Source organism: Meriones unguiculatus, chromosome 21 (genome assembly GCF_030254825.1).
Source record: "Meriones unguiculatus strain TT.TT164.6M chromosome 21, Bangor_MerUng_6.1, whole genome shotgun sequence".
Taxonomy (NCBI): domain Eukaryota; kingdom Metazoa; phylum Chordata; class Mammalia; order Rodentia; family Muridae; genus Meriones; species Meriones unguiculatus.
In genome coordinates, this window is record NC_083368.1 from 52,543,435 (window position 1) to 52,687,613 (window position 144,179).

Here is a 144,179-nt window from a genome sequence, read left to right on the forward strand (position 1 = left end):
TTGCAATATTCATTTGCAACCACAAAAAGGTAGAGCTGCTTTTATCCAAGGATAATAATATTTATCTTGAACTTAACAGCAGCCTTGCAAAAGAAAGGTGAAATTAGAGGCAGCAGGTGGCTGGGTGTGAGTCATGTTCTTGGTTCTGTGATAGATCCAAGTCAAACCTTCCATAGACCCTTTTGCCTTGCTGGTCCTTTTCTAATTGCATGGGTATGAGAGGGCAAGTTCCGGCCAACAAACTACTAGTGCAGGTAAAGATAGGTTTTCCAAATGGGGGTCATGTAAATGTCTCTAGTGCTTACAGGAAGAAGAGAAGAATTGGAAGCCATCATGTCTCTGAGTAGTTCTCCCTCTTAGAGTTTTGGTTCCACCCAGAAATGGACATTCTTTAACTAATCCGGAGACCATGAAGAGCAGAGAGACACTCTCACACTCTCTCACTCAGTATTTGAGACGAAGGGAGGAAGCACACATGCTGCTATAATGTACCAACTGGGGCAGAGTCACGTTATAGTCTCCCTTGACCAGGGGAAGGACGGCCCGGCAATGTAGCTTTCCAGAGCAGGGTTTGCTCTGAAGTGATTTAGACTGACCTACAAGTTGTTGGGTATCAACCGGAGAGCTTGCTGGAGGAAGTCACTACGGCAGAACAAGATTCCTAGTGATATTTTAGAGGAGTTATGTAGTCACATCCCGAGTAGTGAGCTAGACCAGCAGGAAGGAGCATTGGACCTAAACTGACAAAGATCACGAACAGGCTACGACTAAGACTAGGAAACCCAGTCTAGGTCACGCTAGACTTAAATTTTAGTGTGAAGTAAAGAACACGAGATGTGGACAGAGAATGTTGTATGAGAAGGATGGAAAGGCTGAGGACATTACTCTCAAGACCCTCAAGTCTTTCCTGAGATTGGGAGGTTCTACAAGGTCCCTCTTTGTCAAGTGGGCTGAGGGGTAGCTCCTTGGCAGTGTGCCCAGCATGTGTGAGGCTCTGAGTGCAATTTCCAGTGGGGCAGCTAATGTGACTAAGATAAAACTTTTACTCAGAAGGTGGAGGCAGGAGTATTAACGCAATTCTGTCTCAAAAGCCAAAAATCCCTAAGTCACACCCCCAGAACAGCAGCAATGATAGTGACCAAACCAACACATTTTATTTAAGAAGGGACACAAAAGAATGGAAACCTATGAGAGACTGAATATTGTAATTCTATAGAATGGAACATTGTTTGTCAAATGCTATATTACAACACATTTAAACAGAATCATAATTTAGTTAACGTGTTCTTCATGATAGCATCTCACACAATCCCAGAGGACCTTCAGTTTCCAATTCTCCTGTCTCTGCCTCCTGAGTCCTCAGGTCACAGGCTTGTGCCGCCGCATCTGGATTTAGTTTTTGTTTTTCCTATTCATGTAGAGGAGACTCAAGCTGGGACCCAGAGTGGTTGGATAGAAAACAAAGACACTACATTTCCTGTATATAGGTATTTATGTATATATGAATTCTAGCATGATCCTGCTACATGTTTGGAAATGCTTAATAAATGCTCAATTAAAATTAACTTACAATTTCCAGGATAGCTGACATTGCATCTTAGATATTTAGACAGTACAAGAAATTTATTGTAATGAATAAAGCGCACCTGATTTCCCACAATTTTAACTTTTTCCCTTGCTCTTTTCCATTTTAGTAAATGGCCTCACAATGCAGGCAATTCCCACTGTCTTTGAATCTCCTTCTTTTAACTGTGTGTCTAATGCATCAGGAAATCCTGCTGGCTCCTTACCAAATAGGTGTTTAGTCTATATCTTTTTATCTCCATTATTGAAACTTAATCAAAACCAACTTGAGTTCTCCCTTTTGTTTCCTGTCTCTCAGGCATTCTATTTTTTTTTTTTAACTAAGAAGCCAATGTGGCCTTTTGAAAACATGAAAGGACTCGTATCTCTTATCTGTTTAAAACTCATTGATGACTTTTTGTGTTCTTAGAATAAAAAGCTGGAGTTGGAAATACAGGTTAGTGGTTGAGAACTTGCCCATGAGCACAGGCTCTGGATTCCGTGTTCAATTTCTAGAGCAGAACTTAAAAAGATGCTAAGGGCACTAGCTTCATTGCAGAAGCACTGTTTCCCTAACTGCTTTCTCCGCAGCGCTCTTCACTTCCACATCTGAAGGCACACAGGTCTTCTTGATGCTTCTCAGACACATTAGGAAATTCATTCTTATTCTGTGCATCTGGAATTTTCTTTGTGTGAGTCTAATCATCGCAAACCTGCTTCCTTTTCACTGTCTTCAGATCTAACTCAGATGCCACTATAGGAGAGCACCCTTAATCTGTCTCCACTATGACATTCTTTACAGGAATTCATCTGCCTTTAAAAATTTCTGCTTTCCCTGTTTATATAAAAACATCATTTCCCCCTGAAGGTTGCATTTCCCTTTAATTTTTCTTCAAAATAATTAAAAAATTATTCTGAAAGATGCCCTTGGCCAACAGTTTTGACTCTATTCTTTTGTCAGCAGGGTCCTTTATATCAATTTATTTTTTTGTAATTTATTTACTGTTCACCCTGATTGTAGCCCCCTCTTCTCCTTCTGGTTACATCCTCCCTCTCTCTTCCCCATTATCCCTTCTTCTAGTCCTCGGAAATGGGGAACCTCCCCCCCATCTTACCCTAGCTTGTCTTCTTCATCTGTGGCCTGGCAAGGCGGCCCTGCCAGGAGGAAGTGATCAAAGAGCAGGCAACAGAGTTCATGTCAGAGACAGCTTCTGCTTGTTTTCCTAGGGAACCCACATGGAGTCTGAGCTGCCTGAGGTTTACATCTGAAAGGGGGTTCTAGCTCCTCTCCATGCATGGTTGGTGCATCAGTCTCTGCAGGACCAGCTGGGCCCAAATTTCTTAGCAGGGTCTTTTAACAAATATGCTACGTTGAAAACCATTTACAAGTCCTTATAAGTCCTTAATCAGTTAGTTGATAGTTTTTCATGTACTGATCTTAGTACCATAATTTTTTTCTTCCCAGACATAATTTCTTCAAAAGAATGTCTTGCTTTTTGAGTTAGCTCTCTCTCTGACTTCACCACTAACGTGAGCTCTTTTCTGAATACATTCTTTAGGTGCATGAATTTATTACCAAGTAGAAGTAGTTATCAAAAAAAAGATGTTTTTTTTTTCTTCTAGAACTTAACAATCCAAATTAGAAAGCCGTGTCCTGTGGCTTAGTAGAGCACAGCCAGCTCCCAATCTCTGCGTGCTCAATGAGATGTGCCAGTAGAGTACTTCCTTGAAATCCCAACGCCATTTTGTTATAAAATGGATCTCTCAGCAGTACCTTTGGGGCTTTCATCCACGACTTGTGAATCCCTTGAAGAACAGGTATTGTCGAGCTTCCTGAGCCTCCTTTACCTACACGTAGCTCCTTGTTACTCTGTGGCCAATAAGAATATGATGCATTTAGATACTTTTCATATTTCCCGATCATGTCTGCCTTCTTAACAAAGTACCTGAAAAAATTTAATTAGGTTTACTAAAGCTATTTAAAACCACTGTTTTCTAAAGTTAAGTGAAGTTGAGTGGTAGTGACGGTGGCATCAAGAATCATTAATTCTGCTAAGCATGGTGGCACACACCTTTAATCTCAGCACGTGGGAGGCAGAGTTCAAGGCCAGCCAGGTCCACACTGAGTTTCAGGACAACCAGGGGTACCTAGAGACACCCTGTCTCAGAAAAACAAAAGAAAGAAAATTACTAATGCATGTCTCCTCTCATGATCTTGTCAGTTATATATTTGTACATATAAATATATGTAACAATAATGATCAATGAAAAGGCAACCAGTGATTTGAGGGGTAATAAAAGCAGGTATGAAAGGGGTTGGAGGGAGGAAGGGGAAAAGAGGAAGTGACATAATATTTCAGTAAAATATTTTCAAAAATCATTATCATAGAAAATAAATTTTAGGCTATTTTCTATTTATGCACCTTTTAAAAAGGCTAACATATATTGGTTGTATTCTTTAGGTTTAACCAGAGGTCCCCTGAAACTTATTCTCATAAAAAAAGGATAAAAAAGTGTTATTGGTTTAATGACTAGAAATTCTACATTGAAATTTGAAATTATAGTTCATTTCTCAGTGTTTTAGACTAATGTCTACATATAAAGATGAAGGCTAACAAATCAATGAATCATATGCATTTAACAAATCAACACTTTTATTTTGCATTTGATTATTGTTCCTTCATTTTAATCTGACATTTGGTAGGCTAAATATTAAGAAACAATATGTTAAGTTCATGAAACTATACACTCTTGGTTCTTCACGGGACAATTGATATGCAGTGCTGTGCTCACAACATTTCTTCTCTAAACTAGGATAATTTGAGTACTATGAGTTACCTGCTTACTATCACACTAAGATGTTGGGTGAAAACCATCTCTACCAAATATGACTATCTGTTTGCCCTATACACAGCTATAAAGGGAACATTTCTTCCCCGATGCTCTTTGTGTATTAGGGAGGAAGAAATTTCTAGAACACTATGCCGGAAACACTTTTGTGCTTTTTAAAAAAATTTATTTTATTTTATTATTATTTTATTTTATCTTTTTACCTTTCCATAGGAGGTGAAATGACTTGGCCGATCAATGTGTTTGGCAAAAGAAGCTGAGCATACAATTCTTAAATAGAACCATTGCCAAAGCAACTGATGGGAGTTTTGACATTTCTGAAAAGACATCCTCAGACATTTGCAAAAGCTTCTGATGCTATATAAAATGATAGCCTTTGCTTTCTGACTCTAAATCTACAGTCCATATAGATCTTCAGAAAACTAAATTTAAATATATCTTTTCATCAGCATATTCACCTCTCCTACTACAGATCTTTTAACAATAGTCTCTAGAATGTTCTTTAAACAGGAGCACTTTATCTTCATTTCCACATGCCAAAGAATTCCGGAGACTCTTCTGATTAAATAAAGGTAATTAAATGAAAGTCGTGACTTTGTCCATGCATTAACTATGATTTTTATTAGGTGCAATCGTTTCCACCTACTTTACTCTGTAAAATTTGAGCTACATTTATTAAGGTAAAAATAAAAATATAAATACATTTATAAATTCAAGTTTGTGTTTTTTTTTTTTTTAAAAGACCTGCCTAAAAAAGGGAGGTAGCTTGAAATGTGCATTAATTTTGAACATTTTCATAGTTACATTTCTCATCTCTTGGAAGAACACCTAACAAAAACTGATTAACCTGATCATGGCTTTTTAAATTTTATTATTATTATTATTATTATTATTATTATTATTATTGCTTTTATACATAGGATTTATCTGTGTAGCCCTGGTTGTCCTGGAACTCACATTGTAGACCAGGCTGGCCTCTGCCTCTGCCTCCAGCCTGCTGGGACTAAAGCTGTGCGTAATGAAACCTGGCTGCTGATGGCTTTTCAATCTTACATTCAAATGCTCCCTTTTAGTCTTACTTTATGGCCTACTGTCAGAGTTTGATCAAGAATTCTATTTTGTTCTGTTTTTTCTCAGTATGACTTCTAGCTTACTCTTGATGCTAAGTACTTACCATCTAATCCTCCTCAGGTAGCTGTGAAATATGCATGATATTTCCCAGTTACAGATGTCCCTCACTGCTGGGGGCTGCTTTCTCGTCTAACAGATGCTGTAGCCAGAACATCTGTGAGTGGTATAGGGACCTCAAAGAGAGGGTCATGGCAGACAGAGACACAGACTCTGGCTTCACTTCAAGAATGTGCAATTTTGCCTTTTCCCACTGCTGCTTATATATTGTTTAGCTAGCTACTAGAGATATCAGTGCAAGCAGAATTTGAGAAAAAAGTTTCTGAGTTCTTCCTTCCACACATCCCAGCAAACAGCATCTTTTGTCCGCTTATCTGGGTTCTTCCTTCCTCACGTCCCGTCCATGTAGTTTTCTTTTGCTTGGGAAGACATTCCTCCGAGGTTTTATCTTGACCCTACAGTTTTCCACAGTCACCAGGCCACATCTGGGCCAGGGCTTGTGGTTTAGCAAGAAACTACAGACCGTGTGGACCCTGACAGACTCTCAGCCATGACCAAGATGTCCATACATTACAGAGAAGTATAGAGAAAAGCCTATGAGAATGCATATAAAATACATTTGAGTAAGGAGGAGAATACTATTAATTTTGTTTTTATATTTCTTTATTTACTTAATTTTATAATGGCATCAGATAGTATTAAAAACAAACAAACAAACACACAAACACACAAACCAGCACACATTCCATCCTTCCGGGTATCTTACGTAGGGCACCCACTTCTCTGCCTCACTGTTGCTGTTCTACATACAGACATGTACATCCAATGTGCAAATACATACACCTCCACATGACAGATCTTCATGGCCAAGGAGATAATGTTGTCTGTATACTTTTAGTATTAAACCCTGTGTCATGGCTGAGGCAAACTCTGCTAATGAAGGCTTATGGAATTGTGCTGAATCTAAGTGCTACTGTCTATAAACCTGGGCTACAAGTGAACTCTTACATTCTCTTTACCACTAAATGCATTCGAGGTACTATAAACATTTTTTCTTATGCACAGCATGTTTACAGTATATATATATGAGATCTACTCTTACTTCCATCAGTGGGGTTGCCTAAATAGGATTTCATAAAGTCCCCTCCTTAATATGCCTTAATCTTAATGTTCTCTGGCTGTTCTGCAAGATGGAAACATTGGAAATTTGCTCCACAGGGCTGTGTGGTAAAAGACATCAGAACTCCACTTTAATGAAGGTTATTCAGTGTCGTCTACAGGGATCTGGCACAAGTTTTGAGTCTTTTATTCAACTGTGTTTCCTTTCTAATCTTGTTGGTGACTATCAATATGCCTGACTCTCCTACATTAATTTTACCTTCCCTGTTAAGCTTGAAATGGGATTTTCCTAAGGCGTACCTTTCATATTTTTGCCACCTCTCTCCTAACGTGTTTCATGCAATGTGACATGCAGCTGAGATTTCTTTCCAAGGTGTTCCTTCTTATTAGGCACACATCTCCACTATGTGCTGGTAGGACACACGTGAGGTGAGGCACTCTATCTGCACAGAGACAGAGAGAATACTAACGTTCTCCTGAACAGCGAAGATGGAGAGGCTTGCTCCTTCCCCCTTTTATAGGGCAGACCGGTTCACATTAAGATTCCATAAGTGAAGACGAGTGCTGGGTACGGAGCCACCTTTGGCGACTTAGTTCCATCTGGTAGCACAGTACAAAGTCCACTTGAAGTCAATCATCTCAGTGAAATCCAGAATATTTGAGGGTGAACTGTGGACAACCTGCTGATTTGGGAAGTGACTCGTTCAAGTTTTTTTTTTTTTTTTTTTTTAACATTGGGTACTTTGTTGTCAGGATTTACATATGATTTGGGTTGGTGTCTTTTCCAGCATTTGGTAGATTAAATAAGAAAAAAATCTATTTATCTATCTATCTACACACACACACACACACACACACACACACACACACACATACACACACACTTAGTAATGTATAATTCTTAAAAACAGACAAAAGTTAACTATTTCCAAGGAAATTTGCAATATATTTATGTTCTGGTTTAATTTCTGTTGCTGTCATGAAGTACCGTGACCAAAAGCAGCACAGAAACAACGGATTTATTTGCCTGACAATTCTAGGCTATAGTTTGTCATTTCAGGGAAGTCACAGGAAGAACTCAAGAGCTAGTCAGGTCAGATCCACAGTGAAGCACAGAGAGAGAAACAAATGCCTGATTGTTTTTTATGCTCATCTATTTTTTTTTTTTCTCTTAGAGAGGCCAAGGCCCAGTTGACCTGGGTGCAGCCAGAAACGGTGCAGCCTACAGTGGTTTGGCTCCTCCTACACAAATAAACAATCAAGAGAGAACTTCATAAACATGCCACTGGCCAACTCCCATCTAAACAATTTACCAGAAGACTCTCTTCCCGCATGATTCTAGATTGTGCCAATTTGTCTGCCTGAACTAACCAGCATATCTTATTTTTAAACATGTACACTATATAGCAAACCAACTTTGTTACGTAGCTTCAGCCACCTTGCTTTCAAGGTACGATCTGATTGGCTGGAATACATCAGCTCTTAGTCCTTATGTTCTGGCAAGGTTCTTTGGCAGTTTTTTTGGTCTTAACTGACTATGTGTGACTAAAAAGCCAAGTTTTACCTGCAATGTAGCTGCTGAGAATGTGGCCTAATTCCTTCATGGGAGAATAATGATCATAAAGAAATATAGTTTTTAAGTGTTCATTTATGTGCCTAAGAAAAGATGTTAGCCAAATCAACAGTCAACAACAGATAATTGACACCTGTGCTGTCTTAGGGTATTTCTTCGGGAATGCCTCTGTGTTTTGGAAGTAGTCAAATAAGCCTGTGAGGTCAGTACACTTCAAATTCCATACGGGTACTACTTTTTGTTAATACAGTTCATTATTTCATTTTGTCCTATATAGTATTTGCTGAAGTGCTAATATTTGTTTTCAAGTGGACATGTTTTTAGAGTCTGTCTTCTAATAACTAATAGGAAAATGTAGCAGGCCATTGACACACTCTTATCTAGTTAGCATCATATCAAAGTCTCTTTCCAGTGTGATGGTTTGGGCCATGTGCTCAGAATTATAGGATATTAAATTTAGAACAAATAGCGAGCTTGTATAGATGAGCACAGAGTTTACAGAGATGAGAATTTGTGTGGGATTTCTAGTCCTTATTCTTTAAATCCCTTTCAGCATTTCAAGGAGGGAACAAAAGTTTTCTTCACTTGTTCAGGTGACACCATGAGTTAAGTGTGTTAATAAACCCTGTAAATCTTTGAAAACATTCCATTTGTACCATAAAACTGGCGAGATCTTCATGTAAATACCTGTTCTTGCTTTTAGTGCACGCTCGTCATGCCGAAAACAGCAATCGATGTGTAGCCAGTGGGTGGCGCAGCTTGGTGAACTGATGGTCTTTGCTCTGGTCACTCAGGCAGCTCTCAAACCAGCAATGCCTCCAGGAATCAAGGACGAGCCTTTCAATGTTTTCTGGGCTGCCCCGACTTTGTTCTGTAAGGATAATTTCAACGTAAAAATTAATCTGCAAGTATTTAACATCATTCCAAATCCTTTAGAAACGCAGAGTGGATCCACAATTACCATATTTTATCCAAATGAACTCGGATATTACCCTTATTTCTCTGAAGATGGAAAATCCTTCTCTGGTGGAATACCTCAGAAGGTGAATCTCTCCGAGCACCTCAAGAAGAGTGCCAACGACATTGCGGGTGCTGTTGAATTGTGGAGGTCAGAAGGACTTGCCGTCATCGACTGGGAAGGCTGGAAACCCCAGTGGGACAGGAATTGGGGCAGCAGAAGAATATATAAGAACCACTCGTTAGCCTTCACACGGCACCGTCATCCCGACTGGTCAGAAACCAAAGTGAGAACAGTTGCACAACAAGAATTTGAAAATGCTGCACGGAGTTTGATGAATGTTACTCTCACGTTGGCTTTAGAAATGAGACCAAAGCGCTTATGGGGCTTCTATCTCTATCCGGATTGCTACAATTATGATTACCTGATAAATGCAAAGTTCTACCAAGGTAGTTGCCCAGATGATGAAATTTTCCGCAATGACCAACTCTTGTGGCTGTGGGAAAAAAGCGCAGCACTTTATTCTTCCATATATTTGAGTAAAATATTAAAATCAAACTTAAATGCACTGAAATTTGTTCATTTCCGAGTGAGAGAAGCCCTGAGAGTTGCTGAAATGGCTAGAAAGGACTATGCGTTGCCAGTTTTTATTTTTTCCAGGCCATTTTATTTGCAGAGTGTTGAAGCTCTGTCAGAGGTAAGCAAAACAAAACAAAAAAATCCCCCAAACAAACAAACAAACAAACAAACAAACAAAATCCTCACTTAAAAACAGTGTAAGGTTAGTAGAATATATAAGTACAGTTTAGAAATCTTTGTTTAATATTCATTTCTCCTTAAAATGCTATTCTAGTATTTAAGGAGCATGTTTATTCGAGTGTGAACTTAATTCTGAAGTTCCAAACAACTGGTGATTAGATATGCTATCTAGAGTTTTAGAAGATAAAAAACTCATTTAGACATCCAGGGCTACACAGCGAAACCCCAGCTCAAAAGGAACAAAACAAAACAAAACAACCCTCTCTCCCCCCTTAACCAACCAACCAACCAACCAACCAACCAACCAACCAACCAACCAACCAACCAACCAAGAAAACTTTAGAACTCACAGTAGATTCTTCTAAAGTTCTGGTGATTTTCCAGATTAGAAGTATATAAAATGGATGTTTTAGACTAATGTATTAATCAATCAAACTTTTCATTATACAATATTTTTCTGTTCAGTGTATTAGGCTTATTGAAAAGATGGCATAGATTTGGTTGAATGTTTCTCAGGAGTTCACAATATGGTCTAATAGTCAATGCCATTGGATTGAGCAGATTATATAAAAAGATACTTTGATAATTGGTTGTAATTGTCAACTTGACAATTTGGAATCACCTGGGAAGAGATTATTTATTTAATTATTTATTACAATATATTCACCTTGTATCCCGGCTGTAGCCCTCCCTCATCTCCTCATCTCCACCCCCTTCCCTCTTTTCCACCTATGTTCCTCTCCTAGTCAACTGATAGGGGAGGTCCTCCTCCCCTTCTGTCTGACCCTAGCCTATCAGGTCTCATCAGGACTGGCTGCATTGTCTTCCTCTATGGCCTGGCAAAACTGCTCCCCCCTCAGGGGAAGGTGGTCAAAGAGCCAGCCACTGAGTTCATGTCAGAGACAGTCCCTGTACCCCTGACTAGGGAACCTGCTTGGAAACTGACCTGAGGAGTTGTTTAGATGTCTGCTGTGGTGGTGGTGGTGGTGGCAATGGCATGGGTGGTGAAAGGGCTGAAAGGTGGGAGTGGTGATGGTATTGGTGATGGTGGTGATGGTGGTGATTGGAGTTGTGGTAGTGGCGGTTGTGTTGTGGTGGTGATGGTGGAGGCAGTAGTGGAATTTTATGTAAAATTTCTATAAAACATGAAAATGGGTTTTGTATTTAGACTTGAATCAATCTCATGCTGAAATATATATATAAATATATATATATATGCAGATATTCTAAAATCTGAAAAAGTCAGAAACTTGAAGTAGTTCTGGTCCCAAGCACAACAAATAAGAGACGCTTAATTCAAGTCATTGGAGCTTTCTACAATGTAGGAAACCTTGGTTGGGCATGTAGATTTACCCACTGGGTTCTTGAGTGTCACAGCCTTTCAAAGAATACATCATCGGGAAGGAAAACATTTAGACCATTTCCTCTATTGTTTATCCTACTTTCCCTCTAATTCTACTTCTGAAATGATTTGTTTTTGGCCCAGAGCCCTGAACATACTACCTTCCTCAATATCTAATCTACCCAGGTACTCAACTTGAGAGGCACTTGAATGTTTTCTTCTGTTTCTTTCTATTATCTAACAGGTAGCTAAAAATTCTATATCTGGGAGCTGGAGAGATGGTTCAGTGTTTAAGAGTACTTACAATGGTCCTTAGTTCAATTCCCAGCAGCCATGTGGTGGCTGATAACCATCTATAATGAGATCTGGTACCCTCTTTTGATGTGTATGTATACATGAAGGCAGAGTACTGGATAAATAATGGATTCTGAGACTCACACTCCAACCAAGGACCATGCATGGAGTTAACCTAGAACCCCTGAACAGATGTAGCCCACGGCAGCTCATTGTCCAAGTGGCCTCCATAGTAATAGGAACAGGGACTGTCTCTGACATGAACTCCACGGCTGGCTCTTTGTTCAGCTCCCCCCTGAGAGGGGAGCAGTCTTACCAGGCCACAGAGGAAGACAATGAAGCCAGTCCTGATGGGACCTGATAGACTAAGATCATATGGAAGGGGAAGGGGACCTCCCCTATCAGTGGACTGGGGAAGGGGCATGGGAGTAAAAAAAAGGGAGGGAGGGATATGGGATTGGGAGGGAACTAGAGAGGGGCTACAGCTGGGATACAAAGTGAATAAATTGTAATAAAAATTTTAAAAAAGAAAGGAACCCTAAAGCAGATTAATTAGAAATTATAACTCTAAAAAATATTTTAAAAAGAATTATAAGTGAGTATGTACTGTGGGAAGCTAAATAACAAAGAGGACCCTATGGAGGATGCTTAATTCTCCTACAGTTAGGATGTAAAGTGAATAAATTATAAAAAATAAATGTAAATTTTAAAAAAGACAAAAGATATAGCAAGTATCTGAAAGTGTCTGAATTAAGAATGACATGACTCCCTTTTTTTTTTTTTTTTTTGACTGGCATTGCATTGGTTAGCCTTTTAACATTTTCATCCCTATATATCATCTTTGATCTCTCACATTGGACACCCCTGTCCAATGCTTTCTCTACATGGCTGAAAAAATGTATCTCACTAAAGTTGCAAATTTGTACCTTCCCAGTAATAAATACTTGTAGTTTAGACTTTTTTGTATTGCTAACATTTGTTCTTTGGCAGTTTCGTGCACTATTTAACGCATTTTGATGGCTCTCATTTTCTACCCTCTCATATTCCCCTCTGTTCTGTAACTCTCCCCTTGTACCAGCCTCTTTACCACACTCACACCTTTTAATTTTGTTTTGTGATCTTTATTTTAAAAAGGGCTGTCAATGTGACTGTGGGTATGGAACTATCCAATGATGCCCGTGGACTTACCACTGGGTCTACAGCTGCACACAATGACCAGCGCACCCTAAAATCTTCCAGTAGCCCACAGAAGGGCAAGAGGGCAGTACTCCATGGCCCTGCCCATCCATGATCCACTGTTGATAGGTTCAGTCTTGTTCCCTGTCCAGTAACTGTAGCTGCTTTGTCACCATGTTTGAAATGGCTGTGTCATGCTTTAAAGACAGAATTTTGAGGTCTTTATCCATATTTCGGTCCAGAACTTTAAATAGGGTGGTGTAAATGTTCTGTTTGGGGCTGAGTAAGCAACCGTGACCTATTCTCAGTATCTTGAGCAGCCTGGATCTCTGCATTAAAAAAATCCTTATACTGAAGAGCAAACTTTCTATTTTTAAGCCTGAGAATAGCATCTGTACAAGAACAAATATTTAGAATATTTAGAAATAATGAGACCCTAGCGATGAACACACAGCACACCTTGGGGATAAGGTACAGAGAAATCAAGCCAAGACTGAACTAAAAGTTTCCTCCTGGCTGGCTAGATTTTGCAGTCCCAGAAGACATAACACAGGCTGCTAGGAGAAAGGGGGCATTAGTGGCCTCACCCAGATGTGAACCCTACAAGGGAGAGGACCAATACACTAGGCAGGAGACACCCACCATACCTGTTGGGGGAAAAACTGCTTTGATTGAATTTGAGGCTTGTTGCACGGGACAGAATCCATACATGTTACTGTAAACCTGGCCAAAAGCCAACATCTCTCTAATTAGAATTAAGGCCCACTCTATACCTCAACAAGAGGAAGAAATATTTAGAAAGAGAAATATTTAGAAAGAAATTTGACATTTTATAAATATGACAAAACTAGTATGTAGTTCCCTCAAATAGCCTGACTTTCCTCATGGGTTTTTTAATTTTTATTTTTGAGATTATAATTTTATTACAACGTTTTTTTTTCTTCCCTCCCTCCAAACTCTCCCATATACTCCTATGTACCCCTCTTCATTCTCTTTCATATTCACAGCCTGTTTTTAACTAATTATTATTACATGCATGCATGTATGTACATATATCTTCCTAAATGTAACTTGTTGAGTTTGTAATGCTGCTTGTATGTGTGTTTTCAGGGTTGATGTTTGGCTCTGAACAATCAGTTGGTGTGCTTTCTCTGGGGAGGGTCATGTCTGTCATTCTGAGCTTCCCTCAGTTGCCTGTTGTTCTTTGCATAGGGTTGAGGCCTCATGGACTTTTCTCCAACCTGTTTGGTAGGATTATTGGTTTCATCCTTGTTCAACCTACACTTGGGCCGTCATGCTGGCAGCACTTTCTGGGTATAGCTTCTGACATTGCTGGGAGACGCAATCTCCTAGTCACCTCCCTGATCCTGTGGTTTTCACAATCTTTCCATTCTCTCTTCCTCAATGTTTCCTGCTCTAGTGGGGCAGGAATATTTCATGGATGTATCGATTGGGACAGGTATGCACAGTTCTACATTTTGTTGTTTATGGTTGCTGTGAAGGTCTCTGTTACAAAGAGAAGTCTCCTTAATGAGGGGTAAAGACTACATTTTTATGTGAGTATAAAGACAAATATTCATTGCTTTTTTTTTATAAGATATTATGCTGGTTTAGTAAATTAGCGATTGTAGACTCTCCTCCATTAACCACGTCGTTAGCTAGTTTCCAACACTAGGCATGGTCTTCCTCTTGTTGAGGTGTAGAGTGGGCCTTAATTCTAATTAGAGAGATGTTGGCTTTTGGCCAGGTTTACAGTAACATGTATGGATTCTGTCCCGTGCAGCAGGCCTCAAATTCAATCAAAGCAGTTTTTCCCCCCACAAGTATAGTGGGTGTATCCTGCCTAGTGTATTGGTCCTCTCCCTTGTAGGGTTCACATCTGGGTGAGACCACTAATGCCCCCTTTCTCCTAGCAGCCTGTGTTATGTCTTCTGGGACTGCAAAATCTAGCCAGCCAGGAGGAAACTTTTAGTTCAGTCTTGGCTTGATTTCTCTGTACCTTGTAACTGAGGTATGCTGTGTGTTCATCGCTAGGGGCTCATCAAATAGTAGGACAACTAAGAGCAAAGGTGGGAGCTGACTTCTCCAGGCCTCTGGGGACTCCCTGACTGAAAAAACGTGATGCTGTGTCCTGCAGCCAGCACTGCAGGTTTTGTTCAACACACTATGGATTTTAGGAACAGTACTATCTTAATACCCGTAAGTAAATGGTTTTTCTTTGTAGGTGGTCCTGTTCCTACACAAGGTTTCACATGTTATTACTTTTCTCCTAAATGTGGATATTAGTTCATTGTATTGTCATTACTTGTTTATATGTCTGTCTTAAACATTTTACAGAACTCCAGTCCAGGGACTAGAATCTCTTTATTTTTATAGCCTAATAATTTAGAGCACTTTCTAGAATACTTGAGTATTATCGGATAAACTAAATGCTCAAATCACCCTTTCCAGTACTTTTATAGCTATTTTCTTCATGAATAAAATGTATTCTTAAGGAATAAGCAATGTCCAGCATGAATTGACAGAACTTTCTCCTGGTCCTTTTCATTTCCAGGAGGACTTAGTGCACACGATTGGTGAAAGTGCTGCCCTGGGAGCAGCAGGAATGATATTATGGGGAGGATATGAATATTACCATTCAAAGGTCAGTACTGATTTCCCTGTCAGTAGTACATTTTAGTCAGTTGTTTTCAACCTTCCAGTGCTGTTCCCTTTAACACACTTCCTCGTGCGGTGGTGGCCTCCAACCATAAAATCATTTTCATTGCTACTTCATAGCTATAATCCTGCTACTGTTCTGAACCTCAGTGTAAATATTTTTGGAGCTGGAGGTTTACTAAAGGGGTCTTGACCCACAGGCTGAGAACTGCTGTTCTAGATAGTGATTTTAATAGGAGCAGGGACTGCCTCTGACATGAACTGGTTGGCCTGCTCTTTAATTACCTCCCACCGAGGGGCAAGCAGCATCACCAGGCCACAGAAGAAGACACTGCAGCCACTCCTGATGAGACCTAATTGACTAGGATCAGAAGGAAGGAAAAGAAGTCCTCCCCTATCAGTGGACTTGGGGAGGGGTGTGCATGCAGAGGGTGGAGGAAGGGAGGGATTGGGAAGGGAGGAGGGAGGGAACCACAGGGGGGATACAAAGTGAATAAAGTATAATTAATAAAAATTTTTAAAAAGTTAAAAAAAATTTTAAACATTTGAAAAATATTATCTCACATCAATTGGCTGCTGGTTGTTCCCCTGGTTTTCACAAAGTTCAAAGACTAGAGAGATGAACACTAATCATGCAGTTCTATACGAGACTATGGTTAACAGAAAGGTGGCCAAGCATAATCTTCAACTGGGCAGCCTAAAGTAAGAAGCTGACTATTATACCCTGAGGGTATAATTTGAGGTACATTAAGTAACTGCTCTTAGTCTTACTTTCTTCATTTAAAAATTGGACTAGAATTAAACTCACAATGCAGGACTTTTAGTCAAATAAGTGCTATTGCATATGCCTGACACTTGAAAATAATTTTATTATGAAAAAATGGATTCTGTACAGTTATTTTTTATTTTGGTGGTAGCTTATAATAAAAATGTATGTGGGAGGAAAACTGTATCTCTATGATTGTTGATTGGTATTTTAAAAATTTTGTTGTTAGAATAGTTATCATGGCATTTATAACAAATTTGGAAGTGCATCATCTAGCATTGTTAATTATAGATATCATGTCATAGAACAGGTTTATAGCCTTTGTTTGTCTAGCATGCATGCACCATTCAATGTACTAATCTGACAGCTTAGATAATTCCTGTATAAATGCACTCATACAGTATTGTGTTTCTCCTTTGATTTCTAATTTTATTTAGAATAATGTCTTCTGGATTCACTAGCATTGTCCTAACTGGCAGAATTTCCTTCTATTTTTAAAGATTGACTTATATTCCATTGTACATATCACATGATCATTATCCATTAATCTCTTGATGGACGCTTGGATTAGTTACAGTTCTTGACTACAAAGAATAGCTCTGCATGGAATACAGAAGTGTGGATTAACTCCCAGGTCACGATCTAAACTCCTTTGTTACATGCCCATTACTGCGTGCATGTGTGCATACACAGAGATCATAGGATAGTCGTATTTTTGACATTTTGAAGACCGTTCATACTGTATTCCATAGGTTCTATGTCTTTTTACATTTGGGTCAGCAGGCTGAAAGGGCTCCAAACAATGCCATGGGGGCATGTAATCTCTAAGTGCTAATATTAGCCAACCTTATGGGTCTGTGGCAAGGCCTCTCGTAGCCTTGATCTACGCCTTTATGGGAAATAAAAATGCTTGTTCAAGTCCTTTCTGTTTATTTACAGAGGCAACAAGGTGAGTTAGGCAGCTTTTATTTTTTTCCCCTTGAGACAAAAATCTCACTATATAACTGGTTTAGAACTTTCTGTGTAAACTTGCCTGGCATTGAACTTTACCTCTCGGTATTTTCTATGTTAGAGATTGAACCTGAAGCCTCATGCATGGATGGTAAGGGATGTACCAGTGACCTATGTTTTTAGCCCTCATTTTACCTTATGTTTTTAGATGAGAACTTATTAAATTGCCTGAGATATCCTAGAACTCAACAAGCCTCAGAATTGTGATTGTCATGCCTCAGTCTCCCAAATAGCTGAAGTTATAGACCAAATCTGGCCACCTTGTGTTCTTTTCTTTCTTTCAGTTATTGTGTGTGTTATTTTGAGCCATTTAGATTTTGGATATGTAGTTAGGTACTACAGGAAATAGGAATTTTGCACATATTTTCTTTTGCTCTGTAGGATGCCTTTCCACTCTGTTGACTGTTTTATTTCTTCTTCTTGTATTTAGTCTGACATAGTTTCACTTGTTTATTTCTTCTGTTACCTGTGCTTCTGGTCTCATGCAAGAAAATTGTCATGACTGACAGGAAGCTGGAAAGAAAACCTGTTTTCTGCTGTGAGCCTTTATTAGTTTCTGTTTTTTTTTATGTTTAAGTTTAATGCACTTTTTGTTAAGTTTCAAATATTGTATAAGCGAGTGGTTCAATTTTATGTAGACAATTTTCCCAACACTATTTGTTAACAAGTTGGTCTTTTCCATGTTGTATATCCTTGACACCCTTGTCAAAAATCAGTTGCTTGTGTAAAAGGAACTTTTATTTGTCTGGTTCAGTTGTTGTCTTGGAGGCTGACTGTCTCCTTCTGCTAACCTAGCCCTAGTCCTGGAAGCTTCCAGCCTCTGTACAAGCTAACCTGGGCCTAGAATGTTTTCAGTCTCTGCGATATACTGCTTAATACATTTGCTCACCTTTTCTTTTTATTTCTGAGCTCATAGCCTCCTGGTTCAACTCAGCTGTTTGGGTTCAAACTCCTCTCCTAGCTAACTTATTCAGTCTGGCTTTTCTCTCAGCTTCTGAATTGCTCTGCGTGGCCTTTCTTTCTTTCTTTCTAATCTTCTCCTACTTTGGCTCATTCTGTCTTCACCTGTGTCTAACTTGTTCTCTCTCTCTCTGCAGCTTCTCTCTCTATTACTGTCCCAGTAAAACTTCCTCTTCTCTCTCTCCATTGCCCCTTAAGTGGCTTCTCTTGCTTCTCATAGGGAGAGATGGGCATATCAAGTCTTTCTATGATTCATCCCTGTTTCTACCACTCAATTAGACATCACTTTCAAACATGGATGTTTCCCCCTACAAAATAACTTTACCTTCATTGTTGGGGATTAACCATGCCTGGACCTAAGCTTTTCTTTACCTGAAATTTGCTCTATAACAGGCTGGACTTGAACTCAGATCTGCTTGCCTCTGTCTCCTGGATTAAAGGCATGTTTGTATACCAGCCAGATCACACAGACCTAGAAGGTCTTTGGATATGATCTCTTGCCAGAGCAGACATGTTTTAAATTAAAATTCCTCTATATGCTTGTATATATGTGAGTTTATTTCTAGATTCTGTTCTGTTATTTAAGCATCTCTCATTCTTTTTTTCCCTACAGGAGGCTTGCTTATCTGTGCAAGAAACTGTTCAAGGGCTATTGGGTCCTTATGTTCTCAATGTAACATCTGCAGCAAAGCTCTGTAGTCAGAGTCTATGTAATAGTCATGGGAGGTGTGTTCGAAGGACACCCGAATCCTCCTTTTATCTGCATATGCCCCCAAACAGCCTCAAGAATGATGTCTCAAACAAGAGCCTCAAATTTGTCATTTCTCCAAGGAGTAAGATGAAGACAATAATGAATATGAAGACTGGATTTGTGTGTCACTGTTACTATGGCTGGCACGGAGAGTCCTGCAGATCTCGTTTTCCAAATCTATTGAGTCGGAAGAACAAGGCTCCTGCTATTGCATTTAATTCATTTATTTTTCTTGGCTTGACCTTATCTGTGATTCTGGTGAAAATTTTCCTATTCTCTATTACAATGTCCATTTTTTCTTAAAATATTAAAAAGAAGAAAATGTTATATTTCTTAAATTTCAAGCCTTTTCTAAAGACTTTTTAGTTTTAAGTTTCATACAAATTGATTGTTAGATGCTCACTTTATGCATCTAAATAGACCTGTCCTCATGGGCCTTAGAAATTGATTAAGACTAAATAAGCAGTAAATTGACACACACATATGATGGTGATAGAACTTAGAATGAAGAGAAAACCAGCTTAAGGCATTAGGAAGTGTTAGAGAGTACTGGAGATTTTATACAGGCTAGTCACATAAGGCCTTTATGGTGAGAAGATCAGGTAGCAGAAGAGACGGGTAAATACTATCAGAGAGCCAAACATTATCATTTCCTCCCTCCTGCAAACTGAGCACCTGGAGGGCAGAGATCCAGTGCAAGTTTAAGGCCAGCTTGGCCTACAAAGTGAGTTAAAGCCAATCAAGACGACATAGTGAGAGACAGGAAAAGAAAGGAAAATAAAAGTACAAAAGGGGAAAACCCAAAAGAATGTATCTGGGAAAAGCGTTCCTGAAATCAAGAAAAGCAAATCCAAAACTCTGTATTGCAAGGATTCTGAACTTTTAAATAGCGAGCAATACGATGACGACAGCAACAATAACAAAACATATTAACTGACAGAAATGAAAATGACTCTTCAAATGCTTACATTGGGGATTAACTTTATCCAGAGTACCTTGGATATTCATTTGGCTCATCAATACCGAAAGATAAAACCCTACTAGCTTCCTACATAATAGAATTTATGTGGGGAATTCTTTTGTTTGGTACTTCTTAATTTATTGAAATATACTATACTCCAACAGTTTGTTTATTTTCACTGGCTGGTAATTCATTTGAAAATCTCATTATGATGACTTGACTTGACCTAGCTGTAATCCAAATAATTTTATGTCACAAGGACCTAATAGAGTGTGGTGCCCTAAATATTATTTACTTTCTGAGGCTGGGAAATGTATTTTCCTGTGTATCATGCCTCAAATATTTCACTATTACATGGATTACATCCTGAAACACAGGTATAATTTTATATAAAGTCATATTCAGATTTTTATACTAACATTGAATGGTTCATTAATTAGTTATTACATCATGTATTCTGGGAAAAAATAAAAAGTTAAGAAGCAATGAAATATGGGAAGCTAGATTGAAGGGTATGTATAAGTTTTTCTGTTTTGTTGGTATCCTGTAGCACAAACCTATATTTACAGGAAGTAAAGCCTTAGGCACAAGCATCCAATGTTTTCCATAAGTATTTTACTGGCTACTGTGTCATATAAGAAGCAATGGTTACCCTAGTCTTCAGGGATGAAAAATCATTTAACTATTACCATATAGGATTCAGACACTGAACTCATTCCAATAAAACAGGAAAGGCAAATATTAAGTAGTAACACCATCTTGAAGATGAAGGAAATTAAACATGTAAAGAATCATAGAGACATGCTCAGTTTTCTCCAGCTACAATGAGTACATTAGAGGTAGACTTTACTGTTTAAAATGCCTCTGAGATAATTAGGGAATATGAAATGATTGGCATTTGTAGGGGAAAAGGGAAGACATGATAAATTAGTAGAAGAAATGATACTAACCCTAGACAGTCATTTACCATTTTCTAAGAACCACTATTATAAAATAAAAAGCCATATTAAAAAAAAAACATTTTATGTGTCTCTGACTACTTTGCTTGTATGTATGTATGTGCAATATGTGGACACACTACCTTCAGAGGCCTGAGAGGTTTCAGGTCACCTACTAACGGAATTGCAAATATTTGTGAGGGGCATGTGGGTGCTGGGAACCTCACCCAGGTTCTCTTCAAGAGCAGTAAGTGTTCTTCACTGAGGCATCCCACCAGCCCCCATGGTCACATTTCTCATGGTAGATTCTTTAAACTGTAGTTTGCAAATCTGAGGTCAAATGCAGATTATACAGGATTTTTTTTTTCAAGCCTTGATGTCCCTTTCTTTAGCTTGCATACATTTCACTGTTAGAGCCCAAGATGTGACACATAAACCTCTCAGACATGGGTCTTGGCTAGATATTGATGGCTTATTGCACATCTTTTCCAAGCTGATTGATCAGAGGACTCAGGAGCCTACCTGTGACATTAACCTGTTCTTACAGTAGGCTTTTTATAGACAAAGCTGAATAAAAGACATGGGGAGGGCAGTAACTCATTTTGGCTAAATATACAAAGCAGTATTGTGTTTTTGGCTAACTATTATCAGCTAACCCCTAAGGTGATTGGTTCTAAGTGGGGTAAGTGAGGCAGTGGTTAGGGTTCTCCAAAGTACTACGGAGTGCACCCAGGTGTATAGATAGCAAGAGGGCAAACAAGAGTGTAGCCAAGTGAGTAGATAACAAAGAATAAGTTACTATTGAATCATAGTAAATTAGGTCAGCTCAACCCTCTGGCAGGGTCTTTTAGTATAGGTTAACTTGACCCTCTGACAGGGTTTGTTACTGTCAGCTATGTGTAACTACTTTTAGGAAGCAAAGTTAAAAAGTTTAAAATTTTTGAACTTAACCTTATAAAACAAAATGGAAGCTGAATACAAAGATGGTGGCAAATGTGTCAATTGCTACAAAAAGCAGGTCTCAACAGCACTCCTAGACTATGTGCTTAATCAGCCACCACCGAAAATGAGAAGTTACTGTGTTTAACTCAAAGACAAATACACATATGTGTTTTCATATCTAAGACAAATTCCCAAGGGAAATGAACAAAGGAATCCTCTGTTAGCCCAATGTCTAATAAAGTACCACAAATGACCTCAGGAAAGGAAACATCTTAGAAGATGATAAAGGTTATATTAGAAACCAGTAGGAAGGATTACCTTTAGCCTGAGTCACCTGAGTCTCTTTTTGAGAATACCATCCTTTACCTCCATTCATGGTTAAACAAACACACAAACCCACCCAGCACTCTTTATTCAGGCCCTTGTATTTCCCCGTCACTATTCCACACCACTCCTTCTTTCCAGTCAGAAAGAATGCACATCTTCATCTCATGAAGAGAATGTTATAATTATACCCTTCGGCTCTCAGCAAATTTGTGGTGTGTTTATTTTTTTGTACGAATGACTTTCTTTACCATGTCTTTTGAAATTCTCTTCAAATACAGACTCCTGATTCAGCTCAGGAGAATTGTATTATTTTTAAGTTAGTTCTGTTCTCTTTTTCTCCATTCTCTTATGAAATTTCTATTGGACTGAGTCCTGGCTCTTCTGTGTCAGTTCTGTGATGCTTTTCTCTCTAGTATTCCACGCTTTTATAAAACTTTTGCTTTGTAGTATAGATTTTTTTTTCACTTTTCTCCCTATAGTAACAGTAACTACTCACTGATTTCAAAGAGCTCTTTGGGGGATGCATGTCATTCTTCCTTTCTCATTAGCCTTGTTTTGCTATCAAGATTTTGCAGCACCTTAAATCTCTCTAAAAATATAACATGCTCCTTAGAGCTTGATTGTTTTCTGTCACAGGGTCTCCTTATGCTGCCTAGGATGGCCTTGAACTCAGGGTCCTTCTGCTTCTGCCTCCTGAGTGTAGCCCTGACACTTTCTTCTTATTATCTTCTTAGTGTTACTGCTGTTCCATCCCCTTCACCATTCTCTAGCATCAGCTGTTCCCTCTCTTACGTTCCTCTCTTTGGCTCTGTCGGCCTGTGTGGTGTGTCTCGTAGTCCTTGGTAATCATATCCGTGAAGGGCTCTGTTGAAAACTCCGTCATAGGAGTGTCACTCCTGCGCTTCAGTTATTTACTCCACGGAATTCCTGTGCTGCATGGGACAAGGACTCTGCGACAGCGGCCGGGAATGTAGGCGAGTAGCATTCCATTGGTGCCTACGAGTGGACAGCACGCAGGTCGGAGGAAGGGAAGGAGGGAGTTAGGAGAGAAGAGCCCAGCAATCTCTCCCTAGGGAGACCACCTTCGCGCGTTTAAACTGTGCTCCTGTGCTCGGCCCAGTGCGCAAGTGGAGCCCTCTATAGGAAGAGCTGTTTAAGTATTCTGAGGTCAGGCGTCTCTCCTGCTTGCCACTCCACACGCTTTGCGAATGGCAGAGAAGTCTGACTGGTTCTGAGAGCTGTACATAGCAGTCCAGCTGAGAGCTCTGGTAATTGCCTTCCATCCACTTTCATGGCTTCCTCGTGTCAGTCACAGAAATCTCTTTTAAGGAAAGGGACAGCTGAGGCCTCTGTATTACTGTTTTACTGCGGACCTTGTTTGTTGTTTTATTTTTCACGTTTCCTTACTCGATTTCACCCGTTTTCAGTGTGTGAGTCATATCCAGCCTTCTCGTTTTCAGCTTTACATTTATTTCATCTAATACCACGTGCAGAGAATGGTACATTCAATAAAGGCATGTGCTTAAGTTACCATCTTGAGCCACTGGTTCTGGGTGGTTCATAAATTTTGTCGGGATGATACTGATTGCTCCACTTAGAGTCAATTATTCTGCTGTCGAGGCCAGCACATTAGGGCCTGTTTGTTAAGCTAGCACACAGCACACAAACCCTTGCCCCACTTTGCTTGTCAGTCTGGAAATCTTAGGCGCACGGTCTTTACTGTTTACCACTGGAATCTCAACCAGTTTTCTTTTCTTCCCCTCAAGTCAGCAAATTTAAATTGGATATTTTAAGAAAGCAATGCTCATTTATACTAAGATAGTTTTCAGGGAGCCTGACTTTGATTATAAAGAGATTTAATGCAGGCCTCCTGTTTAGCTTGGAGGACTGAGTCAGCTCTGTAATGACAGGCTTTTGGGACCCGTGAGGTGTCCTCGCCACTCAGCCTCTGCTCTGTACCAGGTGAATAAAGGACCAGCAGGCAAACAAAAGCAAAGGTAAACTATACTTTTTGTTCTGTCTGAAAAAATTTAAAAATAGTTTTTCAAAATGTCTTCTTACAACAGCTAGAAGAAAACTAATCTTCACTGACTTGAATATTCCAATTTCTTTCTTAGCCTAACTTTATTGTTCAAATGAAGTGCCTTCTAAAATATGAGCTGCTTTCGGGGAATCCAGTCTCTTTAAAAATGTATTTGTCACTGGTACTTGTAAATTAAATTTCATAGTTTTTATCCATTATATATTTATATTTGAAAATTTCTCACTTTTTTGCTAAATAAACCAAGGCTAATTTATTTCTATTTTATATCAATAGTTTCTTGGAAAAGCAAGTTTTTGTAGTGTGTATCATGGCTTTAACTTTTGATGAATTGAATGATATTTCATAGAGCAGGCCTAGTAAATAGCTGTAATACAGGTTTATGAGAGAGCTACACACTTTAGTCATTTTATAATTAATAGCGGTAAAGAATTTCTCATGCTAACTATTTTCATGACAGTAACAGTATATTTATTCAATGAAATACTTTTCCTAATCTTTAGTAATGTCTGGCAATCCATTCTACAATAATTATAGCTGCCATAATGACTAATACTGAAAGATGTGCTATTCACAGTTCTTAGGAATGTTACAGTTTTTAGGAAACATGTCACATTGGAAAGGATATACAAAATAGATATTTGTATCATAAAAATATTTAAATTTTATCCAAGTACTCAGAAACTGACTGATAGTTAGAAATGATCAATAACCATTTTGTGAAAGAAAAATCTCTTACTAATTAGGAAGAGGGTAAAAATAAATATACTCATATAGATATATTTTTCTAAAAAAGAAAGGATAAGTACAAAATGGTACAAGAAAGATAAATCTTAAATAATTAAACCTATTGGATAGGTAAAAGCTTAAAGTTGAAAAATTTTGTTAGGATGGAGCCAAAGTTATCTGCATAATGGCTATAAATATCAAACAGAAAGTGAGAACTTGAGAAATTATTAGCTAAACAGAGTAGGTTAGGGAATAAACTTATTGTTTCTTATTCCTTCATTCCCAGATGAGTAAGTAATTTCTAGGTTTTCTTTTTCTCAAAGAAATCACTCAAAAACAGAAAGAAGCAAAACAGAAACCTTGCAAGACAAAGTTTCATCTAATACGTGCACATGCTTATATAATGATTGACAATTAATAAATAATATAATAAATAATAAACTTATTATGATAAAATAAACTTATTTTCTATTTTATATGTTTATATAAAATATTCTTTCCATATGAGGTTTTCTCTAGAACACGGGTCTCTCTTGTGCTAATCAAGTAGAGATAGAGTGACTCCAGCAGCTAGGCTGCCTATGAAAGAATACAACTGTCCCTTGTGATACCTGATGACAGACACGAGGCTCTTGTAGCACTAGCCAAGACATCCTGGGTATAGTACTTACTGCAACTATCATTCAGAATTCACCTCTATGGAAGCAAGCCTCTTATGAGGTCCTAGTTGTTCTGCTAAGTAGCCATAGGCAAGGAATTGAACATTCATTTCATGGACTAAATTAAGAAAACTTAAAAAAACAAAACAAAAACAAACAACAAGCCATGAAACAATCATGTGCAGAGACTCAGGTTTCAACTTTCATGACTTTTTTTTGAGACTCATAATATGTAACTTTTCTAAGCAAAAAACAAAACAAAACAAAACAAAATAAAAACCACCCAACAACAAAATCGTGTGGACCTTAACAAAGTCAGTATTTAAAATTCTATTTTCACTTGTACCTTTATCTACAATTACTTGTTGTCTTGTGACTTGTCTCCTCAACTTAGATTATTTTTTGGAAGTTTTTTTTTTCTTTTACATGTAATAGAATTTTAGATGTTGTACATTTCTTTTTTTTCTTTTTTTTAATTATTTATTACAAATCTGTTCACTTTGTATCCCAGCTGTGGCCCCCTCCCTCATTTCCTCCCAACCCCATCGGCCTTCCCTCTTCTTCCCCTGTTCTTCTTCCCTAGTCCACTGATAGGGGAGACCCTCCTCCTTTTCCATCTGACCCTAGTCTATCAGGTCTCATCAGGACTGGCTTCACTGTCTTCCTCTGTGGCCTGGCAAGGCTGCTCCTCCCCAGAAGGAGGTGATCAAAGAGCCAGCCACTGAGTTCATACCCGGGACAGCCCCTGCAAACTGAGTCTATGGGTTACATCTGAATACATGATTCTTTTTTTTTTTTTTTTTGTTAAGATTTATTTATTTTGTACACAATGTTATGCACACCTGCAGACCAGAAGAGGGCACCAGATCTTATAATAGATGGTTGTGAGCCACCATGTGGTTGCTGGGAATTGAACTCAGGACCTCTGGAAGAGCAGCCAGTGCTCTTAACCTCTGAGCCACCTCTCCAGTCCCACAACAAGTATTCTTAACAGCTGAGCGATTTCTCCAGTCCGTGCATGATTCTTAAAGTAAGTAGGAAATACATTTTTTTTTAATTAAGCAACCATAATCTAGTTTTTCTTTCCTGTTACAAAGTAAATGATCATTTATCTCCAGTCATTTTTATTTGTTGGCAATACTGTTATTATCCTTAAAAGAAATGTTGTTGGCTTTCATTATCATGGAAATCTAGGGGGCAGAGAGTTAATAATTTGATGCCAATTTATTTTTTCTATGTAAAGGATGTTGAACATTTTTAATAAGAACAATCTGTGGCCATCTTTTTCAGAGAATAAAGCACCTGAAATACTAGACACAGGTTACATGTCATGATAGAGTAAGAAATATGGTCTTATGTTACCGCTTAAGTATATCTGACAGCAACAAGAGCAAATGCAACAGTGTTTCTTTGGTAGAGTGTGTTGGATGTGTCAAGAACTGGATGCTTTTCCAGGCTGGAATTCCTTCTGCCTTTGCATAAGTATTTAAAAAACGTTTATTGTAATCTTAGGGCAATCCAAAATTTATGATTTATACACTTTTCAATTTCTTTACTGTGTGAGAAGAGCCTCTTATATTACAAGGAGAAATTATAATTTCACAGTTTACATGTTTTCTTTCTTTTGTTTTTTGTTTATTTGTTTTTTTTTTTAAGATAGGTTTCTCTGGGTATCATTGGCTCTCCTGGAACTCACTCTGTATAGACCAGGTTGGCCTCAAACTCACAGGGATCCTCTTGCCTCTGCCTCCAGTGTGCTGGGGTTAGAGGTGTGCTCCACAGTGGCATGGCAATTCACATGTTTTCAAGTGTCAAGGTTTGTAACTATTCTGGATGAAATTAGAAATCTTGGGGAAATAAAATGTACACAAATCAATACTCAAGTTAACTATTTGCTGTTTTGTCAGGTGCTTAATTCACCTGGTTATAAGATAGCAAAAACCATTTGCTACTACCACTTGGCACATTTCATTGCAATGTAATTGTTTCTCATTCATCCGGAAATGGAAGGAAGTGTCGGCTCAGGGCCTTAGAAAGAGCTGAAAATATCTATGCAACCCTAATCCTAACCCTAATCACTCAAGATATAAACCTTAAAAAAATGACATGCAAGTATCATTTCTCTAGCTCTTTCCTTAGGGGGCCAAATCTCTTCATCTTATGTAGTTTTAATGAGCTTGATAACTTATAATTGAGGGTACTGAAGGCTGAAAGAAAGAGCTATTTCAGGAAGAAATAAAGCTGATGAGCACTGCAAGCTCAAACATGCGTCAACTAAGCATGGGAGGTCAGAACACAGCCCTAATATGCCCGCAATTTGTTGAATTCAGTGAGATGACTATGTGCGATAAGAAAGCCGTCTCCGAGGAAATGCCAACCAGAGAGTGAGGCACAGGAGTTCAAAGGGCACAGAGTGAGTGGAACTACGACAGACACAAGCTGGAGAATTAGAGTTCATATTCTCTCTTACATCGCGTTTCTTAAAGACATACCATGGTTCTGCTTCAGAAAGAGATGTGACTTCTCACACTGAAAGACAGTGAAATTTCCAAATACTAGTGTTATGTGTCTTTTCCTAAGGAAATTCATAAAAATGGCTTATTTATTCAGGTAGAGAACACCAACAGACCAAAGACAGGTTCCCACCCAACGACTGGGGTTGCTTATGAGAAGACAGGTAAGGGAGTGCTTCCTGGAACATGAGTGACTCTCCCTGTCAGCCACCCATCACTGAGAAGCTTCGCTCCCACTCCAGCCTCGGATGACACAGGAAAGCTTCACCGGGGAGGCTAAGCCTCCAGGTGATGGGTGATTACTCACAAAAGCTGCATAACCAGCTCTTCCTGCACCTTACGTGCGTCTTCACCACTGAGCGGGCTCCACCCCAACAGCTGGGTGTGAATTACAGGGCTTTGGGGAGTGGCCTTGTACATCTTATGAATCTTGTAAATTTTTGCTGTCCTGTGCATACTGACCCTCCCTCATAGAAGGAGGGATTTCATCCAGAGAAAACAGCTATGTGAGAGCAATCACTGAAGTAGTCATTTCTATATATATTTAAAAAGTTAAGCTTATTTTGTTGGGGGGAAAAATAGAAAGGAAGAACACAGAAACCACAACAGTTCTAAAATTTGTTCAAAAGAAGATATTCCGGTGTTCTGTGATCGTGATGTGAAATAGATTTATAATAAATTCAGGAAATACAAATTATGGGCCTTCAAGAGCCATAGAATTAAAATGGATTGTATTACAATACAATTGGTGCTAAAGTTTTAATTAAAAAATTATGAGAAAAACCCATTGAAAAACCTGTATCTGTATAACCATACATTTATTTATCTCTCTATAATTCTCACCAAGCCAGAGGTTCCACCGAAAGAGCCTCTGTCGCAGTCTCTGGTTTGAAATAAAATATACCACATGTGAACAGAAAAGATCTGTGCCAGAAGAACAATGTTGTTCCCAAACAGCGGAAACATGGAGGTTCGGTGTCCCACAAACCCGGCCACTTCTGTTGTGTGTGTATGTGTGTGTGTGGTGTGAATGTGAATGCGGGTGCCCTTACCTGCTCAAGAGCCTGTGAAGAGCAGAGCTCAGTGCCCAGTATCTCCCTTTATCATTTCCATCTTAGGTTTTAAGACAGGGTCTCCTTCAGAACCTTAAACTCATGAATTCAGCCAGGTCGCTGGCTAGCGACCTCCAGGGATCCAACTGTTTACATTCCCTCAGTGCTGAGGCTGCAGGGGAGTCCCACTACCCCTGCTTTTATGTGGGGGCTGGGCATCCAAACTCAGGTTCTCGTACTTCTACAACAGCATTTTATTCACGGAGCTTCTCCCTACCTCCTCGATGTTGGAATGTTATCACCATTATCACCACCACCTCTTAGAGTCTTTGAATCCCAAGATCTCAGTTCAAAGGCTTGATCAGGATGCATCTAAGGGTTTTTTTTTTTTTTTCAAGGTCTAAATCAGCATCAGAGCTGCACTGAAAGCTGGGGAAGCATTTGAACTTTGGGTCTACTTAGTGAAGCAGGGACTCCCCGTTTCATCCAGGCAGGTGGTGCAGAATTCACCATAGAGGAAGTGGAAATGGGTCTGTTTTCTGGCCACTTAATGAGCAGATGACGACATGTCTCAGTATCACAGGGGTACACCTAGGCACAAGGCATCTCCGTTTCACTGATCTTTGCAGTGAGTATCTAAAAGTAACTCTTTTGTACTTTCCCCCCAGAAAACCGAAAGAGAAATGTGACAGTTCTTTGTCTCTTACCATCTTAAGTCAACCCCTAGTGTTCCTCCGCTGCAGCTTGCTTGCTCTCGTCTCTCCTTGTCCCTCACAGCCAGAGTAATCACTCCATGATGTTAGCATGCATTTTTCTAGTATTTGCTCGCACTGCCTTCTTTTTTATGCAATGGGACACCAATCAGGGCATCCCATTTATGTCTCAGTTTTCTCTCTTCTAAACTGGGAATGCAATTAATTACAGACTGCTACGTAACTCTCATGACGGAACAACTAAAGCATCTACATGTAATGCCTGCCTGATACTGGCAAGCTTTCCAAAGTGATTGCATCATTTCACATCTGTTTTTCATCATAAACCACACATCTTACTCATATTCCATGGTGGGCATACAGGTTTCGTACTCCTTGGACACTGATTGAAATTTTTTTTGCTTACCCCCGTAGAAACCTGACCGTGACGCTTGATTTTGCATCTCAATTCATTTGTCAGAATCATCATAACTTTAAAATGAATTATGCTGTCAAAATATAAGTAAACAGCAACAGCATTCCTTTCCTTGGAAGTAATCACTAATGGAAAACTGAATTTTTCCACAGGCCTTTTGGATTACATCGAAGAAGAGGTCGTGGAAGTTTCTATCTTATCATGAAACTATTATCTGAAGGACATTTAAGACTCTGTGTTGTTCAACCAGTACACATTACATCAGGGCTTCTTGTATTTTTAATCCTGAAGTCTATCTCATCTCTAAAACCTGCCCGACTTCCAGTTTACCAAAGGAAACCTTTTATAGCTGCTTGGAATGCCCCAACAGAACTGTGTTTGAAGAAATATAATTTCACACTGAATTTAAAAGTGTTTCAGATGATTGGAAGCCCTAGGCTCAAAGACAGGGGGCAAAATGTTACTATATTTTACATCAACAAGTTGGGGTATTACCCATGGTATACATCAGGAGGGATCCCCGTCAATGGGGGTCTTCCCCAAAACACAAGCTTACAAGCACACCTGGAAAAAGCTGCCCAGGACATTAATTACTACATCCCGGCTGAGAATTTCAGTGGACTTGCTGTCATAGATTGGGAATACTGGCGCCCACAGTGGGCCCGGAACTGGAACATGAAGGATATCTACAGACAGCAGTCAAGGAAACTTATTTCTGAGATGAAAGAGAACATGTCAGCTGCTGATACTGAGCATTTAGCCAAAGCAACTTTTGAGAAAAGTGCAAAAGCTTTCATGGAGGAAACTATCAAATTAGGAATTAAGAGCCGACCCAAGGGCCTTTGGGGTTATTATTTATATCCTGACTGCCACAATTATAATTTGTATGCCGCAAATTACAGTGGGTCATGTCCAGAAGAGGAAGTTTTAAGGAACAATGATCTCTTCTGGCTTTGGAACAGCAGCACTGCCCTGTATCCTGCTGTTGGTGTCAAGAAATCCTTCCGAGACACTGACAATACTTTGCACTTCTCACAATTTCGGGTCCGTGAATCAATGAGAATCTCCACCATGACATCACGTGATTATGCTCTTCCTGTATTCATCTACACGCGGCTGAGCTACAAAGAGGAGCCTTTACTTTTTCTTTCTAAGGTAAGACTCTCTTTGCTCCATGGTGGAGGCAATCCCCTGTATCTCTAAAAAAAACATTTCTTAGTTATTTTTTTCCTTTGAAGAATACCACTTAGTGGAAGGCTAGCATGTTATTTTTTTTTCTAGAAAACTGATTGGTATAGACTCTTCCTTTATGGGAACTAAATTTTGTTACCTTTCTTATTAACGTTCCTTTTAAAGGACACAGCAAGGTGAGAATGAACTAACACATGATGCTAGCAGAAGCTGAATTCCCTACTGCTGGGTGTTGTGGGAGATTATTATTTTTTAATTCTTTATTAATTACACTTTATTCACTTTGTATCCTCCCCTGTGGTTCCCTCCCTCCTCCCACCCCGATTCCTCCCTTCCTCCACCCTCTGCATGCATGCCCCTCTCCAAGTCCACTGATAGGGGAGGTCTTCTTTTCCTTCCTTCTGATCCTAGTCAATTTGGCCTCATCAGGAGTGGATGCATTGTCTTCTTCTGTGGCCTGGTAAGGCTGTTTTCCCCTCAGGGGGAGGTAATTAAAGAGCAGGCCAATCGGTTCATGTCAGAGGCAGTCCCTGTTCCTATTACAATGGAACCCACTTGGATACTGAACTGCCATGGGCTACATCTGTGCAGGGGTCTTGAGTTATCTCTATGCATAGTCCTTGGTTGGAGTATCAGTCTCAGGAAAGACCCCTGTGTGCAGATTTTTTGGTTCTGTTGCTCTCCTTGTGGACCTCCTGTCCTCTCCAGATCTTACCATTTCTCACTTCTTTCATAAGATTTCCTGCACTCTGCCCAAAGGTTGCCCATAAGTCTCAGCATGTGCTTTGATAGTCTGCAGGGCAGAGCCTTTCAGAGGTCCTCTGTGTCAGGCTCCTGACTTGTTCCCTCTTTTCTGATGTCTATCCTCTTTGCTTTTCTGGATAGGAATTGAGCATTTTAGCAAGAGTCCTCCCTCTTGATTAGTTTCTTTAGGTGTACAGATTTTAGTAGGTTTATCCTATATTATATGCCTATATGAGTGAGTATATACAATGTGCGTCTTTCTGCTTCTGGGACAGCTCACTCAGAATGATCTTTTCCAGATCCCACCATTTACCTGCAAATTTCATAATTTCCTTGTTTTTTTATTGCTGAGTAATATTCCATTGTGTAGATGTACCACAATTTCTGTATCCATTCCTACACTGAGGGCATCTGGTTTGTTTCCAGCTTTTGGCTATTACAAATAAGGCTGCTACAAACATGGTTGAGCAAATGTCCTTGTTGTGTACTTGAGCCTCTTTTGGGTATATGCCTAGTAGTGGTATAGCTGGATCTTGAGGAAGCACTATTCCTAGTTGTCTGAGGAAGCGCCAGTTTGATTTCCAGAGAGGTTGTACAAGTTTACATTCCCACCAGCAATAAAGGAGGGTTCCCCTTTCTCCACAACCTCTCCAGCATGTGTTGTCTCTTGAGTTTTTGATCTTAGCCATTCTGATGGGTGGAAGGTGAAATCTTAGGATCGTTTTGATTTGCATTTCCCTGCGGGCTAATGAGGTTGAGTATTTCTTTCAGTGTTTCTCTGCCATTCGATATTCCTCTATTGAGAATTCTTTGTTTAGCTCTGTACTCCATTTTTTAAATGGATTACTTGATTTTTTTGCTGTTTAACTTCTTCAGTTCTTTATATATACTGGATATTAGTCCTCTGTCAGATATAGTGTTGGTGAAGATCCTTTCCCAATTTGTAGGCTGCTGTTTTGTTCTGAGGACAGTGTCCTTTGCTTTACAGAAGCTTTTCAGTTTCATGAGGTCTCATTTATTGATTGTTGCTCTTAGAGCCTGTGCTGTTGGTATTCTGTTCAGGAAGTTGTCTCCTGTGCCAATGAGTTCAAAGCTCTTCCCCACTTTTTTTTTTTCTAAGCGGTTTAGTGTGTCTGGTTTTATGCTGAGGTCTTTGATCCACTTGGACTTTCGTTTTGTGCAGGGTGATAAGTATGGATCTATTTGCATTTTTCTACATGTAAACATCCAGTTAGACCAGCACCATTTGTTGAAGATGCTGTGTTTTTTCCATTGAATGGTAGAATTTCAGGCCAATCTCTCTCATGAACATTGATGCAAAAATACTCAACAAAATACTTGCAAACCAAATCCAAGAACACATCAAAGATATCATCCACTACGACCAAGTAGGCTTCATCCCAGGCATACAGGGGTGGTTCAATATACACAAATCCATCAATGTGATCCACCACATAAACAAACTGAAGGAGAAAAACCACATGATCATCTCCTTAGATGCTGAAAAAGCATTTGACAAATCCAACATCCATCATGTTTAAAGTATTGGAGAGATCAGGCATACATGGCACATACCTGAACATAGTAAAGGAAATATACAGCAAGCCTATAGCTAATATCAAACTCAATGGAGAGAAACTTAATCATTCCCACTGAAATCAGGGACAAGGCAAGGCTGCCCACTCTCTCCATATCTCTTCAACATAGTTCTGGAAGTCCTTGCTAGAGCAATAAGACAGTTGAAGGAGATCAAAGGGATACAAATTGTAAAGAAGAATTCAAATTATCACTATTTGCAGATGATATGATAGTATACATGAGTGACCCCAAGTGAGTTCTCTACCAGAGAACTCCTACATCTGATAAACACCTACATCTGATAAACATATTCAGCAAAGTGTCTGGATACAAAATTAACTCAAAAAAATCAGTAGCACTCTTGTATACAAAAGACAAAAGGGCTGAGAAAGAAATTAGGGAAACAACATTCTTCACAATAGCCACAAAGGACATAAAGTACCTTGGTGTGAACCTAACCAAGCAAGTCAAAGACTTGTATGAAAAAAATTTCCAGTCTCTAAAGAAAGAAATAGAAGAAGATAACAGAAGATGAAACGATCTCCCATGCTCATGGCTTGGCAGGATTAATATAGTAAAAATGGCCATTTTACCAAAAGCAATCTACAGATTCAATGCAATTCCCATCAAATTACAAACACAATTCTTTACAGACCTGGAAAGAAAAATTCTCACCTTCATATGGAACAACAAGAAACCCAGAATTGTTAAAACAATTCTCTACACTAAAAGATCTTCAGGAGGTATCTCCATCCCTGATCTCAATCTATACTAAAGAGCAACAGTTATAAAAACTGCATGGTACTGGCATAGAAACAGACTGGTGGATCAAAGGAATTGAACAGAAGACCCTGACATAAATCCACACACTTATGAACACCTGATTTTTGACAAAGATGCCAAAACCATTCAATGGAAAAAAGACAGCCACCTGCTTGTGTATGGGTCTGGGGCCATCCTCTGGAGCATGAGCAACTTACTAGTGGCCACAGTCGCAAAGAGAAATGATTCCTTATCTCTCCAACAACCACCAATGGTCAATAGCTTCTCAGTTAGCAATGGAGTCACATGAAATCCTTGCTCCCAGTCAGACTAGAATTTTAAGTACCTTGATCTTGTTCAGGAAAGTGTAGCTTCCGTAAGTTCATAAGTGCAATAGCCAGGCTCCGTAGAGGAGGCAACACTTCAAACCATTCCTTCTCACCTAGCAGCTTGTGCATTTTTTTCTGTCCTCATTTCCTTGATGTTACCCAAACCTTAGAATAATAGAGAGCAGAGGAAACCCTAACGTCCCACTTAGGGTTAAGGACTCATAGACTTTTATTCTCAGCATATTAAAAAGTTATGAATTTGTTTGAATCACTGCTCACTACAAAAAGAAGCTCTTCTAAGCAAAGTAAATATTAACACATATTTATGGATATACTAAATATAAGTGATTAAAGGCAGTTTGACATATGACCACTTAGCAAAATTGCAGTGGTAGGTTTCACTCTAGGCCCTATGACCTCCCCAGCAACAGGCCTTCAACCAGGTTTACATTATTAGACATGAATTTTCTCCTTTTGAGTGGACTACAAGCACAACATGGTTGACTACCCCTCTACCAGTTGTGATATCATTGTACCCGTGGGTACATCTTGCTAGAGGCTTAGTTTTATAACTGTCTTACCAAATAATAGGTAAGGTCATTCTAAGCACACTGGCACACACAGTAATCCCAGCACTCAGGGAGACAGAGGCAGGTGGATCTCTGAGAGTTCCAGTCAAGCTTGGTCTACAAAGGAAGTCCAGGACAGCTAAGGCCACACAGAAAAACCTTCTCTTGTAAAAACAAAACAAACAAACAAGCAACAACAACAACAACAAAAGGTAAGGTCAGTGATGTCTTTTCTTCTTCAGTTGCTTATACAACATCTTGGCACTATGAAAGCTAGCTAACATGGATGGAGGAAGTTTTCTGGTAATTTCAGATTGGTTTCTTTTGCCCTGCAACCAAAGTATTTATTAGCTCCTGAAACACTGATCTGAATCTGAGGATCATGGGCAAAAGTACAGCAGCCATAGGCCAGACTGGGACCCAGAGGCTCATTTTTGCTCTACCTACTTTGTTCCTTTTCTTCTTACCATTCATGATGTTCCAACTTTTAGGTGGCTCCTGTATACTCCCAAAGACCTCTTCTCAATGGCTTTCTTAGTGCTTTTGGTTTTCTGATCTCCAGACCACAATTGTAGTTCAGTTTATCACCCTGAACTCTTCCAGAGGACAGTGAACTAATATGACAATAATTTTTTTTAATGTTAGTAGACTCTTATCTTTAGTCAGGATGCATTGGAAGACTTGCTATGTCTTTAATCTGTCCCAGTAAACCCTTGCATAACGACAGCAAAGGAATGACACACTTAAAATAAAGTAATAACCTTAGAAGGTATGACTGTTACCACATAAATCTGTTGCTTCCATATTTGGTGAATATGAACCAATGACATAAATAAAACATGTAAACACTATGCCCCATTCCTCATTTGATAATGCTATGTTAATTTTAATCAGGCTTTTGAGACTTCCTTCTGATCACATTGTGTGACTATCATCTTGCTGGGCTCAAGGTTGTTTCAAAGGTCTGAGTTTTGCTTACTTATGTGTTTGAGTAAAGAGTGGTACATTCTAAAGTCTGCAGTCTGGGCTCTGCCTGGGTGATTTCTCTTCTGTTTGTATTTACCAGACTGTTGACAATCTTCAAAACCTTTTCATGTACATCATCTCATTTGCGCCCCAACATCCCTCTTCCTGTTCTGTGGGCTATCTGATAATAATATCTTGGAAGATATAAATGGATATGAACCAGAAAGGTAACTTAGTTTAAACTTAACCCCCTCTTCACATTATAAGAATCTCCAGAAAGATGTCTGTAGAAATCTGTTTAAAGATGGACATTGTAAAATTGTTAATTTGAGTGATGGACTTTAGAAGTGTTGAACAAAGAGTAATCCTCCGTTATTGACATTATCGTAAGGTGGCCAAACTAGAGACAATTTGATATTTTTGTTGTTGTTCTATTTTTTTTCTAGCTCACCACTTTCTATCACTTAAAAAAATTATTCTTGGAGTAAAAGGTGAGTGTTTAGTATCCTGAATAGAGGGAGAATACATTATAATTGAATAAGCTAGGAAACAGCAACATACACCCACCTCTTATTCCCCCCTTATATTTCCTAGCTCCACAATTATCATTAAGCACTAAGATAATCTTTAATAGATAAAACACAAATTCTTCTGAAATCTTGATTCCTTTATCTTAACCATAATTAGGAAAATCCTTGTGGATTTGTCATTGGTGGATGAGTCACAGATAAATCCATTATATCCAGTACTCTGAAATTAACCTAGATAGTTTCAGGGACCACATATAAAGGCTGGACAAAGTTCTGATCTTATGTTCCAGAGCAGCCAAGGCTACAGAATGAATGAGTCTCTGTCTAAACACACCCTCCCCCCCACGCACACTGTTGTATATGATCAGAGAATATGATTCTGAGTATAAGTCTATTTCATATTTAAATCACTCTAAGAAAGCAATGGGTGATTTCTAAGGACTATTTGCAATCAGCCTGTAATCTTAATTCCTGATGAATTGATTTATCTTTCAATGACTAATTAATTTTTTTCTCTTCTATCTAGCAAGATCTAATTAATACCATAGGAGAAAGTGCTTCGTTGGGAGCTGCAGGCATTGTTATTTGGGGAGATATGAATTTAACTTCATCTGAGGTAAGTCAGTACCTCAAGGAAGAGTCTTCTTTTTTTCTGTAGAAATTACCCTAATCAAAGTTCTGATTATTCCCATAACAAGCCAGATTTAGGATAAAAGTCAAAACCAGTTCTTATCACCTAGATCAGGCTAAAATTATTAAAGGATAGCAACCAGCACCAATATTTATTTGATATTTATCATGTGCTGAGTATACTTTCCTGTTTGCTCACTTATTATTTATGTCAGCTACCGAGTATTCTCTTCATTCATAGACAAGAAGATAAGAGGGGAACTCAATCAAGGCAACAGCTAATCAGGCTAATTAGTAGTAGAACTGTTACTAATCACCTCAGATTTTTTTTTGATGCTTGATTACTTGCATTGAACCACTACATGAAATATGTTGTATCCTATCTGGAGGAGTAGAAACAGAAGTCTTCCCATTGAAAACACTTTTTTCCCTACAGAGAAACCAGTTGGGTTCTCTAGATTTAAGAATCTAGAGCAACAGGACTTACACAATGAGTTTATATATGTGTGTGCGTGCGTGTGTATTCATTGCATATGTATTATTCAAGAACATATATGTATTCATATTCAAGGATAACACACACACACAAACACACACACACTGTGGTCTACCAACAGAAGGTCCAGGAATCCAGTAATTGTTGAGTTTAGAAGGTTGGATCTCTCTGCTTGTTTTCAGTATATATCAGAATCCTAATGCCAGTGGAGACATGAACTTGCTAGCAAGAGGGAGAGCAAACAGGCAAAAAAGAGAGCTTGTTCTATTTTTCCATGTCCTTTATGTAGGCTGCTAGCAGAAGATGTGATGTAGGTTAAAAGTGTATCTTCCCACCTCAAAGATCCAGATTAGAAGCGGGCTTTCTACTTCAAATGACTTAATTAAGGAAAAAAAATCTCTCACGGGTGTATGCCCAGTCACATGGGTTTTATGTAATTCCAGAAGTAGTCAAGTTTCTAGTGAAGAATAACTGACACACCTATGGGCATTATACAGAGAGCCAGATGTTCAGCCATTGACTCGGTTGGCTCAGGAGGAAGAGCTTCATTAGGAAATAGCAGACATAACTGAGGCCATAGCGGGATTTTAATCCAGGAATGTGGCTACTCTGGCAAGGAAGCACATCCCAAACTTTCTAGGCTTATGTGATCTGGCTGGAATACAGACACATCATTAGCACACACCTTTAATCCCACACAATGAAAATAAGAATGGTTTGTAGAAAGAAGCAGCCATTTTGAAAGTGATATCTAATTGAGGGCAGACAAAGTAATGAATCAGAGAAAGATTTCACAGAATGAGTCAGAGATAGGATATGCCCAATTCTCATAAGAATAGGACAGGAAAGTAGTCCTACAGGCTACTTAAGAGCAGAGAGACAGACGACAGAGGGAAGGAAGGAGGAAGAGAGGAAGGGAGAAAGAGAGAGAGAGAGAGAGAGAGAGAGAGAGAGAGATTTTTTGTTTGCTGAGAGTTTCTTAACAGGGCAGTTTTACAGAGACAAATGGCAGAAATAACAAGCTAGACACAAGTGAAGACAGAACAAGCCAGAGAGGGAGCCAGAAGATTAGAACATATTTCCAGAATTAGTTTGAGGTCAGGCAGAGTAATTAATTCAGTCAGAATCTGAGAGAAAACAGTTTGGAGAGGAGTTTAGCCCAGAACAGCTGGGTTGAACCAGCCAGTGATAGTACAGACAAAGCTAGAAAGACTTGGAAATGGTTTCCATCTCTTCCCCTCTTCTGAGGAAATAAAAAGAACAATTACATGAGGTGAACTCTGTGTAGAACATTCACTAGAGAACACATACAAACGGCCTAGTATTAGTAGCTTCATTGCGTCTAGTTGTGTATAGGAGCATAGAACCCACAAAAGGTTATGTCTAAGGATGCTCATCAGAGGGTCTACAATACATCAGTGAGTGTGACAACTCAGATTCTAACATAACCAGAAAGGACAATGCATTCCCGAGAGACAGCCTGGATCAGCACCTCTGGCATGGATTTTATATTGTGTGTGTTCCTTTCTTCCTCACACTGCTCATTGCCTTGAGAGCTAGAAGGAAAAGAAAACAATGTGTGAATCGAAGAAGGACGAGGACCTACATGTTGAGTCAGGTCAGCTTGCTGGCTCGGTTACTTTGACTTACTGTAACGTCTCCTACGTGTAGGGTCTTTCTTATTTCAGATCGAAGACCTCTGGGTAGAGGCCAACAGTTTAACCACCAGGACAAAGCCATCCAGTTTTAGTTCAGTCTAGAGAGCTGCCTCTGGCTCTAAAAAACCTCTGATACAGTTTGTTTGTTTGTTAATTTTTTGTTTTTTATGGTTTCAGGAGAACTGTACAAAGGTGAACCGCTTTGTGAATTCTGACTTGGGGAGCTACATCATCAATGTGACCAGAGCAGCGGAGGTGTGCAGCCATCACCTTTGCAAGAATAATGGGAGGTGCATACGGAAGACATGGACAGCACCTCACTACCTCCATTTGAACCCAGTGAGTTACCACATAGAGGCCTCTGAGGATGGAGACTTCATCGTGAAGGGAAGAGCATCAGAGGCAGACCTCGCTGTGATGGCAGAGAATTTTCTATGTCACTGTTATGAGGGCCATGAAGGGGCCGATTGTAGAGAAATGAAAGAGGCCAATGGCCACTCTGGGGTTAACTTTTCCTCTAGGTCAGTAAGAGCACTGTGTCTGCTAATTCTAGCAGGTTACCAAAGCATTCAGTTGTGACATAACTGATTTTAAAGGGAATTGTGTCCTGTAAGTAGAATATTAAGGAACAGATAGATTTCACAATTTTTTTTTCCCTTATGAGTTCCACTGAGAGGCATTATAAGTCAACATACGTGTCACAACAAAACCAGGAATCTATTACTTTATTTGCTCTACTGGTTAGAAACCAGATCTAAGAGAACAAAATATTGTATACTGTTTTTCTTACTTGAATGTTTCAATTGTATTTAAATAAACTTTTATTCTTATTCTAATTATATATACATGAGCACACATGAATATTAAACTTATGATTTCAAAGACATTTTCTAGGTATCAATTTACTTAAGGATAGGCTACTCAGTAACCACCTGATTTAATAGATGGTTCACCTCAGTCATGACCCTCTCCCTAGTTCATCAGAGAAGGTGAAATGCAGGGTTTCTATGCTTTACCAGTGTCTGCTTCCCTGCCTTACATGCAAAGGACAGAATTATTACCAAGGTGGCTTCTTAGGAGAGTTCAAGGAGCTCACCCCAACTCATCACAAAGGCTTCTCTCAACCACCAACCTCTTCCTTCACAGATCCTACAAGGCTGCATCCCACAAAAAGGTTGTCCAGGGTTGAGGGTGCTGTAGATCCAAAACCTAGAGCCATGTTGAGAAAATGCAGCTGCTGACTTTAGAAACCGAAGCTGATTTTAATGAAAGAGATTTAAGAAACGACACGGCAGAGGCACTGCTGCAAAGAAAGTATAAGAAAAATCAGTTACTTTTTGTCGTCCTCTGCTTCCCATCTAACTTCCGAGTAGCAGACTTGGATTTAGAATCACTTTGAACCTGAGTTGTATTATGCTCTCAGTATCTATGTGGTGGTATAAATTTTAGCATGTTATTTATATTCTCCTTTATCATCTAAAATTTGGTAATATAATTTTTAACTTTTATTCATTTTTATTTATTTTTTTAACTTTTATTAATTACACTTTATTCGCTTTGTATCCCCCATAAGCCCCTCCCTCCTCCCCTCCTATTCCCACCTTCCCTCCCCCTTCTTCATGCCTGCCCTTCCCCAAGTCCACAGATAGGGGAGATCCCCTTCTCCTTCCTTCTGATCCTAGTTTATCAGATTTCATCAGGAGTGGCTTCATTGTCATCTTCTGTGGTAAGGCTGCTCCCCCCTCAGGGGGAGGTGATCAAAGAGCAGGCCAATCAGTTCATGTCAGAGGCAGTCCCTCTTCCCATTATATGGAACCCACTTGGACACTGAACTGCCATGGGCTACATGTGTGCGGGAGTTCTAGGTTATCTCCATGTATGGTACTTGGTTGGAGTATGAGTCTCTGGGAAGACCCCTGTGTTCAAATTTTCTGGTTCTGTTGCTCTTCTGGTAAGAGTTCCCGTCCTCTTCAGATCTTACTATTTCCCACTTCTTTCATAAGATTACATGTACTCTGCCCAACAGTGGCCATAAGTCTCAGCATCTGCTTTGATAGTCTGCAGGGCAGAACCTTTCAGAGGCCCTCTGTGGCAGGTTCCTAGCTTGTTTCCTGTTTTCTTCTTCTTCTGATGTCCTTCCTCTTTGCCTTTCGGGATGGCCAAGATCAAAAACTCAAGTGACAACACATGCTGGAGAGGTTGTGGAGAAAGAGGAACCCTCCTCCACTTGTGGTATGAATGTAAACTTGTACAACCACTCTGGAAAACAATCTGGTAACTAGGAATAGCACTTCCTCAAGATCCAGCTATACCACTCCTAGGCATATATCCAAAAGAGGCTCAAGTACACAATAAGGACATTTGCTCAACCATGTTTGTAGCAGCTTTATTTGTATTAGCCAGAAGCTGGAAACAACCCAGATATCCCTCAACTGAAGAATGGATACAGAAATTGTGGCACATCTACACAATGGAATATTACTCAGCAATGAAAAATAAGGAAATCATGAAATTTGCAGGTAAATGGTGGGAACTGGAAAGGATCATCCTGAGTGAGCTGTGCCAGAAGCAGAAAGACACACACGGTATGTACTCACTCATATAGGCATATATTATAGGATAAACCTACTAAAATCTGTACATCTAAAGAAACTAATCAAGAGGGAGGACCCTGACTAAAATGGTAATATAATTTTTATCTCAGCAAATTGGTCTTGGGAGTAAATACAGTAGCTTACTTTGCACTTCTGGGTTCTCAGTACCTGTAGCTGGTCCAGGATAACCTCTTGATCACCAAAGCAAAGAAAAGGTAAACAGTCAAGTTGTTTCCTTTCATAGCCAGGGGCCATTTATAAACACTCAGGCATTGTGGTATGTTCTTGAGAGACACTCTCAGGGGACGGGATTTTCTTTCCATTAAGATAATTTAATAATAATAATAAGTCAAGAAAGATATGATGATGATAAAGAAGGAATGGAAGTTGCTGCTGTGTCTTCTAAGACTTTTCAGTTCAGGATCCCAGCTTTGTCAGAGGTTTCTATGAAAGCTTAATTCTGAAAGGTATGATACAAACAAACAAACAAAGCTTTCACAATACTGTGAACAAAACATATGATTACATATATAGATTACTATTTAAAAAATCAGATTAATTTTTATTTCAAAGACAATGTGATTAGCATTATAGAACATTTACAAAATTGAAAGAATAACTAGGGAAATCACCAATAAACACTATATTACACACTGGTAACTTTGGAGTAGTCTTTATTAATATTTCTTACAAAATGACTTTTATATTGTTGTAATCACATCAAATACATACTTCTAAACCTGTGCATTTCAATTAATGATGCGAGTGGCTTCATATCATTTTATAATCTTCATACATATTATTTTGAAATATTTTTCTCTTTCAGTAGAAGGATTGAATGTAAAGACTTACACAAACTAAGAAAGTGCTTTAAAACTTTTTTTTGAGGTTTCTTTTTTAAAATTATTTTTATTGATTATAGTTTATTCACTTTGTATCCCACCTGTAGCTGCCTTCTCCCCTCTCAACCCTCCCCTCCCTCCTTTTTCTCCATGCATGCCCCTCCCCTAGTCCACTGATAGGGGAGGTCTTTCTCCCCTTTCTTCTGATCCTAGTCTATCAGGTCTCATCAGGAGTGATTTTATTTTGAGTTAGAGTCTAAGTTAGGCAGGTTGACCTGGAACTTGTTATGTACCTATGAACTGTTACGCTCCCTGTCCTGGAACTCACTCTATAGATCAGGCTGTCCTCTAACTCAGAGATTTTCTTCCTCTGCCTCCTTAGTGCTGGGATTAAAGGCATGTGCTGCCATTGCCCAGCTGTGTCAAAGATTCTTACAAGGCTTACTGACTGATTGATTAGGACTTCTGAGATTTCGGTGAAATGTGGTAGGCCCAGAACTAAAACATATTGGGCTATTGTTTGCACACTTAGCAGCCACTCATTGACTACTTCTGTGTTTCACATAAAGTCTTTGTGACTATAAGGTAAACCTCTATGGAATATATATATGATGCAGAATGGGGCATCACCTCCTTATTAAGACACAGAGAAGTGCTGAAGCCATGAGCCTTTTCTTCTGAAGCACAAATGTGCCATCTTTTCATCTGATCTCAACAAAAAATACTAAGGTGTCATCACCTTATGGATATTAGCCATATAATATAGGATAAACATACTAAAATCTATAGTCTTAAAGAAGCTAAACATCAAGAAGGACCCTAGGGAAGAGGCTGAAACCTCACTTAGAAGGGCAAACAGGATAGACATTGGAAGTAGAAGACAAGGAACAGGACAGGAGCCTACCATACAGGGCCTCTGAAAGACTCTACCCAGCAGGGTATAGGAGGAGATACTGAGACTCATAGCCAAACTTTGGGCAGAGTGCAGGTAACCTTATGGAAGAAGAGGGAGACAGAAAGACCTGGAGGGGACAGGAACTCCACAAGGAGACCAACAGAGCCAAGAAACCTGGGCCCAGAAGCTCCTGCAGAAACCAATACTCCAACCAAGGACCATACATGGTGAGCGCCTAGACCTCCTGTTGAGAGGAAGCCCATTGGTCGCTCAGTTTCCAAGTGGGTTCTCTAGTAAGGGGTATAGGTCCTGTCTCTGATATGAACTCAGTGGCGGCCTCTTTGATCACCTCCCCCTGGGGGTAGCAGCCTTACCAGGAAATAGAGGAAGACAATGCAGCCATCCCTGATGAGACCTCATAGGCAAGGGTCAGAGAGAAGGGGAGGAGGTCCTCACTTATCAGTGAACTAGGGGAGGGGCATAGGGGGAGAAGAGAGATGGAGGGTGGGACTGGGAGGAGATGAGGGAGGGGGCTACAGCCAGGATACAAAGTGAATAAATTGTAATAAACAAACAAATAAATAAGCCAAAACCCAAAAACCTTTTCTTGGCTACATTTGAATAATGTTAAAGGAACAACTCATTACTCTGAAACACAGTAAAAAAAGAAAGAATCAGACACTTATTCTGCATTTCCTGTACTATTATACTTGAGGGCAAACAAATAGTGGAGGAAAATTTATTTATTTCTCAAGCCAATAAATTAAGAAAGCATTATAAATTAGAATATAAGCATTTTGAAGTCATCAATTTTATAGTCACTCTCTTCATGCTTGTTGGTTAGTGGGTGGACACACTGATAGTTTCTGCTAAGGTCTGAAAGGGAGTTCACCAAAACATTTTATGTCATTTTGTCAGAGCATGCCACATCAACCAAGATTAATCCTTCCAAAAGTCGAGTTTGATCATGCTTCAAAATCTAGCTGGGATTATCTCATTGGAATGGCAATCATATCAGTGAGAAAGAGCCAGGGGAAGGCACTGTAAAACAATGTATACAATATATAAAATAATATGCAGTTTCATTCATCCATGGATACTAAAAATATTCTAAACCTTGAGTAGAAGTTCTGTTATAGTATCAAAATTACAAGTGTCTAGGATAAGGATTTAATAATTAGAAAAATAGATTTGAATATTGGTATTAGCATTGTATGATTTATGTGCCTGAGAATTAAATATGTAATGATACAGCTGTCTTTACTTTTGCTGCTAAATTGAACAAATTTGAATGTTACCAAATTTGAACGATACAAAAATTCATAGCTAAATTTCATTTCTTTTGAGGCTATATTTCTTGCTTTCTTCTAGAGTAACTTTCTTAGAGTCAGAATTAAGACACTTTGCTCTGTGAGCCAAGAAGCTTGTAGGCTGTCATTGAGATTTACTGCATCCTGCTACACTAAGATGCCTAGTGTTGTGGTTATCCTTTTGTAACAGCCTGATCAAGACAAGCAGTGCCCAGATACCTGGCTACACACTCTGCTTGTGTTTTTGAAGGGTTTTATGTATGAGAATGACATTTCAATGAGTAAATTAAATTGCTTAGAGTTGTGTAGATGGGTGTCCTTCCAACGTGTTAAAGAACCAGTGAAAAAGACTTTTATGTTAACGGCTGATAAATTGAAACAAAAGGCAGAGGAAGGGAGAGTCCAGTTCGGACTTACATCTGGAACATGGTTGCATTCTTGTCTCTAGATTTGGACTTAGACTAGGACTGTATCATTAGCTCTCCTGGGTCTACTTTGCTGACTACCTCTTGTAGTGTTTCAGTCTCCGTAACTGCACCAATCCATTGTAATAAGTGAGTTTCATGATGGCCCACCATGATCCTTCATATGTGTGAGTCTATATATACATGCTGTTATGCCCAGTTCATGAGACCCCCAAAGACCACCAGGAATCAACTTCGCTGTAGATACATGAGGGTTTATTGTATAGGTGTTCGAACACGGGACCCAAGTCTCCCTGCCGCAGCAGTAGAAAAGTGGGACCCATGGGAACAGTTTTTGACTATAACTCACGTGTATTCTCACAATATATGTACAGTACACAAGCCTTTCCATAGTGACTTACTACCCAAGAAGGGAATGAGATAGTGGTGAGCAGTGACCAGCTCTGCTATATCCCCACAATGGGTGTATTTTCATTTCCCTCTGCTCATTGGAACATCCTGAACATTGGAGACTGTCTTCACCCTTGAGCTTCAAGGTGGAGATCACAATATACTCACAGTTGAAGTTTCTAAGTTCCTTTCTTGAAAAAAAAAGACCCCCACAAACAGAATAATATTCAACTAGTTCTAATCAGAGATAGAAAGGAATCACTTGGAGAGTCACCGTTACAGTCCTAACAGTCTTTGCTTTGTACTGCTTATATCACTGGGTTTTGTTATCTAATATATAATAATATATCATAAATGTTTTATTTTTGCTAGAATTTTTGCCATAGGTGACTACACTGATGTCTTCGGTTATTGATAGTTTTACTTTGCTTAACAATTCTGTAGGTTAAATTTGACTGGAGGCTCTGAAACTTTCCCTACATGAAGGTACGCGTCTAGTCTCAGATTAGTAAAGTTTTTATTCTTTACTTAAAGAAAACAGTATTTGGCCTCATTTGTCTACTTCCTCAAATATTTATTATGGTAAAATTTGAGTCATGAATCTGTAGTCCTACCTCAAAGGAGGTTGAAACAGAAGATTAGCAAAAAAGATAAAATAATGAAAAAGAATGAAGAGAGTTTACAGGAGCTATGAAAAATCATCAGGTTGGTTAGTGGTTAGTTGTTTGGTTAGTGGTTAGTTGGTTGGTCAGTTGATTGGTTGGTTGGTGGTTCGTTGTGTATTTTGAGACAATGTCTCCCTGTAGCTTAGGTGTTGTGCAACAGACTTTTCCTGTGGAGAGGTAATACTTGTCTCCCTAGATAGGGAACACATGACAGAGCAAGGTACAGATACTGCCAAAGTCCAACCTGCTGAACCAATGAGTTTTTTTTGGAACTATTTAACAGGAATATGGGTGAGGGGTTATGTATGGGAGCAGAAATGACTCAACCAGTCAGTGTGCATCACCAACGCCCACCCTAGCTGCATGGATGACAGCTCTCAAAAGCTGGGAAACCTGGACATACTGCACAGCCCACAGGCAGCTCAACAGGTTGGGGAATGTCCTTTCTAGAGCTCAGTTGGCCTATGTTTCCTCCAGGCAAGCAATAGGTTTCTGCTTCTTTCCTGGATGTGTGTCTGATCTTTGCTTCCTTTTTGGAACTTAGTTTACCTGAGAGTCTTCCTTTCAGCTTGGCTTCTCAGAGTGACTCCCAGCATCTTTATTGTTTATTCTGAAGAAGGGAACAGCCTAGTGAATCTGGTCAGTTTCAGGGACTTCCTGAGGCTGTTTTGAGTTGTTTAATGGACATTTTCTGCAGGATAGAATATTTCAATCTGTTACAAAACATCTGCTTACAAGATGCCTTCTCTTATATTTGAGTCATTTTTCACAGCTTCCACAAAGTACCTGAAAAGCAATGTGAAGAAGGATTTATTTTGCCTCACTGTCTTGGGCATTTCAGCGAACGACAACGTGGCGCTTTTGTTTGTGGGCTCCTGTGTGATGAGGCAGAACATCGTAAGTGGAGAACATGTGTTGGAGCAAACTGGCTAGGCTCATCCCAGATGGAGGACAGAGATCCGCAGAGAGGAAGGGAATGGATGAACATTACAAAGCTGTATTCTTACTGTTATTGTTTCTACTTAACCCTGGTGTCCTAGCGTGTTATTTCAGAGCTCCACGTTCAATGGGAAGAGAGTGAAAATTCTGGAAAAGACTTTAGGTTACTAAAAATCTGACTGCCTTCTCTGTTTTGCTTTTCTTTCTTTTGTGGTTCCTGGAGCTATTCTCCGTCTCACGTATTTTCCAGGAGAAGGAGAGTAGAAGCGCAAAGGGAGACTTCTTCTGACAGGTATGCTTTGGCTTTCATTATGCTCTCTAGACAAATTGAAGGCATTAGAGTTTTTGCAAAGGCTTTCTGGTCCCTGGACAGTTACTTTCTCTGGGAAACAAAACCAACAAAAAAGGAAACTAAGACTCTCATTTCTGTCATGTGACCTACAGCTCTTATGACTGTTTTAAGTTGTATGATAGTAGACTAGTTTTTAATTTACTCCTTCCATGGGAGATGGAAAGAATTAAAGAGAACAAAGGCACCACACAAAATAGTCCATCTGTGTGATGGACTGGTTATGTCTAGATACTTGAGAACCCAATGTTATACTCAAGGCCTCATTCATATATATGTATAGAAATTGAGCTTTGTGTTCAGGTCATGTGAAAGTATGTTTACTATGTGTGTTTACATTCGTATGTGTGACAATTTGGGAGAGGATAACTTTTAACTGTATATCACTCTGCTGGAAAAAACTCTCCGTTACAAAGTAATGATTTTATTTTTCAGATGCACCATTTCATTTTTTTCTAGAGAACCCAATTAAGTTACCACTGCCTACATCATCAATTTTCAAAATGATTTGTAAATTTGGCATTAAGTATAGAACTTATATAAAGCCTGGGGAAACTGGTTACCTGTGTATGGCCATCACTTTTTTCATTTATATGAGACAATTTGGTCAACATGATGTGGTTTTTAAAAGTACAAAGCATTATCTACTGCCATGACACCAGTAGAGGCTTGCTTTCTAACACAAACTTATGTATGATACCTGACACTTTGATATCTAATTAATGATATTGATCTAAAAAGCAAACCCAGATTCATATATAATTAAAAAGAATAAAACAAAGGACCCAAAGACCTGGCTTTCTTGTATTTCACATTTAAAACTAAAAATATTAGCTTATTTTTGTGTGTGTTTTTCCCCAGTGAAACCTGGATGATTTTTTTACAATGGTTTCAGTTTGAAAGGATGTTTTTGTGTCCGAGTGAGAAGAGTTTAGCAACTCCCCCACCAAAAAATTAAATAAGAAAACAAGGAAAAGTACTCATTTAGCACAAGATAAAAGGCTTAATTTTTGTTAAACCTCCATATGCTGCAGCCCTCACCACTCATTTGTACTTAAAAAAAAATGTCTGTAGTATTTGGGAGATGGATTACTGGGTAAAGCATTAGCCAAAGCCGTATTAGGACCTGTACTTGGATAGCATACTCATTTAAAATGTCTGCAACCCCAGCTCTGTCTGAAAGAATATGACTTTTGTTTGTTTGTTTTTCTTTTGAAGTGAGTGAATGAAAAAAAAGAAAAAGGAAAGGAAAGGACATGGTCTTGGTTTTCGGCACCAAGTGAATGAAGGAAAGAAACAAAAAAGAACATGCCTGCTTCTAGGTATGGTAGAGGACAACCTTTATCATAGTAAGGAGGGTTCTCAGAGTGTATCAGAACACTGAGAAGTAAAACCCAGGCCACAGAAGGAAACCGACATCGAGGCAATGCCAGGCATCATCACAGAAGCGTGAGAACGTTGAGAGACCAGCTTTGGGTGTCAGGTTTATGGAAAATCCACAGTGTCATTGCTATGTGACAACTCGAGGAACTGGCTATGACAATTTTTCTATCATTCCCTAAATTTTCTAGTGCTAGGAATATGGAAAGTGGAAACTTGAGAGTGGGAACAGTCTCTGCTTCCTCTGTAAATCTATTCTGCTGAGCATCAGGGACTGTCAGAGTTATAATGTATTGCAAACATTGACGGTGTCAGATATGAAGACTTTGGGGCACGGCCTAGTTTTGGTCAGATACTTTGGTCCTTGGTTCCAGTCTCCATGTCTGCAGCACATCCCATTCCACTCTTTGCTTCAGTTCTTTCTGGATTCCTCTTCCCCAGAGTTTTACACTTTTTTTTTTCTTCTAAAACTCACAGCCAGCTGAAAACAGTTCATGTTTCATTCAAGATAGCAAGACAGCTCATTTGTTTGGACTTTTGATAGAGTCTTGTCGCATGGCCCTATTTGTCTTGGAACACACTACATAAAACAGACCAGCCTTTGATTTGCCACCACCCCCTTCCTCTGCTCCCTGAGTTCTGGGGTTATAGATGTGTACCATTGGGCCTGGTTCAAGCTGGGCTTTAAGATCGATCAGATCACTTGAGGATGCCCCTGGCTTGACCCAATCGGTGTATCTCCCTCACCTGAATTACTGAACTAAGCATTTTAGGAATTCATTAGTGGGACATGGTTCTGATGTTTGGAGCCAAAGCATGAGACAGGTTTGTTTGCCACAAGGTAAAAAGAGGTAAAGCATCACCTGTAGACTGAAGAACCCTTGTGTCTACTCCATATGAATATCTGTCAACATTGGGGAGAGAGGGAGAGAGAAATGCTTTTTTAAAGTTTGGGATTATTTAATTATGTCGATTTCAAGCTAAGAGTCTCTTTCTTTTACCTTCATGGGTTTTATATCATACACATGCTTTGCCCATTCTAACTTTTCATTGAGTTTGTCTATAAAGATCATGTAGGAAGTTTGATATTTAATCACTGTCAACTACAGCAATCAGAAGACAAAAAAAATCCTTTCAAAGTGAATGAAATTTACTTGTGAGTTAGGTCAAGTGTTCATTTGAGTTTAAAGGCTCATTCTGACTTTTCAGTCCCATTGAGAGAAAACTTTAGCAAATGAATTCAGCTTTTCTACTTCCCCATCGAAAGAGAATGAGTTGAAGCATGAAATATAACTTACTCTGTATTGAGACCTCTAGAATCTTGAAGGTAAATGATCGAAACATGGTAAAGTGAAACTTAAGAAATTAAAGTTACTGAAATTCAAAACACTCAGATGTTTTAAAGAAGTAGCACTGTATATCAGTTAGACTGAGTGCATATCTCTCATCTAGACTACTAGCCTTAGATCCCCTTTGCCTGAAGTAATGCTGACTCCGGGAGCAAGGTACGGTGGTTAGTCATCTAAACAAAGATTTCCATTCTCCACACACTCTATAAGACAAACCAGTCAGTATAAAATGTCCTGTGTTGGTTTTGCATTTTTATTGCGAATTGAATTTTCTACTTTGGGGTTTGTAGGCAAATTATTGAATTTTTTAGGTACTTAATTCCTTAATTGGAAAAGTAAAGTGATAATTTTACCCTTGATTTATTGACAATCCTTGAATGTTATAAAAATCTGATGATTTTAGATTTAGTAAAATGGCTTCCCTGTTAACATTGTTTCAAAGAAATTGTAATGGAAAATGTCAATATTTATCTGTTTGACATAACAAAAACCAAACCAAATTTGATGAAATAGGTTATGGTATAAATTTGGATTTTAATGCAGCTTTTGTATGCCAAGACTTAAAAGCGTATGACAAGCCATTCATAACTAAGTAACAACAATGCATAAAGTGCTAATTAGATGCACCTTCCAGGACACTGTCCAACAACTGTGTTTACAATCAAGCTTGTGCCTTTTGAATGCTTTTTGTTTGTTTGTTTTAAACTTTCTGAAACTACCTCAATACCTGTTTTAAAAAAAATGCATTTTCTTTTGGTGTGCTTATTTTGAAGCAAAGGACTAGATATTATAAAGCTCTTGTCTCTACCTCACAGTTGTTTCAAACTTTTCCAACAGCCTAGACATAATTGTATCAAGTATCAAGTAACAGTATCCTGGATATTATCACAGGCAGCTCCTCCAGTCTGCTCAAAGTTTCTTCCTTTTCTGTCTTCCTACTCTTGGTGAGTTTCAGGGACACTCCACCTTCTCATTACCTAGACATATTTTCACCTGTTTCCAAGTGCTGCCTTCCTTTCACTTCTGTCTCAGGTTGAGAATACCTGGAGGCTCCTGCTTTACCCTATTCCTGCTGAGAAAAACAAAAGAAAACAAAACAACAAAAAATAAAATAAAATCTTTCCTAGCTTTCTCATGCATAAGGAACAGGGTCATTAGATTTTTTTTTATGCATTTGTGAAGTGAGGAAGAGAGAAGTAAGAATTTCAAAACATCCTTAGACTGGCATTGCAAGGTTGAAATTGAGGTTCATTTTCCTTTTTGTACAGTATCTGCTGTATACTTATGATTTATGCCAGAAGAACTGTGATGATTATAGGTGATAGCTTGTACCTTGTGGATTTAGAAAACATGTCACTCGTCAGAACATAATGGTCTGACCTTCTTGCTGAGGAGCAATGCTAATGATTGTTTTTATGATGTTCGATAACTGGTCTTCCTTTGTTTTGTGAGCTAGAAGTACAGTGAGCTGCATTAGTCACTTTTCTTCTCTCTCTCTCTCTCACTTTTGCTGACGAATGCTTGAAACAATTAGAGATGACACATTTATTCTAGATTACAATTTGGGATACAGTCTGCTATGGTAGTGAGCCCTTGTGACTGGCTTGTGAGGTTGTGGTCACATTGTATTCAGAGTCAGGAGGAAGTGATGAATGCCGATACTATGCTCACATTCTGTGTGTGTGTGTGTGTGTGTGTGTGTGTGTGTGTGTTAGTTTTTCAAGATACGGTTTCTCTGTGTAGCTCTGGCTGTTCTGGAACTCGATCTGCAGAGCAGGCTGGCTTTGAACTCAAGAGTTCCACCTGCTTCTGCATCCAAAGTACTGGGATTAAAGGTGTGTGCCACCACCAGGCTTCTCTCTCTCTCTCACTTTTTAATTCAGCTGAGTATCTGAACATATGGAATTGTACTGTGCCCCTTCGGAGGGGGGGTCGTCTTTCCCTTGCAATCAACTCAATCTAGAAACTACCCCTATACACGACCAGAGATTTATCTCCCACATGTAGAACTTGTCTTACTTACAATAAATATTAGCCATTACAAATCTAGCCTTCATCAGCTTGACCTTTTTAAGCCACAATCTTCCACCTCTTGTATTCAAAAGCACTTGTTCATTTACCAATGCAAAATCCATTCACCATAACCCCAGTTTTTGACAATGCTGTGCAAAGGCACATAGTTTTGAACAACACTCTTCGAAAGTCTAAATTAAAAGCCTTTTATGAGGCTCTAGCAATCTCTTAACTGTGAACCCAATTACTTCACAACATAATTTAAATACTTCTAGTATACAACAACACAGAGTAAATATTCCCACTCCAAAAGGGAGAAATGTGGACTTAACAATGGAATATTGGACCAAAGCAAGACTGAAACATTAAAACACTCTAGGAAAACAGCAAATCTTACAACTTTGTCTTGGGGCTTATGAGAGAATCATCTAGACTCTAAAGGTTTAGGCCAGCCCATTTCTCTAGTTCTGCTCCTTATTTGCGTGAAGCCTTTCTCTGCATGGCTTAATTCAACGCCTTCCTGTTTCCTCTGTAGGCACACGATGGTCCTAGCATCTCTGATATTCTAGCATGTCCATTCTAACACAGCCTTTTTCCACTTAGGCTTACATATTGGAATCTCAAGTTGGCTTTGTAGTGATTCTAACTCTGGAATACACTTCCTGATCTTAGAGTCCTTTAGCAACCTTGGCACAAGCCTCTTCAAGTCCCCCACTCCTGCATCTTTCATGCTTGTCAAAGCAAGTTCTACTGACTGCTTGATAACCAGCCTGGTAATCTGAGATCACAACTGCATCAGTTCTGGTTGTTATCATGGAAACATATTTCTATAGGTAGTTATTTTGAGCAGGGAATTCCTTAGGCATCAATTTCAAGTTAGCCGGTTTCCCTTCAAGTGCTTTGCATTGTTTCAAGATAGAACTTTTAACGGATATGAGGTCTTCAGGGCATCTTTTCTAGTTTTTAACTGCAGAGCAAAATGATTCTTTTAATAGTATTAATCTCTTCTGAACTTATATATGGCTCTTTTTTTTTCAGTGCTCACTTTGCCTGCAACTTTAAGCTATTTGCTTGTTCCATTCAACTGAATTTTTTTTTTAAATTCAACATATTTATTAGGCATTGACACAAATAATCTCAGTGTTAACTGCTTGTAAGCAACAATTGTTCATATATTACCTACATGTATCTAGTTATAGCAATGGCATTAATTTATGTACACAGTTTTCTTCTATTTTTTCTTGTAAATTAATAGCTTATAATTTAACAATTATGGCAAAAAGGTATGGAAAGAACATGTCTCTATTACCATAAACTTATGAATTAATTTCAAATATTAAATATATATATATTTACCTTTTTTTAATTTTATTTTTCTTTTTAGTTACATTTTGTTAACTCTGTGTCCCTGCTGTATCCCACTCCCTCATTCCCTCCCTAACCCCACACTCCCTCCCTGGTCTCCTCCCTGCCCCTTTCCAAGTCCACTGATAGGGGAGGACCTCCTCCCCTTTCATTTGACCCTGTTTTATCAGGTATCTTCAGGGCTGGCTGTAGAGTCCTCCTCTGTGACCTAACAGGACTGCTCCTCCCCTGGGAGGGGGGGAGTCAATGAGCCTGACCTTGAGATCCTGCTAGAAATAGTCCTTGTTCCCCTTACTTTGGAAAACTATTTGGTTACTGAGCTACCACGGGCCACATCCGAGCAGAAGTTCTAGGTTATGTCCATAAATGGTCCTTGGTTGAGTGTCAGTCTCAGAAAAGATCCCTGTGCCCAGATATATTTGGTCCTTGTAGAGCTCCTATCCTTTTCATATCATACTAACTCCCCTTTTTTCATATGATTCCCTGCACTCTGCCGAGGGTTTGGTTATGAGTCTTAGTGTCTGCTTTGAAACACTGCTAGGTAGAGTCTTTCTTGGATTGATCATCTTTGCCCGTGTGAAATTTTTTTTTTCATATCTTTCAGGTTTACTTTTTTCTCTTCTCAGTGTAGGCCTGAATAAGCACATAACCAGTAGCTATGACAGAGCGTAAATATTACCCTGTTTTGATATTTCAAAGGCAAACATTTTAATGCATTATTTTAAATTCAGCCTCACTCATGTTCTTTGGATATATGCAGGATTCTGCAAGTCTCTACCAGAACGTAGTAAGCGTGGCTTATGGTCAAGTCCCTGATTGAGCCCTATTTATCTTCTGAAGTTCCATGACCTGTGTTTTACTCACTATGGGTGTCTTTCAGGCTCTGATGAGAATTGGCCCACTAAGCTCTGCTTAAATCACGGTAGGGCTTTTTTAGTCCAAAGTTTCAAATTGTCCACATTACTAAAAAAACAGTTCCATAAATTAAAGTAAAATTAAAGCCCAATTATTGGTATCAATTTTATGTATTATTTCCTTTAATTATCTCTGTGACAAATCCCCTGACCTGTGCATCTTAAAGAAGGGTACATTTTGCCTTACAATTTGAGAGTAGGGTCCATTGTGGCAGGGAATGTTGTGAATATAAACCTAGTTTTGTTTTGGTCCCAGGGGTGGGATGTGGCAGACTGATTCAGATGGTCACAGCAGCAGGCTATTGGCCCCATTTGGGCTCTGAGAGGAGCTCCTTGCCAGTTGCAGATAGTTTTAAATCTGAGGACTCTGGAGAAAGAATAAATGTCAGAGCCCAGAGAGTGTGGAAGCTTGAGGAAGAACAAGGCTGCTCCTGCTCCTTCAGCCCCCTCCCCCCCCTTGCTGCTCCTGGTTGCTGTTGTGAGACAAGAAGTTTCAGGAGATCTCCGGAAACGAGGATTGGACTGGCTCCAAGGAACCTAGTGACCCTGAGCAGCAGGAAGCAGATAAGAGAACTGTGTTTTCTCTCCGACTAACCCTTTCTCTCTCCTACCTGGTGTTGGGATGTTGGAAGGGATTAGAGTGGAGTAGGAAGAAAAAGATAAAATGTAAATAGTAGAGTTTTTAAAAAGCATACCTACAAGGGAAGGAAGGCAAGACAGCAGGAATATGAGGATGCTGGGTCTGCCCGAAAGAAGTAGAGTGATGAAGTTGTTGTTCAGGTAGTTTATCCGGTCTCCAACTAGGCGCCACACAACAGTGCCAGTCACATACATATATGGTGGGTCTTTCCACCTCGGCTACCTGAGTTGCAAACATGTCCAGAGCTTTCTCGCCTGGGTGACTCGAGATGTTGTAATGTGGACAGTCAGTGCTATTAATTACCATGCCCTTGTTTGGCTAGTCTAATATAAAAACACCCAACGTCATAATAATGTCTGGATTCTACATTAAAAGTCTTCTGCCACTATTTGTCTTAAATGTTGCGTATTTGAGTTTACTTATTCCAGTAATCCATTTAAAAAGAACAGATTTCTTTTTTTCAGTAAGTTACAACATATAGAACAGAAGGAAGCCCAACCTTGAAGAGAATGCTTTCTCAACACATTCATTCTCTAAGCTGCTGAGTAGCCAGATGCATGGCATCCATAAAAAGGCTGTCAGTCCAATGCATTGAGAGAGGCATGATCCATGAAGCCTTCCTCATGCAGCCTGCCTCTCAAGATCACAACATTAGGTTCTGAGAACCATAACGAGAGCTCAGCCTCATCAGAGCTATTCTCCTGTGGTGTGGATGCCCTGCAGTTGTTAATTTCGATCAAAACAAAATTTTAATGACTTAAGTACTAAGGTTAACCTTTTAAGACATTCCTGAGGAAGCTTTAATTTTATTTTTAATTGTATTGTTATTTAATTATTTTTCTTTTATTTATTAATTTTTTTAACAATATATTCTGATCACACTTTACCCTTCTTCCCAGATTCCTTCCGGATCTTTCTCACACACCCAACTGACACCGTTTCTTTCTCTCTTTAAAAACAGAGCAGTGAAAAAAGCCTTTAAACAAACAAACAAACAAACAAAAAACCCCCACAAAGGTCACTAAAACAGAAACCAAAATATCCAAGCAAAAGACCAATAAGATGATAACCCAAAACAAAGTAATTTGAGACAAAAATTATATTAAAAAACATTGAGTTTGTTTTGTATTTTTTGTTTTGTTTCTGCTGGGCATGGAGCCTACTCCTAAGTGTGTATAATATACCTAGTGGAGACTCCATTGGAGAAAACTAAGTTTTCCTTTGCTAGTGTTAATTGGAGGTAGGGAGCAGGAGTGGAGTCAGCGTGGGAGCCTGTTTCCATTCTCCCCCTTAGTCCCTGGACCTGGTCCGGCCTTAAGATGGGCCTTAAGATGGCCCTGTGCATGCTGCCACACTTGTGTGAATTCAGTTGTTCAACAGTCCTGTTGTGTCTGAAAGGTACGATTTCCTGGGAGTCACCCATCCCCTTTGGCTCTTACAATCTTTCCATCTCCTCTTCCGCATAGTTCCCTTGGCCCTTGAGGGGAGGGACTTTTAATGGAGAAATCTTATTTAGGACTACGTGTTCGTGTTCTAAAATCTCTTAATCTCTCCATATAACCAAGCTGTGGGTCATCCCATCCACTCCCAGAAGAAGCTTCTCTGATGAAGGCTGAGTGAGACACTGACCTTCTATTGGATGTGTAACTGGTAAAGATCTCTGTGTTCTGTATCCTGCCACTTTGACAAAATGATAGTGTCCTTTGTCATACAGAAGAGGAAGTTTTAGTTTTCATTCATGGTACTGTCTTATACATAGAAGAAGGTAGGGACAAGGGACACTATTACTACCAAGAAAAGCAACTTAGATTTATTTAGCACTTTCTGTGTGTTGGGCAGGAGAGGAAAATAAAATATTCTCTTTATTCTTTTTAGGTTCTATTTCTAGTAATTGAATTGACAGAAGACAGATTAATAGAAGAAAAACAAGCTGAGTTATTTCTCTGGCCAACTCCAGAGTTTTGATCTTTTAATAAGTATTTTAGAGTTAGGGAGCATAGAAAGAGGAACAGCTAAGTTATTCCATGATATATGAGCTGCCTGATGTATCTACACATTTGGAAAAATATATAATAATTGTTAGTCCTTTATTAAGAATTTGTGATACAGCCTGTGAAAGCAACTGCAGTGTTAATTGCAACGTTGTCTTGTTTTATGAACTGACGAAAGTCAAATCTATATTCAATAAAAACAGAAAATGATCTTTCATTGTCATCTTCTAAACAAGAAACAGACTTGTGCTTTACTGGAGATTTTCCTAGGCATTACAGTAGGTTCTATCAGGAAGAATGATTAAGGGTTGTCACTCTCTGATCAAAAAATGCTATACAGTCTCAACCAACTACGTTAACAGATATTCAGATTGGCAGGGATGAAAGCTATTTATATAATTGTTCTTTCTACCTCTCTACATGCTGCACCTACTATCAGAAGAATTAGTTAATATGACGTGGGATGCTTGGGTTGTGTGATTTTTTTTTTTTTATTCAGAAAGACAGTACAGTTAATAGGAGAGTCACATATCTGAAAGTTGAATAGACTGAGAAAAGTAGTTACTAGTCAGGGTTCATATGAAAGGAAAAAAATAGAAAACTTTTTGTTTAAAAATAATTTCCTCCTCTAAAAGATGGGAGGATTGAATGTACAGGGAAAGAGGGAGAAGTAAAGTTTCTTGATTCATGTTCTTGGGAAAAATCTGTCCACTTTGTGAGGTCATCTGCTTCTAGGATCTTGGAACTTGCTGTGAAATCTGAACTATGAGGTCATCTGTAGGTATGGCCTTTCTGTTGCCCCGTTGTAGGTGTGCTGGAGTAGATTTAAGGCTGGCCATGGCTCACATGAATTAAGAAGAGTGTCTTTTGCTATGATGGAGATGCAGATGGTAGACAGGTGTTTATAAGGTTCTTTCCAGCAAGGTAACAGTGCATGCTTTTTATAAACTTCTCGACAGTTACTTGTTTGTGAAAGTGATGAAAATAATTGTCACTCAATGGAGGATACACATTCATCACTTATAATATGTTCCTAGTGTTTTACTTAGTTATTATAACATGCAAGTGGTAGCATCGAATACCCACCCAAGCCCCTTTAAAACACATTTAACTCAGAGTTAAAAGTTTAGAAATATTGATAATCAGAAGGCCTTTCAGAGCTAGCCTGGAAATATTTTTTTTATTTATTCCTCATAATTGAAATACAGAATTTTATAAGGACTAATTGGTATGCTTTTACCTGATAACTGTTATCTGTTTTAACAGATAACTGTTGGGTTTTTCCAGATAGGGTTTCTCTGTGTTTAGCCCTGGCTGACGTTGAACTTGCTCTGTAGACCAGGCTGGCCTCAAAGTCGCAGACATCTTCCAGCCTCTATCCCCCAAGCTTTGGAATTAAAGGTGTGTGCCACCATGCCCCAGCTGTATAACCCATATTTTGTAGTTAAAGATATAAGGAAAAAAATCTAAAATGTAGTCAAGTTATGAAGTCTGAGTAAGCTGACTTTAGCCTCAATCAGACTGTGCCTGTTGGTTCTATCTAGAAAATTGTGTTGTTTAGTGCAGTGCAGACATTACAATGTTAGTTAAGGAATCCAGAGACAGCTAAAAGTTACTTTCTGGTTGTTAAAGAGATTAAGTTGAAGACAATAAGTAACTGGCTTGTGGACAAGCAATTACAGTGACTTTTTTTCTTTAAGTATTCAAATTCAAATGTTTTAGGTTAAAAAAAATGTCTACCAATTGTGTTTATATAACCTGATATATGTCTTTCTCTTTCTTTTTTCTCTCTCTTTATTATACTTATATATGTATATATAAAATCACTTGTACTCAGTATATAAACAAATCAGCATATAACTTTAATGTAATAAGTTGTGTTCATAATTTCTGTCCTTATTTCTTGGTTCATATTTTCCTTTATTATAAGAATTTTCTCTTTTGCCAGACAGAGCATAGAAAGTCTCATTTTTCTGGATTTTACATTTGAATGAGCCATATATTTTGGAATTCCTCTTCTTTGCTAGAGACACATAGGAATCTCCTTTTTCCAAAGGCTTTGTTCCATACCAACTGTAATGGGAGTGGGTTCCACAAAGAGGCCAACGAGAATGTCAAGCCTCCTCACCAGTCGATAGGCACTAAGTAGCTCTTTTTTATCTACTCTCATGTTACATAGTTATCAATGCTTCCATTATACCTATGCAATAAAGTCACCATGAAATCCTGAAAGCACAGAGTTTGGGAGGCCCCAAGTCACAGGATCTCGTGAAGATTCCCAGGGGATCTTTGTCCCGCTTCTCATATCTGATCCTATGTATCCTTCAACTCTTCTGCTCTGTAGCATGTATTATGACAATCTGCTAAACCTGTTTCCTAAAGTTCTGTGTTTAATAACACTTAATAAATCCCAAAGAGAGGGCTGTGGGAAAGTTAACGTATACCCAGTTGATCAAAATTGCCTGCACTTGATGACTGCCTCCTGGTGAAGATGAATTCCACAGTGAGCTGTCAGCTCGCGAGCTCTGTTTCTACGAAGATAGGGTAAGAGTTCCATTGGATTTGTGGATACCGACTTGGTGTCTTTTGTTGAATTCATTGTTTGTTGAAAAAGAGAAACCTCCACATTTTTAAGGTCACAGAAGTCTTCTCTGTTGGGGTGTGGTGTGAGAGCAGTGAGTACCACATTTGTTTCCCTGGTACCGGTGTCCATTCAATTACACCCTTATCGTTTACCCTGCCGCTCTGATACTCCTCACTCTATCCCATCCTATCCTAACTTACCCTCATTCTACTTAGACCTACTTCAGTTATTTTCTTTTTCTTTTACAGCTATGCAACTAAATTTGTGGCAGGTAGATAACTGATAGGTATGGCTTTCAAATTTGAAAAAGTGGTAAGTGTAGGACTATCTAGCACTTTTTTCAATTAATTAATTTTTTATTAATTACAATTTATTAATTTTGTATCCCACCTTTGGCCCCTTCCCTCCTCCCCTCCCAATCCTACCCTTCCTTCCACTTCTCCTCCCATGCCCCTCCCCGAGTCCACTGACAGGGAAAGTGGTCCTCCCCTTCCATCTGACCCTAGCTTATCAGGTCTCATAAGAACTGGTTTCATTGTCTTCCTCTGTGGCCTGGTGAGGCTGCTACTCCCTAACGGGGAGGTGTCAAAGAGCCAGCCACTGAGTTCATGTCAGAGACAGTCCCTGTTCCCCTTCCTAGAAAACCGACTTGGAGACTGAGCTGCCATGGGCTACATCTGTGCAGGCGTTCTAGGTTATTTCCATGCATGGTGCTTGTTGGAGTATCAGTCTCAGAAGAATGGGGAGATGGAAGACCTGGAGGGGACAGGAGCTCCACAAGGAGAGCAACAGAACCAAAATATCTGGACACAGGGTTCTTTTCTGAGAGGGATCTACAAAACTTTCTTAAGTCACTAAGCCTCTAATGGTCTTCTACTTAAACTCCTCCAGAAGTGTTCTCAGGTCAGGGGCTGACTTAGCACTGTTGTGGAAGAGGTCACTTCACAGTTCTGTTGTCTGTCAACATGAGACATATGATCTATGTTGAGGTTAAAACAACAGAAGATTAGCAATCTCTTGTTTTCAAGATTAAGGAAGTTAATTAATGCAGAGCTTCCTTTCTTTTTAATCTCTGGTTTGTACCTCTGACCATTTCATTGCTGTTACACGTCAGTTTGCCATCAGTGAGAATGGCAACACATTCTTGCTTTTGTAGCAGTATTTAAAGATATTCCTATCTTATTTTCAATTAATAAGACTAGAGTCAACCAATATACAGTAGTTTGTTAATTTAACAGTGAGAGGATACCACTGTGAAATTTGGTTCAGTGGTGTTCTAAGGAAACACCTGTTACCTGTGTAAAACAGTGATGAGTACTGTCTCCCACCGTGTTCCCTAGAGGAAAAATAAAAATAAAGTAGAAAGAAAGACAAAGTATTACAAGCTGGGATGGTGATACACAAATAATCCCAGGTATTTGGGACACTGAGGCATGAGATCATGAGTTCCGGGACACCCAGAGAAATTTGACAATACCATGACCCAATAAATAAGTCAACAAACAAACAGCAAACAAACAAGTTGATGGGGATTTAGTAGATGAGTATTTGCCTAGCATATGAAAGGCCTTAAGTTCAACTTCCAGTATCGCCATTCATGTACACACACATACAAGAATTACAAAAATGGATTTTTTTTTCAAATTATGTGACAGGTTTTCAAAATTTGGCAGATCATGACAGAGTCATTTTTCACAACCAAGAAATACAAGTTTATATTACATTTAAATTTTATTTATTATTTATTACAATTTATTCACTTTGTGTCTCAGCTATAGCCCCCCTTCCTCATCTCTTCCCTGTCCCACCCACCCTCCCTCTACTCCCCCTATACCCTTCTCCTAGACCACTGAAAGGGGCAGTCCTCCTCCCCTACTATCTGACCCTAGCCTATAGGGTCTCTTTCAGAACTGGCTGCATTGTCTTCCTCTGTGGCCTGGCAAGGAGCCCTGCAGAGACGGATGGTCCAACTAAGGACCATGCGTGGAAATTTGTGTTACTTTAATTGGTATTTTCTAAAGTATTGATAGATATAGCATCCTATATAACTGGAAATGAAGTAAGAAAAAGTTACATTCAGTTCTCTGTGGGATCAGGAAAGATTTTAAAAGATTAAGTGTTGACTGATACAGAATTTATATGAAACACAAGTGAAAAAAAATCTTACTGCTTTAAATACTTTAAATAACTTCTCTCTTTTGAAATGGATTTAAACTCCTTGAATGAAATTAGACTTGGTAAAGCTCTCATTCCAGCTACAGTGAATTCTGCATTTGTCTCTTTTCCAGTTCTGGATGATTTAACTTGCTGCTAAATATTCTTAAAACGTGATGCAAGAGGAATAATCTTCAGTGTAAAGCAGTAACCACACTTTCATCTCCCGCAGTGACCTCATGTCACAAACTTTCTCATCTTTTGCACCAAACACTGGACAGGCAAAAGTGTGCAAGAAGAAATAAGTATTTACACAGTAATTGCTGTCTGTGATGGGAGGGTTGCTATTTAAGCACCTCTTTTTGGGGAGCTTTGTTGATTCTGGGGGAGCATTCCAGACAGTGTTAATCTTCCTTCTGATTCCATGTTCTTTGACTGTGGATTATAGAGCAGCACCCATTATAAAAGATGCCCCTTTCCTTTGGGTCTGGAATGCCCCAACGGAGCCTTGTGTTGGAAACTTTAGTAACTCCATAGATCTGAGCCTCTTCCCATTAATCGGAAGCCCCCGGAAAACTGCCATAGGGCAGCCTGCCACACTATTTTATGTTGATCGACTTGGCTTCTATCCTCACATAGATCCAAAGCAAGTAGAACATCATGGAGGAATACCTCAGTTGGGGAATTTGCAAGATCACTTGGCCAAAGCCAAGACTGACATAGAATACTATATTCCGGCAGACAAAGTGGGCTTAGCTATCATTGACTGGGAAGAATGGAGGCCCACGTGGATGAGAAACTGGAAACCCAAGGATAACTATAGGAACAAGTCTATTGACTTGGTCCTGAAAAATAATCCAGGACTTAGTTACGCAGAGGCCACCCAGAAAGCCATAGTAGAATTTGAAACGGCAGGCAGGAACTTCATGGAACAGACAATAAAACTGGGGAAATCAGTTCGGCCAAAACACTTATGGGGCTATTATCTTTTTCCTGATTGTTATAACAATAAATTTCAAGACCCCGCATATGATGGGCGTTGTCCTAAAGTGGAAGAGCAAAGAAACAATGATCTTGGCTGGTTGTGGAAAGAAAGCACTGGCCTTTACCCATCTGTCTACTTGAAGAAAGACTTGAAGTCGAATCGACAAGCTACTCTCTATGTCCGCTTCCGAGTTGTGGAATCTATCAGAGTGTCCAAAGTCCGGAATGAAACGGATCCGGTCCCAGTTTTTGTTTATGTTCGTCTTGTTTTTACTGATCACGTTAATGAATTTCTTATGGAGGTAAATAAATGATTTTTGGCATCTTTGACCTAGGATTCATAAATAGTATTTCCTGGAAATTAATGTTGTTTTTAAAGAAATGTGATTCAGCATTATTCATCACGTAAGAATATACATAGGGCTAATTCTAGTTTCTCCAAAAGAGATAGAATTACTGCCTTTTTAGTGCTTATTGTAATCATATGACCTGTTAGCACCCACAGAGAATCATAAAATATGACAATATTTTAACTGTTTTATATTATTTTGTAAACATTGCCAGCAGAAGTAGTAGCCTCTTTTTAAGTAATAAAGAAATACCTGAATAAAGATTTAAAGAGTGTAAAAATATTTAAAGTGTTATTGTTTGGTCAGCATGCTTAGTTTGATGATACTGTCCTGTGTAAATGCTTCCTTTTATTACTCCCTGCTAACTCTTCCTATCACCTTTGCCAGGAAGACCTTGTGAATACACTTGGTGAAATTGTTGCTCTGGGTCCTGCTGGAATTATAATATGGGATGCTATGACTTTGATACAACGTGCGGTAGGTTGAACTGGCAGGAAGTAGAACAAAAATAATTTTATCATTAATGTTTTTGGACATGGTATTAAGTACTCTGTTAAATGCTGTTAATTACTACGCTTGGCAAGCAGTAGACACTCACTATTTGCTGAACCAAGTTGTGTTGCATCTTTTATTATGAAGTGGGAAATATACTTGTCTTCCAGAGAGCAATCAGATATTCAGTGAGATTAACTGAAGTTCTCTAGGCTCCATGGTCTGTAAGAAGCAAAACTAGGACTTTAGCTTCAGTTTTCTGATATATTTAGTATCAGACAGCAGGTACCTATGATTTATTTATTTCCCCATATCAAGTATTTGTCCCCATTTCCACAATGCTCTTGAATAAAAGTTTGTGCATATATATATGTACTTGCATATATTATGTATGTATATTATATCTGAATATAAACATTGCTATCATGTAGCTGCATGTGCTATGAAGATTAAGAGAGAAGCTCATGGTGCAGGAATCCTGTCCTGCTATAGCAGAAAACAGAATTTATACTCTCAGGCCAGGAGAGGTCTGAGTAGTGTGACACTTGTCTTTTGTCTTTTAATGAAGATATTAGCCTTTAGACAGAATAGCAAAACGGTTCATTTAAAATATATAAAACATATTTCATGGCCCTCTGACCCTCCCTGCCTATTCTTTTTTAAAAAGATTTATTTATTCATTATGTGTACAGTGTTCTGCCTGCATGTACACCTGCAAGCCAGAAGAGGGCACCAGATCTCATTATAGATGGTTGTGAGCCACCGTGTGGTTGGTGAGAATTGAACTCAAGGCCTCTGGAAGAACAGCCAGTGCTCTTAACCTCTGAGCCATCTCTCCAGCCCCCTCCCTGCCTATTTTACATGATTTTATTATTGATAGTTTGATCATCAATAGGAAGCAAGTGACAGAAAAAAACAAGTCAGAGAACGGTATACATCTCCTGGTTAAATTGTTCATTGCAGAAAATTATCCTAAAATTATAATCTTCCAAAGTATATTTCCAGCTCTTGCTGTTCTTGAAAAGTACAAATACTTTTCTCAGGGATATTAATTTGCTGATGGGTCCATTTGTGATTTCTGTATGCTATCTTTTTTTTTTTTTAAATAAATGAATTGAGAACTCTGCCCTTGTTCTGAGGAAGAATTAATCAGGTGTTCACAATGAGTAAGATGAGGGACACATTATTTAGCTGTCACATTTGTTTTAATGTAATTTTAGTCTTGACTGTGTAATTGTTTAACCATCCCTCCCAAAGATCTGCAGTCTGATCCATTCAGAGATAGACTTCACATGTCACTATTTTAGTGATGGTCTTGACATTGTCCCCTATCGACCCTTTCTACACATTCTGCTTCTTTTCTGATTCATGATCATTTTTAGTTTTATCATTAACCCTCTTTTTTGTGTATCATTTGTAATCAGTGTTGTTATAGATCACTTGTCTTTGTTTGTTTGTTTTTGTGTTTTTTAAGACAGACTTTCAATAGCCTTGGCTGTCTTGGATTTGCTGTGTAGACTTGGCTGGCCTCAAACTCACAGAGATATGCTTGCTTCTGCCTCCCTGAGTGCTGGGATTACAGGTCTGCGCCACTGTGCTTGGCTTTATAGATCACTTGTTACATTTCCTCAGATTTACTGAGAAAATGATAAATGCAACCATAATTGTGTGTGTGGAGAAATAGGGGCAAGATATCATCTTTTTTATTTATTCTCTATCTTACCTCTAGAGAGAGAGAGTTGTACAGAACCTTGAATTTAGTGGTCTAGCTAGACTGTCTGGCCAGCAAGCCCTAGGATTCTCTCATTCCTTCCTCCATGAAGGACTTAAATGAAAATAACACTATACCTGCCTTTTTGAAGTAGGCATATGGGTCAAATTCAGATAATTATGTTTGCACAGAAAACATTTTACAGACTAAGCCTTTTCCCTCGTCCATTCCTACCCCATTTCTCTGATAACTGGTTTTATTTTATAAAAACTTGTCATGTCAGCCATTTTCTGCCACTCCACTTTCTGACAGCCACTGGTGTAAAGACAGCTCTATCAGTTCCACTTTATGAACTCTTTAATATTCAGGAATTTGTGAGTCATTTGTAAAATACAGTCATTATTCAATTAAAGAATAGAAAGATGCAATAGGATAAATTATGTTAAAACCCAAAATAACTAATGCTCCAAATATGCCAGCTATTTTACTTCATGTGCTCCCAAATGCCACGAGATTGCATATGTCGGTTGTATCCGTCTGGGTGGGACACTCTAGAATGGATGCTCTCACTTTACATGCTTGTGCTATACAACCGTGGTGTGCTCAGTTCCCAGCTCTGCGTTGAGTGTTAGTGATTGGTAATGTGAAGTTGGCCATTGTGGGCGTCATACAGGATTTCTTAGTGCAAATCATTTCATAGTGTGATCTAAAACAATCATCAGCGCATCCTAATTTCTCTAGTCTGCCTTTTGTTTAACCCTTTTCTTCGTCTTCATCTGGCTGGTTGTTGACGGAGGGTCATTTCTCTCTTGTTGAGATCTTGGGCTTCTTAAGGTCCTATAACTTTTCTTCTGTCCTCCAGTTGGTAGTAGTGATTAATTTTGTTTTTATGTTTTTAGTTTGGGGATTATGCCATAATTATATTTCTACCTTCCCTTTCCTCCCTGTAACCTCCCCAAATATCCCTCCCCATTCTCCTTCAAATCAATGACCTATTTTTTCATTAATTGTCTGTACTTGTATGTATGTTTTCAGAGTCCCATGTAGTATATGTTGGTTGGCCATAACTTTGCTATATAGCTGAGGATGACCTTGAACTAATGATCCTTTGGATTCTCTTGGGATTGCTGGAGGTGTAACTCTTCTCTCTTCTCTCTCTCTCTCTCTCTCTCTCTCTCTCTCTCTCTATATATATATATATATATATATATATACACACACACACACACACAGTTTTATATCACTGCCTCTGCCAACATTACTTATTAACAAAGTTAGTAAGTTTCTACACTTACAAGGTCTTGTTTAATTATATTGAATACCCTTAGATAACTCAGGATAATTTTCCCCTGTCAACTAACATGTCTAAATCATATCTACAGTCTTCTCCACTATAAACTCACATAGTAGCAGGCTCTGAGGACTAGAGAGCAGATACCTTTGCTAGATAATTACTGACTCAACAATAGAGAATGCCAACATAAGGAAATTAAAAAGTGTAGAGTCAAGTCAGAACTGCCAGGATTCCAGTCTTTTTTTTTTTATGCCAACGTATTACCACAGGCAGCCCATTCAGTATAACCATTGACCATGAAAGACCATGACTGTCTTCAATTTATTTTAAAGGACAATGTCCAAGTTTTAAAATACAGCACTGTTAAGATGGATCATTTCTGCTCCTCATCACTATAGTCTAGAATTTTTTCAAAGAACTGCCATTATATGCATGTTTGATTATGTATCATTTGAGCCATCAGTTTTGACACTATTTTAATGATCTTTAAACTCATCTGACAAATGGAGTTCTTGTTACATTTTCAAGTGATTTATTGAGAGTTAACTGAAGAAATGGTAGATCCTATACCCATTTATCATTTATCTTCACAATAACCCTATGAGGCAGGCTTTAAAATCATCCCTAATTTACAAGTGATGAAACTGAAGTATAACCTAATGAACCATTTTTTATGTGATCCTGATAGTAAATTAGTATTTAGAAAGGTTGAGATATCCCAGGTTCACAGGCATTGTCATTGATGAAGATGGTACTCCTATCAGGTAGGTTAACCTAAAATCCCATTGTCTAAAGGTTACAACATTCCATTCTCTTGACTTACTTATGAATTATAGGGGAAAATGAAGGCTAGGATAAATTAAGATCAGCTAAACAATTCTCTAGTGACCTGATAAACTTACATGTTACACAAATATTTGGAATAACCTTGCTTGTTAAAGTGAAAAAGTATTTCCTACCACTTGCTAGGTCTGATGTTTCATTCTTCCTTGAGTTCATATTATAGTGTATCTATTCCCTTAGGAACTTTTGCCTTGTTATACTGACTGTCTTATTATTTTTACAGCCAGGTTGCCCAGTCCTACATAAATACATGGAGACAGTCCTGAATCCATACATAATCAACACCACCCTAGCAGCCAAAATGTGCAGCCAAACACTTTGTGAGGATAAAGGCGTGTGTACAAGAAAAAATGAAAGCTCAGATATGTATCTTCACTTGAACCCAAATCATTTCAATATTAAATTAATGGAAGACGGAAAGTTGGGAGTGAAGGGTAGTCCCAGGGTTGGAGACCTGGAATATTTTCTTGAACATTTTAAATGCAGCTGTTTTACCAACATGAATTGTGAGGAGAATCCTCATATAGACAACGTGCTAGAAGTTAAAGTGTGCACAGGTGATAACGTTTGCATAGAAGGCCAAGTAGAGCCGGACCCAGCCTTCTCCCTCCTACCTGGCAAAAGCCTTCTTGTCATAACAGTACTCACTTATATACTGCTTCATATGCCACAAGATTCTTTTTTTCTCCGGGAAACATGCTAGTTGCTCCTTAGTTCTCTCTACCTGCAGAATTTTGCTGTATTTTCTCTTACAGGCCTCAGTAATTTGGGGTTATGAAGATGGGATTCTATTTTGCAAAAGTAACTATATTTTAATAATCAAGATCCTATTTTTGAATTTCAAATATAAATTATGTGTTCTTCTACCAATGACTGACTGCAAGCAAGGCTACCGCTCTTAGAGTTTAGTTTTTGGTTTAAAGAGAATGGAGACTCAATAAAATAAAATTACTGAAAATTAATGTATTTTAGTAGTCTGTCATTGCTTTAAAATTATAAAAAAGAGGAAAATTCCTGTTCTTTAAAGTGAAATGTCTCAAGTATGCTCCTCTGTCCATTTATAGAACTATGGTTTTCAGTTGTTGAAATATTTTTAATTTTTATTTTTTTCCTCAAAATTTATTCTTTATATATTCCAATTGAAGACCCCTCTCTCAACTTCCCCAGTCCCACCCTTTCTCCCTCTTCCCCTCATCCTCTTCCCCTAGTCCACTGAAATGGGGAATTCTCTACTATTGCCCTCTGCCCATAGCTTGTTAAGTCTCATCAGGACTGCCTGGATCCTCTTCCTTTGTGGCCTGGCAAGGCTACATCATCAGGGGTGAATGATCAGAGAGCAGTCAACCGAGTCCATGATAGAGGCAGCCCCTGTTCCCCTCTCTCAGAGATCCACATGGAGACTGAGCTGCCAATCGGCCACATCTGAGCTGGGGATCTAGATAGCATCTTCAACAAATGATGCTGTTCTAACTGGATGTCTACATGTAGAAAAAAAATGCATATAGACCCATATCTATCACTATGCACAAATTTAAATTCCAAGTGCATCAAAGACCTCAACATAAAACAAGACACTCCAAATCTGTTGAAAAAGTGGGGAAGAACCTGGAACTCTTTGGCACATGAGACAATTTCCTGAACAGAACACCAACACCTCAGACTCTAAGATCTACAATTGTCAAAATTTTTATATCTATTTTACAGAAAGCTCAACTTTAAGATGATAACTCTATTCTTGTATATGATTTGTTTTCAGACTTTACTTTTATAAAGTACTCTAATTTTCTTTTCATTTCCTGATTATCAACTTTAATTTGTGTACCTGAAATTGCTTAGTTCATCAATCATTTGCCTGCTTTATCTGGTATTTATGAACTGTCATCACTCAGATCTGCTGGGAAGATACCAGTGAATTGACTGACAAATATTTGTTCCAGTTAATGACTGCAATAATAGTAAATGGGAAGTGTTCCCTAACCAACGGGACTTTCTCCAATTCTGCAGTCCCTGTCATCCGATAGCAGAAATATCTAGTAGCTAAAATGACACCTCACGTCTTATCAGCTTCAAACACTAATTCAGTATTACTGAGTCCATGTGAAGTACGGTACTCTTGATGTCAGTGAGTTTATTATACATTTGGAAATAAATGAATGTTGAAAAGACAACATAGTAGGTTTTCCATGCTATAACAAGTTTAAAGTACTCTGATACGCAAAGACAAATTTGGTATTGTTGGAGATTCCTGAAGGAGGTAATGTCAGAATCATTTTAAAATGTTAATAGTTATGAGGCCAGAGATAAAGAACCTCAAAGAGGGGAGGAATGGAATGTACTGTTAATTGTGCTATAAAGCAAAAACAAAAAAAATACCTTTTGTGACCCACACTGAGAATTTTGGACTTTACAGTGAAGACATTCCTCTTCTTTAATTGTGCTATATTTATTCAAACTCACACACAAAAACACTATATATCTATTTTTACTACCCACTACTGTCCACAAGGACATGAATATAATCTATTTATTAAACTGTATCTATATTGTGACAAACAGTTTCCAGGACTTCACACTAGCCTGTTGAATATTTATTGACTGAATAAATGCTGATGGGGATTTAGCACAAAATTTTGAATTTGGGATTGGTTATGGTCAATTTATATGATCCATGCAGGTCCAGTGCTCGCCATTTCAGTTTCTGTGAGTCCGCGTGAACCCTGCTTAGTTGATTCAATGGCAATGTCCCATGATGTCCACATCTAACTCCTACGGTCATTCCTTGCTCCCCTTAGTAAGACTCTTTCATCTCTGAGGGAAGGCACCTGAGGGAGACTTCTAATTTAGACTTTCTTCCCACATAATGTCTGGCTGTGGGTCTTTGTACCTGCTTCCCTCTGCTGCCAGAGGAAGCCTCTCTGGTGATGACCGGACAAGGGACCTACGAATATAACAGAATACCATTAAGAATCAGTTCATCATCATCATCATCATCGTTATTATTATTTATTTGCTAGTTGTGTTTGGTTCTACCACATGTCTCAAGGCTATCCAGTCTCCAGTTCCTGGTGAGGTTCCCCCCCCCCCCATGGAGGGCATGGGCTCCCTCTCATAGTGTGGGCTTCAAGTTAAATCAAACATTGTTTGACCACTCCTACATATGGCTTCTTTGCCTCAGCACATCTTGCAGGCAAAACAGATTGTAGACCGAGGTTTTTGTGGCTGGTTTGGTATACAGGTTTCTTTTTCTCTGCCCTGTAGAGTACCGTCTCATACCAAAGAGACTGGAATGCAGGGGTGAAGGCTCCTTGCCTGCTTCCACTTGACCTCTGTACATTGAATGAGCTGGCTGAAAGTTGTCCTTGGTAATGGGACACCACTGTAAGTTTTCAGGGGGTGACCTTCCAACCTATCGTCAGCCTAGATTGTTTAGGGCTCTCCATGGGAATTCCTTGGCCAACAACTCAAATGAATATAACCCAGTCCCACCACCGGAAGCCTACTGAAGGAGGCCAGTTCAGACTTCATACCCTCGATTGCTAGGAGTTTTCACTAGGGTCACCTTCACGGGTTCCAGGAAATTTTCACCGCACTAGGTCCCCCTCAGACCTCCTGCCAAATATCCCCCAGTTCCTGATGTCTCTTCTTCCATCCTTCCCACCTGACCCTCCTACTCCTGTCCCATCTATGTTTTTTTCTAGTTCCATCAAAATTTTCAAATTTCATGAGATAAAAGGTAATTTTTTTAATAGCTGGATAATACCCCATTGTGTAAGTACCACATTTTCTTTATCCATTATTTAGTTATGGAACATTCATGTTGTTTCTTTTTTTCTGGTTATACTGAATAAATCTGTTATGAACATAGTTGAAGAAGAATCCTTGTTGTATGGTAAAGCATCCTTTGGGTATACATACGCCCAGGATTGGTATAGCTGGGTTTAATGGTAGATCTACTCCAAGTTTTCTGAGAACCTGCCAAATTGATTGCCAAAATGGTTGTAAAATTGAATTTCTACCAGAAATGGAGGAGTGTTCCCCTTGCTCCCCATTCTTACCAGCATGAGCTGTCACTTAAGATATTGATCTTAGCCATTCTGATTGATATAAGATGGAATCTCAGAGTCCTTTTGATTTGAATTTCCCCAATGGTTAAGAGTGTCAAACCTTTCTTACAGTGTTTCTCAGCCATTAGAAATTTCTGTAGAGAGAATTCTGTTTAGATATGTACCCCATATTTTAATTGGGTTATTTCGTTCATCGATGTCTAGTTTCTTGGTTCTTTATACATTTGGATATCAGCCTTCTATCGATGTGAGGTTGATGAGAAGATTTTCCAATTCTTGTAGGCTGCCTTTTGTCCTTTTGATGTGTTCTTTACAGAAGATTTCCAGTTTTATGAGGTCCCCATTTATAAATTGTTGAATTTAGTACATGCATGATTGGTATTCTGCTCAGGAAGTTGTCTCCTGTACCAATGCATTCAAGGCTCTTACCTACTTTCTCTTCTATCAGTTTTAGTGTATTTGGTTTTATGTTGAGGTATTTGATTCACTTGGAATTGAGTTTCGTGAAGGGAGATAGATATGGATTTATTTTCGTTCTTCTACATACTGACATCCAGTTGGACCAGCACAATTTGTTAAGATTAATTTGTTTCTCCATTGTATGATTTTGGACTTTTGGTCAAAAGTCAAGTGTCCATAGGTGTGTGAATTTACTTCTGGGTCTTTGATTCAATTTTGTTGATTAACCTGTTTTTATGCAACTACCATGAATTTTTTATTACTGTTTCTCTGTAGTAAAACTTGAAATCAGAGATGGTGATGCTTCCAGAAGTTCTTCTATTGTACAGGATTATTTTAGCTATCCTGGATTTTTGTTTTTCCATATGAAGTTGAGTATTGTTCTTTCAGGTCTGTAATTATGTTGGAATTTTGATGAGAATTAGATTGAATTTGTAGATTGCTTTTGTTAAGATTGCCATTTTTAAGTTGTTAATCTTATGATCCATGAGCAGGGGAGATCTTTTCATCTTCTGATATCTTCTCCAATTTCTTTCTTCAAAGACTTAAAGTTCTTGTTATACAAGTCTTCTATTTGCTTGCTTGGAGTTACTGCAAAATATTTGATATTATTTGTGGCTATTGTGAAAGGTGCTGTTTCCTTGATTTCTTTTTCAGCCCGTTTACCATTTGTATAGAAGAGAGATACTGATTTTTTTTTTCCAGTTAATTTTGGGTCCAGTCACTTTGCTGAAGAAGTTACCTGGTAGAATTTTTGAGGTCACTTATGTATGTACTATCATATTAACTGCAAATAATGATACTTAGATTTATTTCCAGTTTGTATACCCTTGATCACTTTCAATCATACCTGCTCATGCTAGAGCTTCTAATACAAAATTGAGTAGATTATGAAGAGAATGGACAAAGTTGTCTTGTTCCTAATTTTAATGGAATTGCTTTGAGTTTATCTCATGTTGAGTTTAATTTCATGTTGGCTCTAGGCTTGCTGTAAATTGCCTCTATTATGTTTAGGTAAGATTTTTGCCTCTTTAATATCTTCAGTGCTTTCATTATTACAGGTGTTGGATTTTGTTCTTAAACTTTTAAACATCAAAATCCTTTCATATTTTACCTTATATGTCCTCTGTATAAATAAATTGATGCTACCTAAAATTAATATAATACAGAGGAGAAGCCAAATGTCTTCTTTCTTCTGTCTACCAGGGATAATTCCTGGTTTGGTTTTATATGCATACTTAGAGATATTTTTAAGAATATGATGCATAGATTTATGATATATTCAGCTATTCTGAATAGATCAGAACAACAGTCTATGTAAGCACCACTCTCTAGACACCCCCTTTCCCAATGCAAGTTTATATTTACATTATAGTATATTTTGTTTTTTTTTTATTTTATTTATTTATTTATTTATTTATTTATTTATTTTATCAGTTACATTTTATTAACTCTGTATCTCAGCCGTGTCCCGATCCCTCATTCCCTCCCAGTCCCTCCCTCCCTCCCTCATCTCCACCGTGCCCCTTTCCAAGTCCACTGATAGGGGGGACCTCCTCCCCATTCATCTGATCCTGTTTTATCAGGTATCTTCAGGACTGGCTGCAAAGCCCTCCTCTGTGGCCTAACAGGACTGCTCCTCCCTTCGGGGGTGGGGAGACCAAAGAGCCAGTCATTGAGTTCCTGTTAGAAATAGTCCCTGTTCCCCTCACTTTGGGAAACCAATTGGTTACTGAGCTACCACAGGCTACATCTGAGTGGAGGTTCTAGGTTATATCCATACATGGTCCTTGGTTGAATGTCAGTCTCAGAAAAGACCCTGTGCCCAGATATATTTGGTCCTTAAAGACAAACATGGGATATACTCACTTATATAGACCTATAAGATATGATAAACATAATGAAATCTATACACCTAAAAAAGATAATCAATTGAGCGGACATGGGGTAAGATGATCAATCCTCATTTAGAAAGACAGATGGGATGTGCATTGAATGTATGACAGGAGTCTACTGAGCGCATCTGAAAGACTCTAACTAGCAGTGTTTTCAAAGCAAAGACTCATGACCAAACCTTTGGCAGAGTACAGGGAATCATAAAAAAGAAGGGGAGTTAGTATGATGGGGAAAGGATAGAAGCTCCACAAGGACTATAGTATATTTTGTAATGCCCACATCATCCTCTAGTGTAGTACTATACAAAAATTAAAAAAGTCCAATTGTTGGAAATGTTATTTTCCGGAGATATTTTTTTCTGAGCCAAAAGCTTGTAGTTAGTACTGTGGGTATGTGTATCTTGGCAGACAGTGCATGCGTGATTAAATAGAAATACTGATGCTGACGGTGTATCCATATGACTTTCAGAAGATACCAGTGAACTAACTTTCAAACATTTCGTCCCATTTAATAGAAAATGAAAAGTATTACATCGCCAACGGGGCTCTCTCAAATTTTGCAGTTCCTGTTGCTTGATAGCAGAAATGTCAGTATTCGTATGGTAGCTGAAATGAAAAAAGAACAACCTCACATGTCATCTCAACTTTTTTCTAAATATCTATGCCAACACAAATGTATATATCATATTAACTGCAGCTTTGGACACAGAAAAATCCATTAATAAAAGTTTTAAAATTAGTCAGAAATCTAAATATTTGTAGGAATCCCTGTCCTCAGTAGCAGGAGTCAAGGAGAGAGCCAGTCAATCCTAGTCCAGCCATTGGTAGGCTGTTTACTTTGGGGGAGGGGACTGGTAATTCCTCTTCTCGGTTTCATCAACCACAAAAGATCAGGTGTTGACTAGATGGGAGATCAGCCAAAGTCAGCTGGTACACTAGGCACGCAAAGGGAGTCGCCTATAACAGCAGCAGTTTAGAAGACTCCGTCAGCTTCCTTTTTTTTAATTTTTATTTTTTTATAATAATTACAGTTTATTCACTTTGTATCCCAGCTGTAGCCCTTCACTATTTTCCTCCCAATTCCGCCCTCCCTTCCTCATCTCCTGCCATGCCCCTCTCCATGTCCACTGATAGGTGAGGTCCTCCTTCCCTTCCATCTGACCCTAGCCTATAAGGTCTCATCAGGACTAGCTGCATTATTTTTCTTTGTGTCCTGGCAAGGCTCCTCCCCATCAGGGAGAGGTGGTCAAAGAGCCAGCCACTGAGTTCATGTCAGAGACAGTCCCTGTTCCCTTTATTAGAAAACCCACTTGGAAACTGAGCTGCCATGGGCTACTTCTATGCAGGGGTTCTAGGTTATATCCATGAATGGTCCTTGGTTGGAGTATCAGTCACAGAAAATACCCCTGTACCCAGATTTTTGGTTCTGTTGCTCTCCTTGTAGAGCGTCTGTCCCCTCCAAGTCTTACTATATCCCCCTTTTTTTTATAAGGTTCCCTGTACTCTGCCCAAAGTTTGGTTATGAGCCTCAGCATCTGATTTGATACACTGCTGGGTAGAGTCTTTCAGAGGCCTTCCCTGTCCTGTTTCCTCCTCCTTCCAATGTCCACCCTGTTTGCCTTTCTGAGTGAGGATTGATCATGTTACCGAGGGTCCTCCTTTTTGCTTAACTTCTTTAGGTGTACAGATTTTAGTATGTTTATTCTATATTAAATGTCTAATAGCCACTTAAAAGTGAGTATATGCCATGTATGTCTTTCTGTTTCTGGGATACCTCACTCAGGATGATTTTTTCTAGATCCTATCATTTGCCTGCAAATTTCATGATTTCCTTGTTTTTAATTGCTGAGTGGTATTCCATTATGTAAATGTACCACAATTTCTGTATCCATTCCTCCATTGAGGGACATCTGTGTTGTTTCCAGCTTCTGGCTATTATAAATAAAGCTGCTACAAACATGGTTGAGCAAATGTCCTTGTGTACTTGAGTGTATTATGGATATATTCCTAGGAGTGTTATAGCTGGATCTTGAAGAAGCACTATTCCTAGTTGTCTGAGAAAGTGCCAGATTGATTTCCAAAGTGGTTGTACCAGTTTACATTCCCACCAGCAATAGAGGAGGGTTCCCTTCTCCACATCCTCTCCAGCATGTATTGTCACTTGTGATTTTGTTTTTTTGTTTTTTTTCCATAATTTTATTTTTCTCATTAGTTACATTTTGTTAATTCTGTATCCCAGCTATATCTCTCATTCCCTCCCCAATCCCACCCTCCCTCCCTCATCTCCTCCCTGCCCCTTTCCAAGTCCACTAATAGGGGAGGACCTCCTCCCCTTTCATATGACTCGCTTTTGTCAAGTATTTTCCAGACTGGCTGCAAAGTCCTCCTCTGTGGCCTAACAGTACTGCTCCTCCCTTGGGAGGTGGTCAAGAGCTAGTCATTGAGTTCATGTTAGAAATAGTCCTTGTTCCCCTTACTATGGGAAACCAATTGATTACTGAGCTATCACGGGTCACATCCGAGCAGAGGTTCTAGGTTTTATCCTCTCATGGAGTTTGGTTGAGTGTCCATCTCAGAAAAGACCCTGTGCCCAGATACATTTGGTCCTTGTGGAGCTCCTATCCTTTCCACATCAAACTCCCCTTCTTTCATATGATTCCCTGCACTCTGCCAAAGGTTTGGTTGTGAGTCTTAGTATCTATTTTGGAGCACTGCTAGGTAGAGTCTTTCAGATGCTTTCTGCGGTAGACTCCTGTCATACGTTCAATGCATATCCCATTTGTCTTTTTTTTTTTGCTTGCACAGATAATTTTATTTTCATGAGAGAGTATCTTTTTACAGAAAAGTATTGTCATGTGATCTAATCACTTCTGCTCTTTTAGGAATTCCCTCTTTATACCTTCCCATCAATTAACAAGTTCAGTTTTGTTTTACAGAAGTTACAATACAAAAGGCCATGGATGCTGATATTCTGTCTGTGCCGCTGACTCACGGCAGAAGCAACTCCTGGTCCAATTAAAATGGCACGTTATAGTCTAAGGAAAGTGATCGCGAACAATGTCAAAGCTGTCTATTGCTACCTACATTCCTGTCTCTCCATTTAAGTGAAAATGCAGTGGGAGTTGAGTTATTCATGTTAGCCATTCTGATGGGTGTAAGGAGAAATCTCAGGGTCGTTTTGATTTGCATCTCGCTGATGGCTAAGGGTGTTGAGCATCTCTTTAAGTGTTTCTCTACCATTGTATATTCCTCTACAGAGAATTCTCTGTTTAGCTCCATATACAATTGTCTTTCTAAATGAGGATAGATCATCATACCCCATGTCTGCTTTCTTGATTATCTTCTTTTGGTGTATAGATTTCATTTTGTTTATCCTACCTTTTAGGTCTATATAAGCGAGTATATTCCATGTTTGTCTTTCTACTTCTGGGATACTTCACTCAGAATGATCTTTTCTAGATCCCACCAATTGCCTGCAAATTTCATGATTTCCTCCTTTTTGATTGCTGAGTAGTATTCCATTGCGTAGAAATACCACAATTTCTGTATCCATTCCTCAATTGATGGACATCTGGGTTGTTTCCGGGTTCTGGCTATTACAAATAAAGCTGCTACAAACATGATTGAGCAAATGTCCTTATTGTGTACTTGAGCAAATTTTGGGTATATGCCTAGCAGTGGTATAGCTGGGTCTTGAGGAAGCGCTATTCCTAATTGTCTGAGAAAGCGCCAGATTGACTTCCAAAGTGGTTGTACCAGATTACATTTCCACCAGCAGTGGAGGAGGGTTCCTCTTTCTCCACACCCTCTCCAACATGTGTTGTCATTTGTGTTTTTCATCTTGGCCATTCTGATGGGTGTAAGGTGAAATCTTAGGCTCGTTTTGATTTGCATTTCCCTAATGGCTAATGAGGATGAGCATTTCTTTAAGTGTTTTTCTGCCATTCGATATTCCTCTACAGAGAATTCTCTGTTTAGCTCTGTTCCCCATTTTTTAATTGGATTACTTGTTTTGCTGCTTTTCAGCTTCTTTAGTTCTTTATATATACTGGATATTAGCCCTCTGTCAGATAGAGGGTTGGTGAAGATTCTTTCCCAATCTGTAGGCAGTCGTTTTGTTTTGATGAAGGTGTCCTTTGCTTTACAGAAGCTTTTCAGTTTCATGAGGTCCCATTTATTGATTGTTGCTCTTAAAGCCTGTGCTGTTGGAGTTCTGTTCAGGAAGTTGTCTTCTGTGCTAATGAGTTCTAGGCTGTTCCCTATTTTTTCTTCTAACAGATTTAGCGTATCTGGTTTTATGTTGAGGTCTTTGATCCACTTGGACTTTAGTTTTGTGCAGGGTGATAAATGTGGATCTATTTTCATTTTTCTGCATGTAGACATCCAATTAGACCAGCACCATCTGTTGAAGATGCTATCTTTTTTTCCATTGAATGGTTTTGGCTGCTTTGTCAAAAATTGAGTATTCATAGGTACGTGGGTTTATTTCTGGGTCTTCAATTCGGTTCCATTGATCCTCCTTTCTGTTTCTATGCCAATACCATGCAGTTTTTATTACTATTGCTCTGTAGTACAGCATGAGATCGGGAATGGAGATACCTTCAGATGATCTGTTGTTGTATAGGGTTGTTTTGGGTCACTTGTGATTTTGATCTTAACCATTCTGATGGCTGTAAGGTGAAATCTCAGGGTTATTTTGGTTTTCATCTCCCTGATGACTAAGGATGTTGAGCATTTCTTTAAGTCTTTCTCTGCCATTTGATGTTCCTCTATTGAGAATTCTCTGTTTAGCTCTGTTCCCCATTTTTTAATTGGGTTACTTGATTTGTTGCTTTTTAACTTCTTGGGTTATTTATATATTCTGGATATTAGCCCTCTATCAGATATAGGGTTGGTGAAGATCCTTTCCCAGTCTATAGGCTGTCGTTTTGTTCTGAAAACAATGTCTTCTGTTTTACAGAAGCTTTTTTAAGTTTTATGAGGTCCCATTTATTGATTGTTTCTCTTAGAGCCTGTGCTGTTGGTGTTCTGTTCAGGAAGTCGTCTCCTGTGCCAATAAGTTCTAGGCTCTTCCCACTTTTTCTTCTAACCGATTTAGAGTACCTGGTTTTATGTTGAGGTCTTTGATCCACTTGGATTTTAGTTTTGTCCAGGGTGATAAATATAGATCTATCTATATGTAGACATCCAGCTAGCCCAGCACAATTTATTGAAGATGCTACCTTTTATCCATTGTATGGTTTTGGCTTCTTTGTCAAAAATTAAGTATCTGTAGGTGTGTGTTTATTTCTGGGTCTTCTATTTGATTCCATTGATCCACCATTCTATTTCTATGCCAACATCATGGAGTTTTTATTACTATTGCTCTCTAGTATAGCTTGAGATCAGGGATGGAGATGCCTCCAGACTATCTGTTGTTGTACAGGATTGTTTTTGCAATTCTGGGTCTTTTGTTTTTGCATATGAAGTTGAGAATTGTTCTTTCAAGGTCTGTAAAGAATTGTGTTGGTATTTTGATGGGAATTGCACTGAATCTGTAGATTGCTTTTGGTTGGATGGCCATTTTTACTATGTTAATCCTATCGATCCATGAGCATAGGAAATCTTTCCATCTTCTGATATACAGAAATGCATCAATGTAATCCACCATATAAACAAACTGAAGGAGAAAAAAACCCCACACAGTCATCTCCTTAGATGCTGAAAAAACATTTGACAAAATTCAACATCCATCCATGTTTAAAGTTTTGGAGAGATCAGGGATACAAGGCACATACCTAAACATAGTAAAGACAATCTTCAGCAAGCCTATAGCCAACATTAAACTAAACAGAGAGAAACTTAAGTCAATCCCACTGAAATCAGGGACAAGGCAAGGCTGCCCACTTTCTCAGTAGTTCTTTAAGAAAGTACTTCAAGTCATTGCTAGAGTAATAAGACAACTAAAGGAGAACAAAGGGATACAAATAGAAAAGGAAGAAGTCAAAGTATCACTATTTGCAGATGATACAGTATACATGAGTGACCCCCAAAATTGAACCAGAGAACCCCTTCAGCTGATAAACACCTTCAGTAAAGTGGATGGATACAAAAATTAACTAAAAAAAATCAGTAGCCCTCCTGTGTATGAAAGACAACAGGGCCAAGAAAGGAATTAGGGAAACAACACCCTTCACAATAGCCACTTATAACATAAAGTGCCTTGGTGTGATTCTAACCAAGCAAGTGGAGGACCTGTTTGAAAAAGGAGAGAAATTGAAGAAGATAGTGGTCTGCTTCATAATGTTCGTCTTACTGATGAACTGAGATTTGCACCAGGAATACAAAAACCAGCTTCATTATTTCATTTAGAGGGGCAGAATATAAAGTTAAATGCATTTATAATGTGGTTACTTTGACTAGAACTGTAAATTAACATCAGCTGTGTGCTGTTTAATAGACATATCACATGTTAGAATCAGTTATTAAAAAACAAAGTTAGCACCTAGTTAGCAGGAGTCTAGGACTGGTGTGTACATCTGTGATCAAACTGTAGAGAGGTTAAACATGAATGACAAATTACTCATTTGTTTGCTCTCTTATCACGTCAGTACTATATGCAATTTAGAATAGAACAAAGACATGCTATGTAAATGGATTTTTCTATCTCCAAGGTACTAGATGTCACAGCATATACAGAGACAAGATAAGGCTTGGATCAGTATACACTTAAGTAGTTTTTAGTGTGTGAAACTTTGCAGAGAATTTTACTTTTCTTTATTAGGTTTCGATTAAGCATGGAGAGTAAAAGAGACTTCTGAGTTCAATTTTATGGTCTGTGGAGCCCTGGCACATTATTTTGCTAGCACTATCACAAAGTATTTGAGAGAAATAAATTAAGGGAGGAATGCATCCTCTCTCAGGACTGCAGTGGATGCTGTCATGATGTTGGAGAGGACATTACAACTACAGAGTCTGTTTATGTGAGGTGAGCATATGACTTATGCATGCTTGTATGGGCCAGGAAGAGTAATACATTTTGAAATGCCCCCTCCAAATGACCCACATCTTCTAGGTAGCTTCTGCAACAGGAAGGTATGGGAATCTTTAAAACAATACCACCCACAGGGGACCAAATGTTAAGACAGATGAGTCTGTGGGGGCTATTTTACATTCAAGTCAAAACACCCACCAAGGCTCTAATATGCAGTACATAGGTGCATGTGAAAACTAAGTAGCAGCACAGGCTCTAAGATCAACAATCAATAAATGGGACCTTATGAAAATGAAAAGCTTCTGTAAAGCAAGAACATAGTTATCAGAACTAAACGACTGCCTACAGATTGGAAAAGGATCTTCACCAAACCTATATCTGACAGAGGGCTAATATCCAGAATATATAAAGAACTCAAGAAGTTAAAAAGCAACAAATCAAGTAATCCAATTAAAAAATGGGGTAAAGAGCTAAACAGAGAATTCTCAATAGAGGAACATCAAATGGCAAAGAAACACTTAAAGAAATGCTCAACATCCTTAGTCATCAGGGAAATGCAAACCAAAATGACCCTGAGATTTTATCTTACACCCATAAGAATGGTTAAGATCAAAATCTCAAGTGACAATACATGCTAGAGAGGATGTGGAGAAAGAGGAACCCTCCTCTATTGCTGGTGGAAATGTAAACTTGTACAACCACTTCGGGAATCAATTTGGCACTTTGGAAAACTAAGCAGCAAAAGATATACTTTTTGTACCCTTTAGACATTGTTGGTATAATGTTCTTTTGAAATGTATACACCTTACCCTTGTTCATTCAAATGTAGATCCCCCCCTCTCTGGTTTCAATCCGGATATTGCATTGTGATACTTATTCTAAGCATCACCTGTCTCAACTTTGTGTAAACATCCAAAATAAAGCAACTAGCCACAATGTTGAGCAGGGGAAAGGAAGCAGGAGAGGGAGGAGCCAGAAGACAGGAAAGAGGGAAGGAGCCAGAGGACAGGAAAAGAATGGGAGGCAGGAGAGGTAGGAGGAGATGGCTGGGAGAACAGAGGCAGGAGGAGAGATCTTGGGATGTGGAGAGATGGACTGGACCTAATATATCACAAAAAGCAAGTATAATGTGGGAAATCTAAATGATAGGAAACAATGAGGGCTTGGAGGTTTAGGAGGGAGTAACTATTGCCCAGCATTGTGTTCTAGGTTAACTAAATAAACCCAGTCTCTGTGTGGTGATTTGGTTATACAGCTGTTTAGGATTAACATCAGCTTTACCAGAAGATAAATCAATAGTAAATATTACAACAAAACATCTAAGTCCTAAGTAGTTAAAAGAAACTTCAGTGGGCAGTAATGTTAATGAGGTATTGCTCCTGTGCTTTTCACCAATACAAAAATATTACCCCCATAAGCTGCGGTGAAATACTTCATGGTTCAAACAAGTGCTATTCCTTCTTTTCACTCCAGACTCAAAACTACATCTATGTTTCTATTTACCAAGAAACTTCCTAAGGGTTAAACCACTGCAAGGACAGATGTTTGTGAGACAGGAGGAAATACACACACACACACACACACACATACAGAGAGAGAGAGAGAGAGAGAGAGAGAGAGAGAGAGAGGCTCTGACTACAATGTTTTTTAATATGCAAACAAATGAGGGATTTCCAGGATGAGAGTTTGTTCTAAAAAGAGAGCTGTCCATTCTGTTGCGTAATGTTGATAGCTAGTAATTACTTTCTTAATAAGGATTCAAATTGTCAGGTTTGTATTTTAAATCTATAAAGAAATAAGATTCCAAGAAGAAATTGGATGTTTAAGACTAGAAGTAATGCCTGGTGCTTCAAGACTGGGTGCTATGAAGCCTTGAACTACCGAAGTAGTACAGAGAGCAAAGAACAGACTTAGGACTGGGGATGCTTCAGGAAAGAGCAAGGTCTGTGATCTGACAGACTTTTCTGGGAAGCAGGAATTTTGAAGGGCTGGCCTATCTAGTCTTTGTAAAGTTGGACCGTCAGTTTTCCAGTGTCTTGCTTGTTCACAGCTTACTCAGAGAGCCTGTTGTCAGCAGTTGAAGGATAGCTTTTTTTTTTTCTCCAGTGGCTATCTTGCCACATTTGTTTCTTTGATGCCCATCATCTTCTTTGAAGTAGATTAGAGATGCTTCCAGGAGCATATATGTATCTCTGTCATAAAAGCCTTTTATTATTAAAACATCTTTAAATGCCATTTTCTGTACATTTCTGAAATGTTTGAAGAGTATCTATCTGTCTGTCTATCTATGGAGCTACCTTGCTTGTTTCTAGCTATGTACGATCTACTTAAACTTGAAAACATATACAAGAGGCTAAATGAAGCTTATTTCTGTAATTAAGTAAACTAGTATGTAACAAGACTACAAGTAAGATTATTTACAGATGAGTAACGACTAACTTGCATCTTCAATTACCTTGAACAGTTTGCAATAGTTAGCTTTCATAGGACTAGAATTTTACAGCACATTTTCAAATGAGTGGCATATGTACAATACAATAAGCAAAAGTTGATCAAAATATCTTAAATTTCTATCAATATACAATAATGCATACCAATACATAATATTTGACACAAGTAGATTCAATAATCTACCTTTTATTCTTTAATCTCCTATCTTCCCTTTTCCCCCATTACTGTTAACATAGTCTTTTTCATGTAATTTCGAGACTTCTGACACATTTCTTATTATTAATTGATCAATTTCCTCATTTCCTTGTGCCTATAGACCTGATAAACCTGTGTGAGACTGAATATGAGCAATATATAATGGGTAGTTTCTACTTTTGATGGCTTGTTGCAATTGCATAAATAACAACAGTGTGATGCAGCCATGATCATTCAGGCCTTTACAGCCATTGAAGCAGGACAGTCTCCCCAAGCATGGTTGGATACCATAAAAAGCTAAAATGATACGCTCAGGATGCGAGGCTAAGCACTGCACTCAGGGTCAGCCGCTTTGGACCCAGAGAAGAGCATGTCTGATTGCATGCGGGTTGATGCCCCAGGTCCCGCCTCTGAGAAAAAGGTATCGGACGGGTCTGATGCTCTTTGGGTGGATGACACCTAAATGAACATCTGTACAAAGTCCCAATTTATTTCTAATATCAGAGATCAGACCTCTACTCTTGCCTGATGCGTCTAAAACAAAAAGGGGGAACTGTAGAGAGCTGCAGAATGCTATGCCTTAAAGATGGAGCTGGTTTCCGCCTTCCACCTTCCCGATGGTGAGTGCTCTCTGTCAGGAACAACTCCACATTTGGCTAAGGCCGAGGATCTGGCTTGCTTCCATGTATGTGGACCTATCTGCATTGCCCCCGTGGCACGCTTGGGTTGGCTACCCAGAGGCTATTTAAGCTGTGGGCTGGCTTTCCCCAGGGTCCGAGGATTTTTCAATGTTCCTGAATAAACTGCATTGAAAAAAAAAAAAAAAAAAAAAAAAAAAAAACCTGTCATTCTCCCCTACCACGCGTAAATAAAGTACTTAATATTTGCTTAGGCAAAGTATGCTTAAAAAAAAAAAAAAAAAAAAAAAAAAAAAAAAAAAAAAAAAAAAAAAAAAAACAAAGTCAGATCTAAGGGGAAAAAGAAAGAGATCCCTGATTTTAATCTTTACTTCATTTTCTCCTTTATGGATAAAATGAATAACCAATCTATAACCCACCAAATGACCTACAACACCCACCCCACCTCTTAGGAATGGGTGCATCATATTCTTAAAATTAAATTATGTTTTTGTTGTTGTCTGCAGGAAAACATCTTTTGGGTACCCTTTAAAAATTAAGATATTGGTCAAGTGTTAGAAAAGCTAGCTGTTTTTCTGTCTTCTCTGTATTTCCTGTCTAATCTCTGTATTTTCAGTCCAGTCTCTGTGTTTTCTGTCCAGTCTTTGTGTTTTCAGTCTCTGTCTAGTCTCTGTGGGATGACCATTTGGGTTTACCCTTTTGAATTTAACCTATATGTAGATTCTTGAGGGAACAGTAACAGAGGCAGTCTGTGAGGCTGAATCACCCAGGATACTCACTTTATCTTCATTGTTATATGGCCTTTTGCTCTGAAACAAAACAAAACAAAACAAAACAAAACAAAAATTTTTTAAAGGTAATCTACATACATTTTTGCATCATGAGGACCAAGTAGCCAACAAGATTCGTTTAACATGCAAAGATATTTATATCTCAGCTAGTAGGATGTCTTCTCTGGTAAATCTAATCTTTATAAGTTTGGTTGGTACCCATTTTTTTTCTTTCCTTATAGATACATAAGCATAACCATGTCCCCATCTCAAAACTATTTCAGGTTTCCATACTCCTGTCAACATGTCTTATAATAAATGGTTTGTTCTAATTCTGCAGATTTTTTTTCTATAACCCACTGTCTCTCAGCTGCTGTTGTTCCTTTTTCACCAACATTAAAAAAATTTAGAGTTAACAACTTTTTACTTTCTTTTTGTTTAACAAGTATCTCTTTTAAAGTACGATTAGCTCTTTCTACAGCTGCCTGTCCTGTAGGATTGTGTGGTGTACTAGTAACGTGCTTTACATTATTGTAATATGCTAAGAATTGCTTCATCTTACTGGACACTTATGCAGGTGCATTAGTCTTACTTTGTGCAGGTATACCCATAACCACCATTATTTCCAATAAATGTGTCATCATGCAATCAGCCTTTTCAGAGCTGAAAATGTTGAGGGGGTATTTCTAGCTTCACACAATGCATGTGGAAGGAGGGACCCCAATCACTGCCAGTTTCAAGGATCAGTTTAGTTAGTGGCTCCTTTAGGTCTAATTCATCCTCTTTACCTGACCTGAACTTTGCGGACGATATGCACAATGAAGTTTCCAGTTTATCCCCAATGTATTTATCAGTCCCTGTGTTACCTGAGAGATGAAGGCTGGTCCATTGTCTGATCCTATGAGAGAGGGCAATCCATACCTGTCTTTCAACTTGATCTAGTAAGTATGATGTCTTCCAGCATCTTTTGGCCACTAGATTGGCAGTCTTTTTTTTTTTTATGGATGTCACTGTTCTTTCTTGCCCCCAAAATATCCTCAATCTGGATTCTTTTCTCAGCTTGGAGCCAAGGCATAAACAAAGCAATTATTATACTTATAATTACAAAGTTTGTAATTTTGGCTATACATAGCCCAATGCATATGGATCACCATAGATCCTGACACAAAATTGACTGCAGTTTGTCTGTGTGTCTGTGTGTCTATGTGTCTGTGTGTGTCTGTATATCTCCCCCCAACTCTTTCTTCTTGTAGGGACTCCACTATCAAAGCATAGCACTGAAAACCTGTATTTGAAAGGTTGGGTAGAAAGCTGACACTTGTAATTCTATCACTCAGAATGTCAAGAATCACTATAATTTCCTGAAAGATTTTTGAGTCCAAAGGTTTTGAGGAAGAAGAGTTAGAGTAGGTGTATATGCAGACAACATCAGGCTGATATCATCTACCCTTTTTATGGTTAGTTATATCCTGAAGGGTTAGTTGGGGGGTTATATATGAGACAACCAGGGAAAAATCTGTTTTACAGTAGCTGTGTCTTTAGGTCGGTGGTTCTCAACCTGTAGGTTGTGAGCCATTTGGAGGTCACATGTCAGATATCCTGCATATCGGATATTTACATTATGATTCATAATGGTAGCAAATGAAAATTATGAAGTAACAACAAAATAATTTTATGGCTGGGGGTCAACAGTATGAGGAACTATATGAAAGTGTGGCAGCATCAGGAAGGTTGGGAATTACTGCTCTGGAGGCTGAAAATGCCTTTTTGTAGTTAGATGTCCTTAAAGGCACAGTTAGGTTGTTCCTACTACATGAGAAATTAAGACTCCAGAACTCTTTCCCAGTAGTCATACACATACACTAATGAACATCCTGATAGGATGGAGAGAAAAATCTGTAAATGTGTCTTGGTTCTGAAGAAACTGTATGACTGTAGGGCATAATAAAATTTGCTCACAACTATTTGCAGTGGTCTGTTTCTTAGATGGTTCTAGATCAAGTTGAAAGTCAATATTAATCATGACTCTGGTTTTTTGTCTAGATCAATATATAAGTGTGTAACATAAAATACATAGTCTTCACATCAATACTCTTTTGCTATTATTTATTTTAAATGTTACTTGACTCCCTACCTAGATGTAGCAATGGACAGCTCGGTCCTCATACAGGTTCCCTAGTAAGGGGATATGGGGGCTGACTCTCACATGGACTCTGTTGGCTGCTTTTCCATCACTTTCTTCTGGCGAGCTGCTTCCCCAGGCTGCAGGGGAAGAGAATGAGCTAAGTCCTGATGTGACTTGATGTGCTGGTGGGGGCTCCCCTTTTCTGAGGACTAGGGGAAACAAGAAGGGAGGGTAAGATCAGGAGGAGAAGAGGGAGGGGGTTATGACCAGGATGTAAAATGAATAAACAAAAATAAAAATTAAAAATGTAACTCATTCTAATACTCTATTTAGAAAGAACACAAACTTTTGATATAAGTTGCATTTTAGTAGGTAGAAATTTATTTCATTTGGGTTGAGAGAAGGCAACTTAGTTCCAATCTTGAATATGGTGCTTTCTTAGCATTCTCTCTCTCATAGGCACAAAAAGGTATCCAAATGGAGGTTTGCTACCTAGAGTATGAAACACTCTGGTATGTGAAGATTTCTTCATTCAGGTTGCTTCTTAGGATCACACAGTTTGGTTCCTGAGAACCATCACTAAGGCTAAGGGTCATAATCCGATCTGTTCCTGTGGCATGAATTTCTCAAAGTGTTTCATATCATCAAAACAATTTCTATGATCAACCATAAATAGCTTAATTTAAAACATTCTGAAGGAGTCTTTGATTTTCATTCATGATACTGTGTTACATATAGAAGAAAAAGGGGACAAGAGAGAATATTGCTCTTAAAAACAATTAGGAACAATGTACATCTATCTATTAAGTGTTTTTTATTTACCAAAATATAAGAAATGAAGAAAACATACTTCCCTCTACTCTTATAGAGTTCTGTTTCTGTGAACTGAACTGATAAGTGACCAGGTAAGTAGATCCATCTCTCTGGTCTGCTCTAGTCCACAGTTTTGGTCTACCAATGTCAGAAGTCCTCAAGCTTTTTATTGAGAAGTCGGGGTAGTTCCTAGGAAGCCATTCTCAAAGTTTTCATTGCAACATTGAACCAAGGAGAATCTACCATCATGTCTGTGTTCAAGAAGAGGGAAAATGAGCTTGCATTGTCTCTTTCTGCTCAAGGAATAGTCCTTGAGCTTTCGTGGAAGCTTTCCAAAGCATCAAGAGATCTCATCAGAAGGAAATATAGAGAGATGTTCTATGCTATTTTGTGTCATTCTTTAGTTTTCTACAGTAGGTCTACCATATGTTCACCTTGATAGCAGTTTATAGCTAATTCAAAATTTTTCATAGTAGCTGAAATTACTATCGAATTGGTAAATAAGATATGAATTTTGGAAGCTGTTGCAGTTTGTCAATTTCATGCTTGACTTAAGAAAACATAAAGTTAATAGGAAATTCACATGTCCAAAAGTGAACCCATAATGGATGAACACACACACACACACACACATAACACACACAGAAGGAAAAAAAAAACAAGTAGATTGAGATGGTCAGGCTTGCAACAAAAGTAAAAAAAAATTAGGAAGTTTTTATTTAAAAAATGCCTTTTTTTTCTATGAAAGCTGGGAGGATTGGACATAAGGAGAGAGGCAGAAGTAAAACATCTTGTTCTGTGGACGTGGGGAACTGTCCACTTTGTGATGTCATCTGCTTCTAGGACTTTGGAACTTGCTGTGGAATTCAAACATCGAGGTCACCTGTAGAGATGGTCTTCCAGTTGTAGGTGTGCTGGAGTAGATTTAGGCTGGCCATGGCTCACATGAATTAAGAAGAGTGTCTTTTGTTATGATGGAGATGCAGATGGTAGGCAGGTATTTATAAGGTTCTTTCTAGCAAGGTAACAGTGCGTGCTGTCACTTTCTTGGGTCGCCATGTTTGCAATGAGCTGCATTGTACCTACAATGAATGGGAAATGGAAGTGATATTTAGGTTGTATTTGAAATAATTTTTCTAGATAGATTTGTCCAAAGATGATCTCAATGTGGAAGGCATGACTAATCCATCCTGTGAAAGGGAAACTTCCCTGTCCCAGCTTTATGGCAACAGAACACCTCTGGTCCCCTTTGAGGTTAAAACACCAACATAGCAATCTGTTGGGTACTATTAAAAGATGATTTAATTGTAAATACAGATGTTCCACTCTTATTTTGTGGTGATGTCTTCCACAAATATCTGATACCCCAAAGAGAGCTGTTTCTAATATATACTGTTATTATCTATATACAGATACCTTTGTTAAAATTTAATTGTAAGGTAGGAACACTAAGAGAGTAATTCCAATGGCTAGTCATAGAAGGATAGTCATAATAATATGCTCTAATGGAAGATGAAAAAACTTGTGGATTATTTATTGTTAATAGAGAAATATCATTGTTTTTAAAATTTGCTTCTGTTCACTCTTCTGTCATACTAGTGACCTGTCCCAAAGCCTTGTGCATAGCAGGAAAGCACCTCTATTATGAGGCTATAGCCCAGTGAACTGATTTAAATTTTTTTTTCCAACTAACATACTAGATTATTGAATCTGGAAATGTGGAAACATAAACCAGTGATGTGTGTGGGGGAACTGTATGGCTTTTAAAAAATTCTACAAATTGGAATGAATTCTGTTGAATAAATTTCTGCTCTTATTTTTTACTGACTCTCAGTCTTTGATGGAGACTTTGTTATTTGGTATTATCCCCATACACCTCTGCATTATCTAAATCAAGACTCCTGACAAATATATATTTTTTTTACATTATTGGGTCAGTAATGCATGATCTCTAATTTTTATAGATTTCAATTAAAATAATTACATTACTTTCCCTCTTTGATCTTTTTCCACTCTTTCTTAAATGAACTCCCACAACTCTGACCATGTCTCCTCTCACTCTCAAATTAGCAGCCTCCTTTTCTTTGATTATAATGATGCACTAATAAATACAACGTCCTCAGTTCATTGTTTTTTTCTGTTTGTGTATATACACTTTCAGGGATGACCTCGAGAGATTCCCACAATATAAGTGTGTACATTGGGTTATATGATTTTCAAAGTTAAACATAATTAATTTCATACCTGAAAAAATTAATTCTGTGAGACACTGTTTTCAGAATTTAGTAGAGCACCACGCAATGGTCTTTTAAGACCAATGAACAAGAATTTACTTTCATTCAACTGTTTTTTTTTCTAAACATTGCTAGAAATAATATTTTATATACATAATATAAGGGAAAATAGTTAATTAAGTTTGTGTTGGATTAGGGATGATTTTGGGAGATTAATATTTATTGTTATAGATTTTAACTTATATAGAAGAGGAAAAAATCTTATTGCTTTAAACAGAATAGAAGATCTTCTGTCTTTTTAAATCGAGTCAAACTGCATAAAACATGGAGAACTTGGTAAAGCTCTCATTCCAGTTATAGTGAATTCTGCATTTGTCTTTTTTTTTTTTTTCCAGTTCTGGATGATTTAACTTGCTGCTAAATATTCTTACAACACAATTCAAGAAGAATGATCTTCAATGTAAAACAGTAACCACACTTTCATCTTCCGCAGTGGCCTCATATCATAACCTTTCTTACCTTTTGCACCAAATACTGGACAGACAAAAGTGTGCAAGAAGAAATAACTGTTTCTGTAGTAATTACTGTCTGAGATGGGAAGGTTGCTACTTAAGCACCTCTTTTTGGGGAGCTTTGTTGAGTCTGGGGGAGCATTCCAGACAGTGTTAATCTTCCTTCTGATTCCATGTTCTTTGACTGTGGATTATAGAGCAGCACCCATTATAAAAGATGCAACTTTCCTTTGGGTCTGGAATGCCCCAACTGAAGCCTGCATTGGAAACTTTACTCACTCACTGGATCTGAGCCTCTTTTCTTTAATTGGAAGCCCCAGGAAAACTGTCACAGGGCAGCCTGTCACCATGTTTTATTTTGACGGACTTGGAAAATATCCTCACATAAATAAGAAAAGAGAAGATGTGTTTGGAGGAATACCTCAGTTGGGTAATCTGAAAGATCATTTGGACAAAGCTAAGATTGACATAGAGCAGTATATTCCAGTAAACAAATTAGGCTTAGCTGTCATTAACTGGGAAGAATGGAGTCCCATCTGGGGACGAAACTTGATACCCAAGGACATTTATAAGAATAAGTCTATAGAGTTGGTGAAGACCCAAAATCCAGGAATAGACATTCTAGAAGCCACTATTAAAGCCAAACAACAATTTGAAGAGGCGGGGAAAAAGTTCATGGATGAGACATTAAAATTGGGGAAAAAACTTCGGCCAAAATACTTATGGGGTTTTTATCAGTTCCCTGATTGTTATAATAATAAATATGTACATTCAGACTATGATGGAAAATGCCCTGATATGGAAAAGGACAAAAATAATGATCTTAAGTGGTTATGGAAAGAAAGCACCGCTCTTTTCCCATCCACCTATTTGACCAACGAATTGCAGCTTTCTCCAAAGGCAAAGCTCTACAACCGCTACCGTATATTGGAAAGCCTCAGAGTTTCCAAAATGTCCAGAGAAAATAATCCACTTCCTGTTTTTCTGTATATGGGCCTTGTTTTCACTGACCTTCAATGGGAATTCTTTTCTCGGGTGAGTAAATTACCGTCTATAGCTACGTGCTACAGAAATAGTGCGTGAACAAGGAATGTGATGTTTTCCAAAACTGCAACTCAGCTTTATCTCTAGGAGTATACACAGTAGTACTGTATTCTACAAAAAAAGTCAAAATCTCTACATTTTATATGATATGTTAACAGCTATGAAGAAGTACAAAATGTAGAAAATATTTTAGTTGTTCTTTGTTTTGTTTTGTTTGTGTTTTTTTTTTTTCTTCCAAGGATTTGGGTCTTTTGATAGCAGAAGTCATTAACATAATGATAAAATTCTCCTATAGCAAAGACCTGCCTAAGTGAAAGATTTAAAGAGTGAGGAATTTCTTAAAGTGTCACTGTTGAGTCGGCATGCTTAGCTTGGTGGCGGTGTCCTGTGTGAACACTTCCGCTGTCTTCCTCCCTGCTAATTTTTTGTATCACCTTTGCCAGGTTGACCTTGTGAATACCATTGGTGAAGCCGTTGCTCTGGGAACCAGTGGAATTATAATATGGGATACTCCATCTCTAGCACAACGTGCAGTAAGTTGAATTAGTAGGAAATAAAAAAATAATCCTATCAAGTTTTTGAAGATAGCATTATCTCACCTAAAAACATTTCAGCAGCTTTATTTGCTAGGTTCTTTAAAAGCCAACTCATATAATATTACTGTCTTTAGGTTGATCCTCAATCGACAGTAAGTCACAGAAAATGCAAGTCAGGGAAGGGTATATGTCTCTTGCTGAAATCTTTGGAGTTGCAGAAAATTATCTTAAAATTGCAATCATCCTAGGTGGCGTGCTAACCCTCGCTGTTGTCTGTCCAAAGCTGTAAATACTTTTCTCAAGTACAATAATTTCCTTATGGGTCCATTTACGATTTCTGGATACTGTCTCCTTAAAAATAAACAAATTGAGAACGCCACCCTTCCTCTGAGGAGGAATCAATCAGGCATTCAAAATGAGAGATGAGAGGACACCCTAGTTAGCTGTCACACTTATTTTTAATGTCTTTTCAGTCTTATCTGTTCATTGTTTGACCATTCCTCTCAAAAATCTGCAGCCTGATTCATTCAGAGGTAGACCTCTCCTTCGACGTCACTCTTTTCCGTTTTAGGTGTTGTCTTGCTGTTTTCCCTTATAGACTCTATATATTTTACTTCCCCAATTAATGATTAGTTTTAGTTTTATCACCACCCCACCTTTGTTTTGTGTCATTTCTGCTCAGTATTCTCATGAATCGCTTTGTATGTTTCCTCAGATTCACTGAGGAAATGCTAATAGCAAGTATAAAGTTCGTGTGTGTGTGTGTGTGTGTGTGTGTGTGTGTGTATGTAGATGCAGAGGCAATATTGAGTCTTCCTTTGTTGCTCTCCACCTTTTCTTTTATCCAGAACTAAATGTTAATCTTTGGGCATATAGACAAATATCATACTACTTGGTTTTTTGGAAGTTGTTTATGAGCCTAAATTCAATGTCCTTCTATTGTCACATGAAACATTTTTTTATCCTCCTTACCAGCCAGTCCATGGCATTTTTCATCACAGCTGTTAAAATTGACATACAAAAAGTATCAAGTAAGCCATCTCCTTCCATTCCACTTTATCCAGTAGAGTGGTGGGACGAAGCAGTCCTACCTTCTGAGTATGTGTGTATCTTACATACCTTTCACCTGCCTCAGTGGAACGCTCTAAAACATCACACTCCCGTAAAATAATAGCTTGCTCGCTTCCCAACTCTAAATTCATTGTTATTGACTGACAAGTTGAAGTTGGCCATTGTGGATTTAATTATACAGAATCTCTTAGCTAATCAGCTTAAATCTTCCCATAGAGAAGATGAAAGATGGTTCTCAAATGTCTTTTGCTTAATCCTTGTTTTTGCAATGAACTTGTAATTTTTAATACGTCTTTATTACTAGAACTGTTAACACACAGACCATAAACTCTTAGAATATAATAGTGTTCAGGGAAAACTACATAAAAATTAAAATAACTGATGTGCTAGGTGTTTTCTAAGCAGCTAACAGGTATGATTCTACAAAGAAGCTATCTTAGATGCTTACTTTCTAAAGTACAACTAGAAGGACAAGAAGTCAATCACATTTAGATTCAAATAAACAACGTTTCACACAAATAGAATAACCGAAGAGGTTCACGTGAGCCTGTTATGCTCACGTTCTTAGTTTGGTTTCTACTGTGAGAAAACACTCTGACCAAAAGTAACTTGGAGGTGAAAGGATGTCTTTGTCTTACACGATCTGATCATAGCCAATCATTGAAGGACTGTGGGGAAGAAACTCAAGGGAGGAATTGGAGGTTGGACAGAAACAGAGCCATGGTGGAATGTTGCTTGGTAGCTGGCTTTCCAGGCTCACGTTCAGCAACCGGTCTTATATCTCCCAGGCTTGGCACCACCAGCCCACAGTGGGCTGGCACCTTCTTATCAAACACTCAGTAAGAAAGTGCCCTACACAAGTGCATAGAGGCCAATCTTAATTGACAGTCTCTCTTACCCGAGAATTCTAACTTGTGTTGATTCGATAAAAAACAAAATAACAAAAATCAAAAAGAAAAACTAACAGGAGCACCAGTGACACCAGTACTATGGCCAACAAGCATGGATGTAGAGTAGCTGTCATATAGATCAGAATATATAAGCATCAAGACTTAAATTTAAAACCACGAAAGTGCATTGGTGAGTTAATACAGATGGTGATTCATTTTCGTATTATCATCATGATATTTCCACAAACCATTTTCTAACTCTGCCACTAGTCCAATGGTTTTTATTTGAAGTTGCTTAAAATAACTTAAAAGGGATTTCCTGCCACTCTATTTCATTAGATCTGGTAGCTTAAGCAACAAAATTTTATCATCTTAAAGTTCTGAATCCAAAGTCCAGCACAGGTCTCAAAGGGCTCACATTAAGATGTCAGCCATTTGCATTCTTTTTCCCAAGGAAAGATTATTTTTCTTTTGGTTTGTTTCAAGATTCAGTTCCTTGTGGCTAAGGTCTCCACCTGACAGGTTATTGCAAAAGGGTATTTGCATCTTCTAGAGAGGGCCCTAACTTTGGGTTCCAGCCCTTTTCTGCCATTAGTTTATCTGCTTGTTTTGTTTTTTTTTTTTTTTTTTTTTTTAGCGGTAGGTCTTTTATAGCACATGCTTAAATGAATGCCTCTTCCTGGCTTTCCTGGGATTACACTGATGCATCATTGTGGACCTCAGTAGAAGCATAAATCTCTTTAGCACTTTGAGTCTTATCTCTTTTTTCATGCTGATCCAGTTGAAAAAGTTTGCACAGTTATAATAAAGTATTATGTAAATTAAGCCCTCTTAGATAATTCAGAATAGCCTTCCCTTTTCAGCCCTTTCAGCATGCTTCTAATTCTAACTACAGTCTCCTCTGGTGTAAGCTCACGGTCGTCTCAAGTTCTGGGAACAGGAGAGCAGATCTCTTTGCCAGGCCATTATTAAACTAACGATTGTCTTACCACAATAAAAACAGCAAATAGATTTGAGGCAGAGCTGCCAAGAACCCCTGTCTTTCATGCCAATGTGCTATCAATGCTCATTCAGTAGTCCTGTGGATCGCAACACATCACAATCACCAAAGCTTTTGAATGACCAGTGACCAAGGTTTAGGGCACAGTAGTGTTAAGATGGAGCACTTCTGTTCTTCATCTCTCTAGTCTACACAATTTGTTACAAAATTGTCATTTTCACACTTTTGAGTGTACAACATTTGGATAAAGCACAGTTGAACTTATTTTATCATTTTGAGTCAACAATTTTGAATCTCTAACTATGATTAAGTCATCTGACAAATGTGATTCTTGTTACAATTATTCATAATTTATTAAAGGTTAACTGAAGAAATGGTGGTCCCCACATTAGAACACACACACACACACACACACACACATTTTGTCATTTCTCTTCAAAATTAGCCAATGAGGGAGACTCCAAAATCAATGATGAAACTGAAGCATAACCCAATTAACTAATTTTCATGATATAACCCGGATAATAAACTAACCTTGAGAAAGTTTGAGCTATCCCAGGTTCACAGACATGGTCGTTAATGAAGGTGCTCCTATCACGCAAGTTAACATCAAAGGCCATAGTCTAACGGTTGTAAAATTCCATCCTCCTGATTAATTTATGAATTACTATGGAAGATGAAGTCCAGGATGAGTTAAGCCTCAACTCAACAATTCTTCGGTGGCCTGCGATGGCCTACAAAACTTATCAGTGTTAAAATATGAGTGGAGTAACCTTGTTTGTTAAAGCAAAATAAGTGTTTCCTGTCACTTCTGTCTGTTGGTTTATTCTTCCTTCAGAGTTACAATAGTATATCTGTTCACACAGGAATGTGTGGAATGTTATGCTGACTGTCTCATTATTTTGCAGACAGGTTGTCCACGCCTACATAAATACATGGAGAAAACCCTGAAACCATACATGATCAACATCACCCTCGCAGCTAAAATCTGCAGCCAAACACTTTGCAATCATGAAGGCATGTGTACAAGAAAAGACGTGAATTCAGATCACTATATTCAGTTGAATCCAAGTCACATACGCATTAAGATATTGGAAAATGGAAAATTTGAACTAAATGGCAACCTGACAGTTGGAGACTTGAAGTACTTTGCTAAGCATTTTAAATGCAGCTGTTACCCAAACATGAATTGTAAGGAGAGACTTGATATCGAAAAGGTGGAAAATATTACGGTGTGCACTGACAACGCGATCTGTATAAGTACTCACGTAGAACCCAGCCCAGCATTCTACCTTCTCCCCGAAAAGAGCCTCCTCTTCCTTACAGCCGTCACTCACATTCTCTACCATCTACTCCAGGAGCCTTCACATTTCTTAAGGAAGGTATCAGTGGGTACTCCTTAGTTATATCTGTTCCCAGCATTTGAAATATTTGTTATAGTATTGTGGTAACTCAGAGATGCAAATTGGAATTCTATTTTACAAATGTACTTCTATTTTAATAGTCTGTATTCTTTTTTGATATTTAAAGGAAAAAATGTTTATTCTTCTAAAAAAAGGTTGGTAGCAAACAAGGCTACAATATACAGATATTAGGATTTATTTATTTTTTGTCTCAGGAGAATGAAGCTTGAATAAAATCAAATTACTGTATATTAATGTCTTTTATTAGTAATTTGTCTTAGTTCAAAAATTATCAAGTAAGTAGTAAGATAAATTTTTTTTATAAAAAGAGCATGTTAGAAGTATGCTTGTCAGCCCACTTACAGAACTATGAATTTTATAACTTTTTAAATAAAAATTTTATCCTTATTTTATAGCAAGATAAACTTTACAAATGACAATCTTACCTATTTTTGTTCATGATATGTATTCACCACTTTTATAGAGTAAGCTAGTTTTTCTTTCCTAATTAGTTAAGTTTGTGTTATGCCCGATTTCATCTAATATGATCATTCATATGCTTCATAACACATTTATTGGCTATTTCTCTCAAGCTTGGTATTCAGTATTGCCAAATGTGAATTTGCTTTATGGGTGAAGGTGAAGGAAACTGAGGGAGAGTGGATCTGGGCGATGGGGATGGGGGGAGAGGGGAAATTGGTCAAGATGTATTATATAAAAGAAGAATCTATTTTATCTTTTTATTAAATACAGTTTATTCATTTTTTTATCCAAGCTGTAGCCCCCTCCCTTGTCCCTTCCCACTAACACCCTCCCTCTCTCATCTTCTCCTATGTCTTTCCCTTAGTCCACTGATAAGGGAGGTCCTCCTCCCCTTCCATGACCCTAGCCTATCAGGTCTCATCAGGAATGGCTGCTTTGTCTTCCTCTGTGGCCTGGTAAGGCTGCTCCCCCCTCAAGAGGAGGTGATCAAAGAGCCCGCCACTGAGTTCATGTCAGAGACAGTCTCTGTTCCCATTAAATTACTAGGGAACCCACTCGGACACTGAACTGCTATGGGCTACAATCTGTGCAGGGATTATAGGTTATCTCCATGCACGGTCCTTGTTTGGAGTATTAGTCTCAGAAAAGACCCCTGTGCCCAGATTCTTTGGCTATGTTGCTCTCCTTGTGGAGATCCTATTCTCTCCAGATCTTTATATCACCCACTTCTTTCATAAGATGCCCTGCACTCTGCCCAAAGTTTGGCTATGAGTCTCAGCATCTACTTTGATACCCTGCTGGGTAGTCTTTCAAAGGCCCTGTGTGGAAGGCTCCTGTCCTGTACCCTGTAAAAATCTGTACACCTAAAGAAGCTAAGCAAGAAGGAGCACCCTGGATAAGATGGTCACTCTTCATTCAGAATAATATATTTTCAATGAAAACAAAGAAAACAAAAACTTACCAAAGCAGTGGTAAATTTAGAGTGCCCTGGACTGCAAATAAAAATTTGATGTCATCAGAGATTTTGGAGAGAGATGAAATAAAAGTTATTTTCAATTTTTATTGTTTAAAAATTAAAATACAATTATATAATTTTATCCCTTCCCTTTTCTTCTTCCAACCCTACCCATGCCATATATATATGTATATGTGTGTGTATTTGTAGCTATTTGTTCAGGGTTTGGGTGTTCCTTTATATGTGATGTGTTTTTTTTCCTCTTCCATCTTTTGGTACTCTTTCTCTCTTTCTTTGTTCTTTATATTTAGTGTTTTAATTGTAATGTGCATTTAATTATAATGTAATTGGAATTTCTTTTCTAGTTTTGTTCATTTGATGTTCTATGAGATCCTTGTACTTGTATGTATGTTTGTTTGTTTGTTTTGTATTACTTTATTCAGGGAAACTTTCTTCTGTGGTTCTGATTTGGGATTATTCTCCCTCACCTATGCCTATAATGATGTGAAGTTTGTTTTTTGGTGGTATCTCCCAGTATCTAAGTGTTCATTTCTTTAAAACCATTTTCATATTATTTGTATGCTCTAATTCCTCTACTTTATCTGAATCCTGGATATTCCTTTTTTCTAGTTTGTCCATTGGAGTTGTAAGGTTTTCCCTTGAATCTTTTTTTGGTATTAAGTTACTGAGTTTCTTAATTCCACACCCATTTCAGTTTAAATTCTCTTCAAAATCTGTATCTTTTTATTTAGCTACGTTTGGGCACCATTGAGCCGTTTATTCTCTTTAATTGCATACTTTAAAGTTCATTGAGCTGTTTTGTTGCATCCTCTTTAAACTTCAGTTCTCCGATGAAGTTTATGATTGCTCTTTTAAATTCTGTGTTCTGGGGGTTCATTTAAAAACTCTCATTGGGAAAACTTTCGACAGTACCCAGTATTTTGGGGTGCAATGTACTTTGACCTTCCATGCTATTTGTGTATTTGTGATTATACTTGGGCAGATGTACCTGGGCATATCACAGAATGTGCAGGCTCGGTTGTGCCTGAAGGTTGGAAATGGCTTGCGTGGGATAAATTCAGGTGGACACAGGTGTGGGCTCACAAGCCTAGACAAGTGTGTCCTAGTTCAAGCATGGAAGTTGGGTGTGTCATGGGCAGGGCTACCAGAGTTGGTCAAGTTGTGGGATCTGTTTAGACCTGGGGATGGAAGAAAAAAAATGTGGTGGGCTCCCATGGCGTGGCCCTGGAGAAAGAGAACTGAGCTGGACTTGGTTGTTGAATGAGGCACAGGAGAAATGAGATCAGATGGTAGGAGGGGATATTCTGGGCTGGCATGCAAGGTGTGTGTCCTGGCCAAATCCTAGAGTTTGCATGAGGTATGGGCAGGGATGACCATGCTAGGGCAGGGTATGTGAGTAGAGGAGTTTGACCTTGTGTGGAAGGGAGGATCAGATAGACTCAGCCATCTCAGCCCCAGTACATGCTGAGAAGGACTTGGAAGAACAGAGAGGCTTCTAGTGTCCTGAGAAATAAAATCAGTTGGCCGGAGCCATCCTGACCTGACTTGAAGGATGTGTATTGTAGCCAGAACTTAGAGTTTGGACACTGGAAGCAGTGATGACCAATGATGGAGCATGTGAGTTGTGTGTGTGTGTGTGTGTGTGTGTGTGTGTGTGTGTGTGTGTGTAATATGTGCAGGAACTAGCTGGGCAGAAAAGTTAAATGTTTTATTTTATGTTTTGATTATTTAGTTGATTGTAGGTGATTTTCCATTTGCGTGTATGTATGCCTAACGTGAGTCAGAGTTTGCAGAGGCTGGGAGAGGATGTCAGATACCATGGATTTTAAGCCAACTGTATGGATTATGGTACCGGAATCCTGCTCTTCTGCATGAGCATTTCAATGCTCTTCACCACGGAGACTTCTTTCCTGTCTGTGAAAATTGTTCTAAAGTGTCTATAGTTAATAGGTGGTGCATGAAAGAAAGAATTTCAGAAGAGATTTTTGATTGTGCTTATTATAGTGATGTAAACCAAAAGAAGACCAAGTGATAAAACCTTATTGACCCCCTGAGACCTGGGAATTTGCAATAAAGAAATCCACACAGCTTTAGGCCTGTTCTATTTTCCTCACATCATGAGGTATCTACTTTCACTCACTTGTCTTAAACTGTAAACACTCTGAAAAGTGATACTTGTTTTCTTTTGTTCATGACTGTATCTATAGTGCGACAAATAGTACCTAGGACTTAGGAAGAGCCCATTAATTATTTGCCGAATATGTAAAGTTAGTGGTGCTTCTTTACAGGTTTTAGACATTTATGAATGGTAATGATCATTTTTTCATGACTTTCAATATGGGCTATGACGTTGTAGTAACCATATCACTTTATTTTCCTGGGTGGTACTTGCAGATCTTCCAGAGGACCTGAGTTGAATTCCAACCATCCATATTGTATGGCCCACAACTGCCTGTAACTGAAGCTCAGGAGACTGAAGAGCCCGCTCTTGCTTCCACAGCCACTGCAATACGAACGGCTGACCTTCAGACGTACAGCGAGAATACAACATTCTGGAGACAAAGACACCAAATTTGTGCCTTGTCCTTTTCTTTGGAGGAGGCAAGGGCTTAAAGGGGAAGTAAGATAGGGCAAACAGAAAAGTCAAGGATCAAAGTCCAAGAGTTAAGGGCTACATAGAGATGGCTGAATGTGGAGGTTGTGGAGTTGGCAGTGTGGATTAGGGCAATCATAAAAATGTCGAAGAAAAATGGCAGAAAAAGAATAATTAGTGCAGTGGCAAAAACACATAAGTGACCTGGTGCACAGTGTCCCACAGACATTGCTTAGCGACCAGGATGGAAGGGGAAAGGGTGGGACATTGTTTACTGAAGACTTGGACCTTTAACCTGTTGCTCGTCGATGTACTCTTCCTCAGTATAGCATGGATATTTTATTTTTCTGAGAAATGTTTGCTTCACCCGGTATGTGTACCTGCACCTGTCAACATGCTTGTATTTACTCTTGTCTTCCAGAACTCTACTTTGAAGCCTTTCTCCCCTTATTTTCTGTCTCTTCCACCTGTAACTCCAACCCGAACATTGCCAAGATCTGTGGACCCTTATGAATTTGTTATCCATACAGAAACCAACTTAAATCATCCTGACATTTTAGTTTGCATCTGGAATGCAGGGATGTGGGAGAAGTTAACATGCACCCACACTATTCCTTGTTTTGGTGGATTCTCCTCACTATGGGATGCTTTTAACTGGAACAGCTTCAGAAGATTGACAGTGTGATATCATAACTAATGTTTACAACATTTTTTGAACTAAAATGAACAGAAAAAAATCCAGAAGACTCCCGTTATACACTTTCCACTCTTCAGATGCTATTCTGAATGTACCAATTCTCCTAATTATTCCACGACGTTGGTATTATTACTAACAATTAGAAGGACAATAACTTCTCGTGTAGGGAGCTTAAGGAATTTAACCTACGATATTTGAAAGTAAGTTCTTCTGATTTCTGTTGTTCATCATAAGTCCTTGCAGTTAAATAGAAATTAAAATACAGAGAGAGCGCTTCACCCTCACAATGTGGATAATGCATGCGGTGGTAGGTAAGATATAGGACAACTTCCTTACACAGATTTGCTTGTAGGAGTTTAATGCTACCACAACTGTTGAAAAGTGGCCAATCCTTTGTTAAAAACACACACCCAGGTGTTTATAACTCAAAAAAACAATGAAAAATCCTCCTGTAAGTAATTTTTGATTGTTCATTATACATATGTACACATACATGTATATAATCTCCAAGCTAATACATAATATATTCTCCAAACTAAAAAGCCACATATGCATTAATTGATGAACATACAAATAAACCGAGGTATAAGCATGCAGCGGAATGTTCTTTATCAGTGTGTAAAAATATAGATAAATATCAATGGAATGACCTCACCACTCATTTCTCCTTGCCCTAACTGTTCTTTTATCACTTTTATCCCTCACCTGCTCATAGTTTTGTAACTGAAAACAAAACAAAACAAAACAAAGCAATATGCCTAATGTGTGTAATTTGATGTTTTGAAATAGGTTGTCCTTGTGGAATAATTGCCACTGAGCTAATTAACATGCTTCACATCGATCCCACTGTCTTCATTTTTTGTGTTCAGAACACTGAAGAACTAACCTTTCAGCAGATTTTAAGTATAATACAATATAAGACCAGCCATGGTCACTTTGCTCTACTGAACATCGTCTGCCATTAGGACTCTGGGGCTAGTCAGGAGGACTTGAGCACAGTGTCAGCCGGAGTTAAATAAGAAGACCCTGTTTTATACAACAAGCAAACATAATTGTCATGATGTATTTATTTTTAAAAAGTAATTTTAGAGGATATGTTTTTTAAAGCTCTTTATTGATTCTTTGTGAATTTCACATCATGCACCCCAGTTCTACTCATCTCCCAGCCCCTCCATTCTGTCCTCCATTCTTGCAACCTCTCTCCCCAAAGGAAAACAAACAAAAAACCAAAAACTTCTCCCTTGGAAGCTGTTGTGTGTAAGTGTGCCTACCATACCTCTCCCCTCAAATCACCACTCAGCATATAAACATGTAAATATGTACATGTGTATATGTTCGTATGCATGTGAGTGTGTGTGTGCATGTGTGTATCTGGGAATATATGTGTATATATGTGTAAAACAATGAAAAGAGATGATTTAAAAGAGGGATAAATGGGAAGTATGGTGGTTTGAATGGGAATGGCCCCATAAGCTCATACATCTGCATGTTTATTGCTCACTAGTCAAATTGTTTAGGAAAGGTTTTGAGGTGTGGCCTTGGAGGAGGTGTGTCACAGGGGATAGGCTTTGAAGTTTCAAAAGCCCACACTAGACCTATGCATCTAACTTTCTGATTGGATGTGAGCTCACGCTAAGGCTCCAGTATCATGTCTGTCTGCCTATGGCCACGTTTCCCACCATGATGAGCATGGCCTAACCCTTTGGAACTGTGAGCATCCCAATTAAATGCTTTCCTCAATACCTTTTCTTGCTCACATGTATCCTCACAGCAATAAAGCAGTAACAGGGTTTGGGGAGAAGAAAGGGTAATAGGGAAGTACTGTAACTGTTATAATCTCTAAAAGAAAACATTATAAAATTATTTACTAACAAGAACAAAACAAAAACTCTGGCGGTCTTCATCACGCATCTATATCTTTCCTTGTTCCTTCTCCCCCCTTTTGGCCACACCCACATATTGAAAGTGACACAAAACTTGGAATAGAAATGGACAAGATTAGTTTTGTATAAATATCGAAACACAGAGGGAAAGAACTTGAAAGAGCCACAGACAGATGTGGTAGCCCATGCCTATCATCTCAGCACTTAAAGACAGGAAGATCAGGAGTTCAAGACCTGCCTCTGCTATATAGTGAGTACAAAGCTAGCTTGGGTTACCTGAGGCCATGCCACAAAACAAAATCAGAAATAAAAGACCAACCAAAAAGATCACAAAAGATATCTCCTCTTCTACCCCTCCCCAAGCAAAAGCAAATCTATGGACAGTCAGTTGGGCATGTAAGTAGAGAGATTACAAGCTTCAGGAGTCAAAGTGCCCTTTTCTGGTCCAGCATGATCAACATACGGTGCTCTTGTCCCCGAGGAAACTGCGAGGAACTCTTTATCAGTTGCCATCTTACCGAGGCCACGAGTACGCTGTTTGTGATGATTTGATTTTTACTGTGTGAACAGAAATATTTCCAACCCTGACAGAAAAGCCGTAGGAGCTGACTAACATGCTTGCAAAGAAGATAATCCTGATCGCTACAAAAAAATAAAAGATGCCACCTTTCACATCCCAGATTACCTACCAGGTGTTGAGGGAGGCTGGGGATCCCAATCCCCAGGAAACACTGACTCTTCCAGTCATGCCCAAAAGCGCACCCTCTGCAGCCTGTGCCTTGTGATGTCAAAGCCCTGGCTGTAGGTCTTCTCAGAATGCCATGCTGGGTCCCACCAAAAGTTAACCTCCTTGTGCTTGGAGTTGTGTTTGGGAGGATATTCTTCACTCATGACTGTTTGGTTCTGAAACTATTAATTTAACCTAGCAAGTCTTTCAGGTAATTTCAAGGGGCCACATAGGTCTATGGCATAATTCACTGCATGGCCTCCTTAAGAAGATGAAACCTCTCCTTTACTAACCAGGAAGTCAAGCGGTTATCAAGAACTAGAAAGCTGGGACCCCTGGGCCAGTTGGAAAGTTCCTGTAACTATCTTGCTTTCTACCCTCATATCAACTGAAATGTTTATGGTTTCCAGTTGAATTGTTTAGTCACATGCCAAGTGTTACTACCTCCAGCAGACCCATAAGAACACCCACCACAGTCCTCCAGGAACTGTGACCCCACAGACAACAAAGCACATCATACAAAGCAGGTAAGTGTCCCTCCTCAACAGGGTGATTCACTACTATTGCTTATGCAGGTCTTTATCCATGGCCCCTGTCTGCTTGCTGGGACCCTTGGCCTTCCCATTCTGTTCCTGACTTGTCTTCTTCGTGAGCTCACAGTGAGTTGCCATTTCCTCACAATGCTCCTCATTCTGTCAGTGTTGTGGGGAGCCTGCAAAGACTGATGTTCCAATCAAGGACCATGCATGGAGAGTACCTAGACCCCCTATTCAGAGGAAGCCCATAGGGTGCTCAGTTTCCATGTCAGTTCCCTAGGGGTACAGGAGCTGTCTCTGACATGAACTCAGTGGCTGGCTCTTTGATCACCTCTCCCCTGGTGGGGGTGCAGCCTTGCCAGGCCACAGAGGAAGACAATACAGACAGTCCTGATGAGACCTGATAGGCTAGGGTCAGATGGAAGTGGAGGAGGACCTCCCCTATCAGTGGACTATGGGAAGGGAGGAGAAGATGGAGGGTGGGTGGCACTGGGAGGAGACAAGGAAGAGGGCTGCAGGAGGGATATGAAATATATAAATTATAGTAAATAAATATTTATATAAATAAATAAAATATTGCATCCATTTGAAAGCAGCCACTTCCTCATACCCTTTAAGTAAAACTGATAATTCTGCAAGCCAGCTAAAAGTGCTGGATATATCCTCAAATAAACAACCTAGAAAGAGTATATGTGTCCATTGTTTTCATTGTCTCCATCAAAACTATGACAAAACAGAGTTCAAAATATTTAGGCTTTCCATATACTTTGCAAATGAAATTATCTGGTCAAGGATTGGAGGGACCTAAGTTCCTCCAGGTCCTCAACATTGAAGTCCCCATCTAGTATTGATTAAATAGCTCTGGCCAGGTGAATTGCTGCCAAAGCCTATGTCTGTTTTTCCATTTAGAAGGTTTACGGTATTTTGAGATTTTCTTGTGAGTCATTTGATTGGGTCCTGGAATCTGAACCCCAATCTTTTGACAGAGCAATAAGTGCTCTTAACTATTCATCCATTTCTTAAGCCCCCAGGATAATTTGGATACACTTATAAGTTTTCTTATATAATATTCCTTACTTTATAAAATTCATTCATTCAAATTTAGGAGGCTTATAAGGACTCAAATATTGACATGTACAAAATAAACCACAGTTTATAGAAGGGCCAAAATAAAAGCAATATGGCCAAACTTACTTTGTAAATTTCTACCCCCTCAGTAGCTGACTTTCTCGAGGAACTTACAGTGGGCTTGGAACTTCAGTGAGCTACAATGTAACTATTCCATCACACTCTCAGACATATCTTCTAAGTTAGCTCATATTCAGAAATGCCCCACACTTAAAACTCATCTCTGAGAAATTTCACCTTTCTGTGCATTTTGTTGTGGGTTAATGTTTATTTTAATATTGGTTTATCTTTTAATCAGTGGTTATTCCTAAACCAGCTATATACACAAATCACACACAGATACTAGGATTTATTTAATTATCCTAGAACACAATCCTGGGCAATAATTACTCCATCTTAAACCTCCAAACCCACATACTTTTCTACCATTCAGATCTCACCCATTATACTTGTTGTTATTATATCTTAGGTCCAGTTGATCTCTCCTCATCGTTCCAAGTCCTTTCCTGCCAATCTCTCTCTCCTATTCCACACCCTTGCTTCCTTCTCCTCCCCTCCAGATGTCCCACCATATTCTCTCCATTGCACAGCACTGGCTGGTTGTTTTATTGAAATTATGGAGAACAAATGATGACATGTTTACACAAACTTTAGACAGGTGATGCTTATAAAAAGCATCACAATGCAATATCCAAGTTGAAAGCAAATAGTGGGGTAGAGAAATCAGCATTTGAATGAACAAATTGTATACATTCCATAAGAACATTATACCAACAGCATTGACTGTTTTGGATACTAATACATCTACATGTAATTCTTGGCGTCTCTGGGATCCCTTAGTACTTCAGAAATATACTGGTATTCTCCACAGCCACACATACTTGGCTACCGATTTCTTCCATATCTGAGTCTATGGGATTTTTCTTAAGTAGGAAGGTCTGCCTAAGCCTCACCACTCATGAAGGGAAAAGTACACTGAGGTCAATGACACATTGTTCTGCTTTTCTTGAGGATGATCTTCAATCAGGATTATTTTTTTTGTTTGCACCTTGAGGCATAAAAAGAGATTCTCCTACCAATATTTCCAAATTTGGGAATCTTATCTATAGATAACCCAATGTTAACTCACCATAGAGTGTGACACATCGGTCTCTGGAGTATGTTTTGTTTTGAGGATTACATTAATAACACACAACATGGGCAATTGTTCTTTGAGCTGGGTGCCAAGATTCTCAACTGTAATCCCAACACTCAGAAGCAGAGTCAGGAGATTCACCATAAGGTCAAGATCAGCTGGTGCTACATAATGGGTTCTAGGTCAGACTAGACTGCAGAGTGTGAACCTGAATCAAAACAGAGAGACAAACATGCAGCCAGACAAGGAAATGAATAACTGTTGGCTGATGGAAGTGACCAGGAAAGCTACTGTCCTGCAGCAGTGATATTAGACTTGTTGGCATTGCCGGTCCCTCTGTCCAGTGCTGAATGAGACCTGTATTCATCAATACCTCAGTGGTGGTGGGAGAAAACCCTCTCAAGAATAAGGCCAATATCTATTTAATAGATTCATCAGGAAGCCAAAGCACAGCAATTGAGTTAGTTTCCCCAACCTCCCCCCCCCCAATCATGAGTCCAAAATTGCAAGAGCTCTTAAGCACCAAATATTCTTACAAAAGAGGTAGCTATCAGTTCCCCTGACCAGTATATTTATTTATTCTACTGGGCTTTGGGTGCAACGAGACTTTCCAGAATTTCACCTCTCACCTAGAAGACCTGGGCCCTTTTCTATTTCCAAGAATATAGGGCATCTTTACCATTCCTGACGATCTCTGAAGATCACAACTTGAAGAGGAGTTGTTACAGAACAAACTCCTTGCTCTAACCCTGAAAGATTTGAGTCTCAAAATTTTGATAGAAATTCAGGGCAAGTAGACAGGCGAACAGGCATGATAGTGTCATATACAACTACCTCTTCTACAGATGTGTTTATCCTCTTGGATTAGTTGGGGAACTGTACATGAATGGTTGGATCTCTAAGTGGCTAAAATGCTCCTCATGCTGTGATTACAGTCCTTGAAGCTGCCTTTAGGTTTTTCCAACTGCATCAGAAATCAAGATTCTAGGATACTCTCCAACAGCCATTCATGTACAACAATAAATATGCTGATGGCATGAAAAGAAAATGTACAATCTCGTCTTGGTCCTAGATCAAGTGCCATACAGTGCAACACAAACGTTGGGGAATTTACCAATGACAACACAAGAGGGTAGAATCTGTAATACACTTCACAGGAGCTCAGAACACAGAAGCCAGCAGCACACTGCTCCCTCAATTTTGAGTCAGACAATGCAAGTCTCTGGGGCTGCTATTACTTTGTTTTACTAAATGAACATTTGCTTAAACTGTCTCTATGTTTGGACCAATTTTTTTTTCTTCTAGAATTAAGGAACCAAGAAAGACTCCTGTCCAGTCACAATATGTCACTACAAAAGGATACTTATACTTGACCTTGAGTGACTAGTCAAAACAGATATTGTATGCAATTACTTTCAGCTTATAAGATACATAAAAAATAAATAAAATTCAAGTATTTAATTTGAAATGAAATAGATTTCATTTCAAAATATCACATTGTATAATGCAAATATTAAAAACAAGCATGAAGTACAATATAGAAATATAAAATTATATATTTGTGGAAATACATAAATTTTTATTTCAAGAAAGTGTAGAAGTAAATTATGGAATTGGAGCTGAGGAAAAAAGTTGTTTTTAACAAGGATGAGGAGACTATCAAGATCATAAAGTAGAATTTAATGAATTGCATTAAACACTACTGTACATCAGACTTTGTCTTTAATGTTGGAAGGCCAACTTTGCTTGTAGAGAGAATCGCCAAAGGGATTCTTCAGGCAGACTATAAGAGGAGAAAACACACTGTCAATCAAAGCAAGGAGGATGGTCACAGTGTATCCAACTACTTCAATCACAAAAATAGAACCCACTACAGAATAAAGCTCACATCAGAACACACAGTGTAGAACCTAGATAGACCAGCACATAGGCCATGGGCACAAAGGGATTTATGATAAATCTACATTTCCATGCAAGGAAGTGAGGCATTCGAGATATCAGACACTTTAAACAGTCACATGTTCATTTATACTATTGTTATTATTTTTTATAAACAGGAATATGGAAAGGGCAGACTTGCAATGAGGAAGAATCTCTGCCCTTTCTGGGAAAATCGTCTGGTGTGGATCAGTGACCACCAATTTTTTTTTTCATATAAGATTCCAGATTTTCCTAAGATTCCCTGCACTCTGCCCAAAGGTTGCCCATAAGTCTCAGCATTTACATTGATAGTCTGCAGGGTAGAGCTATTCAGAGGTCCTCTGTGTCAGGCTCCTGACTTGTTCCCTCTTCTCCTTCTTCTGATGTCCAGCCTCTTTGCCTTTCTGGATAGGAATTGAGTATTTTAGCAAGAGTCCTCCCTCTTGATTAGTTTCTTTAGGTGTACAGATTTTAGTAGGTTTATCCTATATTATATGTCTATATGAGTGAGTATATACCATGTGCATCTTTCTGCTTCTGGGATAGCTCATTCAGGTTGATCTTTTTCAGATCCTACCATTTACCTGCAAATTTCATAATTTCCTTGTTTTTTTATTGCTGAGTAATATTCCATTGTGTAGATATATCACAATTTGTGCATCCATTCCTCCACTGAGGGGCATCTGGGCTGTTTCCAGATTCTGGCTATTACAAATAAGGCTGCTACAAACACGGTTGAGCAAATGTCCTTATTGTGTACTTGTGCCTCTTTTGGATATATGCCTAGGAGTGGTATAGCTGGATCTTGAGGAAGCGCTATTCCTAGCTGTCTGAGAAAGGGCCAGATTGCTTTCCAGAGTGGTTGTATAAGTTTACATTCCCACCAGCAGTGGAGGAGGGTTCCCCTTTCTCCACAACCTGTCCAGGATGTGTTGTCTCTTGAGTTTTTGATCTTAAGCCTTTCTGATAGGTGTAAGGTGAAATCTTAGGTTCTTTTTGATTTACATTTCCCTGGTGGCTAATGAGGTTGAGCATTTCTTTAAGTGTTTCTCTGCCATTCGATATTCCTCTGCAGAGAATTCTCTGCAGGGAATCCTAGAAAAAAGTGGGAAACAGTAAGACCTGGAGTGGACAGGAACTCCACAAGGAGAGCAACAGAATAAAAAAATCTGAGCACAGGGGTCTTTCCTGAGACTGACACATAACCTAAGACTCCTGCACAGATGTAGCCCATGGCAGTTCAGTATCCAAGTGGGTTCCATTGTAATAGGAACAGGGACTGTCTCTGACAGGAACTGATTGCCCTGCTCTTTAATTATCCCCCCCCAGGGGGAAGCAGCATTACCAGGCCACAGAAGACTATGCAACCACTCCTGATGAGACCTAATTGACTAGGATCAGAAGGAAGGAAAAGAAGACCTCTTCTATAGGTGGACTTGGGGAGGGGCGTGCATGCAAAGGGTGGAGGAAGGGAGAGATTGGGATAGGAGGAGGGAGGGAGCCTCAGGGGGATACAAAGTGAATAAAGTGTAATTAATAAAGAATTTTAAAAAAGAAACCAAGTGTTCTTGGGCACATACGGTTTTGGCTAAACCTCAATTCTGAGATTTTGGTCTTTGGTGTTTCTATCTAACAAGTCTTTGTGTCTCTCTCCTACTTCCTCTACACTTCATGTCTGTGGTTTTTAAATTTCCTTCAGATGTTAAACCTCCCTCCAAATCCTTAAAGCTAGAAACAGCTCACATATTCCACCTGCCTCTGATTCTCAAAAGCTGGGAGTACAGAAGTATGTCTAATCTTGACTTAGCCTCTTGATAAATTTGCTCTCTTGAAACTCTTGCTTCACCCTTACTGGTTTGTTTTTCTCATGTAAAGTGTCAAGCTTTACCAATGGTGGAGATGTGGTTCTGAAGTCTGAATATAAAGAGATAATGTAGATTAGCTTGTCTTGAAGTCACATCTATAGAGTCGGAGATATAGATGAAGAATAAAGTATTTTGATAAATGTGAAAATGTGGGTAAAGCAAAGGTGAGGAGAGAAAGAAGGAAGAGGAGGAGGAGCAGCAAAAAGCAAAAAGTTAAAAGTTAATGATTATTCCACTCAGATTTTGGGCCTGACACTAACTTCAAAGGAATGCCATTTATATTGTTTCTTCATTGTGTTTTATGTCACACAAAATGTACATAGCATTTTAACTTTTTTGTTAGTGTGTTAGTACACACAGGGCTTCTGTGTGTAGCCCAGGATGTCGAGGATCTTGTTCTGTGGACCAGACTATCCTTGAACTCAAAGATCTGCCTGCCTCTGCCTCCTGAATGCTGGTATCAAAGGCATGTGCCATCACACCTGGTAAGGTATTTTATCTGATAAATGATATAGCAAGTATGATCGTCCATACTTTCCATCAATCACTTGGCTACAATAACCAGGTTATAAAAAGATCCCAGTAAACAAATGAAATTTACCTTCTTTCTGTCATCTCAGTCTCTCTCCATATATGTATGTGCTTATATGTGTTTGTGGGTGGGTGGGAGGGTTGTCTGAATGTTGATATGTGGGTTTGGCCACCCAAGCAGGCATGTGTGGGGGCCACAAATTGACATCCAGTTGTCTTTGCCTATGTCGCATTGTTTAAAGCAGCATGTCCCCGAACCCTGAGCAGTCCATTTTAGTGAAGCTCCCAACATTCCCTTGTCTTCATCTCCCAGCACTGGGTTAGTACTGTGCACCATTAAACCTTGCTTTTAAGCTGGTTCTAATGGCCCCAAAAAATCAAGACCTCATGTTTATGTAGCAAACCCTTTTTCACCCACTGGCCCATTTCCCTAGCTTGAAAGTTGCATTTGATTAGGTAAAGTATTGGTCTCAGAATAAATGTCTTATTCTGATTCTTAAGACTCACTGAGGGAGAATTTTGAATGTGTGAATTTAGACATTGATTTTTCTTATCACAAATGGATGACTTAAAACATAAAATATAACTTGATTGTTCCACTCAGGCCTCTTCTTATGTAGCCAAATAAAACCTAATGTTGAAGGGAAGTTCAAAGATAAAAGCACTATATTGGAGTCTAACTAACATCTTTGAACACACCTAGACTATCGGTTTAACTCTTCTCCTCCCCATTCTCTTACCCAAGCACTCTGCAGTCTAACTCCAAGGTTTTTTTGGTTACTTTTACCAGCAACAAGATTTCCATCATCTACATGCTATACAAGACAAACCATTCAGTCTGGAATGTCTTATGTTGGTTTCAGTTTGTTATGTTTGTAACAACAGTGGCCTGGATTTTTTGTTGGATTGAGAGGCAAATTACTGAAGTTTTAGCTAATGTTTATTTCCTCACTTGGAAAAAAGACAATAATTTTACTGAAATTTCTTAAATGGTTTCCTAATATATATAAAAGATCTGTTTTTAGAGATTTGATAGAATTACTTGCTCTTATTAAAACATTAATGTTTTAATAAAATTTCATTGAAAGAATTGCCACATTTATCTAACTATTTAAAATTATAACAAAAATCTCAATTTATTAGAAGAGTATAGAATATCATCAAACACTCCTTTTGGTAGCATTTATTTTACTTTGCTTATTTAGTATTACTTTTGGAATGCAGCTGTGCATGCTAAGAATTAAAAAGCAAATGAGCTACCATAGTTGGCCTGTCAACTATAACATGAATTAAGTAGCTACAGAACTAATTAGATGCAATTTCCAAGGCACTGGCTGCCTTGTAATTATGTTTACAATGGAGTCGGTGCTTTCTGAAGCGTCTTTTTAAGTCTTTGGAGTTATCGGTCTCTCTGCTCTGGGATATTTTCCCATATTTTCTAACTTTGCTGTACTTGTTTTTTTTTTTTTTTTTTTTTTTAAGAAAAAAGAGTATGTTTTATGAAGTTCTTGCCTCCATCCCCCAAACTCAGTCTCGGTCTAAACTCAGCAAACGTTCTGAAACAGAACGGCCCTCAACTCTAGAAACTTGTGTGGGTCTTTTTGCAGCTGGTTTCTAAGGTTCTTTCAAAGTTCTTTTCCTCACTGTGGCGGAGACTCTCCTGGTCATCGCTCAGCCAGACTCTTATTTTCTTGATTCTCTAGCACTGAGTTTCTGTTTGTCTCAGGTGAAACTCATGGCAGTTTTGTACTTTCCTTCAGTCTCGATGGTGAGACAGAGACTGATGCCTGGATTTCTCGTCTATAAATGTCTGCAGATTTCTGTGAAGCACAGAGAGACAATTCTGTCACGTATTTATAGTGGCACTGTGAGGCTGGTATCTTAGTGTTTTCCTTTTGTACAGCGACTGCCATGCATTTACACCCTGTGCTGCAATGATGCTTCTGATTGTTTTGTATCTTGTAGATGCAATAAAAATACACTAATAGCCAGAGAAAGATGACATGAGTTTCTCGGTAAATAATCCTGTAACTATTATTGCTTTGACTTTTGATAACCACTCTTTTTCTTCTGTGAAATAGAAGCACAACCAACTTGTTTGGCTACCCTAAAATATAACCTCCTGACACTGGAAAAGTATTCTGGATTCTATACTAGTCGTAATGTTTGGCTACTATTTCATTTAAATGTAACTTACTTATATATGACTTACTCTAATAATCTAATTCAAAGGAGTAATTTTTCCAGATAACTTCCATTTTTGCTAGACAGAAAACTAGTTCAATTGAGGGAGGGAACTTAAAGCCTGACCTTGCTCTTTCATGCTCCCTCTCAGAAGGTAAGCAGAAGCCAGAGAACACAGCCCACACAGAGGCTGAGTCAACCTGATGTTGATAGAGCCCTGATATGTGAAGATCTCCTTCTTCAGACTCTATCTCAGCAGCTCAAGGTTTGGTTCTTGAGAAGCAACCGTAAGGCAGGACCTCATCAGATCTGGACGATTGCAACTTGAATTCCCTGGAATATTTCATTTCCACCAAAACAATTTCTCCACAGTTTACATATTTAGATTCCTCTTTTCAATTTTTATGTGGTTTTAGTGCTATCAAATCTATGAATCATTATGTGAGCTTGAGATATTTATTGCTTTCCATACTTGCCTTAGGAATAAAAGAGAGTGGTTAAGAGACAAAAATATTGACAACAATATAAGAAAAACAGACTTATTGAGCGTTTTCTCATCTAAATTTATTCATTCAATGTATTTGATCATGTTTTCCTCTTCTCCACTCCTTCTAAATTCTCCCTACCTCCCTCCCTCCCCAACCTTATGTTCTTTCTATGAACGTGCAAAAAGAAAAGTAAAAACAGACAAATAATAAAACAAAAAATGGCAAGACAAAATGATACAAAAGAAGCACACACACACATACAACCAAACCATGGAGTTCATTTCATGTTGTGTTGACTCACTCCTGGGTATGTGGCTTCTTCTGGAGTGTGCTACCTAGTGTGATTTCCATCAGAGAAAATTCATCTATCTATCTCTATCTATCTATCTATCTATCTATCTATCTATCTATCTATCTCTGTTTGTCTGTCTATATATATATATATGTGTTGGGTATAAAGGAAGAGAAAACAAAGCAACTAAATCTTGTCTTTACTCTTTTTAAAGTTTTGTGTATATGGTTGAATAAATCAAAGACAGATTAACAGAATGACAACATACATTTTATTTAATAATTTTACAGATATAAAAAAGACTTCATGAGATAAGAAAGTTCCAAAGAAGGAACTAGTACCAAGAAGAGATTTTTAATTTTAAAAATAAAAAATATTAAACTGTGAAAATTGATAATACAAACAGAAAAGAGTGTTAGCTTGTAAGAACGTTGGAAGTGAAAGAAAGGGGAGTATTGCATTTCTAGGTTTGCTTATACTGATCCATCGTAGTAATCTCCTCAGTGTCAAGTGTTCTGAAGAGTCTCTTCTCCCTCCTTTAAGGATGGTTTTCTATATGTGAGGAATTTTATATGTTGGGTATAGTTGGAGAGTCCTTTCTATGTTTATCATCATCATTAGCTCAAAATAGCCAATATGCCTATGTGTTGTATTTTGTGGTGAAGTGTTCTGAAGCCCTTCCTCTGTCTAAAACATCAGTGTAAGTAGTTTTTTAATTAATTTTTTATTTTTTTTACATCAATTACATTTTATTCACTTTGTGTCCCAGTGGTAGCCCTCTTCCTCATTCTCTCCCAACCCCACTGTCTCCCCCTCATCTCTTCCCATGCCCCTCTCCAAGTCCACTGATAGGGGAGGTCTTCTTCCCCTTCTAGCTGACCCTAGTCTATCAGGTCTCATCAGGACTGGCTTGCATTGTCTTCCTCTGTGGCCTGGCAATGGTGCTCCTCCCTCAGGGGGAAGTGGTCAAAGAGCCAACCACTGAGTTCATGTCAGAAATAGTCCCTGTCCTTCTTACTAGGGTACCCACTTGGTTACTTAGCTGCCATGAGCTACATCTGTGCAGGGTTCTAGGTTATCTCCATGAATGGTCGTTGGTTGGAGTATCAGTTTCAGAAAAGACCCCTGTGCCCAGATATTTTGCTTTTGTTGCTCTACTTGTGGAGCTCCTGTCCTCTCCAGGTCTAACTAACTCCCCTTTCTTTTAAAGGGGGAGTTGAATTAATGTCTCCGGGAAAAGGGAAAAGAGAATCTGGCTAGTGAGTGAGTAGTAAGAGCTCTTCAAGGGGGAGAATGTACACTGGGAGAAAAACGCTGAGAAAGTAAATGTAAGCACAGTGCCCCAAATTCAATATAATGTATCTTCCAACCTTGTGAACTTGTCACTCCAATAAAATGGTTGAATCTCAGTTGTCTAATAGGTAAAACTGGTGTCTTCTGTTCACGTGTATAAAATAGTTTGTGTTATATAATTTGTACTAAAGCAGTGTTTTCTAACAGTGACTGTACATGCTTGACTGTGTTGAGTAGTTGTATCTACAGGGTAACAATTTTGGAGTATAACAGACCATAATCAAGAAACATTCTATGAATTTTTATGCAGCTTTTTTCTCTCTGGGGAATTAGGATCTCACCAGCAGGAAAGACAGCAGGACATTCTTTTCTGGTTGTAGATACCACTCCTTCATCCATCCATCTGCTTCCACGAGTCTTCTTGATGATCATATTGGCAGAGACGAAAGTAGTTCAGTTAGATATTGACATTATTAATAATCAGACTGATTAGTTAACAGGACAACAGTTTGGACAACTTTTGTAAGACAGTATAAAAGCTGTGCCCCACTTAACAAAATGAGTCTGATAGGAAAGATAAGTTTGAAACAAAGCCCATCCTGGAAGATCAGGGATTGAGCAGGATAAATTAAGGAGAGAGGAAGAAAGAGAAAGATTAAAATACTTTCTCTCTCAAGGAAGTGAGGGTCTAAAAGAGGCAAAAAAGAGATGGAAGTAAAGCTGCTTGATGTGTGGTCTTGGGAAAATCTGTCTACTTTGTGATGTCATCTGCTTCTAGGACCTTGAACTGACTCTGAACTCCTTTCTATGAGGTCACCTGTGGAGATGGTATCCAGCTGTTCTGGGACTGTTGTTGAGTGTAGCTAGGCCATGGTTCACATGATTGTAGGAGGAGTGTCTTACTATAATCAAGTGCAGGTGATGAGGAGTTCTGCATAAGACCTTCCCAACAAGGTAACAGCGCATGGTATTTCCTAAGCTTCTCGATACTCACTTGACTTCTTGGTTGAAAGCGATGGCAAGAATTGTTGTTCAATGAAGGCTATGCTTTTTTCACATATACTGTGTCCCGAATACACCAGTTGGTTCCTCTATATTGCAAACCTTAGCATCTAACTGTTCACACAAGTGCCTGGGATGTCCATTTCATCCAGGAATGGAAGATGCTAAGCATAAAGTTCCCCAAAGCACTTATGCCTCCTAAATGAAGGTTTTATTTTTACAAAGGCCCATTCTGCTTATTTGAGACATATTTCTTGGCTGGAATTTTCCCTATAAGTATTTTTAAAAAACGTTTATGTTTAGGTTTCATATCTTACTTGTCCTGATTTGTGAGGATATTATCAGTTATAAGATTATTTTGAGCATAAAATAGTTATTGTGAACAAATAGCTTATTTGTGATGATGAGAAAATGAATCTCTTAGTCAAATTCAATCTATAATGGAATGTCAAGGTCAGGAAGAATCTCTGTTACTCATATCTTTGCCACTATTTTAGTATCAGCATGAATACTTGGATTATATTCAGTCCATCCACTGACCAAGCAGTGACTACCTTACAGTGTGAGTAGATCATGGGAAATGTCATCAGGGTACTCTGAGACCTTATAAGGGCAGAATGGTTTCTTCCTGAAAGTTTATTATATTTACAGTTAGTGAAACGGAAGAGAATTTGGCCAGAAAAATGAATACTAGGCAGGATCAAAGATATTTTAGTTCCTTAATTCTCCCTACTTGTATATGTCTCTTACCCAATGGAGATAGTGCAAACCAATGATTAAAACAGAATAGACTACAAGATGATTTTCTGGCCCAGGGACGAACCATCTGTTCATTGTTCAACAACCATATGTACTTAGATTTTTCCAGATTTCCCTGAATGCAAAATAATATTAATCATAATAAGTAAGCTTTGCAAACTTACTCTTGGTGGAGACAGGAAGCAAGAGGTCAATTTTCAGCTGCTTTTATTTTCAAGAGTTCTCATTCTCCTAGGTGCAGGCTTGATGGTGGATAACTTGTGATTTTTAGAAAGAAAATGAATACTTTGGAATATTAGAATAAGAATATTAGAAAAGTTAAAACTTCCTAGGTTTGAAATACTATTATCAGCATAACAGACTCCAAAATCCTATATAGAAGAGGGAATTGGGACAATTTTCTTGTTTCCCGGTGAGAGTGTCCCAATTATAGCTTTAATTATAGCTTTATTATAGTCCCAATTATAACTCTAAAAGCAGATATTTGGGAGGCTGATATAAAAATTTCTTGCTATTGGCTGACTCTGATGTGTCTCCAAGGCGTGTCAGCTGGTATCCTCAGGAATAAGCATGGTATCCTGGGCAATGATGCTCCATCTTGATGAAATCAAACTTCTCTGAAGTTTGTTCTGTGACTTGGACCAATAAATTGAACTAATAGACAAATAGGAGGAAAAACGAAGCAAAACAAAACCAAAATGTATTCAGCATTTTTCATGTGCATAGAAAAAATTCAATGAAGAAACGGTAGCCAAGATAATAATACATGTTTTAAATAAAAAATTTTACAAAAGTGACCAAGCCATAGAAAAAGCTTCTAGAGGGAGTAACTTATAAGGAAGTGACTAGATTAGAAGAACATAGCACAAATTCATTTTAGCATCTGCCCCCAGGCTCTATCATAGGATTTTCTTCTCTTCAGGTACAGGGGAAGGTACCCAGAACATAAGTACCATCTTCTGGGGGAGATCAGAGCAAACCTCCCAGCTGCTTTTTCTCAGTCCTTTTAAGGCATTTTAGTTCCTTTAAAATAGCAAGTGTTGTGTTTTAAGGTGGCATGTCCCGAATCCTTCTAGAAGTGTTATTTATGCCCAAGTGTCTTATGTACACTATTTTCCTGCACTGCCACAAAGAATCCAGTGTTTCAGTTATTAATTGTGCATGTCTTATAGTTAAACAAAGAAAAACTCTAAAGTACAATGAAATTAAATATTTGGGCAATGTAACATTGAGATTTGGTCTTATTTCAATGTGATTCTATTGGCCTTAACCTAGAATATTTCATTGTTAGTTAAGGTATTTACAGACATTACTTAAACATTTTTTAGTCAGGTGGGATTTTTATTCTGGCTATTGCAAGAACAAGTTAAAGAGAAGAAGTTATTTGCCCATGACCAAATAACTAGAATAATTATAATGTGGCCATTCTTACAATTCAAACCTGTATGTTGAACTATGATAGTTCTAGCCAATCAAAGTGATTTGATCCATTCTCCAGTAGCAATATGTATTTTGCACTTAATACACAAATATTATTACATATCTAGCATTTTATACGATATAAATTTGGTTCTCATCTGTAGGCCCTGATTCATAATTTCCTCCTTGATTTGAGTTTTTTTTTCCTTCTCCCAGGCATGTCATAGAAACTTCAACTGTCCCTGAACTTTGTCCTGGAATTGTCCATAAATTCCTGGACGTCCCTCTGTCTGATAAGATGTCATAAGACTCCTTTTTCCAGGGATTGCCTGCCTGTCACTGTGCGTGTTGGAAGTGTGTACAATATGGCCAAAGAACAACAGGTTTTACCTGGAATCTCTCCTGTGATTCAAAGGCATCAACACTCCCTCTACTTGTCTAAAGTTATTTTGACATATTTGTCAATGCTTTCATGATGCTTATGCTTTGAAGCCACTATTAAAATCAGAAAGGACAGACTTTTAGGGTTCCATGTGGAATGCCCTGGATGAAGGTTTACCTAGAGAGAATATAAAGCTCTGGTTGCTTCACACACTCAATACTCTACAGATCTTTCCATTCCAGCCTTTGTAACATTTGAATAGTAGATTGTTAAACCTGTTTGCTTGAGTTCTGGAAACTGTTTAAGAAATGACTAAATCCAGATATTTTGGTTCTGTTGCTCTTGTTGTGGAGCTCCTGTCCTCTCCAGGTCTTACTATCTCCCCCTTCTTTCATAAGATTCCCTGCACTCTGCCCAAAGTTTGGTTATGAATCTCGATATCTGCTTTGATACACTGCTGGGTAAAGTCTTTTAGAGGCCTTCTGTGATAGGCTCCTGTCCTGCTGCTCAGATGTAGCCCATGGCAGCACAGTGTCTAAGGGGGTTCCTTAGTAATGGGAACAAGACTGTCTCACATGAACTCAGTGGCTGGCTCTTTGGCCAATCTTGCCAGGCCACAGAGGAATACAATGCAGCCAGTCCTGATGAGACCTAATAAGCTAGGGTCAGATGGAAAGGGAGGAGGACCCCCCCATCAGTAGACTTGGAGAGGGGCATGAGAGAAGAAGAGGAAGGGAAGGATTTGGAGGGGATGAGGAGGGGGCCACAGCTGGGATACAAAGTGAATAAACTGTAGTTAACATAAAAAATAAAAATTTAATTAAAAAAAGAAACGACTAACTCCAAGGAAAGGGCTGTGGGAAACTTGGTGTATAAACCGTTGGTTGGTCAGAAGAACAGAGAAAACTACTCTCAATTTGCAAATGCCAGCTGAACTAGGGGGTAGTCCTGTGGGTCTGGACCCAGCTGCCAGCCAAGTTCTCCAGCTCTCAAGGGGTGACGTGAGCTTTTCTAGACAACATATTTCTTCTCTTTTTTCTCACTGACTCACAGCCAGTTATTAAGTAATATAATTTTGATTATTTAACATTAAATCTATTAAATGTTTAAGATTTGGCATGAAAGCTTATGGCCCACACCCTATATATGCATGTATGTTTGTGTATGTATGCATGCATGTATGTATGTATCTTCTGAAACTTAACACTAAGAGAGATATTTAGATGTTGTTGCCATTTGTGAAGTGATGACATTATGAAATCAGAGCTCTTACGGATGGGAAGAGTACCACTGTATAAGACAGGGCATAGAGAGCCTTCTTGTTTCTACTATCCTGTGAGAGTGGCTTGCACCTAAGTTGTGAAATTCCATTATACAAGATCCAGTTTTTTCTCTCTCTCCTTTTAACCAAGTCCACACTTTTAAAAATATTTATTTATTATAATTCATTCACTTTGTATCCCTGCTGTAACCCTCTCCCTCATCTCCTACCAGTCCCACCCACCCTTCCTCTTCTCCCCCCTATGCCCTTTCTTTCCCTAGTCCCCTGATAGGGGAGGTCCTTCTATCTGACCCTAGCCTATCAGGTCTCATCAAGGCTGGCTGCACCATTTTCCTCTGCGGCCTGGCAACGCTGCATCTCCCAGGTGGAGGTGATCAAAGAGCTGGCCACTGAGTTCTTGTCAGAGACAGCCCCTGTACCCCTTACTAGGTCACCCTCTTGGAAACTGAGTAGCCAGTGGGCTTCCTTTGAACAGGGGGTCTAGGTCCTCTCCATGCATGGTCCTTGGAATATTGGTCATTGCAAGTCCCCTTAGGCCCAGGTATTTTGGCTCTGTTGTTCTCCTTGTGGAGTTCCTGTACCCTCCACATCTTTCTAGCTCCTCCTTCTTCCATATGGATTCAGGAACTCTACCCAAATTTTGGCTACCTTGTACAACCACTTTGGAAATCAATCTGGTGTTTTCTCAGAAAATTAGGAATAGTGCTACCTCAAGATCCAGCTATACCACTCCTAGGCATATACTCCAAATGCCCCACCATTCAATAAGGACATATGCTCAATTATGTTCATAGCAGCTTTATTTGTAATAGCCAGAATCTGGAAACAGCCTAGATGTCCCTCAGTGGATTAATGGATACAGAAAGTGTGGTACATTTGCACAGTGGAATACTACTCAGCTATTAAAAACAAGGAAATCATGAAATTTGCAGGCAAATGGTGGGGGCTAGAATAGATCATTCTGGAGGAGGTAACCCAGAAGCAGAAAGACACACGTGCATATACTCACTTATAAGTGGATAATTTAAGATAAACATACTAGAATCTATATTCCTAAAGAAGCTAAACAACAAGGAGGACCCTACGGAAGATGCTTAATCCTCATTCAGAGGGCAAATAGGATAGACACCAGAAGTAGGAGAAGACAGGGAACAGGATAGTAGCATTCCACAGAGGACCTCTGAAAGACTCTACCACTGAGGTATCAAAGGAGATGCTGAGACTCATAGCAAAATCCACACTTTTCACAATTTATTTTTATTTGCATGTATATGTGTGTATATGTATGTGTGTGTGCTTGTGGATATATGCCACGTGTGTGTGTGGGATCCTGTGGACTGCTGGCTGTGAGCCAAAATGTGTGGTGCTTGGAAATGAAATCCAGTGTCACTGGATTTACTTTAACTGTTGAAACGTCTCTCCTGCCCCCAAGCCAGAATGTTAACATAAGGATTTCAATTTCAAGTAAGAGAAGGAGTTGTGCCTTGGTGTGAAGTTGAAACAAGTGAGATGAGGGAGAAAGAAGGGTTATTCAGTGCAATTGCAAGACAGGAAATATTTTGGGGACATGGGAAGGAACAAACACCTCTCTCCCCAGAGTCCATCTGAAGCATCTCACCAGGTGAGAAGTGAGAATTTGAGCACAACATTTGTTGTGAAGGCCAATGATATAAAGACTGCTCCTTTGTGTATCAGTATTTTGGTGCTGAAACTCTCAGCAGGTAACCCTGGCCACTGCTATATGCCTACAGCACCATCTCAAGGAAAGAAGCATTATCCAGAATGCTATTATTTTCTTGTAACAACAAACCAAGCACTACTTTTCTTGACATGTTATAAAATTTCTTCTAGTATTTTAGGAGAAATTACATTTGCTTGCACAGTTTCTTAATGTTCACTGTAGTATGCTGCAGAAATTTATCTAGTAGTAATCTAAAATGCTTAGCAGTCAAAAAGACAGCCAATGGGAGCAGTCAAATGCTTAGCAGTCAAAAAGACAGCCATTGGACCCAAGAACTCATTTCAAACACTAATAAAACAATTTACTGCATTCTTCTGTTAATGTCATATCCTTGCTAATCTTCCTTGGCACCAAACACAAACAGCGACTCACATGCTATTCATAGAAATACTAGTCTTAATGCCACATCATAAAAAAAAATTCTTTCTTTGGTCAAAGGTCTGTCTTTTCATTCCTCGGAGGGTTAAATACTACTTATCCAATAGACGGGAAGCACTTCTGACCTACAGAGACACTTAAAGGAAAACTCACATTGGTAGTAAGTGGCCTACTTTGCTTTCTATGTCATCATCTAATAGAGAAAAGGCAGTTCTAGTCTGGTGGAAATGATGGCCAGTTCTGTGTCTGTGACTTCCACAGCTTTCTCCCTATAGTGCCTTTAACTGTGTGAGTAGTGCTTCCTCCATCTAGTTGGTCCTGCCAGACGTGGAGCAGAACTTGCTGGACTTTAAGGATCTGCAGCTTTTCCAAACTTATGGGGCAACATCCTGAAAGTTAAGGCAAAGGCACAAGACACCAAGGATTAGGAAGAAGAATGAAAAATCAAACAGGAAAGAAAGTGGAAGCGTAACATTATATTCCATTTTCTTGTTGCAAGAAAATTGCAATTTCTGGTCAAGTTATCCATAAAGTATAGTTGAAGAAAAAGAGTTGTTAGAAACTAGCCTTGTTTTAAGAGAAGAAACTTGTGCTTTTTCTGCTTTTATTTTATGCTTATTTTTTTAAAAAATTATTTTAATTATGTGTGTGCATGTGTGTATATGTGTATGAGTGTATGTGTGCATGTGTGCATGTTCATGGAGGTCAGAAGAGAGTTTTGGATGCCCTGAATCTGAAGCTACAGGCAGCTGTGAGCTACCTGCTGTGAGTGTTGGAAACTGACCTGAACTCAGATTGTCCATAAAAGCCAACTTTCTGGTTCTTTTAATCTTACCTTTTTATAAGTTTGCCTGAAACTTCATTTAGGTTTTAAATGTTCACCTGTAAGGTTTAACTAGAGGTAGGCATCTATCTTTGTGTTGAAATGAAGAACTCTTTAGGTCTGTGGATTTTAAAACGTGTTATATGGCTAATATCTGCTTATAATTTGAGTATAAACCATGCGTGTTTTTCTGGTTCTGGGTTACCCTCACTCAGGATGATCTTTTCTAATTCTATCCATTTGCCTGCAAATTTCATGATTTCCTTGTTTTTAATTGCTGAGTAGTATTCCTTGTGTAAATGTACCACAATTTGTAAAGAAGTTAAATAACAAGGAGGACTCTAAGGAGGATGTTTAATTCTCATTCAAAGGGCAAATAGAATAGACACCTAAAGCAGTTGAAAAGAGAGAACAGGATAGGAGCCTACCATAGATGTCCTCTGAAAGACTCACTGGGCAGGGGATTGAAGCATATGCTAAGACTCATAGCCAAACTTTGGGCAGAGTGCTGGGAGTCCTATGGAAGAGTGGGAAAATAGAAGCACCCAGAGCGGACAGGAACTCCACAAGGAGACCAACAAAGCCAATAAGTTGGGGCCCAGTGGGGCCTGCAGGGACTGATGCACCAACAAATGACCAGACAAGGAGAGGACTTGCTCAGACTTAGCCCATGGGAAGCTCAGTCTCCATGGGAGATCCCTAGTAAGGGGAGCAGGGGCAGTCTCTGGTATGAACTAGGTTGCCTGCTCTTTGATCACTTCCCCCTGGTGGGGTGACCTTACCAGGCCACAGAGGAAGAGGATCCAGGCAGTCCTGATGAGACTTGATAGGCTGGGGTGAGATGGTAGGGGAGGAAGGCTTCCCCTTTCTGTGGTCTAGGGGAGGGGGATGGGGGGAAGAGGGAGTGAGGGTGGGACCAGGAGGAGATTAGGGAGGGTGCTACAATTGGATATAATGTGAATAAATTATATGCATATAGAACTCATTAGTACTCTCTACCCAATGTTATTAGTGTACAAGGACAATAAAACTGGAATCTACTCTCAAATGGATTCTTATCGTTTTAAATGAGTCTTTACATATTTGTGGCTATGACTCAGGTACAGTAAATATTGCCTCTGGTACTGTGAGGCCTCCAATGACTGTTCAGTGCTTTGAACATGTACAGCAATGGAGAATGAGGTCATGGCCTGTGAAGGACATAAGCCTTTATGTTCTTTTCTATGCCCACCAACTCCTAGGGTTTTTTTTTTTTGTCATCCAAACCACTATCTTGTATTTATCAATACTTAACGATTTTTTTTTCTGAAATTTTTGTTTATATTTACGGCAACAGTTTATCTTAAAAAAAATCTATAATTTCAATAGTAAAATGACTTTAGCAACATGCAGTTCCTAATGCCTTCAGGATGACAGCTACATGGATGAAGAGCCTCATCACACAGCAGAGTGATGTTTTCTGTTTCTTTATTATGTCTGTATTTTTTCGACATTTTTAATTATGAACCAGAACAGAACATTCATTATGGAAGAAAGCATTTGGTGTGAAAAGAGCAGAAATTAATACAAGAAATTTGTTCCCTTTGGTTTGGCCTCCCCTGTCCCAACTCTCTTCTGATTTCAACAACATATACTCTCTCAGAACATCATTCTTTACATTTCCCATCTACATAATAAAATGACAAAATGAAAAGAAATAAGAAATAACCAATTTCTCTGCCAGGAAACAACACAAAAACCCTGATCAGTGAACAGAGCCGGAAGCTTTGCGGTAACTTTTCTTTTCCCCATGAAGAGAAGCAACTACTTCCAGTCTGTTCTGGCAAATTCAGTTTTAGCTTTACGTTTATTTTGTTTTCCCTCCTTGTCTGAAAAACTATATGATAGTTGGATCCAAGCTCAGCTCAAAAATACTTCGGTGGTCAGAAAAAAATGAGCATTCATAGATCTGAAATTTAATTTCCTAACAATGTACTTACAAGTTTTTGTTTGCCCAGTCTTGTAGCTATATATTTTATTTTAACAGGCATTTAAGTCAGTGGTTCTGAACCTCTCTAATGCTAAAACTAGACCTTTAACACAGTTCCTTATGCTGTGGTGAATCCCAACCATAAAAATTATTTTTGTTGCTACTTCATAACTGTAATTTTGTTGCTGTAAATATCTGAGTTTTCCGATGGTCTTCAGTGAAACCTGTGAAAGGGTCATTTGACCCCGAAAGGCCTTGAGTCCCACAGGTTGAGAACCACTGATTTAAGCCAACACCTTTACCTGTTGCTTCACTAGGCTTGTAGCTGGTTCTGATGTCTGCATATATTCCATCAAGATGGCACATGGTTTTCCAGTGTCACACTGACTTAGAGTGACTGTATATAGTTTCATTTTAGAGGTTTTTTTTTTTTTTTTTTTTTTTTTACATATAGTGGTAATATCTACGTTGACAGGTGTCTATTTATGGCTTTACAATTAATTTTTAACTTTAAAATAGAGTTTATTCATGGGTTATATTTTTCCTTATTAATTACAGTTTATTCACTTTGTATCCCACCTGTAGCTCCCCACTCTCTTCCCCTCCCTCTTCTCCACCCATGCCCCTCCCCCAGTTCACTAATAGGGGAAGTCCTCCTCCCCTTCCCTCTGATCCTAGTCTATAAGATCTCACCAGGAGTGGCTGCATTGTCTTCTCTGTGGCCTGGTAAGGCTGCACCACCCTGAGGGGGAGGTCAAAAAGCAGGCCACTGAGTTTATGTCAGAGACAGTTCCTGTTCCGCTTACTAGGGCACCTGCCTTGACACTGAAATGCCATGGGCTACACCTGTGCAGGGGTTCTGGGTTATCTCCATGAATAGTCCTTGGTTGGAGTATCAGTATCAGAAAAGACCCCTGTGCCCAGATTTTTTTGTTCTCTTGCTCTCCTTGTGGAGATCCTGTCCTCTCCAGGTCTCACTATCTCCCACTGCTTTCATGAGAATCCCTGCATTCTGCCCAAAGTTTGGCTATGAGTCTCAGCATCTGCTTTGATACCTTGCAGGGTAGAGTCTTTCAGAGGCCCTCTGTGGTAAGCTTCTGTCCTGTTCCCTGTTTTCTCCCTCTTCCCGATGTCCATCCTCTTTGACTTTCTGAATGAGGATTGAGCATATTACCCATAATCCTCTTCCTTGATTAACTTCTTTAGGTGTAGAGATTTTAGTATATTTATCCTATATTATATGCTAATATCCACTTATGATATATGAGTGAGCATATACCTTGTGTGTCTTTCTGCTTCTGGGATGCTTCACTCAGGATGATCTTTTCTAGATCCCACAATGCCTGCAAAATTCATGATTTCCTTGTTTTTAATTGCTGAGTAGTAGTACATTGTGTAAGTGTACCACACCAGCAATGGAGGAGGGTTCCCCTTTCTCCACATCCTCTCCAGCATGTGTTGTCACTTGAGGTTTTGATCTTAGCCATTCTGATGGGTGTACTGTAATTTTGGGATCTCTCTGAGAAGTGATACCTGAGTCAAAGGATTTAACAGGCAAACATGTATTCAATAAATTCCTTTACAGCAAAAATAAGAGTTTACTGTAATTAGGATTTTAAATATATTCCATTCTTATGCTTCTAAAATTACTCTGAAGGAAAACAATTTGTATTGGGATGAAATCAACGTGACACTACTTGAGAAGACACTGAGATTAACCCACTCCTTACCGTGAAACCACTAAAGAGTGGTTGGAGTGGCTGGATATAAGAACAGGAAGACTTGTCCCATGTGGGACTTGGGGAATATTAGGACATACCTGGTGTGGGAATATTTACACGACAAACAGGAAGTCACTTAGGAGCCAACAATAGTAGAATACAGACAGCTGTTGTACCCCTCACTTGAAACGCAGGGAACCACAAGTTTCTAGGATTTCAGGTTTCATATTTTAGAATATTTGAACACATATAGCAATGTATCTTAGGAAAGGGGACAAAGAAACATGAAATTCTGTTAGTTTATATATACTTAGTTGAAGGCAAATTTTATACAACACTTCAAAATGTTTTAGATCACAGAGTAAATTTTAATTGTGTAGAACTTGCCACTAATGGTTTCATGTTGGTGCTCAAAACGTCTGAGAATTTGGGGTATTTTCAAGTTGGTTTATTTTATTTTCATTTAGGGATGTTCTAGCTATAGCTGATAGTTGGCATGAGGCCACTTATTACCTGGGGTTAAATTAGCTAAGCTTTTAAAAATTATTTTTAAAGAATATTTTTATTTATTTTTTATTTTATTTTTTTATTAATTACACTTTATTCACTTTGTATCCCCCCATAAGCCCCTCCCTCCTCTCCTCCTGATCCCACCCTTTCTCCTCCTTCTTTACGAATGCCCCTCCCCAAGTCCACTGATAGGGGAGGTCCTCTTCTCCTTCCTTCTGATCTTAGTCTATCAGATCATATCAGGAAGGCTGCATTGTCATCTTCTGTGGCCTGGAAAGGCTGCTCCCCCCTCAGGGGGAGGTGATCAAAGAGCAGGCCAAAAAAAAGTATATTTTTAATTGAAGTAGAATTACATTAGTTTATTGGCTCTCTTTCCTTATTCCAGGCCCTTCAAACTTACTTTCCCCCAGTGTCTTCCTACGAACTCTACTCCCAAGTTGGTAGCATTTTTCTTAAATGTGTGTGTGTGTGTAGCTCACATTGTATGTTTATGCACAAATCTATAAATCCAACCTGCTGAGCTGGTTTTTGTTTCCTTGTTTGTACATGTGTGTATGGTTTTCAAGGTTAATTGCTTTGCATTGAATAACTAATAAGGGGACTTATTCTTGGGAGAGGAAAAGTTTTTGTCTCCTGGCAGTAATTAGTTGCCTGCAGTGCCTTGTTTAAGGGTGGGACCCTGTGAATAATTTTTTCTTCCATGTTAACACATCTACTGATATTGTCATTGTTCCATTCTGGTTTATGCAGACATTTCTGGGAAAGACTTTTTACACCAGACTTCCTGGTATCCATCAGATATATTTTGCCCCCTCTTCTATGATAATCCTTAACAGGAGGGAGGCAGAAGCTCCTATATAGCTGTATCCACCGGGGTGAAACTGTTCTCAGTCAGTTAATCTCTGCATTGAGTCCAGATGTAGTTTTCACAATGGTCTCCGTCTTCTGTAAACAGAGGCTTCATTGCTGATGGATGGCAGCCACCCTTATCTGTGGGTATAAGGGTAAGATCTAGAATGTATGAAAGAGTTATATTGGCCTAGAAAAGTGGCAGTGATAGATTCTTCTAAGTCCAGAACCCCACTAGCCCTGGGAAGCTGGCTCAGTTTCCAACATTTCCCTTCTATTGGTTGGACGTGAAATCCAATTAGACGGCCGTTGGTTGGCACTGACATGTAAGCGCTGCTTATTGAACCTTCATGAGCGGCTTGCCGTCTGGTAATTGCCACCATGTGTAAGTGTGCAGCCAGACCGGATGGTGAATGGCTTTCTTCCATTGGCAGCTTGCTCGATGCTTTCCGGAACCGTGGAAGACAGACCATATAAAAGATACTTTTAGGTCAGGTCATTTGTAGGCTGTGTCTCCAGCGTTAGGGACACACCCCGACTCCGGAGAGGCAAGCAAGAATATCTACATCTATCTATCTATCTATCTATCTATCTATCTATCTATCTATCTATCTATCTATCATCTATCATCTATCTATTGTTTTTAGCTTGGAGAAACCTGATCAACCATTCAAAAGGATAAGTCTCATACCTTGTACTGAGGGCTTTGTCAGTCTGTGGTTCTTGTGAAAAGCATTATCAGCCCAAATGGCTCACTTTTTTTTTTTTTTTTTGCACACATGCATACATGCACACACAGACACACAAACAGAGTCTAATTTTAGGTAAATACAAAATACTGTGATTCTTTGAGGCTTTGTCAAACAACCTCGGTGTTAATTTGTCCTACCTCCTTTTGTACTGATCTCCTTACTTACTCCCTAGTTGGAATTCTGTCCCTCTTACTCCATTTCCCACTTCATGCCACCTGTATTCTGCTACTGTCCTCACAGGCTTTCTTCACATTTTGCCCTCTGTATGCTTTCCTCGCTTCTCTGCTTATTCCATGTGATAAACTCACATCTGAGAATTTGAAGCTAGGAGCTGCAGGTGACCTATGTCAATCTCCTGCCACAAAAATTAGATTCAAGTGGATCAAAGACATCAGTTTGAAACCAGAAACACCAAATTGCTAGAAGAAAACATAGACAGTACAATACAAGACATGGGAGTAGGAAAGAATTTTCTGAGAAGGACTCCGTTTGCCAAAGCATTAAAGGTAACAACTGACGGCTGGGAACTCAAAACTGAAAAGCTTCTGTAAAGCTGAGGAAACAATCAACAGGGTAAAATATAAACCCACAGAGTGAGACAGAATTTTAGACAGCAATACATCAGACATAGAATTAATATCCAGAAAACACAAAGAATTAAATAAAGAATGGGTCAAGGAAACAAATGACACAACTAAAATATGGGCTAAGATTTTAAATAGAGTTCTCAAAAGAAGAAACGAAAATGGCCAAGAAATACCTCAAAAAGTGCTCATTAACCTTAGTAGCTAGGAAAATACAAAATAAAATATCTATGATTTCATCTGACCCCAATCACTATAACTAAGGTCAACAACAGACAACAACTGCTAGTGAGACTGTGGACAAAGAGAAACCTTCTGTCACTGTTTGTTGATGGGGATGCAATTTGGTTCATTCACTCTGGAAACCAGTATGGAGAATTTTTATAAACTAAAACTAAATCTAACATATGACTGAGCTATACCACTCCTCGGCATATGACCAAGGCATCCGAGGTCCTATTTCACAAATATTTTCTTAACAATGTTACCAGCCATCCTGTTAACAAAAGGCCAGAGACCTGTGTGCACTTGCCCCTGTCCTTAAAGGCACACTCCCATACATGCTCCCGCGCTTGTGCACATGCGTCTGTGACCTTCCTTGCTTAGCTGCATCTGAAACACCAACATCCATTCCTGAACCCCTGGACCTCTCTCATCTTCCTTGAAGCCTACTCCAGACTCCAGAGACAGGCAGACCCAGTCTGCAGTACAGGCTTCAGGAACAAACAGCCAAGGCTACTGGCAACCAGATGGCTAAAAGCCAGCATAGAATACACTCATCAAAAACCAGGACATCATGGCTTCACCAGCAACACCAAAAATCAATGGATCTTTTAATGCATTGGAAAGACAGGAAAAATGATCTCAAATCTATGCTTATCCAGTTATTAGAGGCACATTAAGAGGAAATGAACAAATATCTCAAAGAAATACAGGCAAATGTAGCCAAACAAAAAGATGCCATCATGGACAGACAGGAATACACATTCAAACAGGTGAAGGAAATTGTGAAAGATATGAAAACTGAATTAGAATCAATAAAGGAAACACACACAGAAATGTCTGGAGATGGAAAAACCTACCAAAGACACTGGGAAACACACAGGTAAGCATCACCAACAGAATACAAGAGATGGAGGAAAGAATCTCAGGCACTGAAGATACAATTGAAAAAATCAGTACATCTTTCAAAAAAGACCTAAAATTCAGAAAAGGTCTTGACACAAAACATCCAAGAAGTCAAGATGAACCCATGAAAAGACGAAACCTAAGGAAAATAGGAATAGATGAAAAAGATTTCAGGTTCCAAGGTCCAAAAAATATTTTCCAAAAAATCATAGAAGAAAAATTTCCCAACTTAAGGAAACAAAGTTCTTACACGTACAAGACGCTTATAGAACACCAAATAGACTAGACCAGAAAAGCAATTCCTCATGTCACATAATAGTCAAAACACTAAATCTACAGAACAAAGAAAAAAATTAAAAGCAGCAAGGGGAAAAAGGCCAAGTAACATATAAAGGTAGACTTATCAGAATGACACCAGACTTCTCAGCAGAGACTATGAAAGCCAGAAAAGCCTGGGTAGATGTCATGCAGACACTAAGGGACCACAGATGCCAATACATACTGCTATACCCAGCAAAACTTTCAATCAACTGGATGGAGAAAACAAAATATTCCGTGACAAAACTAAATTTAAACAATAGCTACAAAGCAACCTAGCAGAAGATACTATAAGGAAAACTCCAATCTAACAAAATTAACTACATCAATATACCCAAGAAAACACAGGCTAGAGATAACTTCACAACCAAAAATCAAAAGAAAACTAGCACATAAACACTGTCAACATCAACAACACATGAAAAGGAACTAACATTCATTGGTTAATATTATGTATCAACATCAATGGACTCAACTCTCCAATAAAAAGACAAAGACTAACAGATGGTTGTAGAAACAGGATCCAGTATTTTCCTGCATTCAGGAAACACACCCTCAGCAACAAAGAGAGACACTTCCTCAGAGTAAAGGGCTGCAAAAAGGTTTTCCAAGAAAACAGGCCCAGAAAGCAAGCTGGAATAACCATCCTAGTATCTATTAAAATAGACTTTAAACTAAAATTAACCAAAAGAGATTGTGAGGGACCCTTCATTCTTATCAAATGAAAAATTTATCGTGAGGACATTACAATCCTACCATCTATGCCCTAAGTACAAGGGCACCTGCATTCATTAGTGAAACATTACTAAAGCTTAAATCTCATATCGATCCCAACACCTTAATAATGGGAGACTTCAATACTTTCACCAAGGGACAGACTATCGAGACAGAAGCTTAAGAGAGAAATAATACACTTACAGAGGTCCTGAATCAAATGGACCTTATAGATACCTACAGAAATTTTCACCCAAACACAAGAGTATACCTTCTTCTAAACCTTCCCCAAATTTGATCATATACCGGACATAAAGAAAGCCTTAACAGATACAAGATGATTGAAATAATCCCTTGTCTCCTATCAGACCACCGTTGTCTAAAACTAGACTTCAACAACATAATAACAAAAAGCTTACACACATATGGAAACTAAACAACTTTCTACTGAATGACAGCTGTGTCAAGGAAGAAATAAAGAAATTAAAGACTTCCTAAACTTCAATGAAAATAAAGGCACAACTTACCCAAACTGATGGAACACAATGAAAACAGTGCTAAGATGAATGTTCATAGCAGTAAGTGCCTTCAGAAGGAAGTTTGAGACATCTTATACAAGCAACTTACTGGCACACCCAAAAGCCCTAAAAAAAAAAAAAAAAAAAAAAAAGAAGCAGACACACCCAAGAGATGTCTTGGAATAATAAAAATTAGGGCCAAAATCAATAACTTAGAAACAAAACAATTCAAAGAATCAATGAAATCAAGAACTGGTTCTTTGAGAAAATCAACAAGATAGACAAACACTTAGCCTAACTAAAAAGAAGAGAGAAAGTACCCAAATCAGAAACAAATAGGGGACATAACAGTAGACAATGAGGAGATCCAAAGAATCATTGGGTCCTACTTCAAAAGCCTATTTGCAACAAATGTATTGAAAATGTAAATGAAATGGACAATTTTCTTGATAGATTTAATTTACCAAAGTTGAATCAAGATCAGGTAAATAAATTTAGTCCTATATCCCCAAAGGAAATAGAAGCTGACATCAAGTTTCCCTTCCAAAAAGAGCCCAGGGTCAGATGGTATTGGCACAGAATTCTACCAGTCCTTCAAAGAAGAACTAACTCCAATACTCTTCAAACTTTTTCACAAAATAGAAACAGAAGGAACCTAACTCATTCTACAAGGCTACAGTCAGCTTGATACTAAACCACACAAAGACCCAACAAAAATAGAGAACTTCAGACCTATCTCTCTTATGAACATTGATACAAAAACAAAACAAAACAAGACAAACAAAAACTCAATAAAATATTCAGAAACCGAATCAAAGAACACATAAAAAATATCATCCACTATGACCAAGTAGGCTTCATCCTTGGTATGCAGGGGTGGTTCATTATATGGAAATCTATCAATGTTATCCACCATATAAACAAACTAAAGGGGAAAAAAACAGCACATAATCATCTTAGATGCAGAAAGGCATTTGACAAAATTGAACACCCATTCATCTTTAAAGTCTTTCAGAGATCAGGGATACAAGGCACATACCTAAACATAGTAAAAGCAATATACAGCAAACCCATAGCCGATATCAAATGTAGAGAAACTTAAATCATTCCTAGTGAAATCAAGGACAAAACTAAGCTGTCTACTCTCTCAGTATCTCTTTAACATAGTATTTGAAGTCCTAGCTAGAGCAATAAGACAACTTAAGGAGATCAAGGAGATACAAATCGGAAAAGGAAGAAGTCAAAGTATCACTATTCACACATAATATGATAATATACATGAATGACCCCAAGAATTCTAAGGGAATCCTCCAGCTGACAAACACCTTCAGCAAAGTGGCTGGTTACAAAATTAACTCAAAAACAAAATCAATAGCCCTCCTGTTTATGAAAGACAAAAGGGCTGAGAAAGAAATTAGGGAAACAACACCCTTCACAATAGCCACTAATAACATAAAATACCTTGGTGTGACTCTAACCAAACAAGTGAAAGACCTGTTTGAAAAAAAAACAAACAACAACAACAACAACAGCAACAACAAAAAACTTCAAGTCTCTGAAGAAAGAAATAGAAGATATGAGAAGATGGAAAGATCTCCCTTACTCATGGATCGGTAGAATTAACGTTGTGAAAATCCCCATCCTACCAAAAGCAATCTAAAGATTCAATGAAATTCCCATCAAAATACCAACATGATTCTTTACAGAACTTGAAAGAACAATTCTCAATTTCATATGGAAAAACAAAAAACCCAGAATTGCTAAAAACAACCTTGTACAGTAAAAGATCTACTGGAGATATCTCCATCCATGATCTCAAGCTGTACTATAGAGCAACAGTAAGAGAAACTACATGGTATTGGCATAGGTATAGACTTGTAGATCAATGGAATAGATTACAATGGAAAAAATATAGCATCTTCAACAAATGGTGCAGGTACAACTGGACGTCTACATGTAGAAAACTGCAAATAGATCCACATTCATCACCCTGCACAAAGTTAAAGTCCAAGTGGATCAAAGACCTCAACATAAAGCCAGACATACTAAATCTATTAGAAGAAAAAGTGAGGAAGAGCACTGAACTCATTGGCACAGGAGACAACATTCTGAACACAACACCAACAGCATATGCTCCAAGATCAACAACGAATAAATGGGACCTCATGGAACTGAAAAGCTTCTTCTGTAAAGCAAAGGACACTGTCATCAGTACAAAATGACAGCCCACAGACTGGGAAAGGATCTTCACCAACCCTATATCTGACAGAGTATATAAAGAATATAATATAGGATAAACCTACTAAAATCTGTACACCTAAAGAAGCTAAGCAAGAGGGAGGACTCCTGCTTAAATGCTCAATTCCTATCCAGAAAGGCAAAGAGGATAGATATCAGAAGAAGGAGAAAAGAGGGAACAAGTCAGGAGCCTGTCAGAGGACCTCTGAAAGGCTCTGCCCTGCACACTATCAGTGCAGATGCTGAGACTTATGGGCAACCTTTGGGCAGAATGCAGGGAATCTTATGAAAGAAGTGGGAAACAGTAAGATCTGTAGAGGACAGGAACTCCACAAGGAGAGCAACAGAACCAAAAAAATCTGGGCACAGGGGTCTTTCCTGAGACTGATACTCCAACCAAGGACTATGCATGGAGATAACCTAAGACCCCTGCACAGATGTAGCCCATGGCAGTTCAGTATCCAAGTGGGTTCCATTGTAGTAGGAACAGGGAGTGTCTCTGACAGGAACTGATTGGCCTGCTCTTTAATTACCTCCCCCTGAGGGGGAAGCAGCATTACCAGGCCACAGAAGAAGACAATGCAGCCACTCCTGATGAGACCTAATGGACTAGGATCAGAAGGAAGGAAAAGACCACCTCCCCTATCAGTGGACTTGGGGAGGGCCATGCATGCAGAGGGTGGAGGAAGGGAGGGATTGGGATGGGAGGATCAAGGGAACCACAGGGGGGATACAAAGTGAATAAAGTATAATTAATAAAGAATAATAAAAAAGAATATATATAAGAATAGTGCTACCTCAAGATCCAGCTATACCACTTCTAGGCATATATCCAAAATATGTTCAGCCCTGTTCGTAGTAGCTTTATTCATAATAGCTAGAATGTGGAAACAACCCAGATGTCCCCCTCAACTGAGGAATGGATACAGAAATTGTTGTACATTTACACAGTGGAATACTACTCAGCCATTAAAAGCAAGGAAATCATGAAATTTGGAGGCAAATGGATGGAACTAGAAAAGGTTATACTGAGTAAGGTATCCCAGAAGCAGGAAAACATACAAGGTACATACTCATAAGTGGATATTAGCCAAATAAAATAGGATAAACATATTAAAATTGGTACACCTAAATAAGCTACGCAAGAAGGAGGACCCTAGGGAACATGCTTAATCCTCATTCAGAAGGACAAATGGTATAGACATTGGAAGTAGGAGAAGACAAGGAGCAGGACAGGAGCCTACCACAGAGGCCCTCTGACAGAATCTACCCAGCAGGTTATCAAAACAGATGCTGAAACTCATAGCCAAACCTTTGTTAGAGTACAGGGAATCTTATGAAAGAAGGGAGTGATAGAAAGTCCTGGAGGGGACAGAAGCTCCATAAGGAGACCAACAGAACCAAAATATCTGGACCTGCAGAGACTGATACTCCAACCAAGCACCATGCATGGACAGGACCTAGACTCCCTGCTCAGATGGAGCCCATAAGCAGTTCAGTCTCCATATGGGTTTCCTAGTAAGTGGAGAAGGGGCTGTCTCTGACATGACTCACTGACTGGCACTTTGATGACCACCGCCTGGGGGGTGCAGCCTTGCCAGGCCATAGAAGAAGACAATGCATGCAGTTCTGCTGAGCCCTGATAGGCTAGGGTCAGATAGTAGATGAGGAGTACCTCCCCTATCTGTGGTCTCAGGGAGAGACATAGGGGGAGAAGAAGGAGAAAGGGTGGGACTGGGAGGAGATTATGGAGGGGGCTACAGTGGAGATACAAAGTGAATAAATTGTAATAAATAATAAATTAAAAATAAAATAAATCTTAAAAAACCCACAATAGGCAGGAAATGGAAAGAACCTAAATGTCTTTCAATGGATAAATAGATAATGAAACTGTGATTAGCATATAAAGTGGAATACTTACTATGTAATTGTTAAGAAAATTAAAATGATGAAATTTTCCAGTAAATGGGTTGACCAAAAGTGATGTGATGTAAGCCAGATCCAGAAAGACAAAAGCTTCCTGTGTCTCTCATTTTGGCATTCCTGGAAAGCTAACTCTAATCTCTTCCTTCACCTCTTGTCATTCAGTCATTGATGCTGACATTTGATATAAATTATTTTGTCCTTTAACTTTAAATTAAAATTTTCCGTGTTCTACATAAAAAGGACTGCCAGATTTTAATGGGGTTTACCTGTACTAAACACAAGAGTATAATTCATTATGTTCAAAGCACAAGACAAAGGTTATGATTTCCTTTTTTTTTTTTTTACTATGCCATTTGAGGTTATTTTTTCAACAATAACAGTGACTAGATAATTTGCTATAATAAAGACAGCATTCCTAGCAAGGAGGGCATAATTATCAGTCTACCATCATATAGAAGTATACTAGTAAGATAATTATAGGAAAAGCCAGAATTTGCCCCTAAAACTAAAATGTTTAAGCACATGTCAGAAATGATAAGTTTTACAGATTCTATGTGATGGAATACATGCAATTTAATCTCTATTACATGACAAGTTTACTAATAATCCTTGAGTTTACCTCAAAATAAAAATGCAATTTTGCTTATCAAACCCTATTCAATGTCCAAAATTCAGTTCTTGCTTTTATTAAGGTAGGCTAGAGCCATTTTTAAAGGTTTAAAGTAGCTTGTTAATTTCAGCAACAATTGGACATTGCTGTAGGATTTGGTCCAGCAGTGTTCTAAGGGCTCTTAAACTTGTTTAACTTATTGTTTACATAAAAACTGACTTTTGCTTTCTTCCTTGTTGTTAAGAAAACAAGTACAGGTGAACGAAATGAAAGGAATTATGAGCCAGAATGGTGGCACACAGCCATAAATGCCAAATGCTTGGGAGTCTGAGAAAGAATGATCCCCAGTTCCAGGTCAGCCAGGGGAGCTTAATATGTCTTTCTTCAAACAAACATTGACTGGGAATGGAGTTAATTTAGCAGTGACAGTATTTGCTTATCATGTGCGAGACCTTGGGTTTAGTTCCTGATATCCTCTTCCTAGTATACATAACAAATGAATCATGAAAAGGCAAAAGTCTTCAATGGTGTAAGATGATTTTAAAATTTGGCCTATATATGGCAAGAGTGGTCTTTCACCACAGATAAGCAAGAATTTATTTTCTTGTAACTTGCCTCTGCTAAGAGATTAGCCAATTTAGCTGTTAGAGAATTTTTATCATATATAAGAGAAAATAAATCTTACTGATTTAGTCGGAGGTTCTATCTTTTGATATTGCATTAAAGTACCTGTAAACAATGCTGAGGACTTAGGAAAGCTCCCAACTTGGCTGTAATAAGTTCTGTATTTATTTCTTTATTTTTTTTTTAGTTATAGATTATAAAACTTGTCACAAACATTCCTGAAACATGAAGCAAGAAGAATAACAGTTCATTGTAAAGCAGTTATCAAAGTTTCATCCCTCAGAGCAGCCTCATGGCTGTACCTTTCTCACCTTGTGCACCAAATGTTGAAGAGACCAGAGTGCAGAAGAAGAAATAAGTGTTTGCATACTAATTAACTCTTTGCAATGCGAGTGTTGTGCTTTAAACACTCCTTTTTGGGGAGCTTTCTTGAGTGTAACGGAGCATCCCAGACAGTTTTGATTTTCCTTCTGATTCCATGTTGCTTGCCTGAGGAGTTCAGGGCACCTCCACTTATCCCTAATGTGCCTTTCCTCTGGGCCTGGAACGCTCCCACTGAATCTTGTGCCACAAGGTATAATGAGCATCTAGATCTTAGTCTGTTTTCTTTAATAGGAAGCCCCAAAAAAACTGCCACGGGTCAAGGCGTCACCATATTTTACACTGATCGCCTTGGCCTGTATCCTCACATAGATGAGTCACAAACAAGTATTCACGGAGGGATACCTCAGTTGGCACCTCTGAAAACTCATTTGGCCAAAGCTAGGAATGACATCCTGCATTACATGCCGCTAGACAACGTGGGCCTGGCCGTCATCGACTGGGAAGACTGGAGACCCACCTGGGAAAGAAACTGGAAACCCAAGGACATTTACAGGAATAAATCTATTGAACTCGTCCAGCAACAATATTTACAACTTAATCTCACAGAAACCATCAAGAAGGCCAAAAAAGACTTTGAAGAGGCAGGAAGACGTTTTATGGAAGAGACTTTAAAGCTGGGACAATCAATTCGGCCAAATCACTTATGGGGTTTTTATCTCTTTCCTGATTGTTATAACAATAAATATCAAGACCCCAATTACAATGGAAACTGCCCTGATATTGAAAAGAAAAGAAACGATGATCTCTCCTGGATGTGGAAACAAAGCACAGCCCTCTACCCATCCATCTATTTGAGGAGTGCTTTGAAGTCATCTCCAAATGCAGCACTCTACGTCAGGAATCGTGTGCTAGAGGCCATCAGGGTGTCTAAAGTAAAGGACAAGCAGAATCCAGTTCCTGTTTTTGTATACTTTCGCCTTGTGTTTTCTGACCTAACGTTACAATATCTGCATCAGGTAAGTAAAGCAAGGTATGCCAGCTAGGAGATCAGTTTTACAAACTGGGTTGAGGGGAATTTTATGTTTTTAAAGGGTAAAATTCAGGTTTTAATATTCATGAATATAAAGCGCTCTTTGTAATGGAGACAAAATAAGAGCACTTCAAACCTTTTTAATTAAAAGGTGTTTTTTGGTGTGGGAAAGGGTTCATTCATCTCAGGTGTCATTCCTTACAAGATATGTAGCTTTATATTTTAACCAGACCCTCCTGCTTGGACCTGAGGCTTGCTCATTAGGCTAGTCTACCTGGCAGTGAGCCCTGGGGAGCTGTCTCCCTACCTCTGTGGCACTGGGTTTGCAAGCTGGCAACATTGTACCCAGTTCTGTGTTTCAAAGTATGGGTCCTAAGAGTAGAATCTTGTATCCCCACGCTTGCGCAGTTTCTCTCCCCAGCCCAGTGCTTGCATCCTGATTTTAATTCTATGAGATATTGGTATCCATGGAGAACTGTGTGTAGTATCAACTACACCTGAACTCTCTTTCTCCCTTTCCTTTAACAGATGTGTTCCTTTGGAAGCAGAAGTAATGAAACAATGCTAGTCTCTGTTTTAAAATAGAGACTTAAGTAAAGAGTGCAGAAATATTTAAATTATTGTTGGATCATCATGCTTAGCTCTGATATTACTGTCATCCCCATGGACTAACTCTTCCAGTCCTGTTTTCCAGGATGACCTTGTGAATACGATTGGTGAAACAGTCGCTCTTGGTGCCTCTGGAATGGTTATATGGGGAACTCTTGGCTTAGCACGAAGTATGGTAAGTTCAAGCGGGTAAGAAACAGATAAAGATGTTTCTATCCTTCATGTTTTGAGGAGTGATTTGGTGTTAAATAAGCACAGAAGTGTGGTGTTTGGCATGTTGCCTCTGCTTTGCACTTGCTGAATTGACATATCCTGCACTTGTTGGTTGTAAAGCAGGAAGTGGTGCCTTCTCTTGTCTAATGCTGAGGAATGAGATATTCAGCAAGAGTAACTGAAATCCTGGAGGTGCCATGGTTTCTAAGAAGCAGAACCAGGAATACATTTCCATTTCAATGATGTGGTGGTGGTGTGTGTATGTGTGTGTGTGTGTGTGTGTGTGTGTGTGTGAGCAGTCCCGTGCTCAAAGGTCTCCAATTTAATTGCTTAATTCCCCATAGTAAATCTTTATCCCTGATTCTTTAATCCTCTTGACCCCAAAAGAGAGTAAATATATTTACTACTAAACTGAAGAAAAATTTCCTTTTCTGTAGGATGTGGGATGGAAATGAAGAGTGGGCCATGAAGAAAGTCAGATGAAAACCTTGGCCCAGGAGTTCTGGCCTAGGATTGATAGAGAATAGTTTTCATATTCTAAGAAGAGGAGAAGTGTGACAGCTGTCTCATCTTTTATGTAGAATAGTATGAGTCCTATTTCATTAAAAAAACAAGAGAGAGATACGATGAGTCATTTTTCAAGGTAGCATCAGTTTTTCTGCCTGTTTCCAGTAGAAAGAAATTTTTAAAAGTTTAAGGGAAAATTATAATATCTTGATAAAATCTGTTGTCTCTCATAAAACTATTTAATGTTGGAATCATTATAGCTTCATTCTAATTGAATTTTCCTACTTAGTTTTTCTAAAACTCCAAACTCCTTTCTTAAGGATATTATTAACTTAAGGACGGAACCATAGAATAAATTCTGCACACTACTTATCATCTTGCCCCTCTGACATTTACTCAATTCTGTAACATCAAGGCATGAACCCCCCTTGCTTGCTGTCATAGAAACCCCCTACTTGTGTTTTTCTCCTTTAAAAACCCTGTTTACCCAGGGCTCAGGGTCCCACTTCTCTACCACTGCGTCAGTGAGACTTAGGTCCTGAGTTAGATCACTCTCTTAATAAAGCTCTCTAGCTCTTGAAAAACAAACAACAACAACAACAACAACAAACAAACAAACAAAAAACCTGAATGTAGCTGATAGGCAGCTCAGTCTTCATGTGGGTTCACTAGTAAGGGGAGCAGGGGCTGTCTCTGACATGGACTCTGTTGCCCCCTCTTTGATCACTTCTCTCTGGTAGGGGTGGGCCTTGCCAGACCACAGAGGAAGAGGATGCAGGAAGTCCTAATGTGACTTTATGGGCTAGAGGGTCAGATGGCAGTGGAGGAGAGCTCCCTCTTTCTGAGGAACAGGGGAGGGAAAGAGGAAGGCAGAGTGGGACCAGGAGGAGACAAGGGACGGGGCTACAATTGGATTGTAAGGTGAATAAGTTATAAAAATAAAGTTAAATTACAGAAAAAAAAGAAATAAAATGACCAGGGCTGCCAAGATAGCTTAATAGGTAAAACACCTGCCATTCTGGAACATGTGGAAGAAGGGGCAAGCTGACTCCTGAAACTTTCCTCTGACTTCCACACATGTTGCAAGGCATATGTGTGCCCATACTCCAGCACACACAGCTCACATACATTCATACTCACATGTAATAAAAACCAACAGTAAGAGAAAGAGCTGATTACTCCCAATGAGTAAATGGACACCTGTTTAGCTGTCACACTTGTTTTGTCACCAGAATCTCCTTGTTCCTTTCCTCGTTTGTTTTTGTTCTCAATTTTTAAATTTATGTTTGAGCAATCATGCATACATACAATGATGTATTTATACAGCCATAAATGCTCTCCATTGCTCCTTCCTCTGTCACAGTGGACCCAACGAATAATGAATAATGTGAGATCGAGGTGTGCATCTGTGTCATGCGGAGTGTGCTATGGTCCTGGCTCTTAGAAAAAGATCAGACTACTGTGTGTGTGTGTGTATGTGTGTGAACCAAGAAAGAGACGAAATGGTAAGCCACTAGGTGGGAAGAAGACATTTCTTAGCTGTCACCTTCCAAGAGAGGGCTGAACCCACACAGTCTCAGTAAGGCCCCTTGTGTCTTCGGTTATTTGGTGCCAGAAGTGATTTCCAGTCTTATTGAAAATGGGAACAGGTTCTACCTGGGTGGTGCACACCTTTAATACTAGCACTTGAGAGGCAGAGGCAGGCAGATCTTTGAGTTTGAGGTCAGCCCGGTCTACAGAGCAAGTTCCAAGACAGCCAGGGATACAGGAAGAAACCCTGATTCAAACCCCTCACCACAAAAGATTCTGTTTCTTCACCTATTCAGAGAAACATATTTCATTGTAATTTCTGTAAATGAAAACTGTACACAAGTTAATGTTATACCACGCCTGCCAAAGATCTTAAGTATGATTCCCTCAGGCATAGCCTGCAACTTTGATGCTGCTGTTTTCTATTTAAGGCACTGTCTTAACGTTATCACTTGCAGAGTCTTCCTACACATTTCTCCTAACTTTTTCAAATCAATAATCAGTTCTAGTTTTATCTTTATTATTCATCATTTCTGATCCATATTCCCATGGATCACCTATCACAATTCTTCCAATTCACGCACAGCTTGAGAAACTCGTGATTGCATTTTTCTTTTATGAGCTAAAACAAGTATCAAGAAAACCTTTTCCTCTACTTTATCAGATCCAATGATGTAATAAAGCCAGCTGTACCAGTCCTGCCTTATGAGACTTGATTATTTACTGTTCAGGAATTTTGTGAGTTTTTAAACATGGCCATTAATAAAAGCAAAAAAGGTAGGAAGATACAGTCAAATAAATAGGTATAAAGTTAAAGTTAAAACAATAATATAAAATAAATATAATAAACATGAAAATGAGAACTAGTGATTAAAATGCACCAGTTGTTACTTCATGTTCACCTCAGTGCCTGAGGTTGTGTAGATGTGTTAGATATATGTGGATGAATACACTACTGAATGGATGCTGCCCACGTCACATGAGAAATGGTGGCATCCTCAGTTCCCAGCTCTACATTCAGCACTGTTAGAACAGTAACTTGAAGTTGGCCATTGTGGATATATTTATTCTACAGCTCTTATATTGCCAGTTTATATCTTTTCCTAGAGTACATGTAAGGCATTCTTAGCTGTTAGCTTCTGAGATAAGGCTGTAACCGCAGCCTTGGGAAAGCCCCTTGCTGCTTTGATTGCTGTTAAATCCTAGTCATTTCATTAGTCTGACTTTTGCCTAACCCTTGTCTCTGCAAGCCACTGCAATGTCACTTGAACGTATACATTTTCATCTATTTGTCGCTGCGACTGTGTCGTTAAAGAACAATGACAGTCTGTGCACGCTTGAAACTGGAGGACACCAAGAAAGCAAAGCCCTTTAAGTCAACAAGAGCAGAGATCATATGAGCTCACAGAGACTGACGCAGCATGCACAGGGCCTTGCATGAGTCTGCACCAGGTCCTTTGTGTATATATATTATGACTTCCAGTTTAGTGTTTTTATTGGACACCTCAGTGTAAAAATGAGTGAATCTCTTGTGTTTTCTCTTGGGCTCTCTTCCTTCTGATGGTTTGTTCTTTTCAACTTCAATATGATAGTTTTTGTTTTATCTTTTTATATTTTATTTTGTTATATTTTAAACTTATCTTTTTAGAAGCGTATATTTTTTCTTTTTTTAAAGCTTTTTGTTTATTTTTTTATTAATTACACTTTATTCATTTTGTATCCCCCATAAGCCCCTCCCTCCTCCCCTCACGATCCCACCCTCCCTCCCCTTTCTGCATGCATGCCACTCCC

At 38.8% G+C, this 144,179-nt stretch overlaps 5 protein-coding genes across 6 annotated transcripts in view; all 5 read left to right on the plus strand.

Annotated features, from left to right (window-relative positions):
• Positions 1–8,967: 8,967 nt before the first annotated feature.
• Positions 8,968–19,219, plus strand: LOC110549545 (hyaluronidase-1-like). Its single transcript, XM_021638773.1, is given in 4 exon segments — positions 8,968–9,888; positions 15,317–15,406; positions 18,771–19,170; positions 19,173–19,219. Coding segments are annotated over 4 exon segments (1,458 nt in total).
• Positions 19,220–30,356: 11,137 nt separating this feature from the next.
• Positions 30,357–40,230, plus strand: Hyal4 (hyaluronidase 4). Its single transcript, XM_021638767.2, has 3 exons — positions 30,357–31,353; positions 37,394–37,483; positions 39,829–40,230. The coding sequence occupies exons 1-3, from the start codon at positions 30,400–30,402 to the stop codon at positions 40,228–40,230; spliced, it is 1,446 nt and encodes a 481-aa protein (XP_021494442.1). The 5' UTR covers positions 30,357–30,399.
• Positions 40,231–57,251: 17,021 nt separating this feature from the next.
• On the plus strand, positions 57,252–69,041 carry LOC110549540 (hyaluronidase PH-20). 2 transcript variants are annotated; one of them, XM_021638768.2, is made up of 4 exons: positions 57,252–57,371; positions 62,585–63,736; positions 64,172–64,261; positions 68,348–69,041. In XM_021638768.2, the coding sequence occupies exons 2-4, from the start codon at positions 62,783–62,785 to the stop codon at positions 68,825–68,827; spliced, it is 1,524 nt and encodes a 507-aa protein (XP_021494443.1). In that variant the 5' UTR covers positions 57,252–57,371; positions 62,585–62,782; the 3' UTR covers positions 68,828–69,041. The 2 variants fall into 2 exon arrangements, with proteins under 2 accessions (XP_021494443.1, XP_021494444.1); XM_021638769.2 differs by lacking the exon at positions 57,252–57,371 and adding an exon at positions 59,881–60,256.
• Positions 69,042–91,174: 22,133 nt separating this feature from the next.
• LOC110549546 (hyaluronidase PH-20-like) lies at positions 91,175–104,395 on the plus strand. The gene is made up of 5 exons (XM_021638774.2): positions 91,175–92,288; positions 92,741–92,830; positions 96,703–97,176; positions 99,480–99,686; positions 104,279–104,395. Exons 1-5 carry the CDS (start codon positions 91,335–91,337, stop codon positions 104,393–104,395), a joined length of 1,842 nt encoding a protein of 613 aa, XP_021494449.2. The 5' UTR covers positions 91,175–91,334.
• Positions 104,396–138,561: 34,166 nt separating this feature from the next.
• Positions 138,562–144,179, plus strand: part of LOC110549547 (hyaluronidase-5-like) — an 11,139-nt gene continuing 5,521 nt past the window's right edge. The window contains exons 1-2 of the mRNA XM_060374029.1: positions 138,562–139,515; positions 140,224–140,313. Of these exons, the coding sequence (XP_060230012.1) occupies positions 138,562–139,515; positions 140,224–140,313 (1,044 nt within the window). The remainder of the gene's footprint in view (positions 139,516–140,223; positions 140,314–144,179) is intronic.

Excerpts from the sequence above, each read along its gene's own strand:
- LOC110549540 (XM_021638768.2), top strand. The coding sequence starts at position 62,783 with ATGGGAGGGTTGCTATTTAAGCACCTCTTTTTGGGGAGCTTTGTTGAT. Across the intron at positions 63,737-64,171 it reads TTAATGAATTTCTTATGGAG|GAAGACCTTGTGAATACACT; the intron begins GTAAATAAATGA and ends CACCTTTGCCAG. Across the intron at positions 64,262-68,347 it reads TGACTTTGATACAACGTGCG|CCAGGTTGCCCAGTCCTACA; the intron begins GTAGGTTGAACT and ends TTATTTTTACAG.
- Hyal4 (XM_021638767.2), top strand. The coding sequence starts at position 30,400 with ATGAAACTATTATCTGAAGGACATTTAAGACTCTGTGTTGTTCAACCA. Across the intron at positions 31,354-37,393 it reads CTTTACTTTTTCTTTCTAAG|CAAGATCTAATTAATACCAT; the intron begins GTAAGACTCTCT and ends TCTTCTATCTAG. Across the intron at positions 37,484-39,828 it reads TGAATTTAACTTCATCTGAG|GAGAACTGTACAAAGGTGAA; the intron begins GTAAGTCAGTAC and ends TTATGGTTTCAG.
- LOC110549546 (XM_021638774.2), top strand. The coding sequence starts at position 91,335 with ATGGGAAGGTTGCTACTTAAGCACCTCTTTTTGGGGAGCTTTGTTGAG. Across the intron at positions 92,289-92,740 it reads AATGGGAATTCTTTTCTCGG|GTTGACCTTGTGAATACCAT; the intron begins GTGAGTAAATTA and ends CACCTTTGCCAG. Across the intron at positions 99,687-104,278 it reads AGGCTCGGTTGTGCCTGAAG|CATGATCAACATACGGTGCT; the intron begins GTTGGAAATGGC and ends TTTCTGGTCCAG.